This window comes from Pseudopipra pipra, chromosome 1 (genome assembly GCF_036250125.1).
Source record: "Pseudopipra pipra isolate bDixPip1 chromosome 1, bDixPip1.hap1, whole genome shotgun sequence".
Lineage (NCBI taxonomy): Eukaryota > Metazoa > Chordata > Aves > Passeriformes > Pipridae > Pseudopipra > Pseudopipra pipra.
The window spans coordinates 46,307,743-46,437,453 of NC_087549.1; the positions used below are offsets into that span (position 1 = coordinate 46,307,743).

Here is a 129,711-nt window from a genome sequence, read left to right on the forward strand (position 1 = left end):
TACAGCTAAATCAGAAATAATGCCCTTTAGCAAGTGGACACATCTGCAGCCATTGGAAAACCTGCCTCTTCAAAAGCTGCAATTTTCCAAATTGGTAACATTGACAATAATATGTAAAAGCTACTATAGTTTTCTAGAAGCTAATTATGAACAGGTGATGATTTGAGGAAAAATTCAGAAGTCAAATATTGAGCTCAGTTTGAGCTCATTAAGGTTGCTATTCAGCATCAGTAAAATATTCATAATCTACAAACACGGTGTAGTTTATATAAACCTGTTTAAAAAAAGATAACTCCAAGTAAAATGGAACAGATTTTGATTTAATGTGTTCTCCTTTGTATGCAAATTACCTCCAAGCAGTTAATAAAGGTAAACGTTGCTAACTTATTTAGATATATGTGGCAGCCTGTATGGGTTATATTTATATCTTGTGAACTCCACCAATGTCAAAAATACATCCCTAGATCAGAGTTTGACCACACCAGCAGTAGATTCAGGCCGGAGTTTAGGCAGCGAAGGCTGAGGATACTGCAGACTGTGAGAAGAAAGAATAAGCAAAGACAGGGGCTCTCTCCTCTTCTGGGGAAGTACTATGGAAATGTTTACTTTGCATGTGAAAAGAGATGCGGATAGTACTTCAGTGGAGCAGTTAACACCGACTTCTTTAAGAAAACCTCGATTTTATTCATGTGTCTGTATATTTTGGACCCCCTTGTAGAGGAAAGAACCGGGCTGCAGTACTATCTTGATATAAAAGTGGACAAGTGGAGGCAAAAATATCTACCCAAAAGGGCTTGCAACTACCCCAGTGGGCACTTGGCCCTATCCCACGAATGTGATGTGAGACATCAGCCGTGATTTTCTGACTTGGTGATGAAAGTTTTACCAAACAAGCCTTCTTGAGATAATATTTTTTTTTTTACTCTGTCTGAAAATACACATTTTCTTATCTAGTGCTGACATCATCTGATAAATTCTTTGCTACAGGTAAAAATAACAGTACAAGGATGTTTTTCACATATTTCAAGGGTACCACATTGCTATTTTTCTTCACCGTGCACCATAATAGCCATTTGCTAGTTTGAAATTAAAATTTGTTCCCTTACTGATTATTTTTCTCTGTATTATGCAGGTTGCTAATGAGTGCCAGGCTGCTGGCATGGCTTTATTTATTTATTAGAAAGAGAAGAGCACTGAAGCATTTAAAAGTCACATACACAGAGCCATAAAAAAATTTTTTTGTGGTGACACATTGTAAGACAGAAATAAAGTTAGGTCAAGATACAGGTGTACTGAACTTTGCAAACTCATTATTTCATCTGGGTGGAAAACTGAGAATTTTCTTTACTGTGTTGGAACTGACAAACCATGAGAATCTTTAATTTGTTAAACCAGCTCTAAGTAGTTTAAAATTACTGTGCTCAAGCTGCATAACATTAGTAAGGGTTGCAATGATCCTGTTTCACACAAACCCAGCTGGGGAAGGCATATATGGTTTTCCTCTTGCGTGCTACTAGTTTTTGGAAGAATATTAAAAATAAAATTTGAAGACCAAACCACGTTGACTGTTTCTTGGGGCATGTAAGTGTGTGATTACTTAGTTTTTCCTTTTAATTTCTGTCAGCCATTCCTGGTTAATTAACCTATTTGTTCTCGCATAACAGAATGACAAGGCATTCGTAAATGGTGTGATTCCTTTGTGAGAAGTTCTACCACGTTATTAGGCTTATCACTTAAATAGAAGAGGAAAGACAAAAAGAATGTATTGGGTTGGATGTGTTTTTAAAGCAAGAGAATTAGTCATTCCTTAGGCTGCAGCAGCTGCCTTAGGAGAAAAAAGCGATTGTTATATTTTGCATTACTTTCTTTAAAATACCAAAAACATACCATAAAAAGCTAATTGCAGATATTCTCTGGACACGCCTGGTTCTATTCAGGGGCTTTATTGGGCAGTGTTGGCCTCACTGCCTGGTCTTTCTCCTAAGAAATGTCAGCAAAGTCCCTGAATTAATGGACTGTGAAGCGCTTAGAAACATACCGTTTCACAAAAGTATACGGCGGGGATGTGACACTAATGGGAGGTGACCCGTGGGTTTATGACAAAAGAGTCCACTCTAACAACAACAACAACAACAAATTAATACGGCTTCTATGCACAGTTGCTTTGAACAAAGCAATATACAGTGGAGTGGGAAGTGAAGAAAAGTAGAATAAGAAAAAACTGATCAAGAATAAGATTTGTAAATTATCTGGTTATCCCCGGGTTTGTCATCTTCAGGAGAAGAAAGCTGCAAACTCCAGGGTAAAGCAAATTAAAAAGACAAGGTTCCATTGTAATTGGGTAATTGGAGAAGGAAACTTAGTAGCATTTGGAGCGACGTTACATGAACTTAAGTGGTAAATTCCTGTATTTGCTTACACAGATTTATTTTCTTTTAATTTTCCTGCTTAAAAAAAATAATATATATATATATATAAAAATAAAAAAATGCAGTGCAACTCCTTCAATCTTTTTGCAATTCTGCATGGTTGAACATTTGAAATGAGTTTGTGTATCACCCCCAGGCATTGATTCAGACTTGATTGGGGCAAAGCAGACTCCATGTGCTTATTTTTATACACGTCATTTGGGAAGTTATATAGCCAAGGGAACAGAAAATGTGTTGCTCCACTGCCAAATTATCCCATATCCCTCGATCAAAACGGGAGGTGATCCTAATCAACAAGTTGTGCGACCTTAGTGCAATGGCAATGTCAGGTCAACTCGGGAAAGTGAAGAGACAGATCTAAATACAAATAAAAAGAAAGAAACAGAAAGAAAGAAAGAAACAACCAACAATCCTTATAATTATCATCATCTGCTGCTTTTCCCTCTTCTGGCAAAGAAACACTCCATCCATTTGCAGAAATCGCCCGCGGAAACGTTACATCAAAACTAATCACAACGATTAAAATCAGCTTTTCTGTGCAAGAGGAGAGTAAAAAGCAAGTTGGAGGCTGGAATGAGACTGTTTTTTCCAGCAAAAAATCTGAAAAAAAAATACACTCGATATATATATATATATATATCTTTCTATATGCACGTTTCGAAGGAGATCAATTTTATGCCCGTGTGATCAGTTAATTTAATTTAACTTTTATTTCGGAGATTGATTCAGACTGGAGGTAGAGACATGAGCTAATTGTATCCTGATCCTTGCCTTGAGGGGTTTCAAAGCCCTGGAGCAACTATTCTCTGTATTTTGCTCTGTCTACCTTAGCCAAGCTATTGCATTTCTCTCTGGTGTAGCGAGGAGAGCAGACCGCTGCCGGGAGAGAGAAATATCGGAAGTGTGAGTTGGGAGGGGGTGAAGGGGAGAACGAAAGGGGGGAAAAAAGAAAAAAAAAAAAAGGAGGGGGGAAATTAAAAAAAAAAAAAAAAGAAAGAGAGAGAGAGAGAGAGAGGGACACTGTCGGCTCCGATGTTCCAGGTAAGGGCTGCTCGGGATTGTTGTTGTTTGCAGCGGAGGGTGCGGAGGGACTCGGGCGCCGCTCTCGCTTCCACGCATGTGCCGGGCGCTCGCTCCCCGCGCGGGGACGCGGCGCGGCCGCCTCGCCCGCCGCGCTCCCCCGCGCAACCCCCGCGCAGCGCCGCGGGGAGGCGGGCGGGAGCGGGCAGGGAGGGAAGGGGGGAGCCAGGGAAGGAGGGAGCGAGCGAGGGAGGGGGCTGCGCGGCGGGCGGGGGGCGCCTACTTTCCCCGCCGCCGCTGCGAGGGGGACTGAGGCGGCGGTGTGTGCGGGGCGGGCGGAGGGTTGCGTTTAATTCACAGGCGTGTGTTTCCGCGCGGGGGTGCGCGGCGGGCATTGTTCTCCGGCGGGCTGCAGGAGGGGGCCGCCATTGTGTCTGTGTGTGTCTGTGTGTGGGGGAGAGCGAGAGCGGGAGGCACCTTTCCCCCATCGCCGCGGCCCCTCCGGAGCGCCCCGCGGCGCCCTTTGCTGCCGGGGCGGCGGAGGGAAAAGGGAAGGGCGGCCCCGCGGTCCTTCCCTCCGCACACGGCCCGCGGGGGCCCCTCGGGACCGGCCGCGCTGCCCCGGCCCCGCTGTCCGACGCCGGCCTGGAAGAGGGAGCCGGGTCCGCCGGCTGAAAAACCTTAAAAAAAAAAAAAAAAAAAAAAAAAAAAAAAAAAAGACATTTAAAAAAAAAAAAAAGAAAAAAAAAAAAGGAAAAAAAAAAAGCCGCCCGCCGCCTGTTTCCAATCAGCGCGGTACAAGTTTATGTGAGCGTGCCCCGCGGGCACCGAGCGTGCTCGGACTGCTCGAGAGAATTAAAGATGGGCGAAACGCTCCCCTCTCTCTCTCCTGAGCGGCGGGGGCTGCCGAGGGACCGCGGCTCTTCCCGGCGCGGGAGGGAAGGGAAGGGGCAGCATCGCCTGGGGCGCCGCGGGCATCGCCCGGTGTGCGGGGAGGGGGCAGCACCGGGCGGGCTCTGGGGCTGGCGGCTCGAGTTGTTGTTCCCAGCCACGAGCCCGGAGGAAAGGCAACTTTCCAGCTCCATCCTCCCCCGAGCGGCCGGAGCCGGGAGACGGGGGCCGTGGAAGGGGGCTGGGCGCTGCGGGCGTGCGGAGTGGGGAAACTCCGGGATGACCCAGGGAAGTTGGTTCCTTGTGCACGCCGAGGCCAGGGGGAAAAAAAGAAAGAAAGAAAGAAAGAAAAAAAAGAAAAAAAAAGTGTCAGTTTAATAGTTGAGGGTTGGGTTCGGCAGCGCCTGCGGAATGATGCTCGGCCCGCGGAAGGATGCAGGCCCCACGGGTCGGAGGCGCTTGACGAAATTTACCCTCGCCTATTCAAAATGACTGCGGTGATTTTGGTGTATTAATTGCGCCCGAAGCACAACACAAAATGTTCTAGCACGCACTAGAGGTCCCTCTCAGAGCTGTCAGACGTTAGGGTGTTTTCAGGTTGGGTTGTTCTTTATTATTTATTTTTCCCCACTTGACCTGTTTGAACAAAATCGACTGTTCCTTCAAATGCCAGCGCAGCGTACATTATTCAAATAAGGGTGAAGAAAGACTTGCGACTTTTTTGTTTGTGCCCTTGTTTTTTGGGTATCGGTGGGTCAGTTAATAAGCTGTGCTCTTAAAATAATGTAAATGCGATTAATTTCATGCAGTAATTTATGAGTTTTGTTTGAAATATCCTCACAGTTTGTTGTTGTTGGGGCCAAGTTCCAAATCTCGTACTCGGTTTTCTCATGTGAATCCTGCCACAGAAGTAAACAGCATAAAACTTGAATAAGGATTCCAGGCTATGGCTTGTGGTTGTTAAAAGAGAAACATGCAAGCAAGAAAAAACTAAGTATTAAGATTATAAAGAGTCAATAAAGGTCATGGAGGCGACTAAAAATGATTGATCCTCAGGAATTTCCATATCCAGACCATGTTAGGGAGCTAACTAGTCCCCCCAGTCTTCATGTATTACAAGCAATATTATCACCATTTTACGGATGGAGAAACTGAGAAATAAAAAGAAGGTCACTGACTTGCCTGAAGCCATATAGCAAATAAAAGATAGATCTGGAATCAGCTAGGACAGATTTAGATCTCTTGCTGATTTGCACTGCTATAACCATTGATTTCAGTGGAATTCTTCTGGATTTAAGTCATATTTGGACTTATGTGTTGCTCTGTCCCTTAGAAACACTGACTTAACATAAATTTGGTGTACATCTAATTTTTAAAAGACAAATTACTGTGAAACTTTAGGACTCTGTTGGCTTTTGATTATTCTTATTTTTCCCCATACCAATTTCATTTGTCACATCAGCATAGTTCCCTGATTGGGGTTTGGTATTTCTTTTTAATTAACAATTTCCTCATGTCTAGTGCCTTGTTACTGGTTTCTGAGAAATGCATCTTACTAGATGTCTCTGAATGAAACCTTGGGTTTGGAACACCCTGAGAACAAATGATTTTGCATGAAGAAGACTTCCATTCATTGCAGATCTCAGGCAGAAATGAAAAATTGCATGAACATTGTGTAGTAAAAAGAGCCAGTCTATCACCCATGTAGAGAAAAGGCTGCATGGAGAAGTCTTGCTCACATAGGCTTTTTATTGGATTAGGATAAATTTATGTATGGAGAAAATGCGATGTGAAAGGAAATATTCACTGATCATAACAAATGTTTGTACATTATTCAAAGTGCGGTCTCTCACAATTAACAAAATACCAAATCTGCCAGTCACAGTCAGATAGCATTTCACATGAGACCAGCTGGAAAGGAATGATAATTTTTGCTTTCTGTATTCCAACTACTTTAGAAACATTTTCAGGATACCATAAAGCAGACACAGATGCACAGATTGTGATTATGGTGCTTTACTCTTCATTTATTAATGTGTGCTGGTATATACAGACTGCCACCACTACAGCTTAATATAAAGTTCTTGCTTTTGTGTAACTACTCATCAGTTGGATTTAGTAAGGTACTGGTACTTCAAGGAGCTGATAGCTCCTCATTGTTGCTAACATCTCTGCAGTGAAGTTCTGACCTCACATCTTAATGTGTGGGGAAGCAGATACAAAACATGGTTGTAATTAAGACTATTCCGCCCCCTCCAGTTTGAGTTTATATGCCTGAAATAGAAAGCATTTAGGTGGGAATTAACCCCAGAAAGTGCATGTGGTTTGTTCAAGACCACGTACTGACTCCCTGGCTGAGCAGAATTTTAAATGGCAAAGCTTTAGCCCTCTTTCTCATGTTCCGTGCAATAAACTACTGTACCTCACTTCCAATATGTCTGGCAACTCTTCTCTGGTACTAGAGAAAAAATAATGTGATCAGAAGCAAATTTTAGCAGAGATGCCTGCTGTTACTTATTTTGGATCCTTTTACATTGTTGCAGCAGAGCCAAGTTGGATCTCCTTCCAGGAAATAAATTTAGTTAGTTGTTTTTTTCTGACAGAAACATAATTCTTACTCTAAATGGGATCTTTTCTGTTGGTCTTTGTTGCACTTATGTTTTCTTTTTACAGCCTGGGTAAAATTCATCTCTGGTATAGTGCCACTGACTTCTGTGTTGTTTCACAAAGAATTAATTAGCCTTTCTGTGTTAAAATACAGATTTCCGTTGTCCCACTTTCCACAGAATACAATTTCTTTTCTTTTTAAGAAAAAAGTTTGATGTTAGAAGGAGACAAATATAAAATGCACATCTTCATTTTTATTTGTCCATCTTTTCTACTTGTGCAGGCAGAGCTATCTCTTCTTTCTCTACTTCTCTGGTAAATTAAAATGAATATATATGTTTAGAGAATGTCTATAGGTGGGCGAAGGGAGTAGCTACTATCTCCCTAGCTGATAACGCCTTCAAAAAAACCCTTAACGTATGTGCAAGCCATTAGCACATTCCACGTTGATGAAGTATGTTGTAGCTTTAATAATCCTGGGTTCTCTAATGTGTATTTTAAATCATGCGTTTAATCCAGAAATCAAATAAACAACATCCCATATCCAACTGAACCAAAGCTGATGCTGTAGAACGTTCAGTAGTTGTAAGCCCCTGTTTATGAAACGAACGGCTCACCTGATAACCTTTTCCTGATAGCTCCTCTTCTCGCTGCCTACCCCCACTGGCGATGGAAGTTACGGTTTGATGTGGTTGGCAGGTTAGCGCAAATGCGGCTTTGCAGGTGGTTTGTATGTAGCCGAACTCTACCGGTGAGGGATACAAAGCTTAGGAGTGCCTGTTGGGGCAAAGGACAACTCATCCCGACAGATTATTTAGTGGCTTTTACTCAACTGAGTAAAAGTTGAGTAAAAAGTTTTCCTTGCCCAGTTCTCTCATGAATAAAGAACAGTCTTAAGAAAAACAAAACAAAAGGTAACACTCCACAGCAGGGTTGCTCCAAGATGATAGGGAAATGAGTTCTGTCTCACACAGATTAATAGCTCTTTCTGCTTCTCATTCTCAAACAAGGCCTCTACAGCTGTGGTTGTTCCCCCTCAGCCAGCATTTATGACTCAGTTCTGCCTCAGACCTCAGGTTCAGTATAGGCATGTATAGGTTTTCCCTTATTTTCACTGGTGTAATTCAGGATGATTTGCAGGACAGCTAACATGCAGGGCTGTAACTGGTAGTATGCAGGCTTAGGTGTGTGCACCCCACTTCTGGCTCTGACTGTGGTTGCCTCTACCAAGCAGGCAGCTGGTATGGGAACAAAACTGTCTCCTACTGCTGTAGTAGGTTTTGCCAGACCTCGCCTGTCAATTTTTAGTTCTCACGGAAGAACTGTGAAGCCACGTTGTCTTTTGGGGAGGCAGAAATGATGGGAAGTTGTCTCAGGAGAGGTATCCCCAGCAGACATGAGGAAATATTAACACTTCTGTGTAAAGCGCAAATGAAATGATCTAAAGCACAGTGTGCATCACCAAGCATTCATCTTTGAGAAAGGTGAGGTTAAGTGGAGCTGCAGCTAGAAAGACGATTGGGGAATGGAAGGTCTGTCTTTTGAAAGGAGATTAGAAGAGGCATTAGCAATGTGTAGTCTGGAAAGTGATATGACTATTCCCTGTAAAGACACACAGGTAGTGAATCCCAGAGGGAAGAGAAGTAGCTGTTCAAGCTAAATGGCAATTAACATTGATATAAACTGGGACTGCTTAGCCAAGAGTGAGACCTTAAATTTTGTAATACTCTGCTTTGCACATGTCTTTAAAACCTGGCCTACTTGGAGAATATTTACAAGAAGAGCACTGCTGGTACCTCAGTGACATTAGTTGTGGCCAATAGGCTACAGTTGACTGAGTTTTTTCATCAGCATTTTTGTCAGTGGAGAAAAGGTTTAGCTTTTTTAAAGAAAATACACTTTCTAATATATATATATAAATAATTGCTCAAGAAGCAATTTCCATACCTGAAAACCACTATTTATTTTGAATGTTCATTAGATAGAAATTTGACAAAGACCATCTGATAGAAAATTTTAAAAAAAAACAACTGACTTTTTCACAGAAAAAAATCCTCAGTCATTGTCTGCTTCTATGAGCAAAGAAAATTTTGCTTAAGTTTTGTCAGTGGGAGGAATTTCTGATTTGGCCTTTAGATAGGATCCTTAATTTCTTCTCAGTTCCACCTGCAAAATTATTTCTCTTTCTATAGTTCTTAATTTTTTTCAAGTTAGACCTTTAATGCTTACAGGTTTCCTAATATTTTATCTAGTGGCATTCATTTTATTTTCAACACACTCTATAAGGAGAGGAGAGATTTAGTAAAGAAACCTGAGCAAAGAGCCCTTTTCCCTTTTTTTCCTCACCTTCTTAAAACATTAACTTAAAAACATCCTCTCCATCATCCAGTCACCCAGCCAGCTTTCTGCACGCTAGTTTGCTTGTATGCCCATCTTATAAATCCTGGTGGGGCAGCACCATCTCTCTTGCTGCAGCAGAGCATTGCAGGTATTCAACCAGTAATTAATAATAACTCCTGCTATCAGTGTTGCCAGGGGAAAGAGAGGAGAGGAATGGAGAATAACTCCAAACAACTGTTGGAAACCAAAGTATTGGAAACCAAAGCTGCTAAGGTAGAGCACTTTGCCTTAAAACATATTTATTTCGCTCTGTGAACTGAACTTGGCTGTGACATTAGATGGAAGAGGTGCATATCACAGATAACAAAGGGAGTACAAGCCCATCAGCATGATCACAAAGCTGTTAAGGGAAGGACAGAAGAGTGCCCTGATTGCTAGGAACTGGAGAAAGGAATGAAATGGGGTTCTCTAGCTAAAATACCGATGCTGGTCTCCCCAAGGTGTCCTGCTTTCTAAATAAGCCAAAGCTTACCTAGAAGTTTAGTTAAATTGCCCTAGAAGAAATCCACGGTCCATCCAGTTCAGCACAGGGGACCAGCGCTGTATAATTCAGAGATGGTTATCATTTCTGTAGCCCATTATGCACCCATTACACCAAAGCTTTTCTAAACACTGAAGAGAGATAATCCATGCGATAAGGACCACTCACTCAAGGTAAACAGACATTCCTGGCTTGTCAGCAACAGGCAAATTTGACACCATTTGTCTATGGCAGCCTGTTCTTCTCTAAGTGGTATGGCAAGAAAGGGGTTAGAAAAGCTTAACATCTGTATGGGAGGGGGCCTATGGTGATATCAAGGCAGCTGTCCCAGCTGATGGCTGTGGGGGAAGGCGTGAAGACCATTACAGAAGAAAATGAGGAAAGGGCTGACTAGATTGGCAGAGGACAATTTAAACCTTGATTATCAAAGGGAGCTCAGAGATGCAAGGAAGTTACAGAAAGCCTTGAAGTCCAATGGAGTGACTCTAAGAGAGTCAAAAAAGAAAGCTAGGCAATTAGGGCTCCATTCGGTGTAGACAAACAAAAGGCTAATGGTTTTGCCCCAGACATCCAAGAGATGGTCATTGACTAGATCAAGGTGGAATCTTACATGGATCTGCAGCTTGGTTCTGGAGAAAGAGGGAAGGGGGGGGGAAGGTGGCTACAAATGTGAGCTCAGGGACAGAACGAGACAGTGCAACCTTCCATATCCTCCAGATTTTCCTTACAGTGGCTTCTGGTTCAAAGACAGTTTGGGATTCCTGGAGGCAAAACGAGGACATGATTTTTGCCACTAACAGAAAACTGAATTTCTAAGGCTGTTAATGCTGTTCCAAGGAAGAGACTTCCTGAAAAATATGTAGACAGGGGTATTCCTGTTTTGGGGACATATGAGAAAGCAGTTGTAGTTTTTGCTGGGCCTTCTGCGCGTACTCAGGAATAAAAAAGTTAGCTCTTTCTCAGGGAGAGAGGTGGTTCTTTCAGGGGAAAAATGTAGCTTTGAAGAAGTATTTTCTTTAGCTCAAAATTCTGTATTTATTACTGGCTATGTACAATCTTTCCTTTCTTGAAGTATTTACATCAGTGTCCTGCAATTGAGAGTTCCACAAGTTGCTGAGAGATAAAGTGGAGAGTGATATCCTTATCCATTTATAAGCTAATGCTTTTTTAAATTCCATTAGGTGCCCTCTTGTTTCATGAAGGGCATCTGATTTCTCCTTCACACCATTCATTACTTTATATACCTCAATTCTATCATTTTTACTTGTTTTCTTTCTAAATGAAATAGTTCTGGTCTTAATCTTTTTGTTTAGAAATACCCCCACGTCTCTAATCATTTTTGTTGCCTCTGGCTACCTAGTGTAGCTATCTATCACTTCCATCATTGTGTCTCACTGGATCTTTTAAAGCTAGTTCCAAAGTCATCAGCGTGAAAGAGACTGAAGGATGGTCTTGTGGTTAAAGTACATCACTGAGACTCCAAAGTTCTGCTTCCAGATCTCCTGCCCTATGACCTTGGGCTAATCACTTGGCTGCAGAGATCCACAGTTTCCCTTTTAGTCCCAGAAAATAGTATGGGAAAGTCTCAAGCAAAATATTAAGTGTTTCTCCACGTCTGGATGGAAATTATTATATATGCACAGCCATAATAAATGTAGTGGTTTTGATTGTTTTCCACAAGGCAGCTGCATATGTGTTGAAATTTGTAAGTTCTCCTGAACTGATTGTATGGTGCTTGACTGTTTTCTATTTGTTACACTCCTCTGATATTAGGTTCCAAACAAATTCAATTAAGTAATTTCTCTTTGTTATTTTATGGTGAACTTCATATGGAAAGTATGAGTTACAAACAATTTGGGCCAAACAGACATATGACTTTTGTGCATCCTTGGGGACTTGGAAAGTCAGCACAGTCCTGATGAAGGTGAAAAGCATGATCACATTCTGACTTTTTACACGTAGGACACAGCCTGTTCCTGGGAGGTGCTGTGAAGCCCTTACTCCCACTCATACTTCCCACATGTGGGATCAAGACTAAGGTATTCCTGGCTTATCTCCACTCTAAACGTACTAATTATCCACAACCTGTCAAAACTCTTACAAGGAACATAAGACTCACCCATCTGGTTCCCTCCTCTGACGTTTGCAGCGAGGCCTGACGGTTACATATTTCTAGCACCTCTATCACTCTCCAAAAACCTGCATAAAGTCTGGGGCACCCTACTGCCTGTGTGTGTCATTTGGTGCCACGTTGTTTCTGGCACACAGGAGTCTGCAGCACTCAGGCTGGATGCACATGCTGTCATGGCCCCACGCTCCAAGGGATAGCACAAGCAAACGCCTTCCCAAATGTCATCGCTTGCTGCAAAACAGTCGTGTGTCGAGCACGGGGAGGAGAGAGCTTTGAGGTGTCTGAACTATAAAACTTTTTTAAAACTTCTTGTGCGACAAAAGGTGCTGGAAGAATACACTTTGATAGGATGCTACTCCAGCAGAACAGCAAAAGCAAGCTGCTTAGATATTTGTAGCATAAAACTAAAGAAAACTACATTCTTATTGAAACTGCCGGTTTTCTTGTTTGTTTGCTTATTATTTCCCTTGCCCTGTAGCTCCTTTTTTTGCCTTGATGTCCCTCTTTCCTTTTGTAAGCAGATAGTCAGCTGCTGCTCTCACAAATCCCCCAGACAGCACTGCCTGCTCCTTTTGCTGGTGAGCTCAAGCCTCTGCACATATTCCTACCCTGGAAAGTTCGGTGCTCTTGTGGTCTCTTTGAAAAGGAGCCAGTCCTGGAAGACTGTCCTGATAACCCCAGTCAGGTCAATAGGCTTGTTTGTGTGATTAAGGATAACATATAAGGATGCTCAGGGGTGTTGGGACATCAAGAATCTTTGCAGCTTTAAAAACGGAAAAGAGTGGTTTGGCCTTTGGTGGGGCTTGGAGTGTTTTGTTTCCCTTATGCCTCATAGCTGGCATTTTGTCAGAGCCTTCTGCTCACTAACATTCCCATGACACATGAACACACTCAAAGAAAAATTTTCTGTGAGAAATCAGTTGGCTTCATTAACTTTTCAAAGTTTAGAGCTGTGGTCCTCTTTGCCCTTCTCCACGGGTTGCTGGCCCTGCCAGATTCTAATTGCTTATGTGAACATTTGATAAATCTCGCTGTGGACTACATCTACTCTTTCACCCAAGCAGTCATCACACACATTTCCCTAACACTTTGAAATTATGCCTGCCAAACATTTTCTGATGTAAAGTTAAAAGTCATCTATTACTGAAGTGATTTTTCAGCCCTTGTGGGCATGTTTTTCTTTTTTTTTTTTTCTTGTGTAATTCAGATAGTTTCAGGCTCTTTTAAACAGGCTGCCAAGGGTCAGTTTCAAAAAAAAAATAATTTTTTTCATTTTTTGTGCCCTAAAAAGTATGTTGGTGCTATTATTCTCTTCTACACACCTCCTTTTAAAGCTGAAGTCTAATGAATGTAATGTTGCCTTACTGCCACAGCCACAGAGAGCTTAATATGAAACTGGAGATTGCTTCTTCTTCTCCTGTAGAGGTGTCAGCCCTGCCACATACATCAGGAGGGACACTTCTCCCACAGCCACAGCCAAATAGGCCCCATACTACCATGCTGAAGTTGATCACACTCTTTCTGAAGTGACAACTGCTGTGTGTGGTGGCACTCATGCCTACTGTGCTCCTCAGACATCCTAACTGGGGATGTGGCTTGAAGGGTGCACAGTTCCCACCTGGCTGCCGCACCGACTTGCAGGGAAGGGAAGCAGATTCTTCGCCAAAGCAGAACTGGGGTGGGACTGGATCAGGCATCCAGATTTGAAACACTCCCAGATCCCCCACTCTGAGCTGGACCTGCGTGGATTTGGCTGCATCTTTGCAGTCCAGTGATTTGGTGTCATTCATGGCCAGCCTCTAAATGCAAACCATTTGTTCATATTCAGAGCATTGCCTGGCCCTTTCCTAATTTTTAATTTCTGTACGGATCATACTCCTCCTTTCAGTGTGTGAGCAGAAGGCAAGATGTTGCTTCTTTCCTGCCTGGTCCTCTGGTTTCCCTCCTTCTCAGTGCTCTGGGCATTTTCCTTTAAATGCCTCAATTTTTCCTCTAGGTTCCAGAGCTATGCACGGATTTTGAAACCAATTAAAGCAGTTTGTCCTACCATGGCAGGGAGATGCTAAAACAAAGCATGTGTGTCTCTTGGTCTTAAACCAGAATTTTTCTTACTCTTTTCTCAGTTTCTTGTTTAGCAAACATGGTTAAACAGGATTGTGGTGTAAAAAAAAGCAAAGCAACTCCTCCCTTTCTAGAGAGCACCAGCCTGACAACACATCCAGCTTTTTTCCAGAACCCTGCTAGTGCCCTTGAACTTACTGAAGCATGCTACAGCATCAAAGGGTCTGACCGATCTGAATTTGTCATTTCCCTTCAAAACGCCTTGGCAGGACCTTTGTTTGAAATTGCATTTGCCACTTGTTTCTGTCACAATTGCATTTCATGGAGTTTCTAGAAGTGTAGAGACTTGGGTCTGGGCCAGTCCTAAATAAAGAAGCTAATACAAATACTCCTCCACCCTGGTGAAACACAAGAAACACAAAACATCATATAAAGCCTTCTAGGGTGGAGATAGAAATCTAATAACAAGATAACACTTAAACTGCACTGCAATTAAAATATAATCCTTTAAATTTCTTGGATTTGGAGGGAGGAGGGGGTTGGAAAGAGGTACAGAGAATAAAAGGAGTCAGAATTGAAGGCATTACAATCTTTACCCTCAACATGGAACTACTTAAGCATACCATAATTGCATCACAGAAGGTATGCATACCCCGAAACCAAAAAGGAAGTAGGAAGACAGGAAAAAACAAACAAAGTACGATGAACCGAACAGGTAACCTTCAGGAAAAGGAAATCTAGCCCTGGCTAACCCAAAAGAAAGGAACATAAATTGGCAAGGGAAAATGAGAGATGGAAAATGGGAGAACTGAGAGGAAATTTCAAATGCAAAGAGACACATCTCTACAAACAAATGAGAAATTTAAATACCTGAAAGAGAATTAGTGGATTTGCTGGATCAAAGGGGCAGTTAAAAATTACAAGATACAATTATAGGGACTGCATTATATCCTCTCATCAGTCTTTATCGATTGAAAATACATTCATTCTCTACATATTTTATTTAATTACTATAGATGGGTGCCTGTCAAACATTGAGGTATCAGAAGAGAAACTCCATGATTGACATGCTAAAATAACAAACCTCCCAGAGCAGATGGCATCAATCAAGGCTGATAGCTGTTAACAAAATCATGCAAGTTTACCTTAAAAATAGACTATTCTGCTGTACCAAATCACTGGAACACAGCATGTATTTTACTTTAAAATCAAGATCATCTCAGCCAAATGAAAAAGAAAGAAAGGTTGAAATACAAGTTAGCAAGTTCTAAAATCTTCTTAATGCTAAGCATGACTGATTCAGTGACAGTGAAGCATGCCTATTTTAACTTCCTAAAACTTGAAGATCTCAATTAAGCTGTGGGTTATGCAGAACCATTTAATATAAATTTTAAAGGAAATCTCAGAAAGTCGTTGATAGGTTTTCTCAGAAGATGTTGCTAAGAAAATCTAGTAGTCATGAGGTGAGATGCAAAATTCTGCCCTAGCATCTGTTTTACAAAAGAAAGCAAGTGCTGCAGGAACGAAGAGTGAAAAGTTGGCAATGAAGGCAGTAGAATATTTGATGAATTGTCAGAACAATGGGTTGGGACATATAGAGGTAAAAACATTGTGAAAATTATCTCACCCCTCAGTAGCCCAGGGGAAAACAAGACTCTGAAATATTTGGGGACCCAAACACACTTACATAAAGAGGAAGATGGCATTAATTTTGTTGCTTTGCCAACACAGAAAGTGCCAAATATGAGTAGAAATATTTTGTGTTCTCTGAAAACACTCTCAGGTTACGAAAAACCTCTTGAAACCTCTTGTTTTCTGTGTCATGTAAGAGCTGCAGTGGAAGGGTCAGACTGGTGCAGAGGCTCCAGGCAGCACCAGGACCTGGAGGGCAGTGAGAGGGGCCTCCCATAATGCAGCCAGGCTCCTCTCCCTCTGCTGGACTGCTTCCCAGGATCGGGGAGGGGTACAAAGCCTGACCTGCAAGGAGACAGCGTCTGACACGTGTGAACTCTTCTGGTCATGCCGTTGAGCAAAAGTTAGAGTAAACACAGAAGGGACACAAAATGCACCAAAAGAGCTGGTTTGTTTAGAGAGAAGACTGAGAATATTATAAAGGTAAATGATGTAACAGCTGAGAAAAGAAATTATATATTTCATTTTACTCTTCCATAATATTAGGAAAATCTTTCTGTAGCAGTGTTAGTTTGTAAAAAAGAAACTGGTCTTATTCCTGGAAGACTCAGCTTTTCTAAATTTTTGCCTAGAACCAGCTGCAGCATATTTCATTCCCATGTATATTTCCTTGCCTTTGCAAACTGAACCAGCCAAGGACAATTAGCTCACAAAGATCAGAAATAGAAAAAGTAACATAAAGCCAGAAAGTGTAAAGCTGGTAAGAGGAATTATATTTTGATACTAAATGGAAACTCCCTGATGCAGGAGGAACCAGATGACCTTTAATGGTCCCTTCCAACCCAAACTAGTCTGTGATTTGATGGTTCTGTAATGGACAGCAAATATCATTCAGCTCAGCATAGGCTGGCACAGTAAGGTTCATCTGGGCTGGTCTCTGGGACAGAGACAGGAGAGAAGGCTGTGCAAAGACAGGACTTAGTGCCTGACAACAAATCTGTGATCCCTTTTTAAGGAGAACTGTACTGGACCCTTCGTATTATTTTTCTATAACAATTACTAAATTTTGTAATCCAGAGGTTCCTTTCACTGCTCTTTTGTATTTTCCTTCCCTTACCCCTGCAGCGATCATGTTCTGCTGCAAAAAGTGTTCAGTTTGGTATGAGTCATTTGAAATGTGCCAGTCCTGGAGTGGGCAAGAAAGAAGTGGAAAGGTACTTGAATAAGGAGAAATCTTAGTTTATAGAAATGAATAGGACATGATTAAAGCAGAGAATAAGTTCCTTTCATCTCACAGCAAATACAATATTTGTGGGATGTCAGGATTTTGAATTTCTTATGAGTGACTGGAGTTCAAAACACTCCTATCTGTAATTTTGCAGCTAGTGGCACTTCAGGGTCCAAGAGTCACCAGAGGAAATTACAGAGAGGGAAATAATTTAGAGAAGAAGCTAAAAGTTTATTATGAGACAAATCACAGTGGAGAAATGGAAGATAAATTTTGTTCCAACTTGCAGTACATGCTTTAGTCTGCAAGCTAAGAAATAATAATATGAAACCTCTCTGCCTAACCTGATCTACAAATAAAATCAATTTAATTCCTCCACCTTTCCCTGGCACTAAAGAGTGACATTGTAAGTAAAATGGTGGGTGAATTTTAGGTGATATTGTCAACACTGAATTTTTTTGTTACTTATCTAAAACAAAACAAAAAGGTCACATTTTGTCCTTTTTAATCAGTGTTCTCAGTGGATGCTTCTGTTCTTGCTCTTACAGAGTATTTTATAAGAAACTGTATTTGAAAGCCCAGGATTTGACTTCTGCTTTTTTCTAATGGGAATGATAATCTTAGATGTAAAATTGCTAACCTGTGAGAGTTTGTAGATGCCAGGCCTTACAGAGGCCACCAGAAAATACGAAGCATTCAGTATCTGATGAACTATCCACAAGCGCTTTTACAGAGACTCCTAGGGTAATACCTCTTGCTGTGTGTACATGAGAAGGGGAAAGGAGGAAAGAGAAAAGCCACATCACAGTTTTCTGTTCACAAGGGCAGACTGTGTAATCGCTATAGCTCAGTGCACATCTTTAAATATATTCTGGGTATTAATGAGTTTGGCAGTCATGTCTGCCAGTCACAAAATAGCAATCTGCAAGCTGCTCCAAGAATCCCTCCCTGTGCCAGGGTTTTGTGGAGGTAGTCAGAATCTCACAGGACTAGACACACTGGACAAAACCAACTAGATTTAGTTATGCATTGTGAGTTCCCTGTTTCCTAGACTATCTAGTACATTTGTAAATAGATGCTCTGCTGAAGGCATTAATAAGTGCTATCAATAACTTCTTCAGTCCACAAACTGATCACAGAGTAGGGTAAAACTGATTCCTAAATGGAAAGCACAACTACATCCCAGTAGACTGGCAAACAGAACAGCAGGAGTCACTGTCCTAAGGCAAAGAAATGAATACCAGGGACTGTCCAGAAGTTAAAATTGAGCAGGTGGAACATTCCCTAGTCACTCACAGGGAAGGAAATGATTGCTTGGTACACCATGCATTTGTGAATGGTGGGAAGGTTATAGCTAGGCAGATAAGCAGGGAGAAGTGCTTCTGTGCTCCATTCTGAGTGAAATGAGAGAAACAAGTTCCCAAAACACACAGATTTAGCTGGACAGTCAGCCATGAAAGTTGTGGATGTGTTTCCACTGTGCTCAGAACCTCTCTTTCACTATGAACAGATGACACCAAGGGTTGCTTTAAAACCATGATTATTTGAATAGAATAACCACAAATCAATATAATGATAGTAATGATAATGGCCACCTCTCCCATTGCATTTTTTATGAGCAGATTTCAAAGTTTATAAGAAAAAGAAGTGTTTTACTTTGGATACATTTCAGAGAGGGAAACTGCTGCACAAAAGATGGAGTGACCTATCCAAATTCAGCCAGGAGGCAATTGGCTGAGTCAAGAATAGAAACCAGAGTGCCAGCCCAATGAGGAAGGCATCCTAAAACAAATGGAACCAAGCAGAAATAGGAACAAAGTCTCCGCATTTCAGCAGTAAGAAGCACCAACTGCCTTATTCACCATTTCTTTAGAATATTAGCACACACTGTTTTTTTAAAAGATGAGTATTCAATTAATTACTAAGCTAGCTCTGCCGTTCCTCTACAGGATGAAAACAAACACTTAAACAAGCCTCTCCTGCCAACCCCACCCAACACCTACTCAGTTACAACAGATGGATGAGTGCCACAGACCAGATGTCAAAATGATACCAAATTTGACACTGCACATGAAACTGTAGCATGCTGCAGAAAAGAACCGCTCCCACGGTAACATTATTTAAATGCCAGATTGCACTGATCCCTGTTAGAAGTGATGTGCACATGACCAGACAGCAAAGCCTGTAGTTGCTGCCACAACCTCCTGAAATCTTTCCATCTCTTTTAATAGTCTTGCCTAAATTTTGTTGTCTTCCAAGGGTGGGAAGATTTGCAGAAAAAGGATACAGAAATACCTGGCTGGAGTCCAAGAGGGATGAGACGAGTGTCTCCTCTCCTTGGAAGAGTTTGATTACACCTGCTTTTGTAGTGCCTAGTAAACAGGGCTGCTTAAAGTGCTCCTTGACGGCCTTAGACATCGGCCTTGAAGAACAGGTGACCTCTTCTGAGAGATTGTCTGTTCCTGAAAGATGGAGAGATTCTGATGTAGCATGGACAGGGATGTATGTATGTGAAGAAGGTGTAAAGCTTTGACATTTACATAGGCAGTAGCTTCATTCAAATGGTTTATATCTTGTATCCATCGACTACTGTGGGCCTGAAGCCTTGTGTGTTGGATAGATGGCTCAGAGCTACTGGACTTACCAAGGAAATTGGTCACAATGACCTGAGCCAGGTGAGTTCCCCTGGAACTGTGGAGCATCCATAGTTGGTATAGAAGAGTTCAGATGAACAGCCTAGTTTGACTTCACCCAGAGCAAAAACCTTTGGAAACAGAAACTTGCTCAATGGGACTGGCACACTCATGCGAGGGACTTCTGCCATAGTCTGAGCAGTTCAGATAGGAAATGTGTACAAAACAGTTGTCTGATAAGAAAAGTTGTGTCAAAACTGAAGCTTTCTGCTGGAACTCGTGAAGGGGAAAGGTTTTTCAGTTAAACTGAGTGTACAAATGACCTAGAAGTAACAAAAGTCTTCTGATTTGAGCAATTACATAGGGAAGCCTGAACACCTGGAAGCTGTATGAGAGGTCCTCCCCTCCAAACTAAAAATGGTTTTCCTTTTGTCCTATTGGGGATTTGAAACCTCAAAAATACCTTTTCCCAGACTTGTACCTGTAAATGTCACATTGTCCCTATGCTGGAAGAAGTATTTTGCATGCAGGAAAGGAAGTCCAGGGAGATCATGGATGAAACTGTTTTACTAATTTTAAGTTTGAATTGCTGAGTGTCTGTCTTTTTCAGAACATTTAACATTTTTTGAGCATTCTGCTTTAGTTGCATGCAATGAGCTCTTACCTCTTTCACAAATGAGATCACAAATGATTATAGTCAGGTGCCCACAGCATAAAAAAGAGGGTCTTCGTGCCCACTTTGTTTGGTTTAAGTGACTAGTCCAGTATTCTAACATAGGAACTTTGTGGCAGAGCCAGGGATAAAATCAAAGGATGTATCTTCAGCTCCAGGCAAATCTGCAAACAAACTGTCAGACTACAGATGCCTATTCAATGAGTCGCATCCATCCTGGGCACTGAATGAGGCAAAGGCCCTGTAGAAAAAGGAGAATGTGATTAGATCATTAAGTGCTAAAGAAAATGTGGCAGTAGAAGAAGCAGCATACCCATGCTGGCTTTAATCTAATTAGTGGGGAAATGGTTTTACTGTAGATGGGCTGTATGGAAGACTCCAGTGTTGGGTGACTTGTATTAATGTCAAACCTTTAATTTCCTGAGCAAACTTACCATGTTCTCTTTAGTGCCCACAAACTCTCAGCAGCATAAGAGAGTCAGAATTTATCTTCAGATCAAAGCTTAATCATGTTCCTGCTGCCTTATCACGTTCTCTTTATTTTCAGCACATGTGTGGGATCACACAAGGCAGGCATGGCCTGAAATACCAAGGCACTATGTGTAATGTGATAGCTGGATCTTGGCAGAAAAGTCAGGAATTGTATACAATATTCTGTAAGATCTTTGCTTTTTACCACTAAGTAATCTTAAAGAATATAATCTGTCTCAAAATCCCTACAATATATCTGTGTATCCCTGCATTTTTGAGAAATCCTGATACTATGTCCATAAGGCATGATAATTGCTAACTGACTCCAGAACAATAACATGTTAATGCAAGTTCTTTGTAGATATTGGACCTCATTACTATGTTCCTGTTGGAACAGTGACCTCACTGTTTTGGCTTGTATTGTATCTACACTGTCTAACGTGTAGAAATGGAGATACCAGAGATTTTTATACGTGAGTATTGAATTCTGTGTGCTTTAGTAAAGGTTTTTTATGATACACAATTTTGTAAGACAAAACCTGGCAGTATGTTGGTCTAATTCCTAAGATGGAGGGCAGCTTCTGTGATCTGACCAAGATCAAAGTGGTGATGCCCACTTGTAGCTGCACAGCAGTTGGGTGGTGGGGTTTGCATCAGAGAGGTGGCTCATGTAGGTCATCTTCACAGCAATGCAACTGTGCTAACAGTGATGAGACTCTGTCAGTACAATTGTTGATCAAAATAAAACAAAAACTTTTCCATTAATCAGTCAAGTAAATTAGTAAAACTGTCAAGAGTAGACAAGCCCTGATATAGTAAAGGAAGCCTAGTAACAGAGGACAGGAAGGGACATGGGAGGTCTTTTAGAGTTCTGTTGTTCATTTTGTAGTAGTTGATTAGCAGATCACTGTAACTTCTTGTAGTAAATATTTTCTTTGTGACAGTTATGTTTAATGAAGTGTTGGAGAGAACAAGGAAAAGTAAAGAGCACTGGGCAATGCATATCAAGTCATACTGATACAAGTTGAAAGAGGAGGCAGAGGAGAAGTTCTGAAAATATATTGGAAGAAGAAAAGGCAATGGAAGTGTAAGGCAGCAAATAGCAAATTGGGGAGTTACTTGTCAGCTGAGATAGCTGAGAAGTGCCAAATATGTGTCTCTGGACTGCTCTGAATTCCCAGTGGAGCCCCCAATCAGAGTTTGAAATGTTTTCCGTCAATGCACTTTCCATTTCATGGTCTGTCCCCAGAGCCAGTTATCTACCCCCTGTCATGCAACAGCCCTTCAGGAGCCCTGGTAGATGGCAAGGGGAAGGAGCATCTAAGGCCGTGGTTTCTGTGGCTCAGAAGACTGATTTCCCTTCATTTAAGGACTTATATTTTTCACAGTTCTAAGGATGATTGCTCAAATGTTCTTAATCGTGTGTGTGCTTGCCTGATGGGAAACGTGCAAGAGCATTTGGGGACTGTGGCTTTGGTACATGGCAAATGGCAATTAGCAGAACAAACTCTGCCTCTAGCAAATTAACCTTGCCCAGAATTCTAGAGGGTTTGGGGTTTTTTGTTTATTTGGGGGTTTTTGTTGGTTTTATTTTGAAGTGACTTTATTTGCTAAAATGGAGGAAATTAAGGTCATAATTTCAAAACATTTGCAAGGATGGACTCCTTCTTCCCTGCCACATGCAGTTATTTTTCAGTCCTCCTTTCCCACTTCTGTTTGCCTAGGCATTGGCCTGCATCCTTTCATGTATATTGCCTCTGATGTCTGACTCATTATGGCAACAGAAATGTTGATGCCAGACCCAGAAGCAGTACTTAAAAACCTGCTATTCGTTCCCCTTCAAGCTCAAAGCTAACCCAGTTTGTGGCAAATGAACGAAATGCAATCATTTGGCACCTTGTCCGTGCATCAGTTTGGAAACATAGGACCTTTCTCCACTGCTTTTCTGTGTCTTTTGCTGTTTGACCAGGCTGTCATAAAGACCACTAACTCTAGGGTGTGGAGGTTAATGCTTGGAAAGGAAATGACTAGTTTATTTCATTCTTTCTTGGGTTGCCAAGCCTTTTCCCTCACCTTCCAGTATATTTCCCAGTGCCTCATATCCAAGAATGAAGAGATTCCTGGATTTCAAAGGGAAAAACAATCATCTTTTATGTTTGTGATGGAGGATAAATGGATAGAGAAGTAGTACAGGGGAAGGTAGAACAGGACTTGAAAATTATTGCAATCTGAAAACTCAAAACCAGAAGTTAAATGAATACACTGTTTAAAAAATAATTCAGGCTTTTTCTCCTTTTTCTTGCTTTATTTTGGAACATCATGTGGTCACGAATACTTGAGATCGGCAAGGAGTGGGCACTGTTCTACCCAAGCACTAGCAAGAACGCGTGGCTGAAGTCACAGAGATTCACACCACACATGGCTGGTGAAATCAGTACTGGCAGGACAGCAGCGCTTGGTACTACCTTGAGTAGAGCATCGCAGTTGTTTGCCACCATGTGCCCAAGGTGAGGAGCTGGAACCTCCTGAAGAGGCAAGGCAGGGTTATACAAAAATGGAGGAACTTTGAGAAAGAGGGGGAGGACCATCCTGTCTTTCCCACAGATATTACCGCTGCTTGTTCAGCTGTTTGTGTGGCCCCATAGGAACAATGGAGCAGCCAGGGATTCTCCCAGAGAAGTGTGGGAAGTCATCCATCCTGAGATATAATCACAACTCAGAGAGGAAGCGGTTTTTCTTTTCTGCTTTGAAGCTGACAGCCATGCATTTTTTTTCCTGGTTTCCAAGGGATTGCAAATGAGAAGAGATAAAGCAGAAGGAGGAGATTGTAGAAGAGATGTTCAGGGTAGCTTCACTTATCAACTTAGTGTATTTTCTGCACTACTTTTCAGTGTCTTTCATCTTTCCAATCCCCACTAACAGAAATCTAGGAAACAGTTAAGTCAGCTGGGCATGTAACTCTGCTGATTTGCAAAGGAAGGGCAGGTGGTGAAGGAGAGGGTATGAAAGACAGCATGGTGTGGTTTGGAGAGAGTGGAGGATGGATGGATGAGGAGAGAAGGATTGTCCAAGCTGGGACTGATGTGCAGCATTTCCATTACCTGGGTGTGATGCAGAACGGAAAGGGGAAAAACTAGGGAGTTTCTCATAGAAGAATAACAGCAGAAAGAAAAGTGCCAGGCCCAGGACATTTATCAGCCAGTTTTACCAGTTCAAGTCTGCATTGTCAAGAGTGACATCAAAGATAAATTTCTCCACAGTTTCTTTTGATTGGAGTGAAGAAAGAAAAACTAGTATATTTTGTACCTCTTTGGGGGTTATGAAAATGCGAGAACCTGTCTCAAAACCCAACTTTTTGTTCACTTTTGTTCACCTTTGGGTGAAGTGACCCCGTCTGCTGAAGGGAACTGCAAGATATGTGTTGCTTGGCACCACAGCCTAGAGTCCTTTTCAGTGTCCCAGGAGAAATCCTCTCTTGTCTCTGCAGGCACAGCAAATTTACTTAGCTTTGCCCATGACTTCAGGAGTTTGACTTGAGAGAAGGTTGCTGGAGGTTTTGAACAGAGCTGACCTGAGGCTCTAGCAACACAGAGGCTGCTGAGGGCAGCAGACTGCCTTGAACAAATCAGCTCTGGCCCCAGTTCTATGTCACCTGTGCCAGAGCTCTAGAAATGAGCCTTGCTCCTGCTGCTGCCTTAACCAAGGGAGAGTCATTGCTGGAAGGGGAAAAAAGTCAGATCCCACCTCTTGTCAGCTGTGGGATGAAGGAAATATGGTTTTACAGCATCCTTTTTGTGTCTCTGTCACCTCTCTTTTCTGTGTCAAATGTGCTCTTGCCCTGAACCATCTCTACCACTGCCCTTCACTAGGACAGCAGAGTTCAAATTTAGCTGTGCTACTGAGAATCATTCACCTGTTTTGGGTATAGAGCTCCTGAATATGCCTATATGTGCCAAAGGATCATTGATGGATCAGGGCTATAGGAATGCTCCCACAGCGACTCTTTCTATCCACTGCGTCTGCTGATGGGAGAAAACTGCAGGCAGCCAGACCACATCTTCCTCTGTTAAATGCTCCTCTCAGCAAAGTTTAGGATGAATTGCACACAGTTTGACAACAGGATGGCTTTAGGGCTCTAAGGGTTTGGCTAATTGCCAACAAACTTAGAGGGCACACAGGGATTGTTGGAAGAAAATATTCTTTTGTAGTCCGACTCCAGTCCTTCAACTTTTCATATAATTCACTATTGTTCCATCTTATTTGGCTTAGTTAACCCAGCCCATCCTGGTATCAAATCTTTTCTGATACAGCTGTGGCAGTGGTTCAAAAGAAGCAAGACAGGATGCTAATGGAGGAAAGAGCCATCTGTTTGGTATGTATTTCTGTTTTCTTTTATTTTTCTTTTTTTTTGGGTGGGGAGAGGTCTTTAATCAAAAGGAATGTCAATGGTGAAATTTTATTTCTATCTGTTATGACTTTGCAAGTTATTATGTGTCATACTGGTTGTCATGAGTCCAAGATGAGTTCCCCTCGATATTGCTGGTTTTGCTAATGTAGTGGGAGATTTTCTAGAGTTCCTGCTCTCTCCTAGAAAATCTTCATGACCCTGAGCTCTATATTAACAAGGGAACATTAAGGTCTCACATATATCATTGGGGCATAGCAGCAGTCTTGGCATTCTTGCTGTTTACTGAAAATGTCCTTTACAAATATGATAGTAAGTTGAATGATGGTTGACTACAGAGAGCAAGGGGGCTTCCTATTTCTTCCATGAGGAAACTAAGCCAAATATGTGATGCAGATTATTCTACCGGAATGTTTTTAGCTCTTGTGCCCAGATTACTAATATTTTCCCCCAAGGTGTATACATTTTGCAGTGAGCACAAATAGAGTGGCATGGATCACCAGAAGCTCTCAGATGACTGCAAACAGATGAGGCTGAATTCTCCTTTTCCCAGTCTATTTGCTAAGCCTTACTCTGTTGGCAGATTCAGTAGAGTCAACCCAGGCAATGTCAGCCCAGAACAGAAGGATGTTCTTCATGCTTGGTTGCAAAAAGAACAGGTGCAACCAGTGGTCTTAGATTCAGGGGTTTCTGTTTTCTTGCTTTTGGAGTTGTTCTTAAAGTACTTTGCAGGATTAGGTAAAAGGTGCTTTGTAATAATAGGGAATTTCCACATGACAAATGTTTCCTCTTCATTATCCAGCCAAATGTCTTCAAACTGGTTATGCCAATACAATTACTGCCCATTTCTGCCTACTGCTTTTGTGACATTTTACACACACTTTTAGTAATGTGTAAAACTCTTATGTCATCCAAGCCGGAAGTTTTATTAACTTCTTTTGTTTGTTTACTTATTTACATTAGTATGTTTTCAGCTTAAGTGATTTTTTGCTTTCTTTTTTTTTTTTATTCTGGTTGAAAACTTATCTGAAGTTGTAGAACATTCACAACATTTTCTGTTTGTTTCATGTCCTTTCTGCAACACAGAACAAATTGAAAGGAATGATTCTCTCTCTGAGGTTAAAATGAAGGGTAAGCCTTTCACATAGGCAAGCAATTGCTTGCCTACTACCTATTAAAATAATCACTTATGCATAGGACTTTGAGAAACTACTACTCTAGGGCCAATATTTACAACCTTTCATTAAAAAATGTATTATTACCGATGTACTATGTGGAGGAGACTTGCCTAATACAAATACCATAGTGCTTATGTTCAAATTGTGATGAAAAATGTTGCTATACTTTTTGGAAATGTTCAGAAGGTGAAAGCTCTTCTTATTTAATTCAAAATTCTTCTATTGACTAGCAGATAAAAAGTAAAAACACTATAAGCTTTCAGGTATTACAAAATATCCAAAAATACTGAAAAGTATTACGTTTAGGTGTATTTGTTGTTTTAACAACAGTCACGCAGCTCTAGATAAAGAGGTCCTTCTAGATAAAGATGGTCCTTCAGAGAGCATGCACAAAACCAGAATTCAGCATCCTGTCCTTCTGAGCAGGACAGAGAAGTGGAGTAGTGGCATTTGTCCATGGAATTAGGAAGAACCTTCATGCAAATTCAGAGTTTCTGGCCAGAAAACATGAAGAAATTGAGACCTGACAGAGCTGCCCCAAATGGAGGTAGTTTGTAGCTTCTGTGTGTTGCTGGTACTACTGCCAAGGGCTGGAACTCTCAGCCTGACTTTCTAAAATAGTACCAGGCTTCTTGGACCTCACACAGCTTAAGAGCCAGGCAGACAGGTACCCCTGCAAGGGTCAAACTTGTTCTGTTGAGCAGACAAAAAGCCTCTGGGCTTGTATCCTCCATACAAAAATATTACAGCAACCCCAGTAAGTGAGAATGACTATAAAAGTCCCAGGTGGACAGGCTAGCCCATGAGCATCCCACCATGTGTTTCTGTCATGATATAGCACCAGAATAATTTTTCGGTATGATTTTGGATATGAACAGGAAGCACATCAGGTAGGTTTCTGTCTGTGGATGCTAATTAGTGCTGCTGACCTCAGTAGGACATCGGGATTTTTCTAGTTTATTCAGCAGTGTGGGGTTTTCTCTAGTCAGCCCTAATTAGCCCAGGCACTAGTGGCCAAACTGAAATTTAGAAGCCAAAATCCTGTCCCTCCCTGTTTGGGATCTGACAAACTCATTTGAAGCAATGGGTTAACAAAATGAATCTATAACTTCCTTTCAGAAAGACTGCCTGCCCCCAAAAACCACTACAAATTGTTCCAGATACTTTGATCCCTTTAGCTTCACAAACAGAACTCCTGTAATTCTGCCTCTCCACTTACATATGACTGAGATTCCTAAGTACTTAAACACCGCTACTTTCTGATGGAATAAAACTAGTTCTTAGGGAATATTACTAAACATTTTAGTGTAAGCCAAACCCAGTATATCTTGCTGCACAAAAGAAAAGCTTTAAAATTTGAGAACTCCAGTGAAAATAGAAGAACTAAGCTGATTAAATGCCCTGTCCAGAGTTGTGCAGAACAATCCAAGTGTAACTGCTGAAAATGCAGTGAAATTGTGGGAGATTTTGGTAAAGTATCCAGAAGGTCACAGTCACATCTAGCTGGTTTTAGAGAAAAAAAAAATGCAGTACAGAAAATGTAAAGCACAGACAGAATGTATTTCCCTTCACTCTTCTACAATGTGCAAGAAACGCCAAAGGTCAGCCGTTCAGAAGAACACTGTGTTCACTAACTCTAATTTAATTATCTACATAAGCAGCCATGTTTGCAAATGCCTAAGCACCAAGCAACTCCCATGGAGACCATATCAGGTGCAAGCCTGTTTAAAAGTACAGCTGGCTTAAAATACCTGTACAACAATTTTTGAATGCAGAGACCTTCTAATAATCAGAACAAAGCTTTTAGTTCTGAGAACTCAAATCTGGATATGAATTTCTTGAAATAGTTCTTGGTGATTCTTTGACTCTTCTAAACATATTGCCAATGAGGTAGCAAAAATGGTTTGTGTAGGATTTGGATGGTGATTTTTTGATAAAGAAATTAGATGAGGTAAAGAAGTCAGTAGAGACTTGTTCCAGAAAACCAATTTAAGTTACCAGCTCAGTTCTCAGAGGTGAGTTTATCTGGGAAATCCCAGGAGTTCCAACCACCTGTCTTCAGAATAAAATCGTAATCATATCTTAAAAATCACAAGGATTTCGTCTTCCTAAAATTACAAAACTGTGGTTCTCCACCTGATTTCCAAGTTTTTACAGAGTTTCAAAGTTGTCTTCCAAAGACTAATTTTCGACCCCTCTGTTCCAGCACATGGAGGAGGAAACTCCAAACCCATAAAATATCACGAGGCTGTGAGATTTGGCAACCCTGTTATCAAGAGGCTACTGTCAAGGCCAAATCCATAGAAGTGATCTTGAAAGAAAGGCCCTGTTATCTCTCACCAGCTCTTCAAACTATCCAACCCCCAAGAAACTCGCAATTGGAATAGGATGCTGGGCTGTTTGGAAAGAAATTAAATTGTTCACAGCTGCCTGGGAATTAACAAGCTTCCTCCTCTTTATGGTGGAATGCAGCATATTTCTGAGCCAGGTGGAGGATACCATGTGAGGTTCTTGTAGGACCTGGAGTTGGCACAAAGAACAACATTTTCAAGTCTGCACATATATCTGAGTTACCAGGGCTCAATAATAATTTTCTGGCAGATTAGTCCTGCCCTACAGCAGGTTTCTGTGATCACTAAAGCCAGAATGAAAGCAATGGGTCTGGATTTCACACTTTATATCCTTCCACACTGAAGCTTTGATTTTAAAAACTGCCTTTTTTTTTTTTTTTTTTTGCTTTGACACTAATCAGCAAGAATGAGTCTGACAATTCACAGGTAAACAGCAGAGTAAACTGTAGGGACAGGTCCACAACAGGCCAAGTGGCACACTCCTGACTTGGAGGAAATTATTCAGAATAATTTGATAAACCTTTGCCAAGATTGCTAATGGAGAGATCATGCACTGCAAATTGCAAATGTGACCTTGTTTCGTCCAAGGCAAAAGAAGAACTTATAATTTGTTTCTTGCTTATTTTAACAATGCTTATTGCTCCTAAAAGCATGGTCTTTACTAACAAATAACAACCTGCTTGTATTTAAATAATTGAGTCCGTGAACGTGCAAAGTGTAGGCTCCAGGATTTTTAAAATTATTTATTTGATGACACTTTTAGTTCTGGGAAAAGAAACTGAATTTTAGCCTTTATCATCAAATAAGAAAACTTCTATTCAAGTCCAGCTCAACTTTTCATGGATAGAAAAAGGCAAAGCTATTCAAAGCACAGTACAACTCAGGGATGGATGAAAAAGCTTTATACTTAAGCATTCTCAGCAGTTGCAGAAGTGGTTTGTTGGGGGTTTTTTTTATGCCAAACTATTAACAAAATACTGATGGTTACCATCTGTAAGAAGGTATTTTAATGTTGTATTATCTGATGTTGAAAAACCAAGAGAAGTACATCCAATGCATCTAGCCTTTTTCACTAAACTTTGTAAGTTTTCTTTATATTTTCTCCGAATCATTTCAGTTTTTCTATTTTTCCAGGCTTTACTCTCTATAACTTAATATACAGCAAAATACGGGTGCAAACTGCAAAGAGACCTGAAAGGTCTTCCATGGCTTCTGGCTTTAAACCTTAAATGAAAGCCCTGACAATATCCTGGAGCTTTTTCCCCAGTTTTCACCTGAAATCAGATACAGTGGCAACAGTACTTCATGCAAATGCTTTTGCATAAAGCAAAATATTTTTTAATATTCTGCTGTATGTTTTACAACTTTTTTCTTGGTATGAATCAAATCATGCTGATAAAGGATGGGGGGGGGGGCTGGCAGTAAACATTACATACTTTTTTTTATCACTGTACTCTTCTTTCATAAGACCTATGAATTTATTCCCTTCTACTCAAGCACTGCTTTACAAGTTAGTGTAACAATTCAACAGCAGTGGAAAGGTGGGTCTGGGTGACAGCTTGAGTGGGGCTCTGATGCTGTTTACCAGTACGGTTATACCCTCTGTGGGCTTCCTTTGAACTCACACAATTTTAAAGTTGCTTTAACTGGGTTTATGTCAACCCGGCTGAGATAACTCAATTCAGAAAAGAAAATCCAAGAAGACAGACCATTGGTGCTGGGGTTTTTGCTACATAAATACCTGAAAGGGAATTTCCAAATTCATGATGACACAGACATAATACTGGTGGAAAAGGGGAATAATCAGTTTATTTCAGTCACTAAGTCAAAACAAAAGTATATTGACAGTGAATTCATGGTATAAAGAGGCTTTAAAGCCACTAGTCAAGGGCCAGAGGAAGATTCCCTTTTTCAGGCTAGGCTGAAGGCCAGCTATTGCCCTATGTCTTGAGGACCCTGAGCTCTGAGAAAAGCCTGGTATGAATAAGTTTTGTGGGGTGTAAAGCCCTACCTCTGGCCCTGCATAGGAACAAGTGCAAAGCACACCTCATGACAACACAGAAACCTCAGAACATCCAATGGGGATGGTAAAAGGAACCAAAATAAAATCCATACAGTACAGAAGAAAGTTGGAAAGTGCACTTCTTCAGAGTCTCATGACGTTACATTTTTGTTTGGATTCAGTTTTTTCCTTCCTTTTTTCTTAAAGGAATGTTTAAGAAGTTTTCTTAGCCAGATCTTGTTGTCACATAACCACTCTTCCCTCCCTGCATTTCTAGACCTCATCCAGCCCAGTGTGACTTCCAGCCTGAACTTTTAGCTCAAACTTTTATTGGAAGATTAAGATCAGGAAATAGGATTTCAAGAACTCTGTGTCCAATACTGCATTAAGTTATGCTCTATTACATAGTACTAAAAACGCTGTGCGAAGTGAAAACTTAGACCTACAGCACCTATAAACAAGGCTTTGTGGTTTCACAGGGATCTCTCTCTTTGGAGCTCCCTTTCTTGAGTTTCTGGCTTGGTCTTTCTAAATTCCCCTCACCTCCACGTGGAATTTATGGACTCAGTTGAGAAGAAAGAAAAACTGACCAATTATCAGCCTGGATGGAAAGAGCTTTTTCTGTCCATGGAGAATAAACATTATGCCACTAACACACTGGGTTTCTTGGTATCAGCAGTTCATAGAAATGATCAGACAACTGCTAGAGCAACTATAACCAGCTACCACTGTGGTAGCCGATTTGTTTCAAGTGTCCTCATCACCACAGAAGCAAAGATAAACATAAACTGAAATACAGCTAAATAAAAATATTAATATATCTCCTGGCAACTTACCTCCAGCACACTTTTTAAAGACCCTTAAAACCTTTATGCAGCACAATACAATTTATTACCTGCCTCTCTCCAAGCTGTCTGACAATGTAGCTCTTCTACATTTTTGGAAGCAAAAAAATGCTCCAGCTGCTTGACACCGAAAATAACGGTGATTCACAAAGTCTTGCCTTTTAATTTGCCAAGCACTGGACATGTGCTTTTTTACGAAGATGATGACTCAGGTTTTCTCTGGTTTATTTTGAAAACGGAGCAATCGGGAAACAAAGCGTGGCCTCAGCAGCAAAATATTGCTTTTGTAAAAGGGGAAAAAAAAAAAAGCAGCAGTCGAGTGAGTAACGGCAAATACCTGCGGGGGGAAAAAATGGGAGCGTACTTGGGAAATATGCTTTCGATTGGCACCACAGAGCTTTGCAAGGGGGCTGGCTTGATGCTGCCTTCACATTTCACAACTTTTTGTAGTAGCTGGTGCTTTGATATCCGCAACTATTACTAACATTTCATAATATGACAATCTAAGAGGTGAAATAGCTTTTGTATTTTAAAATTCATTAAGAACAGCTGCAACTTAGCGCTGATGGATACATCCTCACTTTACTAAATCAATGTCTCCTTTGTTGAGTTATATGAAGACGTTTGCCATGCCAAGAGAGGCTAAAAAAAAAAGAAAAAAAAAGGTAAAATAAAGGAGATTTAAAATCTGTTGAGTACATTATATGTCAGCATTAGCTGTCCCTAATATGAAGAAGTAATGAAACAACTAGAAATATTACATGCACAAGTAAAAGAGTAAAATAAAAATAGAATTAGCATTTGAAGTGACAGTTCTGAAATGCTAGAAAAGCTTATCTCAAAACTGCATGTTTCTGGGTGGGAGAAGGATTTCTAGGACATGCTTTTTCCCTAACTGAATTTTCCAAGAGTCCCAAGTGTTATTTGCCTTCTAGTTCTGTAGTGTCAATATGGATTTCTCATACTAATTTCCACATAGCCTGCCTCTACAGTGAAAACATCTTGTGTTTAGAAAACATATTAAGACATTTTAAGAACATGTTTATTACATTTAAACTAAAAGTAAAAGTGTACGTGGAGAAAAACTTATTTTCTTAAAAAGATGCCAGGTGGTCAGCCTTAGGGTTAACCCACGGAAGCTTGTTTTAAACAATGTTTTTTAAAAAATCTTTTTTAGATGCCTATACTGAATCCTGAGAAGCAACATGCCCAGTGGATTCTCTTTTTTGTTTTTTTTGGGGAGTCTTTCAGTTTAGTTTGTAGTGAAGCCTCATGATGAAACACCTACCAAGACACACCAAGCCATGAAGGTTTAGGTGGCTGTAAGTGAAATAACCATTTAGAGAGGCTACAGGAGTACTAAAATGTGGTAACGAGAACTACCTTCATTATAAACCAACTAATTCCTGGAGAAGGTTTTTTGGTTTTGTTTTTTAACCTGGGATGCTAATTCTGTGGCATATGAACTGATCTTCAAGTATGCACAAGGAAGGATAATCCTTAGTGAGGCCAGTCTATTATTAGTGTTTTGTGGGTGTTACATCTTCTTTACTGACAGCAGTAATAAAATATTCTCCAAATGCGGACAGGACCTATATGAGAATCAGCCTCAAATCTTGAGTCCTAGGGGAGAATGCAGAATGCTGTCTATGCCTGCACAGAGCTCTCATCGGAATAAACCTCTGATTAGTGATGTGGAGGGTGGAGTGGATGTAAATTTAATGTTATATGCCAACTCACATTAGACAACCTTTGTGCAACTCTGGCAGTTATGGAATGCAGTTTGATTACCTTATCTAACTTGAGAGCTTGAACAATAGGATTTAAACTTCTGGAATACAACTGACTAGGCTAAATGTTATTTTTAGGAATGTAGACAGATAGATAAGTTAACGTGTGTGATTAACTTACATACATACATATAGGTCATACAGGTGTATATATACCTTCTGTGTGTATCTTCCCAATTATAGGCAACTGCAGCACTCTAAACACCTCACTTGCTACTCTCTGAATTCCCCTTGGCTGCTGAGGTGCTTCCAGTTGATGTGCGTAATATGGATGCTCCGTATACATTTTTCCCCTCCAACCTAACTGTGAGTTCTTTATGTCCTTTATACTTACTATTAGTATACTGGGCAGCATATTCTTCTCCAAGTCTGTCAACATAGTTCACCTCCTGTAATCAGAAAATGGTGATTAAATGAACATCCAAGTACAGAAGCTGTCAACCTGGTGTTCATCTTTTTTTAAAGTTAAAAAATATTCAACTACTGTTTGCACTCATATGGCTCTGAAAAGGTCTTAAAAAAGGGGGCTTCATCTCTTCTACAATCTTTAGACAGAATCAAGATCAAAGGTAAATGTCAATCATTTAACTTTTAGCATTTATGGGAGCAATAAAGGAAAAAACAATCTCTCTAGAAAAGGTGTATGCTGCAAGCCCTGCAGTTCTCTGTATTCTAGCATAGGTTGTAATAGCCCCTAAAAGGACCCTGTCTGGGGCATTTAGATCTTAACTGCAAGGTCTTGTTCCTTTTAGCTATCTGTTTGAGCATCTGGTCCATCTCATGGGAAGGTCTCTGAGATTCTGTTTCAGAATTGGGTTGCAGATAGAGTAGGGCGGGGAAAAAAAACCACCCTATTTATATCCTCTTTACGTGCATAGGAAAACAAAATTTCCAGAATTTTACATATCTGCCATCGACCTAACAGAGAATATAACCCGCTCCCAAACTACAGAGTGAGCACAACTTCTGTAGTGTGTGCAACAACTTTGACCTCCTCGTAATTACTCCAGGCTTACATCAATGTAACTGTGCCGGGTTTCTCTTCAATTATTTCCCGGGAGTGGCAGACTCTCTTCCCGCATTGCTTATTTATTTCAAACTGGCCTAAGTTGCTCAACAGTTTGGGCATCCCTTCTTTGGGATCCCACGTTTCTCCGAACGGAGAGAGCTGAGGCTGCCCCGGACGCCCCGTCCGTGGCCGTCGGTCTCGGCCACGGCGCTCGGCACTGCCCAGCACCAGCAGACACCGAGCCCCCCCAGAGGTAACTACCACGGCTGGGGCCCGGCGCTGAACAATTGCCTACGGATGAGTAAGCAGCAAATGTGGTAACTCAGGCCAGCAGCTCTACAATTAGGGCTATAATTTCAGGTGTAGCCAGCAGTCGTAATGAATATTTATTTAAACGTACCAAATAAAAGAAATCGCCCGGCTAAGTGGCATGGGGAGCTCCGCGGGGCAGTTTGGTTTGGGTAGTGAGGGTGCTACCGGCAGGGATCCGCTTCGTCCCCTCCTGTCGCGTCCCGAGTGGGACAGGCTCCCTCTCCCCGCGGTGCGCGGCCGTAGGCTTATGCCCTCATTCCTGCCCGAGCCCAGCCCGGCCAAGGACCCTTCCCGGGAAGGAAGGGTAAGGCAGTGTGCAGCCAGCCGAGTTCCCCGGGGGAGAGCCGGGCGGCGGTACGGAGCGCCCCGCCGGCGCGCACGGGGCGGGGGGCGCGGAGCCGGCGGGGCAGAGCTGAGCCAGAGTTCCGCGCCCCCGCCCGCGCTGGGCTGCTTCGGGGCTCCCCTCTGCCAAAGCCCCCGCAAAGTGGCCTTATTGGGTCAGGGAGCTCTGCACCGCGGCGCGGTTGCGGGAACCCCTTCGGGGTTTGCCCCGTCGCTGAGGAGGGCAGCTGAGCAGAGCCCAGGAGCGTCGGGAGGCAGCGGCGGCACGGGGGGGCCGAGGGCCCTCCGGTTGCCCTTAGGTCGGCAGCCCCAGAGAGTGAGAGGGCGGCCCGGAGCGCCCGTCAGCCCCCGAGTCCTTATTTCTCCCTCTCCGCAGCCAACCTCGCCGGCGCTCCCGCAAGCCAAGCGAGCGCCGCGACTACTAACTGGCTCTTCCCGGGCGGACTCCAAGCCGCACGGATGCAAAGCCCCGAGCGTCCGCCTCCTTCCGAGCCCCTCGACCGAAATCCAGGCGCCCGACTAAAGGTGCGAGGTTGGCGGCAGGCGATGCCGCGGCGGTACGACAGGCGGGGAACGGGGCCGGGTCCTCCGCCCGTTCCCCGGCAGCATCCTATCGAGGTCTGAGCCGTGCTGCGGACAAGCACAGTCTGAGTCTTTTGGGTGTTTGGTATTTTTGTTTGTTTTGTTTCGTTTCTCCGGTTTGGTTGTTTTTTGTTGGTTTTTTTTTTGTTTTTTTTTTTTTTTTTTGTTTGTTTGTTTTTTTGGTTGGTTTCTTTTGGGGGGGGTCTATGTTTGTTTTTAAGTTACTGTGGAATGAGAAGGTGCGAGGCGTCGCAGCTGCTCGGTGGCGGTCCATCCCTGATGAAAGAGCCGCTCCGCACACGGAGTGCTTTCTATTTCGGGAATGGGGAGGTGGGACGGGCGCCGGGGGTGGCGGAGGGACCTCCGGCCAGGGGCGCACCTGCCCGGAGGTTCCCCCGCCGCGCCCGGCGCCCGTGAGCGCTGCTCGACGGGACGGACCCGAGGTGAGCGGCGGGCGCGGTAAGTACCGCTCCCTTCCCCGCGGTACCCCCGTAGCGCGTCTCAGCCTCCTCCCCATCCATGCCAACCCCTCCCGCCCCTTCCCCGCCGCCGCCACTGGGAGCGCGGCCCCTTTAAGAGCCCGGCTTTGCCTCCCGGTAGCTGAAGGTCATTAAAACACAAAAGCGCTCCAGCGCTGCGGTCCAATATAGCGCATGCGCCCTGCCCGAGGACTGGCAGGGAGACGGCAATATGGCGAGAATGCCTGGCAGCGGCGGCGGCGGCGGAGAGTGGAGCGGCGGCGGCGGAGGGGGCGGCGGGCGCGGCGGAGGCGGCGGGAACAATGCGGGGGACCGGCCGTCCGGCCGCGGCGTCGCCCCCCGCCCGCACCGCTACTGCAGCGCCGGCGAGGAGGAGGAGGGCGAGGAGGAGGATGAGATCCAGGAGGTGCAGATAACGGGGGACGAGGAGGAGGAGGACGGAGCCGATGGGGGGCTGCTGCTGGACGAGGAGGAGGAGGAAGAGGAGATGGGTCTGGAGTGGGACGGCGAGGAGGAGACGGAGCCGCTGCCGCCCGCCCCGGGCCGTACGCCGGGCGGCGGCAGCAGCGGCGTCGGGGCTGCCCCGGGGGGCGCCGCGGCGGCTGCCCCGGGGGGCGGCGGCGGCGGTGGCCCCGGGGGGGCGGCGGAGGACGCGGAGCTGGAGGCGGCTCTACTGCTGCAGCGGCCGGAGCGGGCGCGGCTGAGCGAGAACACGCGGCTGGCCACCCGCTACGCCGTGCGCATCTTCCGCGAGTACCTGAGCGAGAAGGCGCAGAGCCCCGACTTCGAGACGATGGACAAGGGGGCGCTCTGCCGGGTCCTGCGCTCCTTCTACGCCGAGGCGCGCTCCAAGAGCGGGCAGCTCTACTCCAAGTCCTCCCTCATCAGCATCCGCAGCTCCCTCAACCGCTACCTCAATGAGCCGCCCTACTGCCGCACCCTCGACCTCACCAAGGACCCCGAGCTCCGCGCCGCCAACCTCACCCTGGCTGCTGTCATCCGCAAGCTGGAGGAGCAGGGCGCCGGGCCGGTGGTGCAGAAGCAGGCCATCACCCGCGCCGACCTCCGCAAGCTCTACACGTGCAGCGTCTTCAGCACCCAGAGCCCCTTCGGGCTCCTCAACAAGGTCTGGTTTGAGACCTGCATGTACTTCTGCACCCGGGGCCGGGAGAACCAGCGGGAGCTGGAGGAGGACTCCTTTGGGCTGGCTGTGGATGAGGACGGACGCAAGTTCGTCTACTTCAAGGCGCTGGGGCCCTACCACAAGTCACGCTCATCCTCATGGAGCAAGAAGCGGGCAGAGAGCAGCGATGAGGAGAACCTGCCCCGCATGTATGAGACTGGCACAGAGTTCTGCCCCTATGCCAGCTTTGTCAAGTACCTCTCCAAACGCAACCCCCTCTGCAAGGCCTTCTTCCAGCGCCCACGGGACCACTGCAGTGAGGGTGACATAACCTGGTACGAGAACAAGGCCATTGGGAAGAACCTCCTGGGTACCCGCATGCAGATGCTCTCCAAGGCGGCCAAGCTTTCCAAGACCTACACCAACCACTGCATTGGTGCCGTCTCCATTGCCACTCTCAACAGTATTGCTGGCATTGGCACCAAGCTGGGAGGACTGCAGCCACCCCACCACCACCCCTCTCCCCATCACCACCACCTCCTCCACCCCGCTGGCGGGGGCTGCTACACCCCTTCTGCCCTCAATGGTGGACCACGGCCCCGGCCGCCCACTGCCAACCCTTATGTGCTGCCCAAAGATGGTGATGCTGCGCCAGTGAAAGCAGAAGCGGCCGCGGTGGCCCCGGCCAAGCGGGCGCTCTACGAGGCGGTGTTCCCAGCGGGGGCTGCGGCCGGCGGTGACGCATGCGGGCCCTCTGCCTCCCCCAAAAGACTCTGCCGCCGCCCCGCTGAGCCCCTGGACGCCACTGCGCCCGCCGTGGTGGTGGTCTCAGTGAAACATGACCCCTTGCCTCACCTCCTCCCCGAAGCAAATGGGCACAGAAGCACCACCTCACCCACAGTAGTTTCACCTGCTATTGTTTCCCCCACACAGGTAATCGGAAAAAGAAAAAAGAAAGGAGAAAAAAAAAAGTGGCAACCCTTCACCCTGTCCCACGTAGTCTGCACTGTCCCCCTCCTTTCTTCCCCAAGGCTGGGCACCGATGCACACTGCCAGCCTGGGGTGGCTCCTGGAGCCACACTCACTCGTCAGGCACCCAAAGAGCCCAGATGCGAGTTATCCACCTTGTTTGCCCCTCAATTCCCTCATCCCCCGCCACTGGTCTGGTGGCCACTCACTGCGTGCCTGGGAGTCGGGCTTGAGTGGTGCCTGGGTGCTGTCATGCTCTCCCTCGGCGGCAGCACCGACGGCTCAGCCCTGCGGGCTCCCCATTTCCCTCCTTTTTCTTTCTTTCCCCCCCTTTTTTATTTCTCTTTTTGCGGGAGATGTGAGTTCTGAAAGTCGGGCCAGAATAGTAGATAGGGGCATCAGGTATCATTAGTGTGTGTGGTGTTCTTGATGTGCTAATGAACTATTTGAATAACCTCAAATGCAGGAAACAGCCGGGAGAATACTCAATTACACACTAGTAATGAGGGTGTAATTTTAAACTTCAGAAGTTAACAAGAGGGTTAATATGGCAATTGCATTCGTCTTGTATTTGTTTATTTAAAATAGCTCTGTTTCCTGGCAGTGATCCTCTTCCTTTTTTTTTTTCTTTTTTTTTTTTTTAAAGGCAAATTGGCTTTAGTTGCATTAGTTACCATAGTGGCAAAATATACAGTAAGAGCACAATTAAACAGGTTTAGGTGCAGCTTGACTGTGGAACGCACCCAAATTCAATAGGTGTGTTTCATTGAGGTAAAACGGTGTTGTCCAAAACGCTGTAGAGCTGTGCCTTAATGCGTGCCTTGCGGACCCCCCTCTGCTGTGTGCCAGCACGTGCTCGTGCCTGCCCCCCCATCTCCCCCAAAAGTACTTTCCTCTTGGGTGTTTGAGCGCTGGAGCTAAATTACTTCAATTAAAGATTCACTGCACCTCTGCAATTGGCTTGAAGTTTGGAGGTCGTTCTAACTAAATCTATAAAGCGTATGCGGTTACGTTGTGCCCCATAAAATACCGTGTTTCAGGCAAGAACTTTACTGCTGGCTGCCTTACATGATTACAAAACCTCTCTGACATTCTTGTGTCAAGTAATAACAGGGATCCCAGCCGTCAGCCGGAGAGCGTGGCGCTGGGCAAGCACAGGTATATGACATGCCTGAGCTGTTTCCCAAGTGGAAATACCAGTTCTGGACAGACTGACCCTTTCAAAGAGTTTGCCAGCTAATCAACCAGCCTGAAGGCTAATCGGCGTGGGGGGAGGGAGGGGAGAGCAGGGCTTCCAGCGAATGCCTGCATAAGCGTCTGTGTTCTTTAAAATACCTGTGACCTCTCCTTTCTGGCAGGGAGGCTTTTTTTGGACCACTTCAGTGGAGTACTGTAGCTTGATCTCCTGCTGTGTGTATCTGGTGTCTGTGGATGGCTTAGAGGCTTGATAATGTGAAGATAATGTTTTTGTTCTAGCTCATTATTTCAGGTAAAAGCTAATGCTCTCTGCTGTATTTAACCCTAGACTCCTCTTTCCCTTGCTTTTAATGACCTTGAAAGTAATTTTGAAACTTAAGGCATAGTTTAGCTCTTTAGGAGCGGCAGCGCATGTGCGTATGGGAAGGGGAAGAGGGAACTGGACAGAGCAGTTCTGATGCAGTCCGTGGTTACTGAGCATGCATGTCTTTAACCTGTTAAATGAGGTGTCTTGGTGCTTTCAGCCATCAGACTGGCGAACTCAGTCTCCACCCTGGTCCACAAATCTCTTCACACTTGCAATAAAACTTAGGCGAGGAGAAATCCAGCTGCTGTACTGTGTGTTGCAAAGGTGTGCTTCCTTCGTGAAGCATTTGGAGCTGTAATTCTCATTAGCGGCAGGCTATGGGGAGAAAGGGAGAAATAACTAAAATAGACTGCACAGGCATCTGCTGTTTTCTTAAGTGTATCAAGAAAGAAAATGAGCAATCGGCAAGGATACTACACAGTGTGGGGTTTTTTCAGTAATTACATAGAAACGTTCACCTCCCTTCACAATTGCATGAGCTAAACAAGATGTCCAGTCATTTTGGTAGCTGAATCTTGCCTTTGCTACAAAACTCATTAATTTAAATCTTCAGGAGAAAGAAAAGCGTTTCTTTTTATTTTTTTTTTATTTTTAATCACCAATTCTTCTTGTGTCAATTTTAACTTATGCACTTCTGGGATGTGACAAAATGAAAAAATACTGGCTGTGGAATGGATTTCCTTGGGAGAATGTTAATGCTAAACTTTTTCTCTCTAGCTACCTTTTATAGTAGTTACACTAATCGAGGTCCAGGGCATTTCCTGGGGGAATTAATGAGTGGTTGGGGTTAATGGCCCAAGGCATTGCCTCAAGCCATTGACTCTCCAAACTGGTCATTAATCCCCAGGAAATTCCCTGGCCTTCATCATTATTGCTTAATTATAAACACAGAGTTTCCAGGCCTTTTTACTGAATACATCTCATCAAGTGCTATGACACTAAATTCCATTGTTAACAAATATTACTGATTCCTTAAAAACATGAAGGTCATAAGCTTGTGGTTTATTGGTTGTCTTTCTAATTAGTCTTACAGGGAACAGATTCTGCTGCACTCATGGACTTGTGCAATACTCCAGTGAAAAAGTGATGGTGTGATATGTGGGTTTCTTAGCATCTTTATACTGCATGCTTATTTTTTGCATTTTTTCAATAGCACTGATAGCAGTAAGCAAGGTATGGAAAAGGTTAAACAAAAGCACTCAATGGGATGTCCTCACTTTGCACTAGCTGTTAATTTTATGTTTTTCTCTTGTAGTTGCTCCCATCTTTTGCTTTAGCCCCAAAATGTCTTTTCAACACTGGGTTTGTAGAAGCCTCTTCCAGAGCTCGAGAAAAGTACATTAAATGTTCATCTTAATGCAACTACTGCTTTAGGTTGCAGCTTTGAGAGTAGCATTTATAGTGTATTTTAAGCATGCAGCACTGTGCCGTCGTGGCACAACTTTCTTTTCAGTCTTTATTTGCTCTAAGTGTAGCAATTTTCCTGCCACTGACAGCAGTACTTCAGTTCAAGTTGATGACAGAGGGATGTAATTTGGCTGTTGTTCATCTCTCATGTTGCTGAAAGATGAACAATAGCTAAAGCTTTAACTTTTGATGCTACAATATGGTGGTAGCTTTGGGGGTTTATAGATCTGGTACATGCTGAACTTACTACAGTCGTAATACCCAAAAATAGGTCAAGGAAAATAGTTTGGCCTCTGCCATGAGGGAGGAGAGTTGCCTGTCACTTTCAAATGCTTTGGTTATGTTGGTTCTCTAACTTGTTTGGTTTTCTCTGGGCTGCCTGTGAAGAGTTTGTCAGTTATTAAGATATCTACCAAACACTGGGTTATTAAAACCTGAGCCATGTGGGTTTCTCTTGGCTGCTTTGGCAAATCCTTAAATGCTTTTTTTCCTCCTTCTTTAAATTCAGAGCTGCCCTTTTTGCTTTCCTTTGATCTGGCACATGTCTTTTTGTTGCCTTACACTCTCTTTGAAGGGCTTACTTTGACCCGAACCAGAACCCTAGTTCTGACTTCTTTGCAAAAGGCAGAACAGTAGCACCTGATGAATATGAGTAGGCAGCAGGCACAACTGGGAACAAATCAAAAGTAGCTGGTAAGTCTAGCTCTTTTTAGTCTTGGTTTTTGGATGTGGATAAGAATCCTTCTGCTTGATCTTTGAGCTGGGAACAATCTGTACTTCTGTTAAATGGCCACAAAAAAGACGTTCTGTACAAATATCTCTAACCAGAATCATCACTAGGTGCTTTCCCGGTATACTGGGCAGGAGAACTCATCAGACATCTTCAGGGAAGGATGCTTAGGATGGTGGTGTTAGGATGCTAGGCTTTATTTCTACAAGGGTAATACATGGAGCAGTATCCCTATCTTAAGGGCTTAAAGTACAGTAGCTGTTAAGACTTATGACTGCTAAATACCTTGTAAGTTCTTGTAGCAGTACTGCTGTTGATCAGGTTTCAGAGGTTAGTGCTAGCTGCCCTACTGCCTACTTAGTGCCCTTCTCTTTGATTAATGGATTATCCCAGGTTGCAAGAAAATCCGGGATTTTCTTGATGTCTTTTTTTTAAGAGAAGTACTGAGCTTAAAATCCTAAAAACATGGGGGTTAAGGGACCTTTAACCTATATTTTAAGAAACTGTAACTGCTGTGAAGGGTACTGTTTGTTACTTTGGTACTTGTGGGTTTTAAGTAAGGAGATTTGCATCTGCTGCTAAGTTAGAGATGTGGAAAGTGATTAACTGTAGAAGGGACCTGTTATAGTCAATAGTCATCAAAATTGTTCTGAAATCCTTGGGAGGCAGGGGGGTGGGGTAGCAGTGGTGTCAAGTATGGTCCCCAAAGATAGCTTTCTTGTCAATCTCCATAGTGAAACATATGAATTATGAATCATGGCTATTGCTCTATTTGGTGGAAGTCAGTGCTGTTTGTAACTGAGTGCTGCTAAAGATTGTTGAAGAGAGATAGGGTTTTTCTTTTTAAGAATATATTCTTTTTAAGGATATCCCAGGCTGTGTTCCTCATAACAAACATGAGACTTGGAAGGCATGTGAATCTTTCCAAAGATGGGTACAAGAAAAGCAGAATAGAGGTAAGCTTAATGATATCATATACAGCTTTGGAGGCAGTACCTACACTGAAAGGAGTGAAGGGAACTGTTTTTTCTTTCCTAGGCTGAAGTTGGTCCATTTTGAATCAGCTGTTGGAGAGGGAGTTGATTTAAGGTGACTTAGGAGAGTATTTCAGAGAAGATCCAAGAATGGTGTTTTGATACACACTCTTAGAATTGTGGCTGTGGAGTTTAAAAGTCCACTACTGTCTTTGTAGGTCCTCTTGGTTGCATTGACATGATATGTTGGAGGTAATAAATTGTGTAACTATTTCAGATGGTGATTTCTTCTACTATCACTTTAATTTTCAAAATATTTTTACTTTTTAGAACTTAGACTGCTTTTATTTAGTTGCATCATGTGAACTAGTTGGAGAACTTGATGGTCCTGCCTTCAGGGAAGGTAAAAATGGAAGAGGTGATCAGCTTTGTGTAGCTCAAATAAAGATGATCTTTTTAGTACAATTAAGAGCAAAACCAGCATCATGGAAGTGTTGCTATATTTTGACACTCTTTTACATTCTACAGAATGTGAAATGACTATATTACTACCCTGTGCGCATGAAAGATAAAATGCACAAGCTTAAAGGCAGCAGAGAGGTTGTTTTGTTGTTGGTTTTTTTTTTTTAATAAGAAGTCTTCTCTGATTATTCTGTAAGAGATCTCCCATTGCCCACTGCTCTGCTTCTAGAGAGCAAGAGATCAGAAACTGTTCAGTCTAATTGGTGAGTCTGTATGACACAGAGCTGCCTTATTTCATGTATGGTGTAGAAATAAATGAGTGCTTAAACCCTTTGAAACACACCAGTACTGCAAAAGCCATAGGCTGTAATTAAATTGAGTGTGGGGTTGTATTGTCTTGTGCCTTTGGCTATAAACTTGATAACAGACCATGGTACCCCCACTATTGTGTTGGAAGCTGGAACCTAATTAGAGATGTTGTAGATTTTCAGTCACTTTCGAAGTCCTTCTGTTCATCTTTTCCCCTGTGTCCTTTCTTTTTTATTATTTTGCTTTTCTGTTTCTGAAGCAATAAATGCACCCTTCTTTTCAGAAGGAAATTGTTAAGGGCATGTAGCCAAATATGTATGTGCAAGATAATTTTTTATCATATTTTGGATTCAAGGGACAAGTGTTGGTAACTGCATTTTATCTGATGTAGAGGAGATTTATTAGTGTTGTGATAGTAAAAATATATAATCATGTTTCCAGGGAGTGCTTTCTAAGTCTCTTCTAGGCTTTTGAAGGGGGTAATAAGGAAGGGATTGGAATTTCTCATAATACCTTGATCTAAAAGTAACATTGGAAGACATACGATTGAATTCTCTTCTGGTTGTTTTTTGGGGATTATCAACAAGGAAAAGTGGCTCTTCTGGGCTTTTAGACATTCATATGCCTTTGCACTGAGCCAGTTTTAGTTGGTTGATCTGGAAACCTTCAGACTTACTAAGGACTTAATCCCCTATAAAGACAAGTGCCTTTGTCTTGTAAATGCAGTTTCTAGTATTGGAAGTATTCAAAGTTGTAGTGCACAGATGCAATATATACATTTCTAATAGATTCTTAGTTAATTGATATGTGACCAGCTGTATGCATCTGTGTACTTCTGTAGCTAGGACAGATCATTTTAATAGAATGGAATTGGAGTGAAATTTTAAAACTCTAATCACTTCACCCATGTATGAAGACATTTTCTTTTTTCACTGTATGTTTGGGACACATCTGCTCTGTATAGCACACTCCTGAACTGGTACCTTCTTGGTACTTCTGATTTGTTTCAAATCCTAGCCTGAGTGTTCTGAGGTGTTTCTGGTACTTAAAATGGGTCATGTAGTCTGGATAATGAATTACTGTGTCGCTTTTGGCAAGAGGTAATCAGTTCTCTTCGAACAGTGGTACCGGCTGTATGAAACTGATCCTTCCCCAAGGGGTAGGAGATGGGGCTTGAGTGTAGCTTTTTTGGTAGTGGGGGTAGCTCACAGTGGGAGGGAGGTTGGTTGGTAGGTGCTGTTCAGGTATCACAGGCTAGAGTACTTTTCTGTGCAAAGGGAGGAGGGCAGAAATCTCTTTACGGGAGGCGAGGTGTGAAGCTGAATTTTGGCTTTCTTTCTGTTTTCACATCCCAGTCGTCTTATGGAAGTGCTGGGGTGATTTCTGAGCTGAACTTACTTCTAGCACAGCACTTCATTTCCCACTCTCCTCCTTAAAGTGCCCAGGGACCAGATCTGATGATGCTATCATTTGTTTTAGTTTGTTTTTTGATATGGGGAGTGGGGGAAGGAAGAGGATGGGTAGCTGAAACTCTTATGCTTGGTAGCTCTAATGGAGCCACAGCTCTCAGGCTTCTTTGCAAGTTGGCACCTGTGTATGCTGTTACTACTTCTGTGTCAGTCTGTCAGAAATGTAATGCATAAGTGAATGATTCCTCTAAAACACTGCTTTTTTTTTTTTTTTTTTTTTTTTTTTTTTTTGTGATGTGTGTCCATTTACGTATATTTAAAATTAAACATTTCTGGAAAAATTTCAAGACTGATTTCTCAACACCCTTCAGCTTAATCCTGAGCTTTTACTCACCACAGCGATATATATATAGCTGCTTATTTTGCCGTGTTGTTTTTTCTCTGTGTGTTTCTAGTAGGCTTCAAAAGTGGCAGAGGGAGATTGGCCTGCAGTAAGGGCAGCATACTGTGTCTGATGCTTTGACTTTGAGTTATTAAGGCCCAGTATAATCATACGGAGCTCTTACACTGATCCAGGGTGACCAGATGGGAAGCTTGCCCTCGCCTTGCTGGTGTGAGCTCTTGTTTCATGGATGAGGTGTCTGCAGTGCACCTGAAGGAACAGCACCGAAACTCTTGGGCTCAATAGGAAAGCATCAGTGGTTAATTACCAAGCATCCTCTGGCTTATGGCTCCCCTGGAGAAGCAGCAGCGGAAGCATGTGGTGAGCACAGGTGTGTGGGTTTAGCACAAAAGAGAAGGGGAAATCAGCTCACATTGCCCTCCTCACCTTATTGCTACTTGGAGTGGGTTGAGACTATTTTCTTCTTGTTCCTGAAATGGGGGAAAGAGGAGAAGCATGGAAAGTGAAGTGGACTTAAATAGCTTCCTTCCTTCCTTCCTCCCTTCTTACAAGGGCTGGCTGTTACCTGTGACACGCTTGATAAATTCCTTCCCTTGTATTGAAATCGCCTGGTTCTGAAGTATGTGAGTCATCTGAAGTGCTGTAATTAACCCACCTAGTTTTGATGCCAAATTAGGAGGACGTAACTGAGAGCTGGGTCGACAAGTTGGAAAGTGTAAATGGGAGCACAGATGTCCTAACAGAATCCTGTGTCTGTAGTACGAATGGTGTGTGAAATACAGATAAAGAGGAAACATGCTTAAATTGGTTGCCTTTTTGAGCATTTCCCAGTGTTTCTAATAATTTTATAACTGGCAGCATTGGCTAGTCATAAAGGATGCTTGTGACTCCTCATCTCAGCTCTTCCTCCTCATCTCAGCTATGACAGCAGTACTGGCTGATCAGGAAGTGATGGTTTTTTTAAGCCTTTATCAAATTGATCGGTATTAGTTTCCATCTTGGGTTTAGAAAACATGCTGTGTCTTTCTTATCATAATACACTAGTTTCTGGAAACTCTCCCTAGACTATTGCAAAACCAGGTTCACATTTCTGCTCAATTCTTTAAAATGCTTTTTAGGGGATTGGGGGAAAGTAAGAAGATGCTCTAAGCTTGTGGAGTTTGGCTAATCAGCAGTTCAGAAATAACTGTTCAGCTTTTCAGTCTGTTTTACACTTTGTCGTGCCTCTTAATTCAGTAACCCTTAAGTAGGTATCTTGCTGATTATCCCTTTGAAAATACAGTTTCTCTGAAAAAACCCACCACTTCCTCTGAAATCACACACTGATCAGTGACTGGCAAACTTGAGAGTGGAAAAGGAACTGTTCTTTGAGGCAAAATGGATAATGCAAAGCTATGTTGTCCGTGAAACCAGGTGAGGAAAACTAGGTTCTCTAGAACTGACTGATGTTAGTAGGAATACGATTTTTTTTTTCCCCCAGCACAAACACTTTAAAAAGTGATATTCCTTAGCAGGGATGGCAATGCAAAATCCCTCAGCCTTTGAATCTGGCTCTTTTGCACAAGTATCATTTGAAAATAAAATAGGCAGAGCGGGACTAACGTGGTTTGTGTCAGACTCAAACTGCTGCAAAATCAGTTTTCTGAAGCTGCTGCCAATCCATAGCAGTATGTGTAACACAGTTACAGTTTGATTTTTGAAAAGCAGAAACAACTTTAATGTTCTTTCAGAACTTTGTAGTTTTTCCTTCTTTTTGGGGCATTTGACACACTTCCAAAGCAACCCTATTACTGGTTTTATCTCTTTGCAAGTTACCTTTTTTGGGGGACTTTTAGTGTGTTATTTTTGACATGCACCCGCATTTGTCAGTTGGTTTCAAGTAAAATACTGAGTCTTTTTGTTATCTTTTATGTAGGACTTGAATGGAAATGTTTCCACTGAAAGTATTTTTAGATACAAGCTGTTCCCTTCAGTTTTAGGCATTGAAAAGTATCAAAAATAAGGAATTAAAAAAAAAAACAACAATGGAAAACCAAGTTTATTGTAACTAGAAACTACAAATGTGTCAAAATGGGTATTGCATGTAAAATGTATGGTGACTGAATATAGTATTAGTTGAGTTGCTAATATGTTGTACTGGTATATGGAAGCAGCACTAGACTACTCTGTAACTGGTAAAATTATCCCCATGGTACAGAGGAGGATAATTCAACCCTTCAAAATTTACTCTTGTAATTCATTAAGAAAAGATTCCTTAAGCCTGTGCTAAAGTAGAAATTTAACCAGTCAGTTTTTCTCAATATGGTATATTAGCTTGCAAAGTGCTAATGAACATATTTGGGATCATGAATATAGTAGTACGTTAGATTTGCAGTACAGGGTAATGATAGTGTACTAACTGTTGCTGTCATGTAAAACATGCAGCAGATACTTTCAGAAGTTCATGTATGTTGGTTTGATTCTTGAGAGGTACCAAAGCATCAGGTCAAATCTGTATCTTTCCAGGAAAAAATATAATAGCTGATAAATATTTTTTTTCTGTTTTGATTTCACAAGGCCCATGTCCAAATTTTTGCTAAAACAGCAAAACACACTTCTCCTCCTTCTGTGTTTGGCAGCTTAGCTGACTACTGTAACTTATTAAGGCATTTCTATTTCTGTAAAGTGCTACACTGCTTCCACTGGACACTTTTTTTGCTACAAGTTTATGATCTTACCAAAGTTAGTTGCTGTAAAATGCTCTGGTATGGTGGTGTTCTGGCATTGTTCTGTAAAGGTTTTCCAGCAACAGAGCTGGAGCAGCTACCCTACTACCCTAACCCTCACAGCAGCAGCCTGGCACGGTGAGTCCTCTGGGGCCCCATCTCTCCTGTAGGGAGTTGGTTCAGGCTCCAACCAAAGGAACGCTGCCACTTGAGCAGTGACCACACAGCCCTGCCACAGGGATGATGGGCATTGCTGCTGCCAGCCCACCACTCAGGACTCTGCAGGTCTTCTCAGGCTTTCCTCCCAAAAAGGGAACCAATGCTGTAAGAAAAAACTAAAATGTCTTTTTTTTTGGTCCCTCCTCCCCAATCTTTATAAAATCAAAAAGCTCCAAAAAAGCCCCAATCTGAAAACCTTTTATTCTCTTTACCATTAATGATAGTGGTCTGGAATAGGAGTTACCTATTTTTAGGAGGGTAGGAGAGCAGATATGAGCTTTCCAACCTACCTGGAGGCCAGAAAGCAAGGGTTGAATAGCTGTATTAGCAGAATTTTGATGCAGAGTATGGAAATTTTGTGAGAAGAAAAAGATGGAAGTAATAAGTTGAAATGGAAAATGAGGAGAGGAAAGGCAGGGTGACAAAACCTTATCAACTATCTTGTTGCAGCATATCTGTTTGGGAACCAGATTAATTTTGTATAGCAGTGTGCTTCTGCTGGATTAGTTTAATGGATTCAAGGAGTAAGAAATAATGTCTCTGTTTGGAGATGGGCTGAAATTGGAGGAAAAAATTAGCGGGGGGAAATCCTTCTCTCCTAATACTAAATAAAAAATGTAGTAGTTGCACTGAAACAAAATTTGATCAAGGAAAAGATAGACCAGAGGGATGGCAAAGAAGAACTGTGCATTTTTTTTTCTTTAAATTAGAAATGCTAGAGGAAAATATAAAAGAACAGTGAAGGGGCAGGGAGGGAAGTATTAGTTTTCTTCAACTTTAGAGTCAGTTAAAAAAAATAAGTAGTACTTAAATTAAGTACATTGTATTATTGCCTCTTATGGGAACTAAAATCTAAAGTTTTTTTTCTTACCCTTAAAAAATGTGACATTTAAGCCAGTGATTTCCTGTAGAGTTTTGTGTCAGAGTAGTCATTGGTTCTTGGGTACGTATTCTGAAAGAAATCCCCTGTCAGCACAGTGGTAAAATGACCTGTAACATTGTGTTTGGTTTTATGCCTAATGGACAATAAAGTAGTTTCCTGAAGCTACTTGAAATACTCCTTGTGAACTAAAGTGTCCAGATCAATTTCTCATTCACATCGTATTAAAACTCACTGAGGAAGTTGCAAAAACATATTTTTGATCAAAGCACTGCAGAAGCTTGTCATATACTCTATTAATCTTTAAGATACTTCATAAAATTCCTGAGAAGAACCCCAGTGGGTTCCTGCTTTCAAAGACAGCTTCATCCCACCTGGATGCCAAACAGAGAGAGCAGCTCCACTCTGTGGTGGGAGGGCATGTAGGAAGTGTACATGGTCGAGGGGAAACAGTTGGAAAGTCTTGGTTTTTTCCCATGTTTATCTGACTCTGTTTCCTAGTGGAATAGTAGGGTTGTTGAATTATTTGCATGAATAGCTGTCTGCATCCAAAATGGCTTGTGTATGCTAGTCTGTTCTGTGTATGTTAATGCCTGTATTTCTGTTGTATAGTCAGTTCACGTTACATGACAACCTTAAATGCCTCGGTGGTGTGCTTGATCAAAACACTTTTTTCCCTAAGGAAAAAAACATACTGTCATAGCTCTGAGCAGCCAGGAATTTCTCATTGGTTCTGGTGGTAGATGGCTGGGTGCTAGCTTTTCACAAGCCATTCTTGAGAAGAAGTTAAGCTGCTATCATACAGTACTTCACTTTTTTTTTTAATAAATATATTTTAAACTTCTATACAGACTCTCTTCACATCTTTCTTCTGTCAAGTTTCTTCCTATGCATTTTCATGAGTAGGAGACTCAAATCAATATTTACAGGGTCTACTTCCATGCTTTATATGTGCAGCTACATCAAAATACATGGCTATGCACTTTGTAAGAAACTTATTCAAGGGGAAGTGTTCATCTGATCAGCAATATCTGCTTTTTTGCAATGGTAGGGTGCTTTGAGCACTGTTGTAGAAACAGTAGGATTGTGCTTTGGAGAAATTGTCATACATGTTGTGACTTGAAAATTGTGTCTTACTGTGGAAAAAAAGTACATGAGAAGTGACCACCACAACATAGAGCCTCCCTGGAGCAACAAGTGTGCTGCCTGTTTGCTAGCAAGACAGTACCATGAAAGTAAGAAGCTGTGTTTCAAGAGATAGGAGGTGACAGTGTTGGACAGTGCACCAGCTGATGAAAGGCAATAAAGAGTATACAGGCTACAGGACTGTGATGTTACTCTGCTTTCACTAGTGATCTAGCCCAAGAAGGGGCTGGGGGGGGGGAAAGTGCTCACCTGTAAAAAGAGAAAGTTGTTAGCTGTTCTTAAAGTACATTTTTTTGTGACTTGTGAGAAAATTAGCAGTCTCAGTCTAGATCCTAGTGGACAAGTATCCTTGCAATATAGGCCACTAGAACTCACGCTGATAGTCCCTCTCGTTGGCAGCCTGGGTGTTGAAGAGCTGCTCTGGCCCCAGAGGTGAGCTCCTGACAGGCAGGACAGGCTGACAGCCACAAGAGAAAGCTTGCTCTGCCAGTGGTACACTTGCTATCTGGATGGTCTGCTGGGCTGTGGGTGTGATGTTATCTAAAAGCAGCAGGTTTCTGTACCAATTTAAGTGGAAAAACAAGACTAACGGCCAAATTTGTACTCTTTGTGTCCTTTACTAATTGTGAAAAATAGCAATTTGCTTCTCCATCCTCCTGGCTTTACCATCTTCTTCGTATCACTCCACTGACTTTTACTTATGGCTTCTTGGCTCTAACAATTTCTTAATGAAGCAGACAATTATATTTTATTTTATTCTGTATGAACTTCTTCTCATCATTCATTCTTGTTTCCCTCCACTCCATTTCTACTCCAGGCAAAATTTATTTACAGTGGAGATGGGTTGGATGTGCATCATTCCAGACCTATTGTAAATGACCCTACAGATTTGCCTGCACATCCCCTTTTCTAACCTAGAATGCATGCAAGGAAGGTCATATGGGGCTGTCCCCATCCCCCATCCCCAAGTTAGTGGCCAAGAGCAGATGTCTGTAGAAGAGAACAGCAATGGACACATAGGTGGTGCTTCTCATGCGGGTGTTATAAACATGTCTGCCACTTCCCCCTCTGAGGTGGAAGTGACATGGCAGAAGCACTTTAATCATTAAAAAGCAGATATTAACAGAGTCACATTGGGTTCATGGGACGAATGGACCCCTTAACATTTTCTTCTCAAACTGTTTTGATGGGAATGTTGATTACAGACAAGGTAAACTTGTTTGTACTTCATTCATTAATAACAAACTATAAACTGCCCTGCCTCCCCTCCCCACAGGCAAGGCACTTGAGGAGATGCCAGACAATTAAAGTACTTAAGACAGTAATTACAGTCAAATATACAACAAAAATAAAATCACTGCACATGATTTTTTTTATGCTCGGTTTTGTTCTTATGCTTTTATTAAACCGCAATTCTTGCCTCACGATTGAAAAGGAATTTCTCAACTGGTGATACCAAATTGTTTGACAAGCTTGCTATGGTTCAGCTGTGTATTTAGTAACCTCTTTGATGGTCTTGCTGCTGAATTCATCCCAGCTCAGACTCCTGCGTTTTAGATATATCTTGCTATATAAGCTGCCGTACCTCTGAGTCTTAGCACCAATCAGTAGAGAGTTGCCCTCTTGCAACTTTTCCTTTCCTATTTTTTCTTGCTGGTTTTCTTACTATACAAGGAGTAGTGCCTCTGATTACTGTGATGCTTAGAAGGGAAGACTGAATTAAGCTGAGGTGTTCTGTTGGCTTCAGATATTTAAATTGGAGCTGATGCATTTTAAACTTCAGAAATTAGCGTCCACAAGCGTGACTTGTGAACCTATTGAATGAGTTAGCATCCTGCAGTAGAAACTTGTGTGTATGCCAGCTCAACATATTTTTAAGTGAAATTCTTAGTGATTTCAATATTCCAGATAAAGTACACTTTAAAAAGACAGAAAGTTAGCTGTAATGAGATCCAGCTGGTGCGCATAAACCTTTCACATCGCGTTACATAGTTAAGTTGGTAAGTAATGTATGGGGGAAAGCTCCTGTTGCTTGTTCTTTTGTACTGGAGTTTTACAAGGCTATATAAATACTGTAAGAATTTAAATGGAGGAAACACGGGATTAGAAGCAAACAACAGATGATATATGGTACAAAAATGTCATAAAGCAAACCTGTAATATTATCCTTTTGGTACTTAATATTAAACGACTGAAACCTGACAGTGTTCTGAATGTCACCTATGTTAAAATAGCTCTCATAAGAACAATTTCCAGTTGATTGGTTTGATTAACGTGAGGAGTTTAAAAGTAGGTCGTTTTATGCTGGATGATATCAGAGTGTGGATTCCCTCTGAGTAATGTTTTGACTGGTCTTTTTATTCGGTAAAATCTTCATCGCTGTGGTATTCAAAGCAGAGGACAGGCTCACGGGCTCCTTACCATAACTTAGCAACCTGTTCTCCTTTATACAAACTGTAATTACAGAAACATAAACTACATCTTCATTTATTTCAATGGTAAGAGCATGGGAGAGGAATGTGGGAAGGAATTCTTTGTGCCGCCATCAATTTAGTTGCCTACCTTGCAGTTGTTTCATAAACATCCTAGAAAGCTCCTGAAAATACTGAATGTGGAATGTGCCAAAAGTGGTTAAAATGAAAAACTTTGTCCTCTGACAGACAAGCCCTGGCAAATCTTAGCTTGATGTTACTGCCCTCGGCTGCCCTCCTCCTTTGTGGAAGGCTTTTGCTCCCTTGTGGAGTCAGCAAAAGGAACTGTGTGCCTGCGCTTCAGCAGCTACAGCAAACCTTGGTCAAGGGATTATTTTTTGGGTGCTGTCATTGTCACCAGCAAATTGAGTTGCCATACTTAGTCTGTGAACTGGAACAGAGGAGGCAGGAGCATGTAGTCTGTATTGCCAGTTTTGCCATGGGGGTGGTAGCCCTGGGGAGAGGAGTGGTTAAAAAAGAGTAGTCCGAAATTGCACGGCTATTTGTTGCATGATGATGTGTAAGCCCTCAGCTATCCTCATTTAAAGGGAATGGTCAGGGAGGTATCATAACATATTTAAAGCTTAGGTAGTTGCTCTTATGAAAAGTGTAATTTACAGTAATTGCCACTTTTAATAATGAACTGATCTATTTGACATGGCTCAATGCCCGCTAAACAGTTAAAATGACAACTTAAGATGCTGTTACCAATGTAAGTATATTGAACTTGATCTGTTTGGAAGATATTGTGGGGTGATTTCTATAGCAAAGGTATATCAGGCTTAGGCACCCTTCTACAGAAGGGAAGCTGAATTTTGAACTAGAAATAAACTTTCATTAGCTCAAGATTTATTCAATTAAATGTGAAAGGAACATTCAGAATGTAAGTGAATAATAAAAAATTTCTGGTTTTGTGGGTTTGTAAGTTCTCATAAATCAGTCAGCAAGTTCCCAGTCATGACAACCACATGTCCCGTACTCTGACATTGCAGCCACCACGAAACTCAAGAGAAGGATGTAATCAACCCTTAATAAGAGTGGCAAGCCAAATGAGTAGCATTAAAAAAACAAGGTGATGTCTTGCAGATTTCTGACTTAATTTTTTGCAGGCTGTCAGTACACTGACAGACTCTTTAAATCTCTCTCACTTTCCTCTGTGGGTTCCCACCTTGCCCCTTGGTAAAGCAGCAAGCAAAAATCTCTTATGGGGCTTTGTGTGGGGAAAAATGGGCTGAAGGCCTTTAATAGCTTATAAACAAGGATTGACATGGCTCAATATTTTGTGGTCCTTGCTTTTAAGGAAATGCTCATGTAAAATATGGAAAAGAGGTTAAAAGTCAAAGCAGTGATGATGAATGATCCTTTGTTTTTCTTACTGCTCTGGGGGCTGAGATCCCCACTGCTCCTGGCAAAGCCAGCACGAGGAGCGGGCTGCACTGCTCAGAGTCAGCCCTGACTCAGGATTTCCAGCAAAGGTGAGCTCTAGGCAGGTAACACCATATCACCCAACTGTCCTGGATAAAAAAATGAGGATAGGAAACATTGCTGCTCAGTAGTCTCGGATCACTTGGCAGTGCTATGCTTCTCACCAGCTTCTTGCTGTGTACAGGACCTGTGAATAGCCAGCGGACCTGCCAGAGCATTAGGAGCAGTGACTGAAGGTGCTGATGGGGATGCTGAGTGCCCAACATCTTGTGTGCTTCTCCTGTGTGATGTGGTCTCACTAGAGGTGAGGTGAGAGCTTACTTCAACCTTGGAAGTGGCTGATTCCAGTGCTCTGCTGGCCTCTAGTCAAATGCTGGCCTGAACTGACCCTGCTTGGTTTGAGATCCAGAGGGATCACAGTGCAGCAGGAATAAGAGGCACTTTGTTCTCCCTTGTAGATACACCGTGATTAAACTTGGTAGTCATGAGGCCAGATTTACTGCTGTGCTCTCGCTGTTTGGCATTGCACAACAGCACAAACACCCAGAGAGCGAGCAAATTTGATCCGTGTTTCCTAAGGATTGTGAAATTCTCCTTCTGTACAGATTTGCAGGCTGAATTTAAAACATGATTTATAAAAGGGGCCTTTTCTCTTAGAGTAAATGTGATTGCCCTTTCTGTAGGGCTGCAAGACAAATGTTCTTAGTCTGCAAGGGAACTTTTTCAGTGTGCTATCCTTAGTATGGTTTTGGCTCATCTTCCCTGCTGTACACTTCACTAACTTAAAGCTATTTAACTGAGATGCAAAAGAAAAATACCGTTTTTTCAGCATCTGGGCCTCAGCATGAGGGCATACAAAAAATATAGTGGCAAGGCATGCATTTGTTTTGTGCTGTTCAGAAGCTTTCTAACATCCTCCAGACTGTGCTGTGATTCTTATTTTTTGTCAGTTTCCTCCGTCTGCCGTTGCAAGTAGACTTTCTCTTGCTAATCTGTTGCCTGAAATACTCTTTGTTCAGGAAAGCAAGTCTCTTTCTGTTGTAATCAGGGCTAGGAATTCAGCTGCAGGGTCACTCTTGGTGCTATAGAGTTCACTGGCCATGTTTTGCTTCTGGCAGTCCTAGCTTTGGCCCCTTTACACAGATCAATGCCAGGCTAACCCCATTTATTGCTACTACTGAACCAAACTCTGCTTCTCCTATTTAATTTAGCTCAAAATAGATGTAATGCAAACAAGCGTCAGCATGGCAAAAAAGCCAGAAGAAGGGGAGGAAGAAAAAGAATGCACTCAGGGTTTTTTTGAATTAAATATACTGAATGGTGCCAGGCTTCAGATGGGAAGAATTAGTTGACATTGTATCATTAGACCCTTTATAAAAATCAATTGTCATCATTGATTCTAATTTGCATGTGAGTATTAGAGTTTATCTGCTTGTCTTCCATTCCCTTTTTGTGTTTAAAACCGTTTCTGATGTAACTGCTACTGCTTAAGCTCAGCCATGCATTCAGATTTCTGCTGGGTTTCTTAGTCCCAGAGGAACTTCCTGGCTTGCTTCGTTGTGCCCTGACTAGGTGAACCTCCATCCTTATTACTAGATACCACAACGTCAGCATCCTAGAAACTTCCAGACTTGCTTCTGGTCAAGTGAAGTTAGTGTTGGCAGGAGTGTATTATTCTTGGTGAAGCTACTTGCTGCTGAACACTTTGTAATGCTCATCACTGCAAGATGGGTTAAGAGGTTTTGTTGAAGCCAATGTGTGGCAGGTGAGACTCCTGTGGCTATCAAACCCTGTGACTGTAATATAAATTTTTTCTGTATCTGTGGCACACCTCAATATGAGAAAGTGTTGGGCTTCTCAGCACCTTACTTGAATTTTAGATGACAAGACCTTCATGGCGTGGTTGGCATCCAGCCGTCCTTCCTGACCAGGGCTGGAGTTAGGAATTCCACTTCTTGCCACACCTCATTCCACACGGCTTGTCAAATATGTGGAATAAGGTGCACACATACCCTCACCCGTTGTTGCTTTCTGGATTGAAGTTCTGTTCATTGTGCAAGGCAGAGCAGGTGGAAATGATGAGGGTTAGTGTTTTTGCTGAAAAACAAAACAATCTTGCATCACATCCTTCCACTCTAACCCCTCTCCACACGGATAAACCTCTCCTCAAGCTATTCCCCTTCAGTTTTTGAACTCTAGGTTGGTGTTCATCAGAAGTCAAGCATTCAGTTGAATGTGTTTTGTAATGGGATGTGGAAGATAGCTGAGACAATCTAAATTCAGGAATTGTTGCTGAACTTAAGTTCTGTTAAAGTCTACTAGATGATCACCAGAAAAGCCCCGAAACCTTTCCTGTTTATTTCAAATGCTCTTTTATTTCTGACATTACAGTTCTTCTGTTGCTGAAGCCAAGCTTCTCAAATATTTGTTCTGAAGGGGAGACCTGTCAACTTAAATGTTTGGCATTTTTGGAGGGCTTCTTTTGGGGTTTTTTTGACCCCCCCCTTTTCTCCACTCTTACCAATTTAATGCCTCCTCCTTCTTCTGTTTGCTCCTTTCTTTTTCTTGCAGGGCTTTGTTGTTCCAAAAGGTTGGTTTTCCCACTACCAACATTCACTTGGTGTGCCTGCCCCCTTTCCTTACCCTTTGCAGAAATGCTAGTGCCTTGGCCTCTGCTTTCCTCCCCTTCGGCACTAGGGAGGGAGCTGATGGTTTCCTGCACTGCTCCTGAATAGGAGACAAGCATCAAATAAAACAGCAGGAGGACAAACATGAAATGAGACACAAGCTCTAAGGCCTTCCTGATGTTTTGGTCAAACTTACATGGTTCCAGATAAAATCCTTTGCAGTTATCTCCCAGACTTTATCTGGAATTGGTCTTTAAAGACTCAGAATGTGTCATGTGTCCCTTACAATTGTCCCTTTATCTGCTCCTTTACCTGTCAGCTCTTCTTCTTGTGATGGTTTCTTCCACTTTTCATGTCTCTACTGGGATGTGGTGGGTTTTTTGCATATGGTTTAAAAAATTTATTTCATCATACTTGGTGGTTGTCTGTACCTGACACCTTCTCATACTTTTGATACTCAGAACTGCTCTTTAAATGATTTTCTTTTTTTTTTTTTAGATCTTTTTTCCCCAGTCTTGATCCTCGGTCTTGATCCTTCTTTAAAGTTATTTTCTTCTCTATGGCAGAAAACAAGTGTAGTTCAAAACTGTCAGTTTGGGCCTATAGAAGATGTTTACCCTTAGCAGCATGGTCTTACTGGTTTTTACCACTCAAGATATTCAGTGAGTTTGTAAATGAAGTCTTCCTCTGCTTCCCCACAAACCCAACAAAAGATTTCAAGTCTTATTTTGAATGAGCATAAGTTCATATAAAGCTTAGTGCCTCATCAGCAGTTTGAATTACCTGATCTGAGCCTTCTGGCAAGGGGGCCAGCTTCTCCAAGAGCCCTGTTAGAGAACAGCCTAACAAAAGAGACATTTACTTCATATCTGCATGCTTATGGTGGTTGCCACAGCTGTGGCAAGTGACAGTCTGTGTCCAGAGTTGTCTCACTTGATTTCTGTATGTTTTGGAGATAACTGTATTATGTTTATCTTTCATTTTCTTGTTGAAGCAGATGTTTGTTGTTTGAATTTTGAGCTGTCCCTTGGAATCATCTAATGATGTGATTCTTCTCTGTGCCATAACATAGCTATATCTACTATCAGTTTATGCTAATGTGTTATTTTTAATTTTATTGAAATGTGTTGTACATTGGAGGCAATAAAAGCCAATAGATAGAGAAAGTGAGACAGGCATTTCTCATTGATTGACAGGCATAGACTTTTCTGCTTCTTTAAATATTTTCATGTCTTTTTGTTGCCCAACAACTGATTCTTTGTGTTTTAGTAATGACCAGAGAAGAATAAGTGCAGATTTAGAAGCAGGCCGTGCAGTCCAAGGAAGTGCATATTGCATGTAATGTAAATCTCATCCGCTCTTCTGAGGTTATATGTACGATCTGTTTTGGCGTTGGATCAAGTAAAAACCTTCTAATATAAAATAAAGAGTTTGCTGAGGTAGTTAGCAGAGATTGTTCATCTACAATTAAATAGTGGATTGCTGCCTCATGAGGTTGGCGGGGGCAATGATGGCTTCTGTTAGCACATGGTTATATAGATTCAGGGTTAATCACCCTTGTGGGCAAAAAATGCTAAAATTAGCTGCCAAATGGATGTGTTTATCATATGAGCTACAATGACTACTTGGAGAAATCCCTACAGGTTTGAAAACAATAATAATCAAAATTGTATTTCTTAGCCATGGATCTTAGAGTATCTTTTACATATAATGGAATCAAACGAACCAAATCTAAAATATGCTTTGTTCATATGCCATATGGTCGTTGTCTTGCCAAGCACTCTGTTTGCCTGCCAGAGCAGACTCCTGTGTTCTTCTTTCCTTGAATCCTGCCCTTCACACTAACAAAAAAAAATTGCTGCGTGACCCCCATAGTCATATGCTCACCATTCCCTTTTCCCCTTCATCACTAAATACTCTTCCAGCATTTAGGCAAACTTCAAACACCCAAAAAGAGGTAAAATGAAGTAAAAGCCTTTGTGCACTACTGCTTTGAAGGAGCTTTTTGAATTTAGCCACAGCTGTATTTAGCTTAATTCAGGACTTCAGCCCCTTCCTACCAGCCACTCAAAAACATACCGGCTGCTCTAAGGGATTTAAATTCCAAAGATGGACAGATTTTATTATGGGGTGGGGATAGAGCAGTATCTGGGTCTCTTATGGTTTTGGGTTCAGGTCCCATGCGCCACATGGATAGCCTGTTTCCAGAGCTCTGAGGAGAGGTGCTGTGTGTTGCCTCATATGTGTATTTTTAGGAGAAGGCTGTTTCCTGACCCCATACAGTGAGCATCTGTGTGGTGTTATGCTGCCTGTCCCAAGGTATTAAGTAACCCACAGGCATTTTGAAATAGGTAATGATAATATGATTTCTTTCATGATAGTGTTTGGGTTTTTTCATTCTCCTGCTTGTTGTGAAATCTGTAGGCTGATAATTTCAATGGGAGTTATGAGAGGAGAGGAAAAACTCCCAGCTAACCCTGGAAATGCATGGGATCATCCTAGAGATGGGTAAACACTCCCTATTGCAGCCCGTCTTAACAAAGACTTCGAAAAAAGCTCATAATCTCAGCAAGTTCAACTTTTACCCTTTCCTTGCACTGTTCTCCCTCTTGGCAGTCTCTATCCCTGTGCTGGGGTTTTGATAGATTATCATTTCTGAGAGACAGGGATGTTGCTTTGCTAAGTTCAGCTTCAGAGACTTGTTGGGAGGGGAAGTAGATGAGACAGGAAAAAAACAGAGCAGTGACACAGAGCTCCTAAATGTCAGTTCTTTTTGCCCATGGTGTTTCATCAATACTGGAGCAAGGGATGTATAATATAAGATTACAGTTTCACACCCTATTTCCAGTTCTCTACCAGACTGAGCTGTAACTGTCAAAATTGTGGTTTTGTTTACATCTTCATAATAAATTAGATAATTAAAAGTGTATGGCTTTAAAGCACTTCTGTGCCTTTTTTCTGCAGTCAGGTTATAGATGAAGCTGTCTGTTATACTAGCTAGTGTCATAATTACCAAGTGGATGCAATGTCTTCAAAATTGCCATTCCATCTGAGAATATTTTATTATTGGTTGCTGCAAGAAACATCTGGAGAGTGCTTAAAGCTCTTGTGTGTTTAGAACATTTCAAAGACATGGTTTTATCAGATCCTTGTATTTTGTCCCTTTCCTCTTTCCTCTTCATATGGCCAGAAGAGCTAATAGAGACTTTCTTAAGCCTGGTAAGGTGATTCTACATACAAAATTCTTTGGATAGTACAAAGTTGGGGGTTTTGTTGTCTGCGTGGTCAGCCTGAAATAGATAATGTTCTTTGATACATTTTTGGACATATCTTCTCTAGATGGGTCAGTGTTATTTCTTTCTGCTCCTAGGCAAATTAATAAACCAAATTTAAAAGTGCAGAGGGAAGCAGGCAGCTGGCTGATTCAAAGGGAGAGGCTATGTTTTTCATCACCACCCTTTCAAAGCCTCTCTGAATCAAAAGAACCATTGGATTGCGAAGGCAAGACCTATGCCACACCAGAAGCTCCCAGTTCAGCAATTTTCCCAGGGTAAAATTATAACTCATGTTTCCTCAGCACAGGCTGTAACTGGCAGCGTTCCTTCTACTTCTAAGGGTGAAATTGCTGGGGGGGGAACAGACATCTAATGTGCCTCTAGAAGTTTTACGATGGGTGTTAGCCTCCTTTTGTGGAAAGGTAGATGTTCTGGAACATACCCAAGGGCAGGTGCTATTCAAACTGGAGTATAAATTGACTTCAAGTAAGGCAGTACAGGCTTATTTTTGTTCAGTTTGTGAGTCAAATCTGAAGAAGAAAAAGCCGTTTCTCAAATTGTGACAGTTCATGACAACCTTCCAGTTATCCCACTGAAGTCTACCTTTTTATGGGTCTTTAAAATCTTCAGATACAACTGCAATTCAAGACATTAATCTTTATTCGGGTACTGCTGATGGGATCTTACCTTGCAAACAAAACAGTCAGATTTTAGCAATGCTTGTTTTCTAGTGTTGGTTCTCACCAGAAGATTATTGGACAAATTGCAAACTTGGTCCAAGAAGAAAGTTACCTGTTGGTTTCTTTCCCACTCAAATCTGAACACCATTTGTAAGGATTTGTTTAACTTTACATTCAAATAAACCAGCATGGTTCTGGCAAGCAGAAGTCCTTTCCTTCTAAACCCAGGAGGGAGTGTTTTTTTCTTTTTCCTTGTCCTTTTCTTATGTAAAAACTGTTACAAAATATGTGGAGTGCCTGCTAGAAGTGGATAAAAGGCAACAGCACTTGAATGAAAAGTCTGACTAAAAATTACATTATTAATATATCTCAACCTAGAAGTAGTCTATCTGCCAGCAGTTGGAAGATGGATTCCAGTGTTCCCCTGTTCCTGGTCCAAACGCCATGTACATGCATGGAGTGGAGGTGTCTGTCACACTCCTGGCTTCACTGGTGCAGGAGATGAGCTGGGAGATTCTCCATCCCTTACAGAGGCAATGGGAGCTGTTGACTGCTCTGTGCTGGGCTATTCCCAGAGTCTGGGGAGAGCTGACCAAGTGGCTGCTTCATTCAGGGAGGAGGTGTAGATTCTGAATGGAGCCCCTGAGTACGTAGCTATGTTATCTGCAAAGGAGCTGGCAGGCCGCATCTCTTGCAGTAGGGATGAAATGGTCCAAGGTATTTGGATCGATGCTGCTCGCTGTAATGAATGAAGCCTTGTATGGAGGGGATCTAGTCTGTCATCTCTGCCCTTTTTGTGCTTGTTTTCCTATGAAGTACAGGTAAATTCTGCTCCTCGATGTTTGATAGAAGTACGAGAAGAAAAGCGACCTATTTTCCAGATTTAAAGGAAAGTAAATGAAACTGTCCTCAGGGCAGCAGAAGCAAAGACTTTTGTGTCAAGCTGTAGTGTTGTGGGCAGGACTGCCAGGCTGCTAAAGGCTCTTCAGACCTGGCAACCTTTCCCAGGGACTGTTCATCTTTTAACAGCATTTTCAGTTTGGTTTTTTTGGTTAGTTTTTTTTGAGTGGTTGGTTGGGTTTTTTTAAGTGTCCACAATAATTGCAGCCTCTCTCTGCTCAGACCAGGGGATCTCTTAGAACTTACTGGCTTGTTTCTGCAGTATTTGACAAGATCCCCTTTTGCATGTGAGAATAAAGAAGTCTGAGTGAAGGTCACTGAGGCACTTCTGCTATATACTTCATGAAATATTTTGAACTGGGCATGTCCAGTTAGTGAAGGCTCAGGCTGGGGAGTTATGCTTTTGTTTGGTCACTCCTAACTCACTTTTATTGCTAATTGAGTAGAAGCTGGTGCAGAACAGACAAGCTGTTGGTGGAGTGAGTGTCCTGAAATGCTGGCTATCCAGTCTGCTCCTGTCATAGGACACCATTAGAAGCATCACAGCAGGTCTGTTGACCTTTGGTTCGATGTCCTCCTGCATCTAAACCATGTCCTCCAGCATAGTTAGGGGATCTTTTTGCTCGCTGCATCCTGGGGTAAACACCCTGTGATTATACAGTGTTAGGTGGGCAGTGGTGTGCTGTGCAGTAATTGAGAGCAGCTTTCAAATCCGGTTTAGCTTGTGAATTAAATGGGTGCTTTCACTGAGTGAGAATCGAATCAGCACATCTGAAAGCTGTAGAAGTTGTCTCCTTCCATTGAGAAAGCAAAAGTGGCTTGTGGAAGCGTGTGTATTTGGGGATAGTGAATCTGGGCTGGACCCCCAAGTTACATGTGGTTTTTGTGGTTTTTTTTAATAGTACACTGTGTTGGATGTATTCCAAAGATCCTGCTTGTGTTATGGGCTTAAGTTAAAACTTGCTTGACCCAAGCATAGAAGGGATGCTCAGCAAGAAATAGGCAGGCAGTGCAGAAGAACAGAGCTTTACTTGCAGGGCCTGAGTATAATAAATGACAACATTTGTACTGTCCTCAGCACTGCTTAACCAAACAAACAAGGGGCTGAGTTAATCTTCCAGTAAGAGTACAAACTTATATCTTAAGGGAGGTATTAAACTTTTGTCTGCAGTTTTGACGCTTAGGGAGATCTTCAGAGAAGTTTATAAGCATTAGAGAAGGTACATCCTGTCTCTGTAAACTTTACTTTTTCCACTTTTTTGGGCTCACTTTTACTGCTGCACTGACATAAGTACAGGTCTTCATTTGACTCCTGCCATTATCCATTAATTCTTTTTCTCCAGTTAGAGATTTTTCTTAAGGTCTCAGTGACTAGTTTCTGTTGGTATGGTTAGAGCTGTTCTGCTGAAGTTAGCTGTGTGATATAGACTTGGCTACTGGACACTGGAATTAAAGTGTCTCTAAGCTCTTGTCCAAGAGTGATTTTTTACTGTCATGCATCTCCAGGTAGGCAACTTTCTCCATCCAGCACAAATACCTCAATTCCTTCAGCCCCTTGCCTCGCATTTGGTTCTCTGCACCTGTGTCATTTATTCTAGGTCCCGATCTGCTCTGAAATCCCAGCAAGGCTCATTTTACCAAGGAAATGCAACCACAGTCTCTCCAGCACTTGCAGCACCTAGCGAGTGTATGTGCTCAGCAGTGCCAGCATCTCAAGGAGGAGAAGGCTGTGAGCAGCCAACATTTGGGATGTGCAGCAAGGGACCCCCATCTTGATGGGCCAGATCAGCACTCCACCCCAGAGCCAGTGCTTCAGGGACAAGGAGAATGTACCAGTTAAAATTATCCCATCAGGTAAGTGCTTCAGTCACCACTGCTGTAGCCACTCTGGTGTGACAAGAGGTGCATTTATCAACTTTGTAGGCTTGATCTGCATTTGGACTATTGCAGGATACAGAGAGCAGCCTAACACTGTTACTGACACCTCCAGGAAAGGGTTTCAGCCAAGGTTTTGTTTCATGCTGACCTATACCTTATATGTCAGCTATGACGGACCCCTCTGGGTATCTCTGTCCCCTCTCTCAAGCAGCCTTGTGGCATCCACCTTTTTTCTAAAATGCATTGCTGTATGTATTTCTGCAAATAATACCGAGTGCTGCAAGCATGGCACTTGTGGTGAGAGGAGTGAGCAGCTGCACGGCATAGTTGCAGGTCTTCTTCTGCCCTTAGGTGCCTCAGCATATCCAAAAAACCTTCCAGCTTCTCAAGCTCTCCATTGTATTTGACAGTCTTGTATAGGATAATTTGACCTTCTGTCATATGTTGAAAGACATTCAGAGTTTAAAATGAGGCTTTTCTTTCAGAGATCTAAAATATTAATCCTAGTACTATTGTTGAGTCTCAGGGGACCTGGTATCTCGGCTTGCTGTGCCACTCAGTTGCAGCTGATTGTGCTTTGGGCCCATTTCTCCTGTGACACTCAAACACAATTGTTCTGGAGTTTTGCCTTATGAACATAATTCCTAATGTTCAGACTCAGCAGTCCTAAACCTTGCAGCTGCAAGAGGAAGGCAGTGGGATTATATTGATGAAAGGCAAAACATGACAGTGCAGTCGGCATATTTTCGCTGGGGAAAACAATAGGCTATTTCTTTGTTTTGCAGACCGAGTGGCAGCCGTAAAGCCCAACCATGTCCTCAGGGAGCACCAGCCACTGGTGTAATGGTGAAGAAACAGAAGAAAAGATGTGAATGTGCTCACGTGTAAAGACTTTTTGACAAAGATCTGGGCAACTTCTTTGTGCTTCTGGGCTCTTCAGAATGAAGGTGAAGAGAAAGCACCGTGATGGCATGCGCACCTTGAGACCAAAATGCAGTTTGTATGCTCTGTGTTGTGCATGGGGTCATCTTTGACCATCTTGCAGGTCTCTGTCTGAGGGACCAGCACAACCTGGTGTCATCTGTGGATGCAGAGTACCAGGGCCATAGCCAGAAAATATGATGTGAGGACATCACCAGCCCACAGAGATGCCCATGGTGGCAGTTTCCCCTTCCAGCAGGACAAGCACCTGGGCTTCTTGGACACATAGTCTCTGTATATCTGCCTGCTTGCTACACCTTCCAGAAGTGCTGTTTGTACTGTACTGATATTGTTTATGTTGAATAAATGCTTTCTCCAGCTTCTTTGTTGTGGCAACTGTTTTTGCTGAATTGAAAAAAGTGGGGGGTACTTGTTTAAGCATTGTGGTAAGATGTGACCATGATTATATTTTTAATCTTTAATGAAATGTTTGTTTTGAAAAAGTGTATCTTCAAAATGGGGACACTTGTGCAGGAGCCAAATCTGACAGTAGTCCTCATGTTCCTGGTTTGGATGAGGGTCTTGAGCTGGGCTTTCCCCATCCCACAAGCACCCACAAGCATCAGCCTGCTGTTTATTTCAGAGTGCAGGTGCATAGCTGTTCATGATACTTGAGCGATTTCTGCTTTGTACTGGAGGAAAAGAGATTTGTCACCAACTTCTAAAGTTTTTTTGCTGTTTGGATTCATTCCCTATACAGTAGGATGTGTCTGTTTTCAGAGTTGACTCTTCTGCTGGAGGTGGCCGATGTGGATGTGCTAACAGCTTTTTCCAGCTCTTCTGGGCACCAAGCTTTTGTAAGGAGAGACATCTCTCCAATGGCTTTCTGTTGTGAAAAAAGGATAATGAACATAGGCTGATTTGATGCTTTAAAATAAACTACTGCACGATTATTTTTGTAATGTCTAGAAACAATAAGACAAGCTTGTCCTCACCTCCCCTCAGAAAAATCCAAGAGAGTCTGAAATACATAAATTTGAGTTTCTCAGCAGAAATAATTGCTTAGGCTGTGACAGGGAATATCCAATAACTAATACTGAGTAGCATATATACTCTTGCTTGAGCTGGGCTGGCTCACAGCAGGGAAGATGTTGGCTATAATAACCCCAGCCAGCAGTGTTTTGACCTGCAACCTAAAATGATCCCCACTTCCAGTGAGTCAAGTAGAATGTACTTGAATGTCAGTTCTTCTGTGTAGGAGCTCAGGTTGTCTTGTAGTGGCATGGTTTTTGTCAAGGTTTCAGACTTAAGAGGGGAACTGAGATGACTTTATTCAAGACCACAGCATGTAAATAATACTTCTGACAACAGTGCTAATATTTTGAGGGGAAGAGTAATTCCCCTGTCTCTTAAATTTTGTACACTTAGGACACTGTAATGACTCACATTCTTCAGATATCTCTTATTTCTTCCACTTGCTACCAGAAAATTGATATGGTTCCTATATTATTCTTGCTTGGTAGACCAGTTGCATTGAGTGCACATCTCAGCCCTGCAACTACTGTGTTTTTTCAATCCAGGTGTAAAGGCTTATTCTGTAGCAATATTCTTGAGTGGAGTTGAGGAGAAGATGGTATAGAAGAAACAGGCAGGGAGGAGAAGAGATCTAAAAGCTCTCCTCAATGACCCTCAGACCCCTTTGGTAGGAAAACTTCTAAATCATACAGATTTTAGTAAATACTAGGAGTAGTTCAGGGAGGGCTGCTTTTGCTTCTGTTGAGGCTATAAGAGGGCTTGCCTAGAGCAGAAAATGTGAAGCAGGTTCAGATATACTCAAAAGACCTGTGCCTGTGAACTACTTGTTGTGGAAAGACTCCTTCAAATATCATCAAGAAAGTGGACGAGCCCCACACTGTGCTAATAGAGCAGTGTTTCTGATTGCTGAAGCAACACTGAAAAGTTTTATACAGCCTAAATGCCTTTAACCTGCCTAGCACACAGATTTTGGCCCTTTTGAGTACATAGTTTCAGTAATACATTAAATCTGAGTGGAAATGGGAACTAATTTTTATGAGAAACTGTTGGGGGGGGGGATCATCTTTGAATACTAAGAATGATAAATGTTTTACAGGGTATTTGAAGTATTTTGGTTCATGGGAACTGTTGTAAAACTGACAATTTCCTGTTCCTACTTAATTTTTTTTTTTCTTGTAGGATAAATACTAAAATATTTGAGAAGAAAAGCTATCAAGTGACAGACTGTTGACAGGTCAGGAACGTCACTGGCCATCCAGCCACTGCAGGTGCTAGCCCTACTTTGTGTCCCACTCATGAACAAAGCTGATGCAGTTCCTGAGGCAGACAACAGCCTCTGGATTCTCCCATGTGGGAACAGCCGTGGCTGAGCTCTGAACCCAATTCTGGGTGCATGTCTCACCTGCCTGATCTTCAAGAAAGGGTTCTGAAGAGCTTTTTGATTCTTTTTGTTGTCAGCTGTTCTAGATAGTTTACTAGATCCCACTGAGTTTAGTTTCTATGACTTCTTTCTCTCCTCCTGTAGTTCTTTCTAAGGAATTATATTTGTAGTCACATTAGGTGGTAGAAGATTAATAATTTACCAGCAATACCTTGTTATTACCACTTTTTACCAAAGTTTATTCACTTCCATGTTTGCAGTAATCCGATGCAAGGCACGTGTTTCTTCAGAGACTGTTTGTCCCTGTGTTATCCTTTCCATAGCTGAACTAAACAGTGATTTTAACTAATGCAATGATATAGCTTTGGTCTGTTAAATGCCATACCCATTGGATGGTGACCTTCTGTGCTGTGACTGTGATACTGCATTGTGCCACATTAAAAAACCTGTTTTTTTTTTTAAAGTACCTGGTTCTCCGAATCCCGTTTCTGCTTTAATTTCTCTGGGGTAACTGCAGTAGAAATACCATTGCCTAATTTCAAAGTGGTCTCCAAAAGAATAGTGAACTGGTTTTATCCAGGGAAATACGCTTTGTGAGCTAAGACTGGAGCAATCTTAGCATCATTGTGCTTAATAACTAAACATTGAGAAGATGAGCATTGTTTCATGAGATGCAATAAATGCAGGTAACTTGAAGAGGAAATGTTGAAAAGGAGCAGTCTGAAATAAGAGAGCAAATGGTTTTATTATAAAGCAGTTTTATTTCTTGGGAGTTTTAGTAAGCAAACTGTGTAAATGGCAGATTGGTTCCAACTCGCGTTTGGAAACTGGTTCCCTTTTCTTATGTTTTATGGAGTTTTTTGCCTTGTAAAATGCCCACAGTCCTCCGACCTGTCTCCCATCCTGGCAGTGGTGTTCGTACTACACATTCTTCTACTGCTTTGTACAGCCAGTGCTATCGCAGCTATGCTGAATGAGGTCCCAGCCTAACTACAATATTAACCCTGCAAATCTGTTCATTTTCTCTTGAGCAGCCCCAGGCAGGGTATACAGGAGAATGTGTCCAATTGAAAAACTATTACAGACTCGGTGGTGCTGCAGTGTGTTAAATTGCAAGAGAGCTGTGTTTTTTCTGCCAGAGAGGATCCTGCTAAGGGAGATGGTGGTGTCTGTCTCATGCAAGTTACAGAATTTGTTTTTCATTTTAGTCTCAGCTTTCGTTTGTGATTTTATCTTTGTTTTTGCCAAACCATTTGTCTGCTTTAAAGCACTGAAATGTGTTCCTCAGACCTGCTGCTTTCCTCCTGCTAATTGTCCAACACATTCTCTCCCCCCCACCCCCAATTTGTATCAGTCCTTGCCTTCTTACTTTCACCTTTCCAGTTGTTGTTTTTAATTTTTTCTTCATTATTTTACTAAATACCGTACTGCAGATCAGTAGCATCTTGGGTGGTGGTTGTACCACATAGCATTTGTAGCAGACATTAGTTTTGCATAGCGTGTGTACCTTATTTTGTCTGGACTTGTCTTCTTTGCGCTGCAGGCACCTCCTCAAGCAATTGTAGTGATTAAGCCTGGTATTTCTGCAGATTTATATTAACTTCTGCTTGTAAAGAAACAGAAGAAACCCAACCCTTCCCCCCCCCCCCCCCCCAAATCTAAACTAGATGTTTTTCTTCATTCCCTTCGTTTTTATCAGTGTTAGACCTTACCTTGCTTTTGTGTATGAGAGAAAATTAGTTAAGTACCTTGTGGTTTATAGATGCCTTTTGTTACATATTACTCGGATTTATTGTGCAACGTTGGCCTGTAAATCATATCAGTCAGACATTTTCCTGGCTCTTGTTGCCTTTATGGTTTGAGTCTTTTAGCAGCCGTGAAAAATGGAGAAATGATGTTTTTGGCGGCGGCGGACTTCGCTAGTCCGAGTGCCGTGTAACTCTCTCTCTCACGGCAGCGCTCCGCTTTGGCGAGGTTTGCTGCCTGGCTCTGAGGAGATGTTTACAGGGAATCCATTTCTTTGTGCAGCTGAAAGACAGTGTTGAAAGAACAAAGAGAGTTTTGTGATGAAGTGTATCTGACTTCTCGCTGCTTTGCTTACCTTTTAAATGTAAAACTTAGTCATTTGCAAGGGCTTTTAGTTCTCAGGGCATCCCTATAAGATTCCACCCCGTACGGGGCTTTCCTTCAGTCGAAAGCGGGGCTGCCTCAAAACCGCTCTCGAATGCATTTCTATTTTAATCCCCAACTTTGCCTGCCGCCTGCCTTCCTGGCTCCAGCTCACCGCCCTGCCCTGCCCCACCCGCCGCGCAGGCGGCCGCTGCTCCGTGCTGGCGGAGCGGCGCTTCCTTTGTGACTAAAAGTTGGTTTCATCAGCAGGAGCATCGGCTCCCGTTCCGCGCTCGGAGCTCGCCGGCCTCGGGAAGCCGCTCAGACCTGCAGCCTATGTGGGGCACGCGGGGGCAGCTGTCGCCATACGTGTAACTTTTAAATGGAAAATGTCTTTCTCAAAGGCTGTCGATGTCCAGTGGTCTGCAGTCCATGAGCAGTTGACTAGTCCAGGTGTTTCTGCTTCTGTTCCCGTGCTATGTGAATTGGGAATTCGAGAGAAGAGTGTGCAGGATGGAGGAGTTGAGGGTTTGTATTTCTGTTCTGGTGGTATGAGAGTGACAGAGGGCTTGGGAAGGAACGGAAAGTCTACCTGGGGTTGTCTTAATTAAGGAGAATATTGTTCTTGGTCTTTTTGTCTGCAGCACTTTCTGGCGGGGTCTTTATCAACTCAAAAATGAGAATGGCGTTTTTCAATGATATGGATTGACTGTCACAAATAGTATTCAGGAGAAACTTGTTTTATTGAATGTGATTTCTATTTTGTGGGGTTTTATGAGTGCATTTTGCCCCACTTATTTAAAATGTAGCAAGTTAAAACTCTTAGAGCTAGATTCATTTTAAAAACTGCCAAGTACTTGTCTGTGCTTTACTGAGATAAAAGTCATAATCTAGGGCTATGAGACAGTGCTATTGATTCAAGACTGTGGGGTTCTGTGAGGTTTTTAAGGAGATCATTAACCCAGGTCTATCTCTTCACAGGACAGTCGGCCCAATATGTCAAGACCTCTGATCACTAGATCCCCTGCATCTCCATTGAACAATCAAGGCATCCCCACTCCAGCACAGCTCACAAAATCCAACGCACCAGTTCACATTGATGTGGGTGGGCACATGTATACCAGCAGCTTGGCCACGCTTACAAAATATCCCGATTCCAGGTAACTTTAAAAAGCTTGTTCTGCATGTCTTTGGCAACTCCTTTTCTTCCATTTCATGCTGGCATGTCCTGGGGTTGTCTCAGAATGATGAATTTAGTTCCTTTTGTTTCAAAATTAAATTAGCTTTCTTTGTTCGTAGGCGGTTAGAGACTGACTTTTCCTTCCCTGCGCCGCTGCGTTTCCAACAAATGGCACTTCTGCAAATCCCTATGTGTATGTACTGAAATAAAGCTGATAGTAAAGAGCACTTACTTTCTACTACCTAGGATTCTGGTTTTATGCCAGGACACCCGTTCTGTGGTTTGTTACATTCAAAAACTGTAGTGATAATGCATTTAAGCCCAAAGGTGGGGGTGTTGGGGTATTTGTTTTGTTTCTTTAGGAGCAGTAACCGCTCTCCTGTACTGTCAACATGTAATCTCTGATGTGTCACTTGAGGTGAAGGCAAGGTTGAATGTAATAAAATATAGCACAGTATTAGCTGAATACTTTTTATGGAATCTTGGGACTTGTCTTACCTCTCACGTACCTTTTGAATGAAGTATTTGTGACTCTGGTAGCTTGCTGGTATTAAGCAGCTAGAAAACTGCTGCACATGTAAGGAAATGGTGTATGTACAGCAAAGAGTGCATCTTTAAGAAAACAGCAGTGCATTGAACAGTGTGTGTGGATATTAGGTGGTGGGGTGTCAGACAAACACTGTAGTGGTGCTGTAATTCTAAGAGTTGGTTATCAGATAGCAGGTGTTGATTCTGTCCACTGTATTAGTCTGTACGTTGCCCTTCACCGCCCAGTCCTGCTCTGGAGGGAAGGCAGTGTTACATTTGTGCTCTTTTCAGCATTTGCGGGGCAGGTTTTGAGTTTCTTGATCCCACAACTCTGACTTGCCTTTGCAAAGGGTACCAAGCATGCTTCATGGGATGTGATTTTGTTCAAAGCCTGGGTTTCACTGGTATTGCTGCGTCTGCAGCATCAGCTCATAGTATTAAGTGGACTGAAGTAGTGCTCCTAGTAGACACTAGGAGCTGAAAGGGATAGAGGAAGAGAACAGTAAATACAGGTATATGGAAGAGAAACAGCTGAGTACATGGTCTTTCTTATGACAACATCCTCAAGGAAGGCCAGGCAGAGGGAAGTAAAAGAGAAGCCATGCCAAAGGCCAGATCTGCCAGGAGAGATTGAAGCAACGTCTGGAAAAACTTGAACTGTTCTTCGAAAACCAAATCTGTCATTTTGGGGAATTTTTTTAGGAACTCCTTGTGTTCAGCTACTAGTAGTTGCGATTACTTAGTGGATTTTTTGGTAATTGGAGCAGTGATGGTGTCTGACAGAGTTGTCTGTGCAGTATGAGAGGCTGCTGCTTCAGTTTTCATGTCAAATTTGCAGAGACAGTATATTACTTCAAGTGAAGAAGCACTAAAATGTCTTTCATAAGTGTGTATGGTGGCAGTGGAATTTAAGCTTAATATATTCTGTGTTCCATTGAGCCATTGTAGCACTTGAAAGTGAAAGCTATGCCTGTAGTATCAAAGCCAGTTTAATAAATTAAACATTTTAAAGCTCTTCAAACATAATTTAAAGAAAAACCAAACTCTGAGTTATAGTCATTCTGTTTCAAGTCGTTCTGACATGTGTTTGTGTTTCAGTTCTGACAGTGTCTTTTGAACCTCTTGATGAGTGAATATTTCCAGTGTAGCTGTTAGAACCTGGAATTCCCAGCCAATTCCAGAACTTGAGAGATTTTTTTTTTTAACATTAGCAGCTTCAAAAGAGCAATTATTAAACTCATTTGAATGTCAAGACAATGGCATGAAGCAATATGCCAGAAATCATGATATAGTTGTTTGGAATTTGTCTGTGAGATTTTACCGTAAAGTTGTTTTCCAGTGGGGGGTTGGGATGAGGGGTGTATATATATGTATTTATTTATATATAATGAGTGCTAGGCAAAAATTGTCCAGTAATATTTGGACATTAATACAAATTGTTTCTTGGAGCCTGACCTGGTCAGTTTATATCTAGAGTCTAACGTTGTTATACAAAGTTAAAACAAGGTTTTGGTCAACTTTGCTTGTATGTTTGTTTTTCTGCCCAATATCACATGTCTGAATGATACCTAAACTAAGTCAACACCTCATAGATATTTTTGGGCTAGTTGAGACCTCCTGAGACTTACTGTCATATGAAGTATTGTCTATGAAAAATAAGGTCTGATTATCTTACCTGAAAGAGCACTGCTCTGGGGATGAGTCAAGGCATAGGTTGCAAGCTCCAGCATCTAACAGGTTGAGACATGAAAGTCATTAGGTTTCTGACTCGTATTACATGTAGTCTAAGGGCCAGAAGCCTAAAGTGAACCTTTCATCTATGGGCCAGGTACCAGAGTCATCTTTCTTTGTGAGATTGAAAGGGTGATATCCAAAACAGCAGCTTTGGAGTCATTATTACTTGCTGGTGTGAAGAAGACCTTTTCTGATAGAGCAGACTCTGCTTTGGAGCAAGTATACTCTTCTTTCTCCTTTGGGCTCAGTAGCAACTCATCTTGTACCTCTCTATTTTCTCCTCCCTGGATAGTAGAGTGGAAATTGGAGACATTACTTTAAAAGAGAGTTCCTTAAATGATATCAGGTGAAGACTTGTAGCTTGCAGGGCTCACTTTCCATAATTTTTCTGTTAGATCCCTCAACCTAGTTTGTGCCTTGAAATGCAAAATGTCTACTGACAGGTAGATATATTTATTCCTCCAAAGAAACCCTGGTGTGACTGTAAAAGTGTCTTGCCGCTGCTGCTGGATCCCTGCCCTTTGCTATGGAATGACCATTGTGGGCTTCTCTCAAATGCTTTTGTGATTGAAGAACCCAGGGAATTGGAGCGTATCTGTGGTTTGGTCAAAGGCTGACACAGTGAAGCCATCCAACAGACAAGCAGCTTATCTTGTTCTGAGTAATCCTAGAATTTTAAATTCTGAACCTGGAGTAATGCTTAAAAAAACCCTCAAAATAATTTAAAAATCCAGTAGCATATCATTTGAAAGAGCCCAGTTATATTCCGGACCAAGGAGGACCTACTGTTTTCGCAAGGAAAATCCCATATGAATACTTTATCTCATCAACAGGCTTCAGGTTCTCCCAAGACAGCAGTGAGACCATGCCTCAGACATTATGTCATGCAGCTGAATAATAAAATTTGCCAGACTTAGGCTTCAAGAAGAGGCAGTTTGAATCAGTATATCTACCAGGAAGACCTAATGTAAGGTCAGTCTGCTGAAATAAAGTTTTCTTTGAATGCCTGAACAGGGGGCAGGTGTCCTTTTATGCAGCTCTCTCCACCAAGATTGTAGACCTTGGTGCATTTACCCATGTACAGATTGTTCCTTCTATTGTGAGTTACTGACTGACGGTTGTTCATATGCCAGTGTGAATGGACCAAACAAATTGTTTGTATTCTATGAGGGATTTTAAAGTTTTGGAATTTGTTCTGGTTTGTTCTGGGTCACGCCTTCCTCTTCTCAACAGTCTTTGGTTTACTTTAAGTTCCCAGATCTTCAGGTTGATATTTGGCAACACACAGAGTTACCTGTTAAAGATTTGTATGCACTATTTTTTTATTATTATTATTACTTGGATTTTGCAAATGAAGGGTTTTTTTTAAAAAAAAAACACTTTATTTTCCACTGCCCAGGAAAAAAAAAATTATTCCAGGGAAGATGGATCCAAGATGAGGGTCTGCTAAAGGAGCCTTTCTCCCCTGAGAGCTGAGGCACATGCATGCCGTCCCGTTGTTCTGTATCATCACCAGAGAGTCTGATGAGAACAGGTTGAGGTGTTAGGATTTATGGTTATGAGCAGAGGAAGCACTGGCCTGTTAGTTCTGATACTTAAACGTGAGCAGCCTACTTTCCTTCCAATGCATTATCATCTTGCAGTATGATTGAACCCTTTGCTTGTAGCTGGCATTCCTACATCTTGCAGCCTTAATGCTGCCTGTGTGGCATCTACCAGAAGTTGTTGTGTATCAGGCTGTGACAGCCTCAACTGACTATCAGAACTAAACGGGAAGATGTTTAACTTTGATCGCATGAGCATCAGCTGTCTGATATCTCTGATATCAGTAATATCAGCAGTGTTGTCTATCTCATGTGTTCAAAGCATTTGAACTTTTAATTAGTTCTGTCCAAGTCATCTGGTACAAATATTTGCATAACGCCATGGCATTGGATTGCCACATCCTATATTCCCATTTAAAACATTGTATATATTTCTTTGTACAACCTTTTGGGATATCTGTTTGTGTTACTACATCTCCCATCTAGAGTTACTCCCTGCATATGAAGATGGATTCTTCTTATACAGTATTTCACAATACTTCCAAATTTCTGCCCAGGGCTATTTTAGGTTTTCGTATGAACCAATCCATTCGTGTCCCAGTTTTCTTACCCAATCTTTACTCTCAGCCCTCAGGGAAATTAAATTTCACATACTTGGATCCAGTTAGGACACTGGCACTTTTTTTATTGATACGGGTTTCTTTTGCATCAAGAGCGCAGAATTATTTAGGAGAATACCCAGACTGTCCTTGGCCTTTTTTGACAGTTTGCAAGCACGACTTATACTTACACACCTACTTCATAGGTTGTGTAGATAAACTTTCAAGGACATGGTATGAATCAGACAGGTTAGCACTGTTTGCCTGTTTTAGAGCTCCAGTTTCTGTTGTCTGTAGACTGTCCCCACTTCCAAAACAAGACACTGACATGGCCCTTAATTCGAACTTCTGCGGATTGCAACATCATGCTGGAGACTTCTGGCTCTGTAGGAGATGTGCTGCTGTAAGGGTGGTCTGCACTTTGTATAGGGCTCCTGTAACAGCTCCTGTAACAGCTCCGTGAAAGCAGCCCTGTCACAACTTTCCTACTCACCTTGGATAGTACCTCTCAAATTACTGTAAGTTATGCTAATGACTTGAAGAAATAACCCCAAAATTTTCTAACTTAATGAACATTTGGGGACATTTTTTAAAGGAAATATTGAGAGAGTGGGTGTTACTACATCTTTATTTCCACTATTCTTATTTGGATTCATCTTCCTGAGAGGTACATCTCTATCTGTGAAGGTATTTGGTGACCTTTCTGAAGTAGCAACATCAAAGTCTGATGAGGTGGTGATACTTAAATCAACGTGATACTGCAGTAGCTAGACTACAGTAGGCTTGCAATTTTTGAGAACAAATATTGTGTTGCAAGTTGTAAAGCAAAAGCTTCCATGAGAGTTTGCAGTATTGCTGTACACCAGCTCTGTCTGCTGTATTAGTATGAATGGTCCAGGTCGCAGCTTTTTAATATTTTGTAACATTCCTGGCAGGAGGGAAATAGGCAGAAGTAGCTGGCAGAGGCTCATTTCAGTCTTCATTACCTATCCTGTCTTACTCATCTAATTATTCACCTTTTGTGTTTCATCATTTGATCACTGCTTGTCTTGTGGCAAGGGAAAGGGAGGGCTTGGGATAGGGAAATACATTGACTCTTGCTGACCTGCTCTGTGACCCAAGATAACTGATTTAGCTTTGAGCTTCAGTTGCTTCCTACCAAGGTTAACACAAAAGCAACTTGTAAAGTGCTTTGGGATGATGACTGAAAATGTAAAAGATTACTATCTCTAAGCATAAATAATTATAGATGCCAGTAACTGAGATAGAAATGGTTTATGATGTTGGTATCATCAGTAACATGTATTAGTAAAAAATGAAATGTTGATTCATGAGGACCAGACTCAATACAGTTAGGCAGTACAGTTTTTTTGTTTGGTGTAACCATGTATAGAGACTTGAGAAGAAAATAGGAACAGAACTGTGAATGATACTATACTTCATGCCTATTTCCAGAAATCAGAGAATTTACACAACTGATACTGTAAAGAGAAATTTTTTGTAACATACATCTGTCAATAAAGAGCTCAGAGGGGTATTTTCTGGTCCTAGCTGAACCAAGATTAATTGTAGCTCTAGGTATATGAAGACAAAGCAGTGAGGGAACTTCAGGTATATATTGACCTAATTTTGCCTCAATTAACGACCACCACAGGTCAGTCATCACTGTCACCTCAGTAGAAGTAAATATTTTCCAAATTGTAGTCTTGTAATATGTCTAACTTGCAAGGTCGGCAAGTTGCTGCTGTTGCTTGTAGCTGGTGACTAGTGAAAGAAATATCACCATCAGATTAGCAGGTCTTCACATCTCCTGGTCAGTAACTGGTGGTGAGTCATCACTGAAAGGGACCACGGAGTTGATGTCTGTCTTCCTGCTCTAAATGCCAGTAAAAGTGGGTTTGTGTATTATTTATTTGGAGGATAAAAAGTAGTGGTTTGTGCTTGTTTGATACTTTTGCACTCAAATGTATAAAATTACAGCAAAATCAAGATAGTGAATTGTTAGGGTATTCTTTGCACTTAAGAAGACCCAGAGAAAGTGGATTTGCAGACTTACATCACAGGGGTTCATACCATACTTATCTATGGCTACCTGGCTATGACAGTGTGTATGGAAATGTTCAGAGGAATACGCGTCTACATTCGGGAGTCTTGGAAAGGTAAAGGCTGCTTCTTATTTCTGAGGCTAGTAATCCTCAGAAATAACAGTCATTTTTCTTGAGGGGAAAGAAGAAAATCCATATCCATATCATCGGTATGTACATTCATTTGCCAGTTGGCTGACGTGAGTCTGTATGGATTGGATCAACATGTAAGTCAGGGAAAGGGTGGGGGAGGTTGTCAATAGCTGTCTCAAAGGTCTGTGTTTTGAGAAAGCCTTTCATTACACAGGCTGCTTGATACCAGCTTGGTGAATGGAAATCTGTGGGTAAGAAACAATTTGTTGCAATGCCTGCACATTTCTAGCCAGTACTGTGGCTTCATGAACTAGACTGAAGGCACCCAAGCAGTTATTTCGCACTCTGCCTGACCAAGAAAATATTTGGGAAGATAAAACAAAATGCTGAGTCTGTGGGTCTATGGGCAAAAGCCGATTAGAAATTGAGGTGGCAGTGAAGTATTCTGCTTATTGGTCATTTCTGGTAGGGCCCGTGTTTAACCATAGTCGTGAGGTTCAGTGGTTTGTTTTGCCTTTTGCTTTACTTACTCCTTGCACTCAGGAATCTCTGTATGTTAGCACAAGGTTCTCACTCTGCTCCCACATAAGCTGTTTGTACTTCATTGGTCTTTCATAAATTGCAATGTAGTTGCTAAGCAAATTGGCATCTAGTACATACGTAATTGCAAGAAAACATTTGGCTTCCAGTTCTACCGTCAACACCCGTCCACCTCTTGGGTGTGTTTGAAGCTTTAGGATATAGATTCCAACTTCTGGCTTACTTCTTTCTGGTAATGATCAACCTCCTGGCTGGGTTTCATGTATACAAGTGTGCTTGCCATTTGGGGATGTATTTGCAAAGGTTGCATACAAAATGGTGAAAACTGCTTAGGACACAGTGGTTATCTGCAGTTATTTTAATGCAAATAAGGCACAAATGCTGTGTTGGCCAGGGGAATGACACCAGTTCCTGTTATGTGAATTTTTCCTCTAACTTAACCAGTCTGCAGTTTATTCAAATGTCATAACCAGACAAGTGTCATCTGGCAAGATTTATTTCTCCTCTTGTCTTCTGTTCTCAATTTTTCTTTCCTCTTAGTCTACAATTCTCAAGATGTCACTGTCTCTTTGAGTCTTGCCTTGCAGTGTCTTTTTTTCTGTCCCTGTTCTGCTCTGAGCATCGGCCCTACTTCTGTCATCTAAATTCCCTCACTGCTTTGTCTTCAGTTCTTTTTCATCTACATTTTTTTATCTCTGTTGAAAAGGGCCAGAGCTCACAAAGGTCATAAGTGATCTTTACCTGACCGAATCAAAGCACATTGCTTGCTTGCTTGTCCTTTTCTCTACACACATGCTTGGTTTTCTGGCTCCTGTTAATGGTGAGCTTTCTTTGAGTAGGTGAGCACCCAGCATATTTTATAGATATCTCAGATGATGCTTTGCCTCTTGGTGACACCAATTGAAAGGATTCTCTGAGACTCACTGATATTGATCTCTTCTTTCACTGAGTCTCTGAATCAGTAGTCAAATAAATTGTTTCTAGCCCTGATGCGTACATTAGCTTGGGTCTGTAGGACTCTTCCAGCACAGTTGTCTCTCCACCTCATCTGGACAATTTTCTAGGCACTTTCAAGGCACTTTCTGCCTGCTTGAGGGAACCAATGGGCTTTTGCAACAGTTTGAAAGCATTTAAGCTCAGCTTGTAGCTGCTACTCATAGACTGCTTTGAAGGGAAATGCCTTTAGAAAAGGAATGGGCTCGCGGTCACTTTCCTACCCAGTCCTTCCACCATGCAGCCCTGTGTGTGTAGACACTTGAGCCAGCTCAGGTGCTCAAAGCAATATAGTACGTCTCTCCACCTGGACTTGTTTATCCTGCTTCCAGCAAACTCAGCTGCGCTGCGTCTGGTACCCAAGGTAATTACTGGAGACCTATCTTTTATGTTTCTACACACTACTGCATTTTGCAGAACAGGCATTTGATGAAGGAGAGCAACACTGGCAATTCAGTTTCTGTGAATCAAAACCTTTCTCTTTGCAAAGGATTAAAAGAGGTAAAAGGGGAGAGTAATACAAAGATGCAAAGGTTTTGCACATAAGATGAGATGGTTGAGCAACACAGTGTTAAATGCAATGGGGCATACTTCAGTAGTTCAACAATTTGCAAAGATAAAGATTAATTCTACCTCCTAGACCCCAATGGGGTTTTCATGGTAAAATGTGACAAGCCTGTCAATCAAATGGTAGACATAATTGTTCTTTAAGTGACCTATTAAAATCCCATTCCTTTTAATTAAAAATTGTGTCTGTGTTCTTGCACAGGCCATATTTGAATGGTAAAAACTCTTTTCATATGAGACACGTTCCAGGTAGAGAGCTGTCACAAGCTGTGTGACACATGTGAAACAGGAGGAGTGATTGAAGTCCCAGTGCAGCAACATTTGGCTTGCCTTTGACTCCCGCTGACACAGAGGGAGATGGAAGGATAAACAGCATCTCCCAGGTCCACACCCAAACCCTTCGCATTCCTTGCCTAACAAATTGCTTGTAGTTGCTTATTGTAGCATAGAAAGTTATAATATACAGCATTTTCCATAAGTGTGTCACTTCAGAGCAAATGATGGATTACGTCCTTCCACACCCCAAAAGTTGTTCTTTGTGCTGTAATTAAAAAATAAATGTTGCAATGTTGAATTGGAAATATTTTGTGCCATACAATGAATTTGTTTTGTTAGGTTGCCTGGATGTAATTGCAACAATGTCAGTGCATTAAACCCGTGTCATGGGGTAATGGTTTCCTGCCACTACGCCAGTGCCAAGGACTGCTTTGCTTAGCAGCTCTATTGCTGTTTATCTCCATCAGCCGTAGTGATTATTTTGTTCCTGCAAAACTTTTTTTCTTATTTTGTTCCCTGTGTGCATACTATAAATCATAGTTCTGTTCGAACGCCAACCACAAATCCCAAACACTAGGAAGTGCTGCCATGCCAGAGAGTGGCTCAGCTGGGAGCTGGTTTTAGGTTCAACCAAACTCGTCAGTGATGCGAGGGGAAGAAGGCGTTCCAAACCATGACAGTCTGCTGGGCCCCTTCTACCCATCTGAAAATTGATCCCTTTTGAACAGTTTAGAGGGCCCTCGGGGTCTTGCAGCTTACATAAAAAATGAAAGCCCTTCCTGTCTTAGAGCAGTGCAAGCAGTCAATACGAAAGAGAAAAATGATCTTTTAAGTGTATTCCATTGAATCCATTATCTCGAGGGCCCGTGCATGATACTTCATCAAAACATCATCGTCTTGGTGATACATGGGGGAGAGGGTGAGGTGGCGTTTGGGGGATTTCAGAGAAAATGCTGCAGTACTCTCAGTGCCACAGGACAGACTAAATATGATACAAGCCAGAAAATGAGAGCTGCAGAAAAACTGATATGTTCCTTCTTATAACATATTGAATTTTGTGTGTTTGAAACAAGGATATCATTCAGGAAAAGTTTTGAATGTTTCTTTTGTAGGTATGTAAGTCCTGTTGGGCATCTCATGCAATAATCGCTTTTCTTCCAATCAGAATACAAATTTTCAGATTTTCTCTTTTCATTACAATGGTAAAGAAAATAAAGGAGGAAATAAATATCGGTGTTTGTACCATCAATACACTCTACCCTTGTTGTGGGAGGTAGTGACAGGGTTGAACTGCTCTATCATGAGCTGAATTGGTGTTGAATTTCTAGTTCATGTGAGCAAGTGTCAGAATTATTAGGTTTAAAATGCTTTTTAAATCTTTTGTATGCCTGTACTAATGATTCATATGTTTTTCTTGGACTAGCATGAAAGGAAAATAATTGATTTCTCTTGTTCTGAGTTTGCAGTATTTATTTAATGGCACAGTGGAGTGTTCTACCAGATTATGGAGTTAGTAGCTGATCTTTTGCTGTTGGTGTTTCCTTACTGAAAATAGTAAGGATGTTGCTCCATGTAGATGATAGGCAGTAAAACAGAAGTAGATGGATTTGTTTTCATTAACTAGTATCATCAGTAATTCAGAAGGGCTATTGAAAAAAATGCATTTTTGGAAGAGAAAGGGAACAACGAAGAAGTAGTATTTCTGAATGTAACTGAGCTGTCAAACACACATCCTTTGGGGTGTCCTCCATTTCCTTTGGTGAAAGCCTTGCTTAAATAAACTGAGTAGTAGGCAGTGGGTGTGTGCCTTTGCACAACAACATACACCCAGGTGCTTTGTTGGCCAGAGTGATCCTAAAGGCACAGTGCTGTCAACATTCCTAATTGGTTATTACCCAATAACACACACCCTCCAGTGTCTTGGGACTACAAAACACTTTTTAACTAGCCTTCCTACATGAATAATGAAGCACTTCAAATATTCATCCAATTATAGTCAGCCTCTCTCTTGGCTAAGGATTGCCAAATGCAATTGGACATACTTCTGACATAGAATTTCAGGCTATATCTATGTTGGAAGGGTTTAGTCATAATTCTTGACTTCTGGGGAGAGATTAGATAACACCATGATGGTAATTTCTCCAGCCTCAAAAGCTATTGTTTATTCACTTTTGCTAGGAAATTCTAGTTTACTAGCAGTATAATGTGGGAGTTTTAAGAATTTTTTTTTTATCTACTTGGAGCTTGTCACGTGAAACTGTTCATGTTCTGTTTGAAACAATGAGATGGTTTGCTTTTTTCCCAAGTGCTGTGGCTACAGCTGCATAGGACTGAAGTTGTCATCAAGCATATGAAAAGCAGACATCTATCACATGTACTTTTCAAACATGTAGACTGTATTTATGTTCCCCTTATATTTTTTCTGAATATTTTGCTGCCCATCATGATTGGCTCCTGATATGCCAGTCACTGACTTTTAGATATGCTTTTCTCATGTCTTGCTAATGTCCTCAAAAACAATGTCCTTATCCTTTGCAGAGTATTATGATTTAATTTTACTTTACTAGCTTCTCCTGTGAATAAGCTCCTCTGAATATTAATCTTCCCCCCGGCCTTTCAAAACCTGACAGAAGTGGTGTGCCATACCCCTGCTTACACCAGCTTCCAGCTCCACTGCAGTAACACTGTAGGGAGTCACACTGGCTGCATCATGCTGCCACAGAGAAAAGCTCTGTGACAGTATGCAACTTTGTGGTGCGAAGGAGATGCACGAGTACGGAAGTCATGGCAAATGTTAATCTAGGAAGATCTAAGTTGATGGAACGGTGGCAGGAAGGATACCTTCCTGCTTTTCTTATTTCCCCCTTGGAAGACCTTATGGGAAAGGGAAATGACAAAAAGTGCTGCTTTTCTGTAGCTAAAGCACAGTTGGAGGCTCCACTTTTCATCAGGCATTCTCATTTTCCCAGTTTCTAATATTGCTGTCTCATAAAGCTGGGCCTTGGGCCATGCCTCTCATACCGGCCTTCTCTTGCTTAGTAGCTAACCCTGATAAACTCATCAGCAGAGCTACAATTGCACTTTCTTGCTTTTACTTTGGATTAATGGTGTAGCTCTCTGAAACTGAATGGATGCTGCTCTCTAGACCACAGAGGTCTGGTTGCAGGTGAGCGTTTAATTCCCCTCTTGGGAAGTAGAAATAAAAGCCCTAATCAGGAATGTTTCATGCATCTCTCTGGGTAGGCTCAACAAAAGAAAGGATGAAAAAGATGCTATTGAAAGTCGCTGCTGTCTGGTTTGAAAATAGAAACAGTTGATATGGGTGTGACTTTCAATTGTGCTTAGCTTCCATGTGGGTCAGTTTATTATTTCCTATTAAAATGTGAAGTAGTTAAATCAGAGGTGTAAGCCCTTCTTCCTTCTCTTTATTAATGAAATCCTGGAAATACGATAAACATGAAGGGCCCTGGGAGTGATGAACAACATAAAACAGGTTTGGTACCATGTAAAAACTGTAAAGCTGATAGTGCAGTTCCTATTCGAAGAAGAAGAATTAGTCATGTTGTTCTGCAGACCTGACCCTGATCCTGCAGAAACTCTGCTGGGCTGTGCCTGGCTGATTCACATTGGGATAGCTCGTCTGTGGCTCCTCTGGGAGTATTTCTTCCAAGAGCCCTTTCTGTTGCTAGGAAGGACCACAGAAAAGGCTCTGTCTCTTGACCTTGCATGCCAGAATATTTTTCTTTGCAGTGTGCTTCCACTGGGAAAGGTGTGTGGTGATGAAAGCTTTATCAGCTGGAAATTGCAGAAGCAGAACAAAATAGATGGGGTGAAGTCCCAAAAAACCCAGTGAAATCTAGTTCTGATAAAGGTCAAGTTTGTTGTAGTACATTCTGACTAAATGTACATCTGAAAAGAAGGCACATCCATCATAACAGAGACTTTATTTTCCTCATTGCTGTCCTGATATTATTCTGCCAAAGTAACAGAACACGTGGGGGTGGTAGGGCGGGTAATGTGGGGGGAGCCAATGCCCCTGGTCAGAAGTGACTCCACGTGGTTCAACCAGCAGGAATGTGTTCCTGTCAGCTTTCCCTGCTTCAGAGTTGAGGTGAAACTCCTTCTTTGTCTTGCCTGAGTACCTAGTTATAGTTAATAATAAGCCAGTGATGTACTCCCAAAATTAGATGTGGAATTTAATTTTGCCTGTGTTTACAAACTGAGTAGCAAACATGCCTTGTCTGACTTTGATCCTGCAAAGTAGCCTGAGCTGCTGTCCACAGTCATGTGCTGGCTGTTTCTGTGCTCCTCAGTATTGTTTAGCAGAGGACTTGCCTTGAAGATCAACCAACCCTTGAAGCACAGTGGAGAAATACCCCTTCCTTTTGTCATCTGTTGTGAGGCTCAAGTCTTCGTAAATGCTTCTCACCAATCCCTGCAAAGCTGTCTCTGAGTGCCTTCGTGTTACCAGTGTGAATATGGCAGATTCGTTCTTTACAGCAGTGTAAATCCCCAGGGTGTATCTCTTCCAGAGGTCTTTTAACATCAAAGCAATGTAGATAGTGGCTGATGGCAATTAAAGGCAGCAGAGATGGCTGTCCACTGCAGCTGGAGCTCTGGGTGGGTTGCAGGATGCAAGGATGGAGTGGGGCTTATGGGTGCAGCTGATGAGCAGTAGAGCTTTGGGGCAAGCATCTGATCTCAGGGGCAGCTGCAAGCAAATACCTGTTGTCTTTCTGCTTTTGTTGACTGCACTGCTGCAGTATCAATGGTAATATCACAGAGCCCAGTCTGACCTCGGGTGCCTTCTCCCTCCTGATAAAACCCGTCATGAAGCTGGTGCTCAGCAGGTGCCTTCTGCTCCACAGCCGAGCGACTCAGGTCCATTTTGTCTCCTGTGATTATTTTTTTGGTAGTCATCTTGTGGTTTCACTCAAGGAAAAAAAGCTGTGCAAAAGTGAGTGGCCAAGGACTGCACCATAGGTTTCCATCACAGGACTGCAAGCTTAATTCAAATAAGTGTAGACTTTTGTGCATGAGGTGGTTAGCAATATACGATTTGGTGGTCTGACTTCCTAGTCAGTGTTGGTTGTTTTAAGACATTGTCTTTCTCCAGACTTCTTCCCTTCATTGTGCTAATTGGCTTCTGCCTGCCTCTAAAAAAGTAGGTTTTTAGGAAGGTAGTGGAAAATAATCAAAATCATACTATAGCCCCAAACTGTTTGTTGTAACACTAGTAGCTTCTGGAGAGATGGGGCTTTGATGAAACAGTGCAGCTCTTGATTACCCTAAACTATTTTCAGTCTTCTGCACCTTTCGATAATGTGGTTCTGTAGATCTCCTGCGAAGATAGTGGAAAACAATTTATATCTATGCCTTGGGGTGATGAAAGGAAAAAAAAAAACCCAACCCAGAAATCTACCAATACACCTGGATTTCTGCTAAATTAAAATTTTATTATGTTCATGTATAGAGCAAAAAGCATTAGTATTAAATAGCTACACAAGTGGAGGGGATAGTGCAAGGTGGTTGTAATATGGGGATTTTTCAGCAAACACAGAGAGGAGGAGGACTTCTTGAAACAGTTTTCTGTCCCTGAAAATGCCTGTATTGGAACTTGCATTGTTCTAAAAAGATATAGGTTTGAAATTCAGTGTTGTTAGCTCTTTTTTCTTCTTGTTGTTAAGGGAGTCCTAGCCTTTTGGCATTCACACCCACTTGGGTGGTTGATCAGGGTTTTTTTCAGTATTAGTGCAAGCTGCAACTCAATCTATTGATATGAAAATTGTGCAGTGTTACCAGTGTCTGTGGAAAAGGGCAGATGCAGTTGAAAAAACTCCTTTTTTCCTCTTCTTTTAATCCAGGGGTAGTTAAATTTTGCGCTTTTTAGAGAAAAGCTTCACAATTAAGTGAATTAAAAAATGAAAACCTACAAACTCAAGCAGTAGTAGGCTGCTTCATCATCAGCATCTTTCTGCTAGTTTAAAAGAAGTGCTCAGCTTGGTAGGCATCTTGTTGTTTATTAGCAGCCTGGAATTGCCACAGGGAAATTCTGACTGTTGGGTTGTGCTGGTTTCTACCAGAAAGATCACAGCAGATGTAATATATATATATATATATCCTAAGTATTGTAAATCCTCCAGACTGATGGAGTTATGCTTATTTGACTGTTTCTCCACAGATCATTTCCCGCTTGTTTGCCTGCTCTCAGAATTTATTAGTTGCTATGTGACAGAGCTGTTGTAATCTTTCAGCCGTGTGATCAGTGGCGTACAAGGTGTATGTGGAATGAGATCCAGTCCTGTGTGGGTGGGCTACCCTCCGTGGGAGTCTGTGTCTGTCCGTAGGCTGTAGCTCGGTCCTAGAGTCAGCTCACTTCAACACCCTGCTGAAATACTCGAGGCTGACTGCCTGCATTTAGGAAATGGGGATCCTAACACACTTGCGGTATAATATGACTTTGGATGACGCTCTCCTGTAGTGAAGCTGCAGCTCAGGAAGAAGCTAAGAGCAGTCATCTCCTCTATGTGAGGGTAACCTGAGTTGCAGGGTAAATTAGTGCTTAAATTAAAAATGTTACAGGTTCCTGCACAATTTAGGAGCACTACAAACTATTGCCCTGAATTTAATATCATATAAATTTGTGATTTTTTATTCGACAGAGCCTGATTTTTTTATAATTGAAATTAATATCTAGGAAGAATAGTGTTAGATTTTGTTTAATATATGAATTTTGGGACAGTTAGTTTCTGGTCACTTTGTGAGTGAGATATGCTTACCTTGACATGGGCAGCTACTGCCTGTGCACAGTTCCTGACTGGATTCATGTGGCTGCTCCAACAGAGCACAAGCCTGCAGTAGTGTCCCTGTGCCATCCCCGCAGCCCTTTGGGATGCCCTAGAGTATCTCAAGTGGCAACAGGCAGCTGAATCACATCCTGGATGTTGTGTATTAAAGGCACCATGATGTAACATTTACTTTTGTCATGTGGTATTATTGAGGATTTCACTGTTTTCACATATGTGGATTAATTATTCCTTGTGTCATTAGTTCATGGGGCTATATTGCTTCTGTGCTGTATGTCAGTTCTCTTCCTTTCTCTTCTCTCTACCTCCTCCACAGAATTGCATCTGACCTACTGTTGGGTTTGGTATGGCTGCAGGGATGATTACACCATGACAGCATCTAATTTAATAAACAATAAAGCCACTGTTTTGTATATGTAAAGTTTGTCAATGGAAATAATGTTATCTGTGTGTTTTTTTTATCACCCCACCACCAGCAAAATGTTGAGGTGTGGCTTTGGCATTTCTAACCTATGCAGTAAGCATTATTTATTGCTCAGAGCCACTGTCTAGGATGTTTTAGGTGGACTTTCCTGTCCTCTTAACTGATTAGCACACAGGTTCTGTATGAGCTGATTTGTTTAATGGTGTGATTTTTCTAGTTACTGAAATGCTTAAATCATTTGAACTTCTACCATAGAACCATTTAAACATGTAAATACATGGGAATGAGTTATGGGGTAACAGAACTTGATTGCATTCACCCACAATACAGGTATAAACATACCTCTCTATGTAGACACATGCATGTGTCCACACTAGGAATCACAGCAATATAATTGTAATGTCTGTAAGTTCAGCCATAGAATCACAGAATGTCAAGGGTCGAAAGGGATATCATCTTGTCCCAACCCCCCTGCCATGGGCAGGGACACCTTCCACTAGACCAGGTTGCTCAAGGCCTTATTCAGCCTGGACTTGAACACTGCCAGGGTTGGGGCATCCACAGCCTTTCTGGGCAACCTGCTCCAGTGCCTCACCACCCTCACAGTTAGAGTTAATCAAAAGAGCAGTGTACTGTCCTGTGTTTCTCATACTAAATTCTGTGCTCATCACACTCGTTGCTTCCTTGCTTCTACTGTGTATGCTCTGATGCTATCTGGATTGCCTTTCTCAAAGACTTTGTAATCTAGGATATCAGCCTGAAAGTACCATTTTCATTCTAGGTAGAGGAATCTCTGAGCAGGTGGGCTAAGTAGTAAAGGAAAACACAAATATTTGAGAGAATCGTAATAAATGTGCGATTTTATAGCTGGCCTTGCAGCTTCTCTAGTTGCAAATAAAGTCAGTTTTATAGGAAAAGAACATTATTTGAGCAACCAGGCTGACCTTTGTTTGTAGTTTTCATGGTGTATGTGTAATAATACCATCTCTAATACATTTGCCTGCCACTGTGCAAAGAAATGTGTTGCTTATTTACTAAACATGTCATCAGCATCTCCTGTTCCTCTTCAGTTCAGCATGTATCCTTGGGCTGTATTTTCTGCGTGTTATTTGAGTCCTGTTCTCAAGAGTCATTGTTGCATGCTTTCTTTACAACGTTCCTTAGTCTGGGTACCTTCTTGCTTCACTCAAAGGAGGGAAAAAAAAGTAAGGCAGGTGTGCTTAGTGGTAGCATCACACTAGAAATCTGGCACATGCTTGGACAGAGTTAATTTCTCCTGGTCAGCCCTCATCTGCCTTACCCGTGTTCCCTTGCTGCAGCGCCTTCCTCATCCGTTAGACCTGCTATTCCAGCAGATGAAGCAGGGGTCCTGTGGGCAACAGTCTGCTAGGTGTACAACCCTGGCTTGTCCCCAGCTTACGTGCCAAGTGGAGAGTACTGTGAGAAAGCAGTAGGTCATTAAAGACATAGTCTAAAGTCTTTCATACAGAGGGAGGTTTGCAAATGCAAGTTGCAGGAACATCTCTAATATCTGACATATCTTAACTTGTGGAGTTGGTTTTGACTGCCTTAATAACGTTCTTTACATGTGTATTTTTTTGTTTCCTTTGTCTATTCCTATACGGCTTTAAAAAAACAGGCTGAACACCCTTTCTACCTTCCCTGGCAAATTTTTCTTTGGTCAGTCCAAGCCCAAGTTCAACAGCAGGGTTAAGACCCACTAATGTGTTTTACAGGCTTCTGCTGCACAAGCTAGCAGTGGCAAATTGTTGTCCTCTGCATGAACTGCACTTGAGAAGGATGTTACAGAATTTGTATGTGACTTTCATTGGTATTTATTGAAAGCAGAAGAGCAAGGATGTTTGGGAAAACTGCATTCTGGGCTCTGGAGGATGGTGTTTTCTGGGGACACAGGCACAGATGTAGAAGTTTTAGAAGCATTTTTTCCTCTCTGAATTTTATTCATTAATGAGAAGTTTTACTTAAGCTTCAACATGACCTCTTTCTCTCTCTTGGGAAGCAGTCCCCAGAGGTTCTACCATCTAGCACACAGAAGTTAGTTGTACAGTCTCCTGCCTTCATGGGCTGCAGTGCAGGAGGAGCTTGTGCAACTCTTGCAAAGGGAAAGGCAAGTGTGTTCTTGTCCTGTCTATGAAAACGTGTTGTCCTTTCTCTTAGAGAAGGCAGCAGTTAGCAAAACAACATAGATGTGATTTCTGGCTACGTAGTCAGAGTTGTGAAGATCTTGGAAAGCTCCGTTCATTATGGTTTCGTTGCAAGGTTTGTCATTTATAGGGAAACAGGTTCCACTCATATGAAGTGTGATGCCTTGTTCCCAAAGTAACATCCTGGAAAGGGACAGAGTTAGGGATACCATAGAGCTTCTTGCATAGCATGTATGTGCTAAACTGGGGTCTCTGCTGAGATTGAATCCAGAACTCTTTTCCTGCTATTTTTCCAAGGCATTTCAGGGAGAATCTCAGAGTGTTTCCTATTTGCCTGTGATTTGTGTTTGGAATTTTGATGCTGAGTCTTCTCAAGGTTACCGAGGAAATCTTGAGAGCTGATAGTGGTTTGAATGAAATTCATGAAAGCTGAGGGGCAAACTTGATGTACGAATGAATACATCAAAGGATTTCCTCCATTCTGAGAAGGTTTTTTGTTGTTTGTTTGTTTGTTTGTTTTTTAATATCATGAGTAGGACGAGAAATGGCTCTGGTAGCTTTTTCTGAGATGCTTTAACAGTGTCTTTGCTTTGTGGAATCTGCATTTACAGGTTTATCTATAGGGATTTGAAGATGGGTATTGTTAACAAGCTTTTTTTTTTTTTTTTTTTTTTTTTTTTTTTTTTTTTTAAGAAAAGTTGGCAGGCTCAAAGGAGCCTGAGTTGAAACTAATATGGTTTTGCATTTTACTTAAATGTGATCCTAGGACACGAGTTCCACTTTTTTACATTGCTGCCTGTGAAGGAGTTCAGTGTTCTGAATATATAGATTATCATGGCCTTTGGGATGTTGTGCAGCCACCGGTTTACCTACTTTCTGGCTTTTGGTATTGAAAGATAAACACTCCTGTTCTGCTCCTATCCTCCATTATCTGTACTCACAGCAAACCTGACCATCTTAAACATGATTAAAATTTAATTCAAAAGTTATTAGCTAATTATGACGCAAAGTACTTAATTTGCCATTGCACCCTAATAACTTAAAGGTACTCCTGATAACTTGGTAATAACCGTATCACAAGCAAAAGGACACGGTTGCTACTAACTTAATAGGCAGCTTCCCTCAAGATAAAACAAATAACATACCTCAATGAAATCGGATTCAAGCTTAGTAAAATTATCTTGGCAAGCAAAGAGAGTATTTGTTAATTTTTCTGTGAAATGTTATCATTGCCAAGAAAACTTGGTTACAAAAAACAGAGATGGCAAAAGTATTTGCATGAATAATTGATTTAACATTTCATTGGTTTAAGTGATTTTAGGAAAAGTGGTTTTGATGTGCTCTGGAAAACTAAAAAGTTTTTAAGGACTTATTTGCAAGATACCAAACACTGTAGGAGATGTGAGGCTTAAATGCTTGTAGTCTGTTCTTCAGTATATCCAGTGCTTGAGCAAGCCTGAAAAAAAAAAAAAAAAAGAGCAAGGAAAGATGGCATTGTAAAGAGTAAAATGCAGGTGGTCAAGCTGTGGCTATGAACCAGCAGGCATGCAGGGGAGCCCGTGTGTGTGGCTGCTTTATTGCCTGATGTCCTCACAAATACCTGGAGCAAATTTCCCCTTGTGATGAGAGGGATGATGGCAGGTATCTGCAGCCTCCTCCCTGGCTCTGAGTCTCTGTAATTGGTCATGTGGGGTGGGTCAGTCAGAGAGCTGGCCTGTCCTAGAAGTGTCTCAAAGTCCTAGAGGAAGAGAGGGGCTAAGGTACTAATCTGTAGATACTGGTTTGGCTGAAGGAACAATCTATTTTGGGATTGCAAGACTTCAGTTTTCTGGAGACACATGTGTATGGTAGCAAATGGGTTGAGGGAGTGCTTGGTATCTGGAGACAGGCAAAACTGTGAGGGTCAGGGATTTGTTCAGTCACTGAATCACAGAATGTTCTGAGTTGGAAGAGACTCACAAGGATCATCAAGTCCAGCTCTGAAGCAAATGGCCCATACACGTCTTCAGGAGTGTCAGCAACTTCAGTGTCTGTCAGATGGAAGAACCTTACTTTCTGAAAAGTGATGGGGATTGTGGGGATGAAGATCCTGGTTTGAGGTGGGGGAACACCTGGTGAGCAGAGGATAGACCCCTCTCAGCCACATCTGAAGCCTGTAATGCAGTCTAGAGGTTCGGGAGGTTTGACTGACACAGTATTGAAATTGCTTTTGAAGCACTTATTTTCCCAACCTTGTGTGAAAAAATGCAGATTAGGTTGTAGCCTGTTCCTCTTATCAGTCTGCATCTCCCTAGTATACCAGAGCAGAGAAAGAAGGAATATGGTAAACAGAAACTCCCTGGCCCATTCGCGGTCTGGGAGTAGTGCTCTCCTGGCCTCACCCTTGTTGCCATCGTACAATGTGGGAGATGGTTTCCATCTGCCCACAGATATCGTCTTCTGGTCGTGAGTCACTAGCTCTTGACACCCCATCCCAACTATTTATTCCTCTCTTTTCTCAAATGTCAGCATTTCTACAGATGCCATTTGGGTCTGGGTGGATGATGGTCCTAAGTTTGGGAATGGGGATTTGATCATCCCAGGAGAAGGCTGTGACAGAGCCTATGTTTTTTGACTTGCTTCTATTGAACATTCAGGCACCCCGCACCCACCAAATTGACTAGTCATCAATCAGTATGTTATGTACATCAGGGAAGTTACTGTATCAGCTCTATGTCATAGTGTAATTATTAGTTCTGCTGTGAATCTCCTAGGTAGATGGGTCACCTGTTTAGTGGGAAAAATACAGGTTTTAACTTTTCTTGGAAAAACTTCCTTTTCGGTAAAAACAGAGATTAAGGTGCTTCTGCTGACTTCTGGAGCCTTGGCCATCAATTTTTCAATGCACCCCACTGTTCCCTGTGACCCATGTATCCACTTTTGGTCAGCTGTCCTTAAGTTAAATGTCTTGCGTGCTCCATGATCATCTGTGGCGTAGAAAGACGTAGATTGTTCTCGTGCAAGTAGCATTCCTGCAACATGACTACATGATGTTGTGCAATTTATCCTTTTCCAGTTAATGTGTCAGTTTGTCCGTGTGGATTACATCCAGTGACTATTAGTTCATTTTGTAATATGTCTGATTTCCTTTCATCTCTACTCCTGATGCTGCCTCTGATCAGGCAGGTTATAGCAAATCCCATGTTTCTCTCTTTTTTCTTTTTTTTTTGTCTCTGATGCATTCCCTGATGGTACCACGTCACTCATCATTTCAGATCCTTCCCATCTGCTTCTTACATGCTTTGCTCTGTCTTTAAGATTATTCACCTATTTCAGTCTATCTCGATTTCTTCTGAATGTTTTATTAACGCTCTGAGCTTGCCCCTACCGTTTCTTTTACTTTCATGCTGAAATAACAATCTTAAGATGTTTGAAATTTTCTCCATGTAAATTATTCAGTTCCTTAATCTTTAGCAAATATTTCCGCAAAGGTTTGACATCTGTTTGACTCAGTGTTGGGCATTCATCTGTTCTTTAAAATGCCATGTAACTTTTTTTTTAAATCTCTTAAGAACTGGTGTTTTAATACCTCCGCCAGTTCATTCTTCTTTCTCTGTCATTTTGGCTCCTATATAAATACTTTTTCTATAGAAGGTTTAATGAGACTTTAGGTTTTAGTACATTTTTCCCCTGTTACCTGTGCTTTATAATAATTGTATTCATGCCTCTTCTCATAATGTAGGAACTGTCTGTGCCAAGGAATTCCTGAGACTCATGGACATGAAACCTTAAATTAAATGTAAGAAGGAAGAGATAAGAACAAATTATAATAGCACTGAGAGCAAGAGATTACAACAGGGTATTTGGTTAAAATGCGGTTTTCATAATATATGTTCCTGAAGATTGCGAATGTATTCTGTTATGTTTATGAGCCAACTTTTGTTATGCAGAGTTATAAAGGTTGCTATGTATTCGGTCTCTGTGGATCCAAATGATGTGAGGTATTCAAAAAAGAAGAGCAGGTTGATACTGTCAAAGTGGTCCTCTGAAAAAAAGAATAGAAACCTCATCATTCTCTACTTGGGTAGGATAGCATTTCTCCCTGGCGTGGATCCCTCTTCAACTGTACTGGCTTCTAGGGGACAGTGCAAAATTGTATAATTTAGACATATGAGGAAGTAAAATTAAATAGCCATGAGATGAGCATACCATTAAACAGATCTAATTTATAATGGGCTCTTATGCAAATTGCTTTTGAGCTTTCAGTAAAAGAAAATGAAAAGAGATTAATAAGGACAGCTTGGACTAAAAAGTTGCAGAGAAAAAAAAAAGTAAAAACCTGTTTCAGCTCACTCTCCACACACCCCAGAGTGTTAAATAAGCATTCCCATTAGCCATGTAAATATAATGATGTTATAATAAAACTTGCACTTAACTTCTAAGGGCCAAACTCCTAATCACTTTGCCACAATGGCTCCAACCAAGTGAGTAAGATTTCAAATAAAATACCTGTTCTTTGCCATGTGATTCATTACTGGGGGGAGAGAGATCTGTTTTCATGTGTATTGTGCTCTTTGCCTGCTGCTGAATATCCAACCCTGGTGAAGTCTGAGGCAGTTACTTGCCTTGCCATTAGGGTGGAATTGCAGGTGCCCAGGGCACTGCGGATGCTCCTCCTGCTGCAGGGTTCCCTCCAATGGGTTAATAAAAGGACTTGGCACCAGTTTTGATCCCTTTTTGTTGTTCTATGAAAGACATGGGGGGGCAGGGAAATCTAACAGCTAAGGAACCGTTGAAAGTAGTTTATTGCAAAAGATTTTCAGTTACTTTTGAGTTCATAGTGTTCTCTGATAAAGAAGTTAAAATGAGAAATAATATACTGAACGTATTCAATTGTAAGAAACGTTTATTTTCTCAGGGAAAAAAGAGGTTTATTTCTGCCTTAGTTTACAAGTGATGTAATATTCTGCATGCTTATTCCTTCGATTACAAAAGGGAAGAATTTTAGCTTTGTCCAGTGAAGCCATGCAGAACTGTGTCATTTTTCTTGGCACTGAGTTTTGCCATAGTTGTCTTGTTTACTTCATATTGACCATCTTGTTCCTAATTGTTGCTGCCTTCCCACATTCTCAGCTGAGGCATAATATACTAAAGCGAAGTCTTTTCCCTTTATGTGTATAATAATATATATAAATATTTATACACTGAGAGAGCAAAGTTATAAACACACTGTGTATACAGTTTTGCTGCAGACTGAGTATATTTTTATACTTGAGAAGCAGGACTTGATTCTGAAGAATTTGAGAAATCCTGTAAGCAATGTCATCTTCCCGTGCTAGCTTCTTGGTCTAGAAATGCTGTTATGGGAGTGCCGGTGTGTGGGAAGAAAGATCCATCTCTGTAGTATTTTATGGAATTAGAACAATGATCTTTTACATGTCCTGTTGTTTTTTCTCCACTAAACCCAGGCTTGTGGCTTGGCCACACACCAGGCTTGACCCAGGTTTGTGTCCTTAAAGTAAAACCAAATTCTCGATGGAAGCAGGATTTTCCACTGGTTATATTTTCAACCCTTTTCTGACAGTGGAATATGATACTTAAAGCCACAGACATTAATTATTACCCATTGGAGGTCGCACTTTCAACCCATGGGACATTAATTTTCTTGATACATAGAAAATTTCAGCCTGTTAGTTTTAATTAAATATTTCAGAAGCACGTTTTCGTGTAAATGGACTACAGTTTCTTATCCTTTACCCTTGATATTTGGCTAATTCTGCATATAATTATCAGCTTATTTTGCAAGCCTCCTTCAGAGCATTTTCCTATTTCAAAAATCCATTTAGCTGTTATGTATTTGTCATTCAAAAAAAAGAAGGTGTCTTTGCCAATCATCAGCCAATATTGTCAAGAAGGAGATGGGGAAAAACATCTTTCAGGTGTTCTTGGGAAGTGAAATTAAAATAATTAAAATAAGAATGATTTACCAGTCCTTTCTTGTGCCAGCGAACTGGTGTCTCTTAAGCATTTATAATTGCAGTGTGAGACCAAGCAGGAGTACCAGCAGAGCTACAGGGAGGATGGTTACTTAGATTGTGTCATATAAATGAGGTGCCAACTGAGGCACAGGAGGGAGCTTACCACTGCCTCTAGGAACCCAAGAATGCGTGGTGAGGCTGGAGGGGGAAGATGCTGGTTGTTCCCTGGATCCTGGCATAGCCCAGTCTCCTCTCCTGATGGGTGTAGCAAATGCAGCTTAGGAGCAGGACCATGTCACCAGATTTGGATCCCATATTATCTCAAGTTTTTCCCTGAAGGCCATGTGAAGGATGCGGGAATCTATGTTTTTCCATCTCAAAATGAAAAGAAAGCTTTAATTTTGTTTACAGGAGCCTCTCTGCTGGGGGTCTACCCTTCCAAAGCTGTTTTAATATGTGAAAGTGCAGTTGTGTATTGCAAAGTGATCCTGGGAGGGGAGCCAGAAGGGAATTGGGACTTTGCAATTCCTGGGGTTTTGCTGCTGCAGCCGAGCACTAAGGCAGTGTTTTCAGTTAATGCTTCCAGCCCATACCCAAAGCCTTTGAGGTCCCAGGTAGCATTCCCAATGGCTGTGTGCTCTCCTCAGCATTATGGTTTTGTCAGAAGGCTCCATCCTCTGATAGTATCTTGCTCTTCTCTAAACAATTAATAAAATGGAGACAAAAAGCCTAGAGGTTTAACATATGTAATTATATAAGTAATTTAGAACTAGGAAAATGCTGCAGAAAGCAATTACAATTATACATTTCAGTAATGACTGACTTGGCCAAATACATGTTTTGTGTGTGAATTCCATGATAGATTTCAAGATGACTTGCTTGAGTATAGGGGAAAATTAATTCTAAATGCTGAGTACTTCCATTTCAGACATAAAATGTGGTTCATCTACCTAGTCAACAGGAGCCTGTATTATATGGGCTTTTGCAGCTTAAATTTTGAGCAGCAGGGCAGGCAGTAACAAGTCTTCGAGGAAGAAGGCTTGAATAGTTCTAAGGGATGGCTTTTAAAAGAAATGTTTTGTATTTGATCATGCTGCAAAATATATTTCATTCCTTATATGCTATGGATTTCATGTGACTTGATTTGATTCAGGCATTTATTACAGAATTGTAAATGGCCAGCTGAGGTTAATGGGGTTTTATTTCCTAGTCTCCTCTCAGCCGGTGAGAAACTATAGAAGGGACTTGTATTCTGTTCAGAACTTGTATATGTACCTGCTCAGGGCACAGACATCACTCCAAACTCAATTTGGATTGTCTGTGCCATTTTCAAAGGGAAAGTGTGTGGCTGTGGGTGCAACACTGTGCAGAGCCACCTGGAACCCTGACTCTCTGCAGTTCCCTGAGATGCTGCTGCAAGCCCTGCTGCCTCCCGCTCTTTGGGAACCACTTCTGTCTTTTGCCTCTTGAACCCCTCCTGGAAATTGCCTTCTGCTGGCCAAGGGATGCGGCATCTCTCAGCATGGGATGCTTCATGCAACCAGGAGGGCTCGTAACCTCTGAGTTTCTGGTGGCTTTTTTTTTTTTTCCGACTGGAGGTGGGGAATGGTTGTTTATTCACTTCTTTTAAAACAAAAAGAGTATGCCATGACTGTTTATTGTGCTTGCTCTATCCTTTTCATGAGAAAATAGACTTGTACCTTACCTATACCACAAACTGAGTGTGATCAGGAAATAAAAGTGTCTGTTGGTCCCCTATCTCCATGCTGATGTCTGGTAATACTATTGTATGCTCTCTAGTAAACTGTGGAGGTTTTGCTGTGCTGATTCTCAAAACAGATTGGTTATGTCGGGAGAGAAAACTATGTATGAACAAGACTTTCCTTTGAAATATTGGAAATGTGGTATCTGTAGAATATTACAGAATGTAGCAGGTTGTGACAAAGCTCTGAAATTGTGCCCCAAATTGTTGGCAGTGTTTCACATGGCGTGTCTGTTTGACGTATCACAAGTGAGCTATTTCGAGACCATTTGTTTACAGTTCTGGTGTTGGAAAGATTCAAAAAGTACTTCCACATTGCATGTACAGGCATATGAGCAGGCACACAAAATTAGACCTACCAGTCACTCCTGCTCATTTCATTGGGAAACCACCAGTGACTCAGGACTGTTTTGCAAATGCCCCAGTGTAGAATTGAAACATTTATTTTGTGTTACTCTGAGGGTTTTGTTTGGAGTTTTCAGCCCTTCCTCGTGCTCTAACTAAAGCTGTTTTGAGAGACCCGCATCCAGAAATGTATGTGCACCCAGAGGTTGATGCTGCGAGGCCTGCTGGCAAGCAGAGGCTCTCTAGGTAGCTGTGTGGTTCTGGTGGTCAGTAGGTGGTCTCTAAAAATTGTGACATTTTTCTAGATCGTTGTTATAGAGAGTTCTGATAGATACCTGCCACAACCAGTTAACTTTTACATTAAATCATTAGATCACGTTGAAGTGTTATCTCTTTCGTACCCCCATCTTCATATTCCCACAGTGTGCTGCCCCTCAGCTGTGCCTGCCTTAGCGTTGGTTGCGGTAGTGGTATCCAAAAGGTGATCTGGGTGTAAAAAACAAACAAACAAAAACCAAGCAAACAACCAAAACAAACTTATTTCCCAGGTACAGTTTCCAAACTAGATGAAGTTCACTGTGCAGTGCTCTGGAAAGCAGAATGAGTCAATCAATGGTGTTGGAGCATCTAGAGTGGATGGGGTGTGCTGAAGGGAGCAATCAAAAGAGGTGCCCAAAATAATTGAGGGAGTGTCATCTCATGAGACAGATTTGGGCAGTGAGGTGGGTCCAAGAAGCTGCTGCCCTCACTGCTTTTCTTCCACCTCCCATCCACTTCCCCTGCTGTACTGCTTGGAAGTTCCTGAGGCCATGCTGGAAAATGTGGCTTAAACAGTAGTTTGAAAACAGCCCTTTTCTTATGGAGCAGAGCCACAGAGCTGCTTCGGTGAAGTATGTGTGAGAGGGTTTTGTAGCGTTGGGCCATTTGAGCAACTCTTGAGCTGAGTTTGGTTTGACTCTGCTACTCTTCTCTTGTTTCCTCTCCAGAATTGGCCGGCTTTTTGATGGCACAGAGCCCATTGTCCTCGACAGTCTCAAGCAGCATTATTTCATTGACAGAGATGGGCAGATGTTCAGATATATCTTGAATTTCTTAAGGACATCGAAACTCCTCATTCCTGATGATTTCAAGGTGAGATTCCAAGGGACTCGGGTGTTTTACATGATCCTTGGTAAAGAAAGGATCTGGTGTGTAGTCAAAAGAGAGAGCCCCAGACAGGGAAGAGGGACTTGCAGGGTATGGTGTTTGATTTCATGTACATGGCAAAAGTAAGCATGGAGTTACTAAAGTGGTATCTTCCTTTCCTAGAGTGGCATCAGTATTAAATTTTCCCCTCCTGTCTCTAGTGTAATGAAGCAACCTTGCCAGGTTTGACCTTGGGAAATTAAATATTGTAGGATACTGATGGAAACAGAAAGGATGTTACAATCTGCAACTGACTGCTCATGAGCTTGGCTGATTACTTGTCCTCTCATCCGTTTTTATGCTTCTCCTCTGATTGCAGCAGCTCCAGTTTCCCCTCCCACACTGAAATTAAGAAAATGATGTGGGAATCACAGTATTGACAAAATAAACTGCATACATGGTAATATTTGAGCATTAAGTCATAGAATATTTTCTCTCTCAGACTCTTGAAGGCATACTGCAAGTCTAATTTTGGAATTTGAGAGAAGTCAGGGATGAGTAGTTCCATGTTCATTATTTAAACTTTATTAAAGATCCTGCTTTTTTTTCTTTTCAATGACAAATTTGTGGTAGTTCACCGTGTTAGACATTAGTCTGCAGAGGCAGAGCTTCAGACTGCATGTGATGTTTATCTGCTTGTAGGTATGTGGGTGTATATGTGGTGTCAGAAAGCTGGGGACCGTGGTTGCAATCAGAACAGATCTTTATCATTACTTAATGAACACACATCAGTGCAGCTGGCTGTGCCCCTAGTTCACTGTGGGAAATACAGCAATTGGGATTGAACAGGAGAAGTGATGGGGAAGGGTTAGAGCTGTTCACACTGGTATGCTGCCTTTTGTCCCATGTATCTGAGACAGCTTTTCAGGTGTTTGGGGCATAATAGGTGTGAGGTTGAGTTCAAGAGCTGTATTTCAGCAACCTTTGAGTCATCTGCTGTAGACACATCCTTGTTGCTCCCATGCTGTGACAAGGGTAGATCTCCCTGAAAAATGTGGGAGTTTGGAACCAGCTGATAATTTCCCTCTTTTGAAGTCTTAGGGCATCTTTGTGCTGCTCTTGGCACTTACCCTGGAGGTAATCAGAAATACAGGAAAAGGAAAAGCCACCTTTCATACAGTATTAAGAAGTTACATGTGTAGAGCCTTTTAAACACATAAATTTACTGTAACTGCCGAACTTAAAAATGCAACTCCTGGCAAGTTCACCCAACTATGATGTTCAAAGGGGTGTCTTCCCCAGTGGTGCTCAAAGGTGTATCAAAAAAATCAGCGATTAAAATAAACAGCACTTCATGTTTCTTAGAAATATATAGAGTAGGTGATTTTTTTGTTATGCATTAAACGTAAGCAGTATTTTAAGCTTGATTTAGGTGTCCCATTCACATCAAGTATGTGGTTTCTAGCTCAAATTCAGGACTATATTGATTGTTAGCAGTCTTCTCTTTGTTTCTCTGTTTTCCCTAATTCTCATGTATCGCTTTTCTCTGTATAAATATTTTCCAAATAGTTTTATGCTCTTAAACCTAGAAAAACAAGATTTTTTTTTTAATGTTTTTTAAATTTAAAAAATGGCAGTAGGCAGACTCCACATCATCAGTTCTAAATTACTTCTGCACTGGCTATGCCTAGAAATGCATTCTCTCTGCTCTGGCATTGAGACAATGTAGTAAACAATACTAGTGGCAAAATGGGGAGGTATTAAAAAATACTTAATTTTTAAAATGCAGTAATATGTGCAAACATTATGCAAATATCAGAATCATTTTACACTAACAACCATTGCAGGCGCCCTCATTTACATTCTTATACCTGTTACAATGCCTGCTAGTGTTGCTGTAAGACCCGATGGATCCTAGTGATGAATTTTCTGAATCCTGATTGAATTCTGTTCCATCTGTTCAATGAGGTCATTATTCTATGACATCACTATAGGGATAAAATATGGGGAAAAGTGAGATTTTTTTTTTTTTGCCTGGATTTTTTTTGCAGAAGGGAGTTGAGCAAGCATAGCCTCTCCCTCCCCACAAAAGTGCAGCTATACTCAGCCCGTTTCAAGTGGCTAATGGTTATTTTTTCCTTGTTCTGTTATTTTATTACACTTCCTACACAGTAATTAGTAGCTATGTCTGAAGGGTTCCAGACCTAGAGCGGTGTTGGCCTGAATAACCATATCCATTAAGTGCCACATTAGCAATGCCTCTTTCTTAATTGTGCACAGTAATGCATGTGTCTTTCAGGACTACAGTTTGTTATATGAAGAAGCGAAGTATTTCCAGCTTCAGCCCATGCTGGGAGAGATGGAAAGGTGGAAACAGGACCGGGAGAGTGGCCGCTTCACAAAGTCTTGTGAGTGCCTGGTGGTGCGGGTTGCCCCAGATCTTGGAGAGAGGATTACACTGAGTGGCGATAAGTCATTGATAGAAGAAGTGTTTCCAGAAATCGGCGATGTGATGTGTAATTCTGTCAACGCCGGCTGGAATCACGACTCAACGCATGTCATCCGATTTCCACTGAACGGATACTGTCACCTCAACTCAGTTCAGGTAGGAAATCACATATGCATTTTTTGAAAGGGAGCCTGCTGGCCAGGTACCAGTGGGCTGACCCTCGTCCATGTCACTGGAGTGTTTTGGTGAACAAAATCAGCTGGCGGCTTTAAGCTAGTTATTTGCTTCTGTGGGTCAGGACGTCTTCCTTGATTTAATAACATATATTCCCCAAATCTCTTTGCAAGCAAACTACAGTAGTGTTAAAATTTTCTGTGGTCTCAGGAAAGACCCTTCGCTTTCACTTCCAGTGGTTTTTTCTAATTTTTTATGGCATAGTAGAGGCCTGTTGGGATTGATAGGACAAGGGGTAATGATTTTAAACTACAATGGGGTAGATATAGACTAGATAAGAGGAGGAAAATTTTACAGTGAAACACTGGAACAGGTTGCCCTGAGAGGTGGTGGATGCACCATCCCTGGAAGCATTCAACGTGAGGCTGGAGAGGGCTCTGAGCAACCTGATCTAGTTGAAGGCATCCCTACTTATTGCAGAGGGATTGGACTAGATGACCTTTAAAGGTCCCTTTCAACTATGATTGAATATAGTAATGTCTAAAATGTCTAAAATACAAAATGATTAAGAAAAAACTTGGGAGATAAATGTAGGTAATTTCTGGAATAATTATAACAGGGTGGTAAGGTTTGGAGACTTGGCAGGGAGCCAGCTTCAAACCATATCACCTTATTTTGGTGATATGGTTTTGTCATTTTTTGGTTAAAAATAACCAACCTCACACACCTGCCTGCACCTAGTTAGACGTCTTGCACAGCTGGCACTTTGGAGTGTGACCACTTCACATCTGGAATCATCACTAGCACAATCAATGCTGTTAAGTTTGGACACACCTCCTAAACACTGCAGACTCATGAGAGAATTCTTATAGAGAACAGGTTTGCAAGCTAAACTTGGTGTCTTTTCATCTGCCAGGTCCTCCTGTCCAGGTAGAGAATCATAGAATCATTAAGGTTGGAAAAGATCACCAAGTCCTGCTAATGCCTTAGAATTCTGGAGAATTCTAAGGTATCACAACCTTTGAACAAAACACCACCATGTCAACTAAACCACAGCACTAAGTGCCACGTTCAGTCATGCCTTGACACTTCCAGGGATGGTGACTCCACCATTTCCCTGGGCGGTCCGTTTCAATGCTCAACCACCCTTTCAGTGAAGAAATTCCTCCTGATGTCCAACCTGAACCCCCAGCAGCACAACTTGAGGCTATTTCCTCTTGTCCTGTCACTAGTTGCCTGGGATAAGAGGCCAACCCTCACCTGGCTACAACCTCCTTTCAGGTAGTTGTAGAGTGATAAGGTCACCCCTGATTCTCCTTTTCTCTAGATGAAGCAAGCTGAGCACTGGGGCATGGACTGAAGGCTGGCCAGGCACTGCACTTGTGCTAGCACTTAACATAAGTGTCTGGTAGACCTGTCTAAAACTATCTAGATAGGTCTAGATAACTCATGTTATGCTTGGACAGTTGTCTCTTACTGGCTTTACTGTCATACTGAAACATCAAAATGGCTTTTGTCATAGCCATTAATGCAAATTTAGAACAGCCTTGGATATAGGATTACAGCTGAAAAGGGATAGGACTATCAAGGAGGGTTATTTAGCCACATGTCATATGATAGTTCTCAAAGGAGTTGTATCCTTCAGCGTTTTGTCACTTATTCTGATGCTTACATTTTTGTTTCACAAATAAGAATTGCCAAGCATATTTACTGATGTGAAAAACCTGAGTCAGAGTGGCAGAATATGGACAGGCTTCAAGAGAGATGATGATCCCACATTAATAATGCTGCATCTTCCATTTTGGGGGGACATAAGCATCTCCCAGTCCTAATAACAATGTGAGACAGGACAAGGACTACCAATAGACAGTCTGAGCAGAGAGTGAGGTACAGACTAAATGTTTTGTCCAGGGCTGTGCTAGTTTACAGAGTTACTTCCCCCACGTTTTTTCTCAGGACCCAAGCTCTCCTGTTCTATCTAGGTGGCTTACACTGAGATATTTGGGGGGGCAGGAGTGGGAATTTTGGCTTATGTTGCTAAAAGCTAAAGAACAGGGTAAACAAAAATTGCACAGGTGTTTCAATTGGTGTTTCTGAGCCTCTTTTCCCAACCCTTTCTTTTTGATATGTCTGCTGTGTAATTAGCCATGCTCAGGTACTTTCAAAAAACATTTGCCGACCTGGAGCATTTTATGTAAAAACACAGCATGTCTTTGAAGCATTTTTAAACCACAGCTTGCTTCTGCACCCACCGTAATCCTTTGCAGACTTCTGCTGTTCTGCTTGCCCATGCTGTCCCAGCACCCCTGCAAGCCAATTTGACAACTGGTGAAATAGCTAGGAAAGCCTTGGGAGGCACCTGCTCCCAGCACAACCTTGGTGAGCATCGTCCTGTTCCGCTGAACAGAGGGTCCCATGTCCTGTGGGATCCAGGAGCATTAGCCTCCTCCCTGGGGTTGGCGGCTGTCACAGCTGACCCTGGTGAATCCCTGGAAGAATCTCTTTCATAGGTGAGGCAAAGGAAGTCCAGGCAGCAGAACAGATGATCATAAAAGTAACAAAGAGTGTAAATAAAGGAAAGAATGTCTCAGACGTGCAGTTACGGTAAACCAGTGTGAACATGGGTCATTTAAAAAAGGTGGAATAGTGGTATGGAAGGAGACCATGCTCTAAGCAGCCTCCTAAGCACTGGAGCCAGTGCTGGGAGCCGAGGTCTTTGCACCATCATTTGTTGAGTGAGCTGTGTTGGGTGCATCCCCCTGCTACTCCAAAAGCCCTGCCTGTCTCTTCTTTTTAACTTGCGGATATTGTTTTTCTTTTTTTTTCTTTCTTATTTTTTCCATCGTATTTCCCACTGGAAGCAACACTCTGGCTTCGTGAAAAAGAGGAAAGAAAGTGAATAAGCAGAACTCATTAGTTCCATAATTAAAGTTAAAAGGTCTCAGATTTTACCATAGGTAACTGTAACCACAAACCTTCAGAATCGCAGTTGTTTTTTAAGTCTCCAGTAAATATCATGATAACTTTTTTGAAATTATGACCATGGTATCTACATTGTCACCATTTAGTTGAGAAATCTGCTCACGTTGGCTGTGCAATCCTTCATTTTTTTTTTTAATTGCTCAGTGGCTATAGTTGGCAGAAATCAGTCCAATACAATTAGGCTGTGTAACCACTTTTGTTTCCTAGCTGAATCCATTTGAAAACACCAGTTATTATCATTGGACAGCAAATAATCTGTTTATTTACTTATATGTTAGTGGTTTTTTCCTCTTTTTTGCAGGTACTTGAGAGGTTACAGCAAAGAGGGTTTGAGATTGTTGGCTCATGTGGAGGTGGGGTGGACTCTTCCCAATTCAGTGAATACGTACTGAGACGAGAACTCAGAAGGACATCTCGTGCACCCTCTGTCATTCGAATAAAGCAAGAGCCTCTGGACTAAAATGGACATGTTTCTTTATGCAGAAAAAAAAAAAAAAAGAAGAAAGCAAAGAGGAAAACAAAAGGGGACATTTCATGTGCAGTTTGGACTCCAAACAAGTCCTGGAACTAAAATTGAATAAAAGACACATTTATATCGAATATAGAGACCACACCTGAATTCATATGGGAACACTTGGAATAGTAGTGATAATAATAATAACCTCAAGATATAAAAGAAAACACACACACATAAAAAATATGTATGTATATGTATGTCTGTACATATATATATGTATGTATATGTCAAGGGGTAGGAAATGCAATGAAAAAAAAGTGGTAGATGAGGTTGGTGCTGTGATGGCCATTAAGTGTCCTAGGCCCTACCCGGGCCCACTTAACGGTGTACAAGCCATTGCCATGGGGGGTTCATAGACTACTCTTCACCCATTTTCCATTGCCAAACAGCCATCCACTTTTTAATGTGTACACACCTTGATTCAACTTTATTTGCATATGGAGGTTTATGTCTGTCTTTTTTAGAGGTGGTTGGGCAGGTGTTCAGGAGATGACCATCCATGGCACTGGAAAGCTTGTCAACTGAATTTTAAATGTAGTTTGTACAGAAGTCGCACACTTTTTGTCTGCCCTCACAGATGTGAAAGGTTAACTTTTCTTTTGAATTAGTTTTTTTGTTGTTTTTTGTTTTGTGTTTTTCAAAGGGGGCCAGAATAATTAATATTTGGTAGAGATGCTCTGGTTTGAATCTGCTGCTTTCCTACAATTTTTTCAAATTTTATAATGTATTAAATACAATAAACTCCTGTTTAAAAGAACAAGGGTCTGGTTTAAGCCAACAGAAGCAGAGAGGTGGGACTGCACTGCACTCCACCATGTGGAGGGGTGGCCACTCTGGCAAAACAACGAGTAGGCAGTGCTGCCTGCGCATGGTGGAGTGAGTTAAAGGCAGCAGAGGCTGTTGAGGGATCTGTCTGGTGTGGCATATGTGGCTGGTATTTCTTCAGCACTGTCTCTTTTTTAAGTTTTGTCTCAGTTGGAAGAGAAGCTGTTGGCCAAATGTGACAATAACACCAGCTCAGCCCAGGGAAACCCATCAGAAAAGGACACCTGGTTCTGTAACCATCAGTGTAACAGTGACTCCTTGCATCATTCCCTCCTGTTAAGGAGTTGGCAGCTTCAACTCTCCAAGCCCTTGCCTTGCTGAGTGTTAGTCAGCCTGTTTGGTTTTAATGTTAATTTCCCTTGTTTCAAGCCATCGTTCTCCTGCCTAGAGAGCGACAGCCCCTTGTGTCACGCCATCGGCTGTGCTGCTCTTGGTAGCAGGCAGTAGGTAAGTCCATGTCCTGCACTGGATGTCCTGCGAATTGCTCTCTTGCAGCGTCTCACTGAGGCCACCTCTGCAGCCACCTGGTTCAGGCCTCTGAGGTTTTCCAAAGGCAACATATCACGATACCACTGCACAGACCCTTCACAGGTTGATGCTTTCACCACCTGAGATGCACCAGCAATTGCCACCTTTCCTCCAAAGTATCTTTTTATGCAATATTACTGAATATGAGTGTGTATTCATCCTGGTATGGAAATTTCTATCAATGCGATGGTGCTCGCGGTCCATTAATTTTGGTGACACTTTGCTATTTATTTAAGAAAAGAAAAAAAAAAAGAAATTGTTAAATACGTGTAACAAGGCTTTTAATATACTCTGATAACTAAGAAAAAAGTTACAATTTTTCTGGTTTTCATTAAAAGACGTTAGGGGACATCCTTAAATAACTCTCTGGCAGCACATATTGTTGGTTTTGAAATTACTGAAATGTGAAAAATGGGTGAGGGAGGGGGCTCTAAAAAGTAAGGTTCATTAGCGAGTTATTAGATCTTCAGCGTGATGCTGATCTGTCTATTCACAGTACTGAAACAGCTGCCTTATTGAAAATGCTTGTTTTCAATTAGCAGCAATAAGTCCTCTTACGAAATAAACAAATGCTTGCTCTTACTGCCCACAATTTGGTTGTTAGCTTGCATAGAGGTCAGAAATCTAGAACCCTGGGAAATAAATATTTTTTTAACAGATATTCAAACCATCTCAAGTGGTATGAAATTTGTCATGTCCGGTAAGATGCCAGTCCCCGGGGGTTTGAGAGTACGTGGGTACCAGTGCAAGGCGACGTGATTCTTCAGAGACTGCTGCAGAAACCCTCCCTGCACTTCCAGGTGGAGCCTCACTTTCTGGGGCCTCTGCAGTGGACTGTTCAGCCCAAAGGTACTTTCACATCCAGACCTGCCCTGCTAGCCACCATGTTTACGTATGGGCACACGCTCCACTGCAGACTGGAGCTGGGGGGGTGTGCAGCTCCCAAAGCCAGCAGGTTGTGCTCAGCCAGTGGTTTTGCTTGCTCAGCATGTACCTGTCCAAGTCAGTGACACTGAGGATACCTCCGTGCTCCTCCCAAATCCTCGGCTGGTCGGTCATCCTCCCACTGAGCCTACATTCGTTGTTGATGGAGTCAAAAATCACTCTGAGCCCCTGAATGTAAGTGTCTCTGCAGTTACCATGTGGTCTAGGAGTAAGAGGTCATGAATATTCAAAGTGATGGCTGATGAAAAATGTATGCAGGAACAAGCTAGCTGTAGATATTTAGAGAGCAAATGAGATTAGTCCCGTTTGCAACTGAGGTTTGGAATCATGTGTTTTTAAAATGTTCTTTAGAAAAGCTGCTCAACAAATGAGCAATATATCCAGGAAGGCAAGTGAGTGGGGGGAACCAAGAGGACCAGATTGTGCTCAGCTTGTCTCTGGAGGTTAATAATTTTGACATGTACAATAGTTTAAATTTATCTAATTTTTTATTAAAAAGTATGACTCCATTTTATGCAATTAGTGGTGCTGTATTTAATAACAGAGGAAGAGCGGCAGTGAGCAGTAGCTACAAATGTTGTACTTCAGCAAGCTGGTTAAGCAGTTGCCAGGAGCACTGCTGTGGACGTGCAGAGATTGCAGATGGCATCCAATGCCCTGTCCCACAGTGAGACACAGGCAAAGGAACTGGGTCTTCACCTTCGTTTTTGGTATTCTGAATATTGAATTTCTGCAATAATCATCGACCCAGGGTTTAGTCCTTCCCCTTTTGCCTTCTTAATATACCAAACAGCTGCGTAATGTAAGTATGGATCCTGACATGCTTGGATGAACCTTAAAACTGTGAGTGTCCCGTTGAAGACTGAGCTAATTTCCTCTGCTCTGGAGACAGTGAAGTCCTGCTTAGTCACAAGGTTAATCTCTCTTTCTGGAAGCAGTACTTGTAAATAGGTGCTGCTAATTTATTCTGTCTTCAGGTACTTATTGGCCAGGTAGTCTGGCCCAATGAATGTTCTTCCTCTCCGTTGCCACGAGTCTATAGAAGAAAGCTGATCATCTCAGTCCTTGACTGGCACAAGCAAGTACAGCTGAGGCATTGTTTTATGATGTCTGATAGAATCCATAATGAAAACCAATTGGGACAACTTACCTCTGAAAGCATGAAAGTTGAGCCACCCATTCAATTATTTTTCTTTATGCTGAGCAGGCACTGATTTCAATTTGAAGAGAAGCATTTTCTTCATGAGCATAATTTTTTGCAGCAACCTTTAAAAATTGACTGCTATACTAATTAACAGGGTTTTTACTGCCACCCAAAATGACTTTTCAAGTGAATTCTTCTTTAATGTTCACATTGTATGACTTGAGTAAGGAAAGGTTGGATTTGGGGGTCTGAGAAAGGAATTTTTGTTGATGGATGGTCCCTTTTTCAGAGAAATAAAAGCATTTATTTCCATCTGTCATTTCTTCACTGCAGAATTCTGTATTATGAATTATTTCTAGGGACAACTGGTATTTGTATGTCGGCATTCATGCTGCCTGAGGTTTATTTACAGTGGAAATGAAACCAAGACATCCTTAGGGCCTGTAGACCAATTGCTTGTTCTCAGACTTCAGTTTGAGTGGTTTATTATTTCTTGAGGGTCTGGAGGGATCACCACCACCAAAAATCAATATGTTGCATCAGGTCCCTGTGTTGGCTTTGGCTGCTATCCCATTGATCTGGTTTTTGAAGACCCCAAAACAGACTGAGCATATGGGATCCTTTATTTGAGACTGAAACTGCTAAAATCATATCCCTACTCCCCTTACAAAAGAAAAGAAAAAAAAAAGATGCAGGTACATTCATAGTACACAAGTTCATCCTCTCGTAAGCTGAGCTAGCTCTGCTAGCTGGTAACTAGAATGCTACATCGATGCTGGAGGGAAACCCTAGTGCCAACCTGCTGAAGTATCTTCAGTTTGCATAAGGAGGAGCTCCAGAAATGGAGATGTCCTCTGACAGATGGGGAAAATTCCACATTTTCTTGAATCTGTAATTATTTTTTTTTTTTTTTACATTTGTTGACAGGACTTAATAAGAGTCCTGTGCTCCTAAAATAGTGAAGAGTGTATTATTTTGCAGATGATGTCAGAGATTGTGGGCCAGATCCCATCTTCTGCCATCTGCACTCATGGTGAACTTGCCTCACACCCAAGTTAGGAGTCAAAGAGGTACAGTGTGGTCATCGACTGTCAGTATCATTGCATCAACAGCAATAGTATGTCATCTCTGTTACCTGTCACTTCTAAAATTACAGATTTATTCCACTTCAGGTCAGAGGAAGCATGGGTTGATCAGACTCTTCTCTCTCAGGCTCACTGAAGCCCTCTGTACATGAGTTCTCTCTGGAGAGGCTGTTGCTGGTGTGAACAGGCTGGGGTTTTTTGCTTCTTGGGGAGCATGGGGTGTTGGTGACCTTGCCCAGCCCATCGAGCCATGTCCTGTGGTCCTCAGAACATAGCTCTGGCTTGATGGTTTGGGGAGAGATTGAGGGAGGGAAATTTGTCTCTGTGCTCTGGAGTTTGGACTGATAAATGATCTCATCTACAACCCTAAATGGTCTTCTGGCTTCTGTTATGTAGCTTGTCAGTGTTGTTATTAATTTTCCTGAGGAAAGTGCATAATGTGGGATGGCTGGCCTTGCTTCCTTGCCATTAGGATGCAGTCTAAAAGGCAGGAAGACATTGACTTCAAACAAAAACTGCATGTGCTGAAGTCCCCTAAACTCGAACTGCACTCATTTTGACTTCAGTTCAAACCAGAGGACTTAGCGAGGATCACCAGTGGATGTTTGATACTTTGTTTGATTAACCTCCAAGAAATTGCAAAAACAAAAGGCAAAACAAGCAGAGCATGGATGCTAGTTTGGAAGATCTGGAGCTGCGATTTCACTAATCCCTGCTGCTTCTGAATAAATACTTCAGTTCTGAGTAAATACTTTAGTTCTGTGTGCCTCACATTAAAACCAAAAGCAGCTGTGCATTTCTTTCCCTTGCTTTCTCCAGTTCAGGAGGCTCGTTTTTCTTCTCCTCGGGGCTGTGCCTGGGCATCTCAAGAGTAATAATTTTGGCCCTAAATGCAGTGCTTGGTCTCTTCAAAGCATTGTACAAACCTTTAATTAAGCATCTCTCTACCTCTAAGGGAAGAAAGCAGTAATAAACTTACCTTGCAGCTGGGGACGCTGAAGAGGCTCGACTGTCACCCACCTGGGTGGCAAACTGCACATCTGGAGTCCCACTTAGCTGCCATGCTCTCCAAAAGCTCTCTTGAAGTATAGAAAGAGGTTGGAATCGATGAGGCACTGTGAAATATGGTTGTTTGTTTTTTTTTTAAAGCTGAGAGTTGCGAGCTGCTCAAGCAAATAGAAGGCATGCCTGGGATGTCTGAATAAGCTTAAAAGGTAACACTACAACCATGTTAGGCTTAATGTACCTTTTGGGTTTTTTTTCTAATTCCTTCCAAAGTGGGAGAAAAATAAATAAAATAATTTTTCTCTTACCTTTAGTGTTTTAAGTAAAGTCTATTGATGGTCTACGTCATCTTCTTCCTCTGGCTCAGCTCTTCAGTAGGGACTATCATTTTCTGTTTGTTTTGGTTCCTTTATACAGAACTCAGGCATTAAAATGGGAGGAGGGGAAAGCTTCAGTGTAGTTTGTGAAAGAGCTTTGTTTATTCACATAGTGGTCACAACAAAATCCTGACACATGCCAGGATGGCAGGAATGTTTTTCAGGTGTGGTTGCTGAAATGAGGCAAGGCATGGCTGGCTCCCAGCTTCAAATGCTCCACAATAAAAATGACAACAGCAAGAAACTAGGGCTCAAACCCTCATGGATTATCTTCCTCCTTAAGCATCTGCTCCTCTTTCTCAGAGTTGTAGCCTTTAGATGAGTGGTTTAAAAGCTGTGCTATCATCTCCACTGTAACCAGTGCAGCTATTCTAAAAGAAAGCTGCTTGGCTCAGGGACAGCTGTTCTGCAGAAAAATTCTCTTCTGATGCATTATTGATAGATGTAAGTTAAAGCCATAAAGCTCGCAGCTTTATCGGGCAATATCTACTAAATCCTGGAAGCATGTAAGATAACCTAAATGTAATCTACTGCATACCAGCTCCTTCAGTGATGGATAGCACAACAAAAGCAGGACTAATGAAAAATTAATGAAAACAGTTACTTCCATAAGAAAAATGATCTGTTTTCTCCCACCTTTGTATTGATTTTAACTGGCCCTGTAATTGGAAGTGTATAATTTTTTCCTAAGGTAAAGAGGATTGAGGGTGAGGGAGAGCGAGTGTATAATTCTATTCATGTTTGTGACATGCTTTCAGGCTACAAAAACAAAGCATTTTCCTTAGGATGTTGAAGCCGCCTGTGAATGCAGACTTCAAGCATATTTTCTCAGCTCAGGCAAACTGCCATGCTGGTTTGCCTGAAACCAGATATTGCATGAGCAGAGTACTTGGCGTACTTTGAAGGCTAGCAAGGAAGTACAAAGAAACAATGTTTAAGAAAAACCAAATACAGTGCATGTAACTTCGTAGTTTTCACATGTTTCATGTGTTCAAGTTCATTCCTGATTGATCTGCCACTTTCTGAAAGGGAAAAATCCTCCATTGCTCTTTGGAGAGTGAAGGAATGTCAGGCTTCGAGGAAGGACCTTCTTTGTGAGACCAAACCCATTGCACCATGTCGTTCATGTGCCAGCTTAGCAGAGAATTCACGGCCACATTTAACATACTTAAACTAACATTTAAACACAACTGTCTTTTTCACTAAATTTAATAGAGCATTTCTGTCTTTTTCACCATACCACAGCAGAAATCAGCCAGATCTGTGGCTGCCGTAAACCCTATTTTAAATTATTCTTAGGTCTTTACCTGCTTACTGTTAATATATCCACTAAGCCCAAAGGGCAAAGCTGAGATAATAAAACAATCAGAATAGCATATAGTTTGTTTTGCTAGTGAAAAAAAGTGCATTTTTTAAAAGTGTTTAGGAAATGCTGCTTTCCTGTTCCCTCTTGTGTATACTACGGGTCTTTTTCTAATCTCCTCCATCAAAGACACGATACAGAGCCATAGCATGATGGGGAGCAGGATGTTTCTGCACATGTTAGTTGTAAATGCCACTCTTTATCTTTGCGGGTTTTTTCTAGTCTCTTTTGGTTGATATGCCTTCATTTAAAAAGCACATCTATTTTTTAACTTGAGAGATTTGGCCACATCTTTGGTTGTTGCTTATTTTCTTGCCTTTCTTATTGGTCTAATAGCAGCTGCAGTTCAAGATGAACCATTCCTTTCAATGCATGCCTTTAAAAATTAGGGCATTTACTCATTCTCGATGTTTGGATTGGCTTTATTTTTGCCTCAGCAGCCTCTGCTGGTCCAGCCTCAGCTGGTGCTCTGCACAGCAGATGTAGTGACTGAATGTCATCAGTGACGAAGGGCCCCTTTGTGATGGTGTCCTCCCCAGCTCAGGGGGCCTTTCTGTGTGAGTGAGAGCTACAAGAGCAGCACCAGTGAGGAGAAACAACCCAAAAAATTACGTGGCTGTAACCCTGCAGCAGCAAGAGAGGGCTGCAACCCAGGACAGCACCAATACTTACTGTAGGGGGCTGCCCACACTGCAGGGCTGGGAGGGTGCTGCTGGCAGCAAGGCGTCCTGGGTGCTCAGGTACCTGCTCCACTGGCAAATCCTCTGGGTCCCCTGGAGATCTTCAAAAGCTATCTGGACACAGTCCTTGGCAACTGGCTCAAGATGGCTCTGCTTTCACAGGGGGGATGGATGAGATGATCTCTAGAGGTCCCTTCCAGCCTCAGCCATTCTATGTTTTCTGTCATTTCCAAGAAGACTGGACTGACTGAGATGTGAAAGGTTCCTCAAGGAGAGTGAAATGTGGCCCTACCCCCTTACTTGGTGCCATTGTCATATTGTCTGGGGTTTTAATTCTGCTGTCTCTTTTTTTTTTTTCCATCAAGAGAAATCTTTTACATTTTTTTGCAGTAGGGAGCAGACTGAGGATTCTGTCCTACTGGGAGTTGAAAGCCATCAGGTGCCAATGCTTGGCTTGATGTAATAAAATATATTTAAAGTATTACTCATGGAAATCCTGTGAACAGTGAAGCTGCGGCTCCTAATTACACTGTTGCTGAAGAACAAACAAAGAAGAGCTTCAGAAAGGTAGATGCAGGGCTTTTTCACAGCTCTCTTGTAGGGTCCCGATTTGGGAAGACATTTCAGGGGATCCTTAGTGGTCGTACAGTAGAAGTTTGGTCTTTATTTCAATGGGACACTCGCAGTACTGAAATTGTGTTTATATTTCCATACCTCACCAAGTTAAGACATAGATGCCTAAAGAGGGGCAAGAACATGCCAGAGAAAGCCTCCCCAAATTTTGTTTTTCCTGATTTCTTTTGTTTGTTTTACTGATTGCAGGGCTAAATATTGATTTTTCAGCTCTGAAAAACTGAAGACATAGCATCCTCTTCTGCCATGTTCTCACTATGCTTAAAAAGAAAAAAATCACTCCATGAGCACATTTTTCCCCTACAAAAATGTGAGCAATTGGCACAGCAGGTTCTTAGTTCAATATGTATAATTTATTGTAAAATGTATATAATTGGTTTGGCAGGCAGCAAATGCACCAACACAAGCATAAACCTTTTTATGAATCCATATGTAATACTGGATGTTGATGGATTATTACTACAGCAAGATGTCATGTTAAATAACTGATGCAGATGTACAGTAGCAAATTAGTGAGTTTGCCATTTTCATTAAAAAAGGAGACAAACAGAAAAAAAACCTTTTCACATCTCCATTATTTATTGGAGTTAGGTTTTTTTTAATACACTCACTGCTGGAGCATCTGGGTGTATTAAACAGCTGAATTCAATATCACATTAAGCTAAATTGCCCACAATGGGCAGCTGCCTCATTTCACTCATCTTAGAAGTCCAAAATGTGTTTTCTGAACCTGAGGCATTTGTCTCCTTGCCGAAGTGGTGTGTTGATTAGTATTTCACCAAAGGGAGGGAGAAGCAGTGGGGGACATGTCCCTCTGCTGCTGAGACCATGGCCAAAACCTTCTGAGTGCAGGAGAGAGGACAGGGACAGGAGGAGAGGTCAAAAATGTGCTCCCAGCTTTGTACAGACAGATCTGGTTTAAAACCTGGTGGACAGGGAGCACCGCGTGTTGTCACTGAGCTGCTTCGTGGCTGTGGGGCTGGGTCTATGGGGAGAGCTGCCCTCCTGGGTTAAGTCTTCTGGCTCCCAACTATCTATGTGTCATGTAGGGGTGTAGAGGCAGCACAGGCTGCAGCTCTGGCTGCCTGCTCAGGCCAGGGGTACCCCCCAGTGCTGGATCATGGGCTGGGAGCAGCAGGGTGGTACCAAGAGGGGTGTACATGTGTGTGTCAGTGCAGGATGATGTGCTGGAGAAGCCACCTGGGTCTGCCTTGCTCACCATGCAGCATACCCCTCCCCTGGGCTCTTCAGTCCTGCAGGAAGCCCTAAAGCCCCTCAGGAAAAACAGGGTCTCCTGCAGCACCTGTCCAGGCTTGGTCCCTGGGGCACGTCCAGCAAGGTGGCCAAGATAAGGGACCTCCCTCCATTCCTTCCCTGCCCCATTACCCCTACATCTTTTTCTATAGAGACCACAGACAGCTCAGACATTTTCCAGCCTCTCTGGAGGTGTCTGTACTCCTCAGAGGTGTCTCTTCCTACTGTCTATGAGGCTCAGACCCTGATGTCAAAGCCCCTCAGTCCGTTCCACACCCAGCACCACCTGTGTTTCACACAGATGTTCCTTCACTTGTGCCTCCTTTTACATCTTTTTTTGGCCTCTCATCCCCACGTGGATTTTCCCATTCATTTCCCACCTTTTATATCTTCCTCCTCCCTTAGCCCATTTTTCATCATCTCTTTTCAGTTGTCTGTTTTCTTTCTTCTCCTATAATCCTGTACATTTGGATAATTTTCATTTGGACTGTTTACCATAACCACTAGATTTGTGTTTTAGCCTTGTTTAGCAGGTTGAAGGCTCCCTTTTCTATCTCATGTTCTGCATTTTCTTCTCCCTATTAATATGTCAGGATTTACAAACTTGGGATCCAGCTTGACTTCAGTGGGAAGTTTCACCAGTGATTTCCATAGGAGAAGAGGAAAAAACATTCAAAATGTCCCAATGTGAGAAGCTAAACCCAAGTGTCTGCATTTGTCTTATGGCCAGATTTCCCAAGCCACTCCATGCTTTCAGCATCTCCTAGCTCCAAAGAAACCTGGGAACCTAAGTAGAAAGAACTATGTTTCTGAAAAGCAGACCAGACTTTCTTAGGTTACAGATAATGGAGGCATCATCCTACCTGTTTTGGGCCAATGTGTCAGAGCAGGGACCATATCTCCAGCGTGTCTCTTCTACATGTCATGCCCAGTCCTTCTGCTACATTTTTATGTATCAGTAGAATATTTGCAAGGAAGGAGAAAATCTTTTTTGCCTTCCAGCTTCTTTCCAGGGGCAACTTGTAGAGGTTAACATGTTCCAAACAAGCCAGAAATGTCTGTCCCATCACCTAGGTTACACACTTCCATTCTACCCAGCCGTGGTGCTGCCCCATGGTGATGTTCTGAGCATGTGTATCCGGAAGACATGCCGAGGCCATCCCTAACCAACAGCTGTGATGGATGAAGTCACTCAGCCACAAAGATAGTCTACCAAAACCAGCAGTAATGTACATTCAGTGATATGCTAGAAAATATACTTTTGCTGCCAGGATTTATTCCATGACCCTGCTCTCTTCAGTGAGCAAAGCAGGGAGAGATGTGAGGGATGCCTGCAGGAAGCCCACTCAGCTTCTGGATAACCTGAGATGGCTGTACTGGCAAAGCACTGCTAATGCATCCCTAGAAATAGGCAGCCATGGTTGTTTCCAACCTCGGTGTGTAGAAAGAAAGTGCTCCAGTCAAATTCAGATGGTTTTTATTCTTCGGTTGCAAAACACCTCAGAAAAGGATCCAAAAAACAATCTCAGGAGTGGAAGAAAAATGGAGGGGCAGCTGTTTTTAAGTGAGGCTCCTTTATCAGTGTCTGTTCAAACCCCTTCTATTCTGGAGGAAACTTCCCACCAGAGAAAGCCTCCTTTTCCAGCTTATCTTTTCTGCAGCTGTCACTGAGCTGCTCATTGTGAAGTTACCCGGCACCTGTGTCACACCACGGTGCAATCTAGAGGCTCCCACTCTTTATTTCAATGTAAATATTTTTTTTGTTGAGAAACAAAAGGGCTGGAAAAAGGGAGGTTATGGGAATACTCAGGATGAGATAAGGAATCTAAGGCAGAAAAGAACACACCAATTACCTCAGCTCACACGCTCATCTGCCAGATGAAACCAGTTTTACCGGCTGTTGCCCAAAGGCAAAACACCACAGGGCTTCTGATGTCATGTTGGCCTTTGGTTATGAGCCCGGGTAAATGGGTACCTGGCAGAGAGAGAAAAAGGGCTGTGCTGCTTAATGCCAGCTTCATCTATTTATGTTCGTCTAGCATCAATTAAAAATATCTCTGTCTCATTCTGCCTGCCTGCCTGCCTGCTAGTGTGGTATTTGTTTTCTTTCCATAGCACTGCAGATTGCCTTGCCTTACAGCTTACAACAGTGCGAGCTGGCATTTGCCTCTGGCAGGCCAGAGGACGAGAAACCATTTCACTTTCGTGCTACTTTTCCTCCGCTCTGTCTTCTTGCGGAGCCGCGAAGGTGTTTGATGTGCCAGTTGTTGTGGAAAGGTGATGTACAAGGCCAGGGCTATTGTTAATTTGCAGTGCTTCGATAGCATTAGCTTTTTCCTTAGGATTTAAATGGAATCAGTGGCATTGCTGGGACAATAAAGTGCTGTAGATCTGAACTGTGTTCTGTGTACTCATCTGCCTATTTTTCTTTGTCATATTAACCTTCTTTTCTTCTTTTTTTTTTTTCACCCGTTTTATATCAGCAAGACCCAATGAAGCAGATTTTATGTTGCAATAATTCTGCATGTTTTGGTTATAAATATCCTGAAGCAAAGTTCAGGGTTTTTTCATATAACTATCAAAGCAAGTGTCTGCTTCAGCTCAGAGTGAAAGGGACGTTTTACACATAAAAGTTCATCAGTGGGTGGTAAACAGCTTCTGTCCTAATACATATTGCAAATACTTTGCTGCAGCACAGACCAACAGCTTTGGTGAAATCGGTGGTATCTGACCAAGACACAACAGTTCCCTGTGCTAGTTGCTATCTTGGGAGCTTAACCAGGGTCTGAGCACTCAAGAAATCCCAGAAAAATCAAGTCTTTTGCCTTGTTGCATTACGAAAGATATTTCCAGTCTCCAGTTTCTCCTTGTGTTCCCAGTTGTCTCTTTGAAAGCAAGTAATGCCGCAAAGTAATTTAAAAACAGAGGAGGTAAAAATCAGTAACTTCAGCAGTAGCAGCATAGACAGTTTCCTCCATCTCAATCTCCCATCTAGATTTTCCAAGCAGACTCGCAATTTCAGTGGTTGCCTTGGCAGGTGCCCAGTGTGATACGCCTGAAAGCAGACAGGCTGTCTGAGAGCAGATGCACAATGATTTTGAAAAATCAGGGTTCTTCAACAGTTCTCAAGTTGATCATCAAAAACTACTAAATATTTCACATTTTTCTTCTTCCTCAGTGTTGCACACCCTTAGAATGGCAAATGTTTTGTGATCTGAAGCCAACACAATAGCATTGGTGTATCACTGGCTTGCAACAACTTCTATTTGAAGGGATGTTTTAAAGCAGTCTGCAGTGCTGGAAGGTGGCTTTTTCTGTACTGCTGCTAGCTAGGATGTGCTGATCTGAGCACTCGGTGGCATAATTTATTTATTAGAACTTCATACCATTTTTTTCCCCCATTGACACAGGATTAGAATTAAACACCTTTAACTGCACGAGATGAAAGTATAGCTTAGCTCATTCAGGTACGTCTGCATTAGATACGTGTGTGAGGGATTGCTCTCCGCTTGCTTGATCTTGTATTCGTGTACAGGCAAAACTCTACCGAGACGACTCGCCTGAGTCGGATATTCAGATGAACCATGACTATGTCCGGAGGTCGTGGCGATTGGAACAGACCAGGGCAAACCTTTGCAGCCTTTGATTCTCCAAAGAGCCATCAATAGCTGCCATCAATGATAAGGGGGGCTGTCATTAAGGCTGAGATCCTTGGGAATGCGTCGGTTTCCTGGCCCCATCATTTTACCTGCTCAGCACAGTGCTGCGCCAAAAAGCCTTGAAGCTTGATAACTCACCTCTTCACGAGCTGGTGAAGAAGAGATGCATTCCCAAGTCATGCATCTGCCTGGTCACTAAGCGCTGTCTTTTTCTCCCACTACTGAAAGATTCTGGCCAGGCAAGAGGCACCTCCACAAATGGCTGTGGCACAGTGGAAGTTTGGAAATTGAAGAAGCACTGAAGCAAAACTGAATGCATTGGCAGCAAGTGGGGTTTGCATTCAAAGACCCATTGGAGGTGTGCTGAGCTGGAGATGGTGCTTCAGCACATGCAGATTTTGCATGCCCCCTGCCCCCAACCCAGGGAAGCAAGGGAATGCAAGGAAAGACTGTGCTGGAGGCACAAGACTGCCGCTGGAAGCATGCCTATGGTCATTTGGGCTGACTCCACTTTAAAACTTTAATCATACCAGTTACCAAACCTCAGGCTAAGGGGAAATGTTGGTACCTTTCAGAGATGCTGCCTCTTGCAGAGACAGCCCAGGCAGACAGAAAATGTCTGTGTGTCCTGCTGCTGGTGCACAGTAACAGTTCACAGGGTGGCATTTGGGGAGCCACAATGCTGAGAGCAGCCCTTGAAACCCACAGGACCAGAAAGGGAAGGGAAAGTATCCCCCAACAAAGGTTCATTGTCAGGGAGGGAGTGCTGGCTGCTTTAGGTGCTAGGAAAGGAGCAGGTGCACATGGAAACCCAGCAGGCAGGGAAGGCATCAGAGGCATCAGAGTGAAAGGTTTCTCTGTATCCAGCCACTGCCATGGGGACGCGGTTGACCCAGCCCTGAAAAATCCTGCTGGGCCAGACCCTGATGCTGAAGGCAGATTGCATTCTGCCACTCCATCGTTAAATTTTCTCCTGCTCCATCAAGCCCTTTCATCCCAGTGTCTGGGCAGACAGGCATGAGGTTGAGTTTGGGGTTCCAACAGGACAGATGAGGGAAAAGGGCTCCAGAAGATACCACTTTTGGGAGGGAGTTTTCCTGCACCTCTGCTTCCCTTGGGGTCTCTGCTGCCCTTGTAGCTGTGGTTAGAGCAGTGGGAAGTGGTCACCCATCCTGGTCATGGGTCAAGGATCCTGCTGGTCTTTTGCTGTGAATGTAGTACGGAGAAGTCAGAGTTGGGAAGCTGGTGTGGTGGTTTGAAGCATGTGTGGTGAAGACTTGCTTGAACTGAGTGGAGTCTGAAAGGGCCTCAACGGGGATCCAGAGGGTTTTTTGGGGGGAAAAATGTTGCCTCTGAGAGTCCTTAAGCTTTGTGAAGCGTGGAGGTGAGCACAGTGCTCTGAAAGGAGCAGGAGGGACGGTGGTGGGCTACATCCAGCAGGCCACTGCGGATGTGGGCTTCCAGGGAAATCAGCCCTACTGTTATCTAAAAGGTGAATGTTTCCCCAGGAAGGATCACAAAGGAGAGATGAAACATGCGTCTGCTGGAAATATCATTGCAGAACTTTTTGCCTTTTACACCAGCTACTTTGAAACACAACCTCATCTTGCTTTGTCCTTCAGACTGCCAAGGAGTCCCTCCTTTTGCGATAACTAACTTTTGTCTAACTAACTTCTGTCTAAACTAACTTCTGTTTGTAGTACTTTGTCTATTGCTCTCTGTGCATACATTACGTGGTAATGATGTAGTGATGACACTGAAACCAGCTGTTGATTGCCCAAGGTTTGAAAAGGTGGCCTGGAATGAAAGCTGTTGTCACAAAGACCTGCACACATGGGTTGTTGGCTGGTTGGTTGGTTGGTTGGTTGGTGATTACAGACTATGAAGGGATGAGCTAGTAGAACTTGGGCAATTTTATTGCAAGCACTGTGGTCAAAAGTTATGCTGTAGATGTTGAGGTTTCCTCGTTCATGAAACTTAAAGCACATCATAGGAGAAGCCGCCATGTTACTAATGCTTGCAGAACTGTAATGTATATGAAAGTACTTCCACTGCTCCCATCTCCCCAGAAATAAACAGAAATTAAAATGTACTCTGAGTTTGCACACACAGAATCATTAACTTTGTATAGTTAGGGACTAGAGGGAGGGAGGGAAGGGGGATTTTTGGTAGGGTTTTTTTCTTCTTTTTTTTTTGCCCCGGGCAAAATTTTCAACATTAACTAATTAATGTTTATAAAGCACTTTGCATATATAGTGCCTTTCATCAGGGGATCTCCGAGTATTAGATTATATTATCTTGAAGGCCCCAGGCCTGTGCATACTAGCCCTATAAAGTATTAGCCTTATAAACTTTAGTAATTCACTTTGGGTTTTTTCCTGGGGTTTTTTTGGTTGGGTTTTTAATCTTCCCTCTTCTGAAAATGTGCCGAGCATTTTGGCTGCGTATGTAAAAAGGCAGTAAAAAGAGTGGTGTCAGCCAGAATGACCATATGAAAAATCGGGCCCCATAATGAACTTCTCAAATCCTCTAATTGCCAGAGTTGGGGAGTAGCAACTGTGCCAAACTAAAATTCACCTATAAACCCCACTCGTCACATGTGCATCAGGAGGAGGCATCATCACTGCTGGGGGAAGCAGCTCTGATATTTGCTCTGGTGATGACAGTGAGGGTACGGAAAAAGGGGAAGAAAGAGAGACCTCTGATCTCTAGCAGCATCAGGAGGCAAACCCCTTGCTCCAGCATGGGACTGAGCTGGTGGCTCTTCTGTATCACATTAAGTTTCTGTTACTGGTGGCTGGGAACTGGGAAGGCGAGGATAGGCATGAAAATGTCCATGTTTAGCCCATCTGGAGTGTCTCCATTGCTGTCATCCTTCTGGGCAGAGGCAAGAGGCAGAGTACCCCAAAGCCAGGCCATGCGAATCTCCCATGTGCTAAATATGAAAAGCCTGCTTGGGTGTGGGCTCACTAGATGACTCAAACAATTACTTAACAATAGCTGCTTGCGTGAGCTGGCAGGGATGAAGCCAGGTTCACAATGGAAAAAATGTGTGGGCATCTCGGCTTTAGTGAAACACATGGAGAGCAGACTTGCTGCTGCATGCAGGAACTACCAACAGAGAAAGCAAGGCCTTGGGGAGCAGAAACTTGACAGGGACAAGGCAAAGGATGTCTTTGCCTTTACTTGCACATCTTACAGGTGGAATTCCCCCAGCTGAATTTAGCTGGATAAGGGCTGCTACTCTGAGGGCAAAGGCTGAGCAGCAAACCCAGTCTTTGAAGAGTCAGCGGTATTCAGAACTCCAGAATGGGGCCATCCCCTCCAAAGCCCTCTTGCCCAGGCCAAAGTACTCTTGCAGCAGAAAAAGTTCACAGTGAAGGATGAGAAATCCCTCCCCTTCAAAGGAGAGGAATGTTCAGCAGGGTGATGGGACATGTAGCTACAACCAGACAGTTACTTCTTCGTAAAACCAACCTTTTTGTTGTTGCTCTTCCAGAACCTGTACACGTTGAAGAACTTGATGGGGAGCTTGGAATAGGTAAAAGTGCTTACTTGCAGCTCATGGACTGACATTTCGAGTCCCAAAATATCCACTGCATGCCACTCCCAAGTGAGAGACAGCTGGGAGAAGTGTGCAAGAGGACTGTGGGGAATGGCTCTCCAGATGGGGTATGGGCAGCATCTGAACATGGAAAATCATATGAAGAAACCAAGTCAGTAGGTTTGTAATGCAGATAGGAGGCTTGGCATGCTAAGCATTGCACCTGCACTGTGTGCTCCTGGTCCTTAGGAAGAGTGGGAATGCCATAGAGAATTGGAGGGTGCTCACTGTGTTGACCTAGAGCAGCATTCAAATGGAGATGCAGTTGTAGCACAGCTCTCGCTGGCAGGGAACAGGCAGAGATGTCTTTGTTATGGAACTCTACACACTCTATCCCTGGAACCAGTGCTGTGGGAGACTAGGAGGCCCAGGTCTTGTGTTAGCAGATGTCCTAGGAAGCATGGCCCACATGGGCTGCTTTGTTGTTGCAAGCAAGAGAGGGTTGTGAGGACCAGCTGTACACTGAGAGTGAAGAGAGAGCTAATTTTCCACCTCTGGAGACACCACAGTGCAGAGAGTCAGCCTGGGAGCAGCCAAAGCTCTCATCACCTTGATCCAGAACAGTGTAGGCTGATGTACCCCACGTGACCCCAGTGAGCATCTGTTTTTTTCTCTCCCACTCAGATAGCTGTGGTTGAAGAGAGAATGGGAGAAGAGGAATCGAAGCAACACTGCGGTATGGCTGGGTCTGTCCTCCTGGGCTCTGACAGTGTCTTCTCCTGGGATCGCCATGTGTGCTGGACTCATTTTGCTCTTTCAGCTTCTCCTGTGCTACACACACTGTCTCCTGCTGGCAAGTGCGTATTTATGTTGGCAAATGAGTCCATCTGCCAGATAAAGGGCCTCTAACAAGGCAAGCAGGCACAGTTATGATGTGCTGCTGCCACGACCTGTGTGTGTACACGTTACTTTTACCTCTTCTTTGATGTAGACACTTCACTTACAGGTCAGGCTAACACGCCTGGTCCTTCAGGGCAGGATACTCTCACACTTGCTTGTTATGCAGCAGCAGGGAGTGCTTGGTGCTATTGGTATCACCTCCAACCTAAGACAAGTGCAGATTAATCCACGCTCATCAATAGGGAGCGAGGCACCTTTTCCCTTTCACTGAACTCAGGGAGCAGACATTGCTGCACCAGGCCCTGAGGAGCCCGGAGCCGGACGTGACAACACACAGGTAATCACAGATGGCCTGTGAGTCATTCCTGCCCTGAAAGCTGACCAGCTTTTGCTCATCATCTACCATTGCAAGAGCTGCAGTACTGTTAGATGTGAGTGGTTTCACTACCCACTGGTTGCTGCCCACCCAGTTGGAAGTCACCTGTACTCCTCTTCCACGGGTGGGTGGTACAAGTGCTTTGGAGCTAAATATGATCCTTGGCTTTGAAGGAGAAAGGCTGTGAGGTTCTACCCATTGCACAGCCACAGCTCCACCCCTCACCGAAGCAGGTGCACTGCCAACTGGAGTCTTCAGCATCAGCAGGTCTGGGAGAACTGGGGTTCTTTGGTTGCTCTTCCCATTTGCATGCAATTCCCTATAACTCCTGAATCCTCTCCCTGTGACGGGTAATTTGCCTATCCAACGGGAGATCAGGAAGACCCATGCAGCCTGGGATTTCCCCACATTTCACACCAATGAGTCCTGAAGGATATGCTGCTGTAACTGTGAGCTGAGATGTAAGAGCAACAAGGAGGCAGCACATGCGGATGAGAGAGGCTTCTCCTGAAGCAGAAAAATGTTTGTTCCAGTGCAGGGAGGCAAAATTAATGTGTGTAGACTTGGGTAGACCATCTCATGGTGCTGTGTAGGCAATCATCTAGGGAGTCCTCTCCCACCCTATTGGTCCTTCAGTGGGGACAACTGTAGCTAAGAAGCTGCAGTGTGACCAAATTGCTCACAAGGACCAACATCATGGTGCTGGCAATAGCTGAGGGACTCCAGAGGGATACAAGAAAGGACTTGCAGCAAAGCTGACTTTGCAAGGCTGAGTTGGGCAACAGCAGTTTAGATCAGTTATAGATCTAGAGGCCCTCAAGTGAGGCAGGAGACAGAGGAAGCTTCCCTCTCCTGCCAGCACATCCATATTTGGAGGTGTGGGTGAAGGCTGCTCATTGCCTGGGGGCTCAGGCACCAAAAAATTGGGCCATTTAGTCTAGTACTGGGGAAGTTCGCCACAGCACTCTTTTTCTCAGGTTTTTAGGGGGATTGGGTAACTTTGGGGGAGCAGATATTAATTCGTACCCCCAGATACCCCCAGATATCTTATAACAAACTCTTGCATAGTACAGAAAACAATTCACGTCCATCCAAAACAGGTGTTGCAGGCAACTTTCCCTACCTCAGGCAGTGCTGCATTGGTTTTACAGACCAGGCTATGCACATTTTTAGACTATTCAAAGCTGTGTCTCTCTCTTATCAAAGTCTGGGAGACTAAACAGAGATGCCTCTTCCTCACCAGCTATCCACAGGCAGGAGACTGACTCTGGTGCAAGTGGCTGTTTTTCCCCACTGCAGCAAGATGAGTATTGAGGCTTGGACGCCCTTCCAGGCAGCTCATCAGGGATGTGAGAGAGTGGCAGTGATGCCCCACAATGGAGGACAGTACTGCAACAAGACTGGCTTAGGGGATTTGAAGGTTGAGATGGCCATCTTGGGCGCCAGCATAGGGAGGATGGGTTCCTATAAGCATGTGCAAGCCTCAACTTCAGCCCATCAGCACTCTCTCCCCAACGGAGGGCATGCAGCTTCCCCTAGGGCATTGAAAACATGGAGGGAAATACCCTTCAGAAACGGCCCAGATTTTGTATTTGGAATCCAGACCACCAATCTTGTGATTCCTGGAGATCTGATTCATGCTTTTTGAACGTGTGGGTTTGGCAATCCTGTGCTTGCACTTACAGCGATTTCCCAACCCCTTATTTTCCCCAGAGGTGTTCTTACTTTTCCCTATTTACTCTTGTATACATGAAATAAACTGCTTGGGGGTTAGGGGAGTTGTTACCGATAGCAAAACTCATCTATTAAATTCACAGCGAGTTGCTCACTAAATAACACCAAAAAAATCCCCCACAACTTTATAGTCTAAACCAACCACAGCAGGTTGGAGTGACTCCTCATGGCTTTTGCTCTGCCTTGGGGTGGGGTACATGGGGCAAGGGCTCTTCTCCCCAGGGAGCAGGAGGAAAATGCTGTCCCTACACTGTAGTCACATTGGGGATGGCAGACAAGGGAAACAGATTATTTGAGGGATAGGGAGGAGAATCGGAGCAGTTATGGAAGCTGAAGAGGAAGGCAAGCTTTTGGGCAGAGCAGAAGTGCCCAACAAGCTGTGCAAGACAAGGGCGGGAACACCCATTCTGGGTATTGCTGATCTGTGAGCATTTCACTCAGGTTTCACCAGAGCACAGAAGTTAAAGCCAGCCTGGAGAGTTCCTGGAGGAAGTAGACAGTTCCCTTCATGTTCAAAAATCATAGATTCATAGAATCATAGAATGGTTTGGGTTGGAAGGGACCTGAAAGATCATCTGGTTCCAATCCCCCTGCCATGAGCAGGAACACCTTCCACTTAGACCAAGGTTGCTCAGAGCCCACTAAAATGCAAAACCAAGGCAGCTGTGGGGGCAAAGGGGCAGTGGGATAGAGATCCAACAACACAGAAAACAGGTGGAGGGGATGAAGGGCAAGAATCAGAAAGAGGAGCTGGGCCACTGCACCTGCATTTCAGCCACACATGCCTGGGGATCTTTGTTCAAAGAGCCAGAGAGTGTTTGTGCTGCATCCCGATGTCAGGAACTCAGAATCACCGAATCGCAGAATATGCTGAGTTGGAAGGGACCCGCAAGGATCATCAACTTCAACTCTTAGCCCTGCACAGGACCATCCCCAAGAGTCACAGCATATGCCTAAGAGTATGATCCAAACATTTCTTAAACTCTGTCAGGCTTGGTGCTGTGACCACTTCCCTGGGGCAGCCTGTTCCAGTGCCCAACCACCCTCTGGGTGAAGAACCTTTTGCTAATATCCGACCTAAACCTCCCCTGACACAACTTCAGGCTATTCCCTTGGGTTCTGTCACTTGCCACCACAGAGAAGAGATCAGTGCCTGCCTGCCCCTCTGCTTCCCCTCATGAGGAAGTTGTAGACTGCAATGTCTCCCCTCAGTCTCCTCTGGGCTGAACAGTCGCTCCTCATATGGCTTCCCCTCAAGGCCCTTCACTATCTTCATTGCCCTCCTTTGGACACTCTCTAATAGCTTAATGTCATTCTTATCTTGTGGTGCCCAAAACTGCACACAATATTCAAGGTGAGGCTGCACCAGTGCAGAGCAGAGCAGGACAATCCCCTCCCTTGACCAGCTGGCGATGCTTTGCCTGATGCCCCCAGGACAGGGTTGGCCCTCCTGGCTGCCAGGGCACTGCTGACTCATATTCAACTTGCCATCGACCAGAAACCCGAGGTCCCTTTCCGTGGCACTGCTTTCCAGCATCTCACGCCCCAGTCTGTACAAACATCCAGGGTTGCCCCATCCCAGGTGCAGAACTCAAGCCCCTGACGTATGGCTCACCACCCACGATGGAAACTGGCTCCTCAAGGAGACCTCCTCAATAAGGGACGTGCCTGAGGAGGTTCAAGGAGCATCCAGGGAATCAGCTGGCTCAGAGAGGGCTCCAAGCCCCCACAGCCAGAGCCCCGCCTCGGCCGAGAGCCCCGGGCCGCAGCCCGGCACAGCCGAGGGGCAGGGCAGTCCCGCGGCAGCCTCACGGGCGGGGCCGGGCCGGGCATGCCCAGCGGCCCTGGGGCAGCAGGGCGGTGCTGGCTTCTCTGGGCCCAGCGCCAAGCAGGAGGCTTTCTCAAGGGAGCCTCCGCCAGCACAGCCCCACCGCCCTGCCCGGGGCTGGGTCCCCGCGCAGGAGCCGCCGGCAAGTCAGCGCCAGCTCCCGCCATCCACTGCCCCTGTGCCACCCACCCTGCCCCAAACCTGCGCTGCCTCGGCTTCTCCCACGTGTCAAGCGCCGCCCAAGGCAGGTGACAGCTACACAGGATTTTGTAAATCCCTTCTTGATCCCGTTTTTAAATCATCTCTGTGTTTCTGAGAGGAAAAAAGAATCATCATCAAAAGAGGCAGCACCCTGCCCCTTCCACTCTGCAAGGGCTGGGTGGCACCTCTCCGGCTTTCTCCCTTGGAGTCATCTCTCCTTTGCTCCTTGGGGTCACCTCAGCTTCCCTGCTCCCATCTGTGGCTCAGGACTGCAGAAAGTTGAGTCTGTTACTGAGAAAAAGCCTGAAAAGGCAGACGTCTAGCTCAGGAGACAGAGGAGCCTCACCCAGGTACAGGGAGGTCTGGAAGAGTCTGGTCCCTGCAAAGTTTTCTTCCCCACAAAGTTTTTACTTGATCATGACTACAGAGAAAAAAAAAAAGTAAGAAAAAAAAGCTTCCTGACTCACTCTCTTCCCAAGACTGCCCTAGCCTGGGGCATTTTCCCTGCCTTGGGAAGTGTTGCAAAATTTGAGCTTGCCCTGGAGGTATCTCTCACTAATTACTGGATATCCTGGTTTTGTGTAAGGACACAGGCAGAACCTTCCCACAGGTTCTTCTTTACCGCATGGGAAAAAAGACTCGAAACTGATTTCTGTTTCAGCATCCTCAGCAGACTGCTGTGAAGGGTTGATTGCACACTCGAGGGGATCTCTTTCTGGAGCCATCCTCCTCAGCTCTGGGGCATCACTCACCAACAGTCTCTAAGAAGTGTGGAATTTCAAAGGCAAAAACAACCTTACTTTTAATATTTGCCCTCTGTACCTGAAGTTTGGGTCACTTTCAATTTTTCCCCCCCTGTAATAGAGAAGGCTAAAGCTTTCAAATTAGAAGCAAAGACTCTGAGAGCTGTGTGAGATGAGGCCTCTTTGAGTTCGCACCACCCGCCAGGCAGGCTGCAAAGGGCTACCGAATCAGCTTGTGAAAGGCAGGGTGCTGAAAATTACAGACCTGACCCCGAGAAGAGGTAGAGCAACCCTGATTACCAGCTCAGCTTGATGCAAGGCAGATGTTCACAAGGGCTGTAAGCCTCCAGCCGTGGTTTATTCACATCAGTTGAGGAAAACAGCTTCAGCTCTGACATGTTGAATAGTCCACACTGTATCTACACGTCTCCTGGTATATCTACTGTATCTACAGACCTTGTGCTCATTCCAGCCTCTTGTTTCAGTGTCAGGCCACCGAATCTCATGGACAGCACGTGGCCCCGTCCTGCATCCCACAGTGATTCAGCTCTGTGCCTGGACTGCAGCACGGGGCTGCAGCTGGCCATAGTCCTTGCCACTCCTTCAGAGAGAGATGAGATAATTACAGAGGGTTTTTCCAAAGTTTAAGAGACATGAAGTTAAAAATGAAAACTGCATTGAGAAGGAAGCAGCAATACAAGGATTTCTTCCTTGATGAGTCTGCTTCATTAAATACATAGCCTGCCTACACATACCCACCTCGTTTCTAGAAAGGCCCTTTTCTGTCATTTCTATAAATGAAAGCCTCTGCCAGAACACATGTAGGGGTATCACTGAAGCTCCTGGAGAGAGGAGTGAGCTCTGTTTTCGATCCTCTGAATGCCTTCTCCTTTTCCTACCCTCCCTTCTTGAGACTTCCCACTGATCAGTTTTTCTAAGGAGTCTTTATTCTCTGCCCAATTTTGCAGAAAGGTATCAAAGGACTTTAACACATTAAAACTTGAAACCTCTTAAAGAAAGAAGAGAATTTATCTCCTTCCTCCCTCTCTCCCTCTCTGCTTGTTGCTGGAGCTTCACACCTGGGAGCTGCTCTAACTCAGTCTTTAAAAGAAGTAGGGTATTTCTTTTTAAAAGTTACTTAGCCATCCTTATACACACAGAGTACATGTATATTCACACATAATTACTTGGAAAAAAATACTTCCTTTCTCCCTTCCAGCTTCTAAGAGCAGAAATAAGAAACACCTTAAAATAACTGTAAATAATAAACCCCGTCACGCTAAATACTTCAAAGTGGAAGAGCAAATACCTCAAGCTTGGGGAACTACATGTAATTATGAATTAGCTCTCAAAAACAGATACAGATGATCTGTCAGATAACTTTTCATTTCAAATAGATTTAAAAATAATACGCCTTGTGATCTGGTAGAGAGTGAGTGAATGCTTACTGATAACTGCAGTTGTTCAAGCAAAGCCTGTGGAGCGGGAGCATGCATGCCGAGCTGCTGAGATGGACTTTTTTGCATTAGCAGTACCTACGCAAAGGGACCTTTGCTCCCTCTCACCAGGGCACAGCCCCAGGGGAGGTAGTCTTTCAGTGACACTACTGATGGGCAAAACTTTGGTGACACACATATTGGCCACCCCCTGGGGCCTCTGCACCACCCAGTGACCACTTGAATCACACAGGACATGGCTCTATACCCTTTGCTACTTCTGAGACTGACACAGGCTGAAAATGAGATACATGGAAGAGCTGCGGGAGATGGGGATTGAGGAAGAGAACGGATGACTACCTCTGATAGGATATCCAGCAGGACCTTTAGGTGGCTCTGCCACGGAAACATCTCTTGGAAGGTGGGAGGTGCCTACTGATGCAAGGACCTTGTAGAAAACCCTTGACTGAATTAGGACTTCATGGTAGAAATCTTGGCCACCATGAACATCAACTTCCTGCAAAGACCTTCTCCCTGCACAGAAAGTAGCAGTCTCAGTGCTGTGAGCTGACCTGTGCCACCACCTCCTTCCACTTCAGAGTAACCATTTAAGTCCAGGATGGAGATCCTTTTCCTCCCTCCTTCACGCAAAAACCTTTTCAAAAGCAAGCTGCCTCAAGGGAATCTGTGAACTGTGAAGAAGGGGATCCTGAGGAGAGATTGGGTAGCAAAGTTAGCAGCTAACCTGGCAGAATAGCTACAGAGAGCAGGCAAGAAGTGACCAGCTCACACCTGTAATGGAAGAGGAAAGAAGAGGCAGTAGGAACAAGGACCGATATATTGGAAAAGACAAAGTTTATTGCTTATTCCTTCAAAGTGTTAAAAAGCCAAATGGGATGCCTGTCTAGCTTACAAAAGACCTGCACCAAGTGAAGAACTGGCACTGTGGCCTGCAGACAGGCAGCCTTTCTACACAATGACAGTGGGACAAGCCACTGACACATGGTAATGAGCCCAGAACCAAAAGTGGCAAAACAGAGAGGTCTGGTGTACTACATTCTTCAGTCTTGGTACTCAATTTTGCACCCCTCAAAGGAGTAAAGCCTTCACTGCAGATTGTAGTTATTTCCAGAGCTGCAGGCTCCAGCCGTGAGACCTGGGGTAACAATGGCTGGATCCAGCTTTCAGAGCATGTGTAGACATCATGTGTGCTACGTGCAGAGGGAAGAGTGTGCAATGCTTGGCCTCAGGAACCCAGCAGCCCTCATTTGAAAAGTTGCTGGGAGCAAGCCCATTTCACCAAGTCCAATCATTTGGACTGTCTGCCCCTTCGGGAAATCCTCATTTGCTTTAGTATTTCTCTGTTCACCCCAGTGATTACAAATGAAGAGGAAAGCAAAGAACAGAGTAAAGAGATGAACCTGGAGAACAGCTGACAGCACTTTTGCTCAGCACAGTGCACTCACATGGCAGGACACAGGTGCCTACAAAGAGAGGGGGCCTAGAACAACTCGATGCAAACAGTAGCCTTAAGCTACTTGTGTCAAAGTGTCCAAGAGAGTGCAATGGCTTTGAGGAATCATCTAGCAATGTCTCATGGTCCCCCGCTACCTTCCTCATTAAACCTCGAACAGAGCTGCAGGGTGTGTTAGT

General features: G+C 42.8%; 1 protein-coding gene across 8 annotated transcripts; it reads left to right on the forward strand.

Moving 5' to 3' along the window:
• The first annotated feature begins 3,308 nt into the window (after positions 1 to 3,308).
• KCTD1 (potassium channel tetramerization domain containing 1) lies at positions 3,309 to 104,558 on the forward strand. 8 transcript variants are annotated; one of them, XM_064654702.1, is made up of 6 exons: positions 63,298 to 63,484; positions 64,294 to 64,455; positions 69,936 to 70,114; positions 97,538 to 97,682; positions 99,976 to 100,281; positions 103,583 to 104,558. In XM_064654702.1, the coding sequence occupies exons 2-6, from the start codon at positions 64,450 to 64,452 to the stop codon at positions 103,739 to 103,741; spliced, it is 795 nt and encodes a 264-aa protein (XP_064510772.1). In that variant the 5' UTR covers positions 63,298 to 63,484; positions 64,294 to 64,449; the 3' UTR covers positions 103,742 to 104,558. The 8 variants fall into 8 exon arrangements, with proteins under 8 accessions (XP_064510790.1, XP_064510763.1, XP_064510741.1 ...); XM_064654720.1 differs by lacking the exons at positions 63,298 to 63,484; positions 64,294 to 64,455 and adding an exon at positions 3,309 to 3,332; XM_064654693.1 differs by lacking the exons at positions 63,298 to 63,484; positions 64,294 to 64,455 and adding an exon at positions 3,427 to 3,470.
• The last annotated feature ends 25,153 nt before the right edge of the window (positions 104,559 to 129,711 follow it).

Coding starts and splice junctions, on each gene's coding strand:
- KCTD1 (XM_064654660.1), top strand. CDS start 36,164: ATGGCGAGAATGCCTGGCAGCGGCGGCGGCGGCGGAGAGTGGAGCGGC. Junction 97,683..99,975: donor TCATTCCTGATGATTTCAAG/GTGAGATTCCAA, acceptor TGTGTCTTTCAG/GACTACAGTTTGTTATATGA. Junction 100,282..103,582: donor GTCACCTCAACTCAGTTCAG/GTAGGAAATCAC, acceptor TCTTTTTTGCAG/GTACTTGAGAGGTTACAGCA.